Source organism: Sylvia atricapilla, chromosome 6 (genome assembly GCF_009819655.1).
Source record: "Sylvia atricapilla isolate bSylAtr1 chromosome 6, bSylAtr1.pri, whole genome shotgun sequence".
Lineage (NCBI taxonomy): Eukaryota > Metazoa > Chordata > Aves > Passeriformes > Sylviidae > Sylvia > Sylvia atricapilla.
This window is the reverse complement of record NC_089145.1, coordinates 19,361,067-19,505,245: the sequence shown is the minus strand read 5'-3', so window position 1 is coordinate 19,505,245 and position 144,179 is coordinate 19,361,067. Positions and strand designations below refer to the sequence as shown.

The following is a 144,179-nucleotide window of genomic DNA, read 5'->3' as shown; positions in this document are numbered from 1 at the left end:
GCTCCTCTCTGAAACCAGCAGTGTCTGCAGTGCCCAGCAGCTCATTGCAGGGGCTGGGCATTCCCAGTGGGGGCCCTTCCTGTGCACACTCCCACTACACCCTGGCCAAAAGGGTACCCACCGAGCTGTGCCCGGGGCAAATCATATGCTGCCTGTCAGAACCACTCAGTCAGCAGCATGGGTGTGGTGCCAGCCCCTGGGCAGGACCAACAGGAAGGATTTGAGGGTGACAGCCGTGCCACCAGCACAGCTTGCTCTGCTCTGGATCCTATATTCAAGCAGAAGGCTGGCGTAAAACAGCAAAGTAGCTTTGGCAGCAACTCCACAGAAAACATCAAGGAGGCTCAAGCCATCACAGGCAACTACACATCTTCTGAAAGCCATGGCTGCAGTATGCCAAGGTACAAATGAATTCTCCTGCTAATAACAAGCCATTATCTTTGAGGGAAAAAGATTTACACAAACACCCATTTAGTTACAGACAAATTCTGCTTTCCCTTCATGTCTCCAAGCCAAACACGGCCAGTATGCCTCTTAAAAGCCACCTTCAAATTAACAAATTAATATTAGTTCTTAAACAACATAAGCTTGAAACAGAAGTAAACTGATCCAGAATGTACTCCAAATAACAGACCTCATTTTGCTGGATGAAATAAAGATCAGGTTTTTTACTGAAGACTACATAATTTCTTAAATGCAGCCCCTTTTTCTAGGCAAATGAGGCTTTGTGTTCTAGTGCTAAACCACAGTTTTACAGGCTCTACAAGCACATAGCCATTGCTCTGTGGATAATCTGATGCTAATTTGAGAATAAAAGTATCACCCAAATTTACTTGGGTATTTTCTACAAAGTTATTGCCAGCTACACACAAACACCTACCTAATTCCTGGCAGTGTTTTACAAAATACAAATTTGTGTGAGCTGCAGCATCTCATATTTAGAGCACACCCCACCCCCCCCACCCCAAATCCTTTTTTCTCTAACAGAAGGGGAAACACTGACAGAAGCAAAGAGATCACTTCCATCCTACATAGACGAGAAACTGCAATATAAATGTGAAATCACATCTTAAAATGACTCTTCCTAGAGCCGGTTTTGTTCACAACAGATAAAAGAGAAAGCCAACTTGAAGAGATGAAAGTGAGGCAGGGAGAGTAAGAAGGAGAGCAGGTAGGCAGCACTGCTATGATCTAGACCACAACCAGCCAGGCAGCAGCTCTTAGAAAATCCCACAGCCAGGGCCCCACTGCCCTAGATGGGATCCTGCTCAGCCAGGCCATGGCACACTGACCACAGCATGCTTTGAGTGAGAGCAACCAGGCTCCCTTTGGAAGGATTCCACACATCTACAGAGTCCATCAGAGCAGGGCCTGACAGGAGGTGTCCCTGCTGCCACCCAGGACTAGGTCCTCTGCTCGACAGCAGCGTTGAGCTGCCAGGGGACTCCGTCCATGATAACAAACCTGGGCAGTTGCTATGGAGTCTCTGGAGCTGCTCCATGGCAGTTGTTCTAGAAAGAGCCAGATGAAGCAGAAATAATTAGCAGACCTGCATGAACAGAGCTTCCCAGCCAATGAGAAGACAAATACAATAATAAAGACCAGCTTGACCCAAGAGTATTGCAGACAGACAGCTGAGCTCTGCAAATCACACAAGTATGAATTCTGTTCCCTGTGCAGCAGCCGAGCTGCTGCAGCCCCTGGCAGCAGGCACAAGACAGCACTTGGCCAGAGAAAAGCTAGTGTTGCCTGCATCCAGCAGTAACCATTACTCCTACAGCCTATACAATTATTTCCTTGCCTTGATGTAAAACAGGTAGACACAGAAAGCTAGCATCAAGGAGGGATGCATCACACACCCTATATTTTTCTCTCTAGCTAAGCAGCCACATGGTCTTTTCAGCTGTTAGCTAGGCTTTACAAAGCAGCCTTTCAAAGGAGCAGCAAACATCACGAGAAATGCTGGAATCATCTCTCCAGGCTGGAGCTCCAGGAAAACATGCAGCGGGGACCTAAACAAAAGCTTTATGGTGCCACAAGAGAGGGAGTAGGGCAGGTTTCCCCCATCACTGCAGTCACCTTGCACAGCTGGGGAGCCTGCAGCAAGAGGGACTCCGACCATAGGAAGGTTCATCAGCACCACTTCTGACTGGTGTAAAGGCAGAAGATAAAATCAGTTTTGGTTGGGATCCAGGCTTGCCTCATTGCTAACACTGCTTACTTTTCAGATATTTATTATCACCTTGCTGCTTGGACTTTGCTTGACACGTCAGCAATGTGTGCTCTCACACACTGCAGCTTCTGCAGCTTGGTGCAGGAACAGAAAGCTGGGTCTAGTTCTGAGTCAGGACTTGCCGCCTCCAGGGGCTCTCCACTGCAGTAGGCTAGAAATTATGTAACAGCTTGCCTCTGGTTTTAAGACATCAAAGATCTCATTGGATTAGATGAGGAAACACAGTCCACTTGCCATTCCTCACCTACCAGCTCTGCCAGTGCGGAGAGTGGACATCGGGCATCAGCTCTGGGCATTTGACTTTCTGCATTTGCAGCCTATGGGTTCTGGGAGAGGTTACAGTGCCTGGGAAGGGATCAGGTCTCTCTGCCTTGGGAGGAGACAGTTTGGAGTTAATATACATAAATGCATTTCCATTTTGCCCCCCATGAGTTTCAATATTAACAAGCCCACACAGAGTAAAAAGATACAGTTCATCCCTTCCAAAGGTTTTGTTTCAGGCTGTTTGCAGAATCAGGCAGATAATGCATCAATTTATTAACACTTGCTAACTTTATATTTAAAAATTTTTCTCTGTCAACACAAGGGCCAGACAGGAAAATGAGGGGAGCTTATCTGAAAAATCACACAGCTGCACAAGAGAAGTCCCAATTGCCAGTACACCCTGTTCCTCCAAATCCCAGCCTCTTACCTCCCATGGCCATAGGATTTCCACCTACTGCAGTTCAGCTGACCACCATGAAACTAACCCAGCAGTGAGAGCAAATGGTGCCCTGCTGGGTTATTGAGCTGAGAGGTAGGTACGAAGTGCCCCTTTTCAGGAAATTCTCGAATCAGTTCATGGGTAAAGTCAGGATGGAAAAACCTGCAGCATGAAGCACTGCTTTAAGGCAGAGCTGCAGTAAATTGGAGCTACAAGTCCCAACTATCTGGCATTTGCACTCAGGCTTCAATCCAAGGAGAGGGGTTGTATATACAGTAGGATTGCTAAAGCGGCAGATTTATAAACACAACTTTCCTTCAGAATGAAACATCTGAGTTTGCACTGCAGCCCTTATGGGAATTATATTTCTCTTTCAAAGACAAAACAGACTCATTAACTCTGGTATGATGATGGCTTGGTAGCAGAAAAAGACTGCATAAACTCCAACCATTTCCTAAACATTCCTTGAGCAATTTCAGGAGCTAAAAAACTGTTAATTTGCATGAGTGCTGATGAAAAGGACTAGTGAGTAATCAAGTCAAGTTGATCACAAAGGTAGCTTTGTCTCATTATAAAAGCTCTGTTCCATTTTAGTCTTGAATATTCAATGGTTATAAAAAATGTGCATGTGTGAATGTATAAAATTTACATAATGTAAAACTCCAAACTCTTAAAACGAGTGTGATTTTAAAGTTCCTCTTAGTGGCTCCAGTTATAAGTGCCATGGCATAAGAAATGGAAAACATTCAAGTCAGTTTATCACATCTAAATATTACATGATCCAGTTAGTTGCTCTAATTGCTGCTAGGGTATTTAAAACTGCCTGGCTACACAGAGAATATATTCTTCAGGGTCTGTTTCAATGCAAGAGGACAGAAAACTTGGTTCTTGGGACAGCTTTCAGTGGGCTTTAACAGATGTCAGAGGAAGTCACTGCCAAAAGATCCACTTCCACTCTGCATCCTGGTGACCCACTCCCAACACCGCCCCCCCCATGTCAGAGGTGATGACCACAACACGTCAAAGGAAGTAGTTGGAAACTTCATTTTTTTTCTTTCAAGGTTATTTTTCAGCCAAATCAGCAGCTTGATTCAACTCTGCTCATCTCGGTGGCAGCAGTACTGCCATAAATCATCTAGCATCAGCAGCAAAACAGAACCCACAGACAAATGAAAAAATGTTGTCAGTCCTTCTTTGGCATGTGAACATTCCTTCCCCACTCCATGGCCCTAGGATTTTTGAGGAAAGACATTCAGGAGGGAGCGGTAACTTTTATCATGGCCATATGGTATTAGTCTGGAATCAGAAATAAGTCTGCATCTTAGCTCACAGAGGGAAAAAAATCTCACTTCGGACAACAGCCTTCATCTCACAGTTTGTCTCACAACTTGCCTGCATCAAGAGTTTTACCTCAGGCTGACAGATGCCAAGTTACTCCTTTTGACACTGAGCAAAAATACCCCAGAAATAAAATGTGAGTGCGGGTGGCTGCCACTCAGGGTCTAGGAAACATCCTGCCATGCACTGCCAGCAGCTGCCTCTGCAGTAAACAACTTGTGCAAAGAGGGGCTGAGGAAGTGAAACATAACTACCCCTGGGGCAAGAGTTTCTTCTCACTTGATAGCACAGCAGGGGGATTTTTTTAAGTCATGTAATCTAACAAATCACGTAATCTGATAGGAAACAACACTAGGCTTCTTTTTCCTCTTTTAAACTGTCAGCACGCACACAGCACCATCAGCCACTTCAGAAAGTACAGAAATCTTCTCTCTCTTACTCAATGGGAAGAAAACCCACTTGTTTTCAGTAGGCCCTCTTTTTTTTTTTTTTTTTTTTTAACCAACACTACACTGAACAAATTAAAACACTGCAAGCCATCAATGCTTTCTAAAAATCAGCCAGCAGGCCTTCATGTGGTTACATGTGAATATCTGTCTATCTGGCCAGTCTCAATAAAAGGCAGCAACACATATTCACATTTGTGATTGTTCAAGTTTTCCTTCATCTTTCACATCTTCCTTTTTCAGAAGCTGCATTTATATTTGTGGGACTAAAAGGTAAACAGCACCCAGGCTGATTTCCTGCTGATAGAAACTTCTTTCTCTTTGCTGCGTCCTGCCTCCAGGCAGTCATCGTTACTGCTCCTCTTTCCCTTTGCTGGCCCCTGTTGCAGAAAACCTATTTTGGATTCCCTACACTCAAGAAAAGGCATCCCATCTTCTTTAAAAACTTCAAGTGAATTCCTTGTTGATCTTGGCAGGCTACTAGCAGCCTTTCTTAAATGCAAAGGAAGATTATCCTTAATTCCACACCCACATCAATAAAAATAATTACTCCCAGGGCTATATGGCCCATGTTTAAAAAATCCAGTACCTCCATCATCTTTCTCAGCAAAACAAAAACAAAACTTGTAGGCTACACACATGTAAAAAGAGATCCTAATTTTGTTATAGGCTAAAAAGCTTAAGGGAGAAAACCTCAAAATAAAGCAAGCAAGTCATGCAATACCTGAAAGTAATCTGTGATGAAGGATCCAAGTTCACTCTTCAGCAGCCGTCTGTAGACAAAAGGAATGGAGCCATGAAGTAGCAGCCACTGCTGGTCATTTCTTACAGCTATATCTGCACTTTACTGCCAGTCTTACCAAAGATACAGGAATGTATGGGAATGGTTCCTTTTGGCCACAGTTAGATTTCTCTTACAGCTACATACGCATTTTACAAAGGCTATTCTCAAATTATAAAGGAAGTAAACAGGTTCTCTAAAGTCTTCTAATTATAAACCATAGACCTAGAACAAGCAAAAAAAGGAATTACCACTCTGAATGAACAGAAAGCTGGGGTGAAAATTTGGAGTTATTTAGATTGAAATCCATAACTTTTTCTGCTTTTCTGTTTAAACAAAAAATGTCTTTTATGTCACTGAAGATAGCATATCTCCCTAATGTTGTACTTCCTTTTCTCTTGGAAGTGGAATGTGAGGATAAGGAGAGGAGAAATGAAGCAGAAGATTCAGTCACATTTTTAACTACCACATTTCAAACAATAAAAAAAAGAAGCCATGTTTTCCAAGAAGAAATTCTAGAAATTTAACAAGAGGTGTTTTAAATACACACAGGCAAAAGCCACTCTAAAGAAGTATTCCAGATGAAAATAGTTGTCTTTTAAATCAGGTTGGGCTAAAAGTTTTAAATTCTATTATATATTTGTATCAAAAAAAAAATCAGGATTGTTTTACATCAGAGGCAGCATTGAAAAAATAACTTACGAAGTTCAGTGCGTTTGCACTTTAAGCTTTCAGTGATTGAGAATAAATTCTGCAGCAGTAAATTCTGCCTGAAATTCATTGGTTGCCCAATACTTTCCAATGGCCAAACATTGCAATTTTTTTCCTGTTCTCAGAGTTTTGCTGTTTACCAATGTGAAGTATATTTAAAGTATAGTGCTCGAAAATAACATTTGAGTCAGCAACCATCCAGTTCTTAGGCTGTGTTTTTACCAACAAACTACGCACTTTACCTCATCTCTGCTCAAAGTTAAATTTGACAGTCTTCCTCTCTAACCATTTTACAATGTTCTACATTTATTTGCATGCCAACATGCCTTTACTCTTTCTCTCTCTGAGTGCTTATACTCACCCACTCAAATCAAAGCATATGTCTATGCCTATGTGATCAATAAATCAGGTAAGTCTTTGGCGGCCCATTTGTCAGAAGCTTTTCCATTGGCTTCAGCCAAATCCAGCAGGCTCTCCACCAGCTGACTGACAAGCCCAGCAGGGCTTGGCTTCATGCAGGTAAGACCAGCAACCAGAGGCTTGCACCTTAGAAAAAAATCAAGGGAAGGGTCTCTTCCTAAGCATGGCCAGGTCACCTCCCACTTACAGAAATTCCATTTACTGAAGGCATTTCTTACATTTCCTCTTGCTGTGACAACTGACTTTTGGAGCAGTAAAAAAAAAAAAAAAAATTAGCTAGTGAGACAGTATCAAATCACAGCAAGATAAAAACTCGGTGGCAGCAATCCATAACAAAATGTTACCATCTTCCTTTGAAGCTGTCCCATGTTTTCCTCTGCCAAATGACAAAGCATTGTGCAGAACCAGAGAGCCTCTTGCTGCATTAGCGAGCTACAACCCAGGAGCCAAGTGGAGAACTACGAGCAAGGGCAAGGAAAATGCAACAGCTCAACTTCATGGCACACAAGAGCTGTCTGTCTCAGAGGTCTGGCTCTTCTCCAGTGTCAAGCTGGAAATTCACCTTGTGCACAGAGCTCACCCCGTGCTGGGAGCTCCATGAGGAACCACAGGTGTGAGACTGCAGGTGTTCATAGAAACACACATGCAGAGGCCTGTCCTTCTACTCCTTAGATGGGCATTAATGAGCTACTTGGATGTGAAATGGTCTATTTAAAGAGTGACATTTGGAGATGTAACCAATGCTCAGGGCACCTGCAGGAACATTAATCATGTAATTCAAGGTGAGTGCTTCCAAGTACAGCCTGGCAGTGCATGTCTGTGGAAAAGGGCATTTCCCCTCCCACCATCAGCACTGCTCTCAAAGCATATAGAGTTCATAAAGAATTTCCTGTTCTTCACCTGGTTTTCAACAGTCTGCATTCACTTCAGCAACCAGCACGAAGAGAGCATGGTCCAGCCACTGGGGCCAAGCCCAGACCCCACAGCAGTTACGCCTCCCTAGAAGGGTGGGAAGGAGCACCTACTTGCACTTCAGAGGAAAAGCAGGATGCAACCACTGCCATGGGCAACAGACAAGTCACAAAGCCCAAATCCACTCCTCTAGTCTGCTAACAAGCTGGGGCTTTAGGTATTTCCCAAGCCTTATGACATCTGTTTTTATTTTCATGTCCACAAATACTCATCCCATGGAGAATTAAGACTGCTCCAAGTACTTAAACCTAACTTGAAGATTTCTGACCTGAACACACTAAAACATCATTACAGTGCAAGATGCTGCCCTTGCTCAACTCTCAAAAGGAATTATATGAAACTTTTTGGGTTTGGGACTAGACCAAATTCGACAGTCTCCTGCCCTGATAGCTGCACTTATTTTGAAAGTGGGGAAAGGGGTAGTTTAGACTGCTGTTTACTACATACTTAGCTCCAATTGCCATTTGAATTTTTTGAAGCCCAAAAAAATGCAATAGGAATGAAGGGAGGGCATATAAAAGAAGTGTGACAGGACTCTTGATGAATTCATGTGGATGCAGTGGGAAAAAGAGAAGGAGAAACCTACATCCATGAGCCTTGACAATACTCCTCTCAGCAGCACTTGAAACCAAGGCAAGAACGCATAGCTCTTTATCTACTCTACAGTCCTATCTATTGGTAATCAAACTTTCCAATTAATCAGAATGAAACCACAGATAATCATGAAACCTGCTTTTAAAAGAAAATGATACTTTTAACCATCACTAGCATCAGTGACAGAAAACATTAGCTAGGCTTTTAGCTGTTTTATCTTTACAGTTCATATTTTCAGGTTTTGCTCTGCAATTATCACGTGAAGATTAAGCTTTTAAATGAAACACTGCAGTTTACTTTAACTAGTCCAAGGTTCTGAGAAGTTTGGTTTCAGAAAAGACATGCCAATATTATTATGTATAAAACATACTCAAAGGAGGCTTAGCTCCTAGGAAGGAACAAAAGCCTTACAATCCAAGTCAATACACAACCTGTCTTTATCAACGCTACGTAGCCACACAAGTTGGAGAAAAATTATCCAAATACCCCATGCCATTTACATCAGTCAATAGCAAAAAAAAAAGTAAGTTAGCCAGAAACCCCAAAGCTGTGCTTAAGTTTGTTTTCATCCCTTCTCCTCCCACCAATATCTTCTAACTGTTGTTCTGAAGGCAACAGACCGCAGTACACACCAAACAAGCAGCAACAAAAATCCATTTTCATGTATTTCAGCAACTTACCTGATATTTTCATTGAGGGTGTAAAGTTCATTGTTCTGCAAGCCTCCTCCTTTGAATACATTTATCACTGCTGTTTGTACACTGCCAAAAAAAGAAATGAGACAGGACAACATCCACGAATTACAGTGTGATTTACCACAGTGCACAAAGTGAGAAAGACACCAAAAGCAGAGGGTGAAGTTAATTGCCCTTAAATACTTCCACTGTTTCTCACCTTGAAATTGTTACTCTTAATTACCTACATCTCCCCTGGGAGACAGAGCAGAACCAATTTCAAGTTCTGCCTCCGGTAAGCTAGGGAAAGTTTTCACAGGGACCCTGCTCTGCCAAGTATCTCTTGAACACAACTGTTTGGGCGATCTTTGCTGCATGCTGCAGGCTAGTTGCTCTGAGGAGACATAGATTTTTGGTAATATCTGCCAAACACATCAGGCTGCATTATCCAGTGACCCTACCAGGAACCACCCACTCTGCAGCACCTGGCAAGACCCTGGCCATGCTGGAAGATGTTCTGCAGCTGGCATCACCTCAGTCAGATCCGAGTTCAAGCCCTGTTAATGCTTGTAAGATGCTGTTGGAGTATCTTCTAATTCTCTCACCAGCACAGAGGAAGTCATAAAGTGATAGCAGACAAGGAGGTTTAGCAGGTCTAAAGCTTGCCATGGCTAACAAGGGCAGCTGTCATTCCCTTAACAGACATTCCCTTCTGTGGGCCAGTTATGGCATCTGCATGCTTCACAGACCTCATCACACTATCATGGCACAAAACTGCAATGTTTTTGCCAGGCTACTTTTGTGTGACATTGGTAAACTGAGCTAGGTCAGCAAGCAAGAACGGTCTGCAGAGCACAAAGCTGGTGCCAGGCGGCAGAAGGGAAGGTGGGAACACCCACTTCTGGTAGCAGCAAACGGTTACATCAGATCAAGACATCGGACATCTCACTCTTCACCTCTCATATTGTTTTTCCTGTTGTCACTGCTGCATGACACACACAGCAGACAGTAATTAGCTATCAATAGGAAATGCTGGTTGAAGCCTTAAGCTTAGTAGTTGTCAGAGGAACATGACTATGATAAAAGCTTCATAATATGCAAACACATGCCTTTGTGAATTAATAAACTGCCATTTAACACAGTACTAGGAATGTGTTTTCCTAAACGGTACTTAAAAGATGCAACTGTTAACAAACAGCAATTCTGCTTTACTTCAAGACAGTATGGCTGAACAACATTGGCCAAAACCAACTGAGCACCAGCAGGTCTAAATTTTTCAACTCCACAGATGCTTTCAATGCCAGTAAAGCCTGGACATGGCAAAAACTCATGCAAGGTTATAGACAGACGAGCTTAGCCATAAATGGTGTAAAGTACAAGAGTAGGATACACATGACCCTCACTGAGGAGCTGCTGCAGAGCAAGAGCTCAGCCAGGCGGGTGCTGCTCACCTGTTCCAGGCAGAGTTGGAGCTGAGCTGCATCGCCTGCCGGGCTGCCTGGAACCGAGGCAGGTCACTGAGGACAGGGGAGCTCATGAAGCGAGGTCGAGGCCTTCTGAACGAGCCCATCTTGTGGGACTGGAGTGCAAAGGACAGAGCTATGGTGAGCCCTCCTTTCATAGGGTCAGGTGGAGCAGGGCACGACCATCAGAAAGGCTCTTCTCTAGAAGGTTCAAGCGTTCATCTCAGCAATGTCCATGAGCCTTCAAGCCCAAGGACTCAGTCAAAAGCAAAGAGAAAGCCTTGGACTAGCAGTTCCCCACCATGTTGAGTTGTGACATGAGCTGCATGTTGAAGGAACTGAAGCAGTCCTGCAATGCAAAGAGAAAGGAAAAGAGTCAGGTAGAGAAGGGAGGGATTCCAGAGTTCTTCAACAGCTCCTTTTCCCATCCTGCCCCTTAAACAACGACCCAACAGAGCCAGTCAGAAATGCAAGCACGATCTCTCTTTTGACTTCAGTTAGCAGAGAGGCAAGAACAGAGATGCCTCAAGTCTTCTGCCAGAAGCACTTTACAAATACCTTTAAATACAGTTAGCTACTCAGCCTGTATATTAAAAAGTAGTAGTAACTGGAGACAGAGAAAATTATTCCACTAGAGAGGTATGAAAGATGAACAATGGGAAGAAAGATGAACAGACTAACACAGTGCTTTTTCTTTTTGAAAGAAGTGTTGTGCAAGGGAATAAACCCACTTGCTATCAGTTAACTACAAGGAGGGTATAATAAGGATCTTCTTCAAAAGAGTTCTGACATACAGATATTTTGAGCATAAGCAGGGCTTTTATGTTTCTGGTTTTTCTACAGCATGAGAAGTAATTGCTAGACCAATTACAAAATGACTGTATTTTCCACTCTGATCATCATCTCCATGTAGATGACTACGTAGCCCCAAGTTAACCACAGAAATAGAAGAACTGAACTTGAATAAAAGCCACAAAAAAACTTTGGCAAAGCTTCTGTACTTTGAAATCCTCCCACTTTAGATGAATAAAAGCAATAGATGTAGTTGGCAGTTTGGAGAGTGAGATGTGGGACACAGGACAGCAGAGGGGAAAAGAAACAAACAAAAAAGTTGTGTAACTGAACTGCACATGAAAGATGTAAAGCAAAATCTCTTTTCTACTACATCTTCAGCACGAGGTGAAAAGAGAGATGCTCAGACAAAAAATACTATGTATCTGCACTAATTTGACTGGTGTTCAGCTCCAGGAAAATCTTCCCACTGTCCAAACTATTATTAACTCTTACATGTAAGAAAACAGCTTTCTTCCCACCTGGCCAGCCCCATTTTATGCTGAGCTCACTTTGTTACCACAATTCTGCACAGCTTTTGCAGATTCTGATCAATCACCATGAAGCTTTTGCAAGGCCCTTGCTGTGCCCATGGACACCATGCCCTGCCAATGAGGAAGCTAATGGAGAAAACACTCCATTTTTTAGGCACTGAAACACACAGGACTATCATTCTTGGTGCTATTAAAGAAATCAGTACAGTTGTTATACCCTCACAAGCCAAAAAACAATTTGCAGAGATCTTTGTGGAACTGGAATATGGCTAAAAGTGCAACTTTTTCCTTCCTTTAGACAACTCCTGGCTGTCTTCAGAGATGACAAAGCCCAGACAGTCTTTTGTGACATAAGCTTAGCTTTAACTGTTGTTGCTTGAAAGGGCAGCAATCTGTTGGTTCTTTGGTTGCTCTGTTACAATTAAAATAAAACCAAAGTTGTAGCTTTTAGATATCAAGACTAAATGTAAACTAGTACAACCACATCAGCAGGATCTTTTGTGTGCATTTTGCAGCAACAGTTCATTTGACATTGCCCACACATTTTCAATCTGCCAGCAATTTCTCCATTGACAACTGTAACCACATCAGAAATCACCAGAGGAAAAAACTACAGCACCTTGGAGAGCCGAGGCAGGTTCTTTTCAGAGCAGACCAAAGGGTGGCCGCAAGGCAAAGCCCAAGTACAGCGGCTGCTCCTGCTGCAAAACAACAGCTCATGCCAATATTTGTCTGCAAGTTCCAAAGCTGACAGCATGAGGAGCTGAATGAGTGACAGCTCGCTTCTCCTAGCAGCACTGTAAAACTTCTCACTTTAACAATCTTTACACACAGAAACACAAAATTATTTGGGTTGGAAGAGACCTTAAGAGACCATCTGGTTCCAACCCCCCTGCCACAGGCAAAGACACCTTTCACTTTCAGAGGTATCAAATGCAATATAAGCATGATTTCTAGCAGGCATTTAACAGGGCTAGAAAGCAGTGGTTAAGATGTGCTAACCCACAAGCCTCGTCTTACCACTATTCCAGGTGCCACAGAGGCATGCAAGAACCTTTCTCCCCAACAATGAAATAATTTTACAGGATACATTTATATTAATTTGAATGATATTAAGTTGCAAGGGGAAAGCTTAAATTCAGAAATGTAAAACAGCATAACCTCTGTGCCTTAACATATATAAATTTAAGTATGGGTAGGAAATTCTTTGGCTCCTTCTGTGCAAACAGTAAAACACCACAATCAGGAAGGTCTCTTCTGAGCTTGGGCTATGGATTTACAAGAGTGATTGCACACAGCAGAACCACGGCATTTACACCGGGCCCCATGATGAATTTCCTGAGCCCTTCTTACCTAGGGAATGTGCTTAAGCTCACTGAAACATACATGTTGTTTTCCTTAATCTCTGTTAAAAGTCACCAGGTCAGATAAAAACAAGCTCTTGCCTGCAAAGAGCAGATAAGACACCCCTCTTCTTCCCCCAACCCAGCCTGCAATGTATGTTACTGTCAAGTCAACCTTACTTTAGAATCTCATTTGGAATTTAAAGCAAGATCTTCAGCTTTAGGACTTGATTCAGAGTCTTATTTTTATTTCTTCAGGACTCAAAGACACAAATCTCTCCTATCTTATCTAAACCCAGTAAGTATTGAATGGCAGGGACACCAAAATCTTTCTCTGAAGGCAGGCTAACCCTAAATGGTATCTAAACATCCCTGACCCTCATGTTACCAGAACTGGAAATGCCAGTCTATGAGAAAGACCATTCTCTCCCCATGCCCATGGCCCATTTAAAGTGTTTTCAGAATTCCACAAAGCTCAAAGTAACAGAGCATTTACAAAAAAACTGACTTTCATCACACGTATTCTGCAGATCCTGTGCACCTACCCGAAGGTACAACAAAACACCTGAACCAAATCAAACACTTCCATCACACCAGATTTTCCTTTCACAGCAACTAGCTTCCACTGAAAGTTTCCCCCAAAGCAAGGAAGCCTTGAAAATAATGCTTTATTTTCACAGGGAGGTTGCAGCAACAGTTTCTTGGCAATATCTGTGGTGTGCATTCTGCAGTGTGCAATTTTTTGGCTTTTTACTGGGAGAAACTACCCCTGTGGCAAGAAAGGCATTAACATAGTTACAGGGTGGTAAGAAGCCCTCATGGTATTCAGGCTATTTGAGGTATTGGGAATGAACAGCATTTAGCAAAATCCTGAGCAAGAAACAATTTTCCTTTTCATTTTGCTGTGAAAACTCTCACAGAATTATGCAGAAATATTCAGAAACAGACACTGTTCTCCTAGAGGCTTTCAGTGTAAACTCCTTCAAATCTGCAGTTTCTTCTTGCTAGGATTAAAGTGGTTTAGAAGTCTAGAAAATAAAACCTAACTTTTAATAACCACAATCCTATTAGCAACCACAGAACTAGAAAAAACTTTACAGAGAAGCAATTACTTTTCCCCTTTTACACAGAATGATGGGAGACACCAGGATGCAGCACGTTCCAGGCACCAGGCAACAGTCTCTCCATCAATTATAAAAGACATTAAGAGTCAGAGACTGAAGTGCAGTGACTGCATAAAGACATACAGCCACACCAGATAATCTTCCACTGCCACGTGTTTCAGCTGCTGGGATAATGCTTTACACGGTATCAGGGGATTTCAAACTGTCTGCCAGCTGATACATCCTAAACATTTCCCACTCTCCTCGTCTTGCTTAGTGACCCTGCACACCTTTCTTGGCAAGACACCTTGCCATGACTAAGTCAGGGAGATAGGTACTGCTCTTCCTTCCCTTTCAGATGTCCAACCCCCTTCTATTTATGTTTTTCTTATCCTTGATTATCATCTTAAAGTCCAGCTACCAAAACCCTCTAGACCTCTAACAAGGCAGGTATGTAATCTGTGTAAAACTCAGGCCTCCAAGGGAGCTAACTCTGCAGAGATGAAAGTCAATGCTCCCAACTGAGGCAGCACTGCAGGACGATGAGTCAATCTGACAACAATGTAATTTCATCCACTAGTAATTCATCGCATCTGAGTAAACACTTTTAGGATTAATCTGAATCTTCAAAGAAAAGAATTGAGCATCGAGACAAATCCTTTTCCAACACACATAGATACAGACATTTATAAAAACATTACAGTCATGAAGCTAGGAAATTTTTATTGTTTGTTTTCAGTTGGCCATGCAAAACAAGAGAGAAATCATTATAAAATGATTTCAGGAATCGACCTTTCCCTCCCAACAGACCATTATACATCTGACTGTCTGGAGGAAAAGCAAGATCAGGAGCCATCCCTACTTCAACATCTCTCTCTACTACAGAAAGAATAACCCAAACTAAAAATTGGTGGCAATTTCTCCAAATTATGAATCTTCATGATAATCTTGGGCTAAACAAACAAAAGGCCCATGGTAACTGAGATTTAACAGAACAGACCTTTTAAAATTCCTTTGATGTCTTCTCTGCAAAACTCAGAGCAACAGCTGCTAACAGAGGTGACATGGCAGAAAAATCTACGACTGTTTTTGCTTCTTAGAAGAAAACTTTCACCAACATTACTCCACAACAAATTCACACCAAAAAGCCACAAGTCCAAGAGTAACTTTAAAACAGGAGGTAAAAAATAGTGGAGAACGTAACAGAGAAATAGAGAATGATGGTTATCCTGACATAACTGATGTTTTGACATTTAATTATTTTAGTGTTAAAAATAACGCCTTCATGAAGAAAAATACACATTTGCTTATATTTCTTTTTTATTTGCTTCATGAAGTGGTGACATTGATGACCTATGATTATAACATACACAAATTGGACACTGCAACATGCACCTGAATATTTTGTAAACATTTTGAATGTAGAAGAAGCGTAATCTTTAGAAAAATGCCCCACTGTACTTAGCCTACAATGCTTAATGAGCAGTCCCATCCTGCCTCAGACACAAAAAGTATGCAGAGAGCTAACAAGATTCTTGTTAGCTGATTCTTCTTCCAGCCCAATAAATCTTTAACGAAGTATGTGATTGGCAAAACCCTTGACATGAGTTCAACTGACAAGTTCTAAAGACACCACTTCTGACAAAAATCCCTCATTTACCTGCTGTGCAGCCATGCTGAGAAGTGGAAAAGCAGCCCATAACCTGTAACTTGGGGTTTGTGGGTCACGATAATTACACACGGCACATGCATGAACATCATTTATATTCTAACACCGACAGTATTTGCCTCTGCTAAGTTAACAGCACATTCAGTTAGTTCCCCTTAGAGCTCCCAATTGCTCAGTTTCTTAAAATTAAACAAGGTTTGATCATAATCTCCTACTTTTCAGGAAAGAAGATGATCAAATTGAGACTCACTCAATAACTAACAGAGGTTATTTCTGTTCAACAATGATCAGAAGCTATGTCTTAGATATACCTCAGAAGTTATCAAAATCAAGAGTTCCAAAAATGTTGGAGCAGTCTAAGGTCCAATTCCAAGGTATAGTCCTTCCTACATCCTCATCCTTTCATGTCTCCACACCTTTGGTTATCTGACCCATGAAAAGTTTAGTGCTTAATCCACAGCCCATAAAAACAACAGGAATCTAATCAAATATTAGATAATTTAATTAGATCTAATTAAACCATATCTTAATATGGTTTGAATCAAGTCCTGAAGCAGTATGGAAACGTGGTGACACTTTTGTCTCATCAGCAGCTCCTCACATAAGGAAAAGTGTATCTCCAGGTGTGCTCATGCCAGCACCAGGAGCACAGCCCATGCTAGGAGACATTCCCATTTCAGGAAGGCAAGTGGAAGAGTGCAAGACCAGACTTCAGGTCTTTCAGTCTTGTCAAGAGGATTGATTCAAGTCACAAACTTTAAAAGAAAGCTTCTTACACCCATTAATTAATGCCACTTGTTTCTCAAATCCCAAAAATCATCTCAGAAATTTTGCAAGGGGAAACTGTAGTGAGGCTAGGATGAGGGATCACAGGCCACAGGCAGGCTCAGGGGTCATGCCCCTACTCCTCAGCACAAGGGCAGCAGGTGGGTGCAGGACAATGCTCCACTTCCACTGGGCACAACCAAATGAAGTGTCCCAGATGCTGTCCCATGGGGGAGCAAAAGGTGATTCCCCAACTCTTCGTGCAGGTTCATGCCAGCTGGGAAATGCAGGACTTCAGCCAGCCAAAGCACATTACCTGCAACCCCATCACACACCTCCTGCCAGCCCCTGGCTGCCCCCAACCTGTGCACTGCCAGGTGCTGCCAGGGTTGCCTGTCTGCCTGCCCCACATCTGCAGCCTGCTCACCCCTCCCTGCACCATGGGAAAGCCCTGAGGGAACCCAGGGAAGCTCAGCCCCAGGCAGATAGGCCACTCAGTCCTGTAAATCACTGCTTTCATCAAGAGCTCTTGGAGGCATACTAATAAGAGTAAAAATAATTAGCTCAATTTTCTAGCTGAGGAAATAAAAGTTGCTAAGCCAGTGAAGTGACTTAGCCTAGTCTTCAATCTTGCAAGCCAGGATCCTATTCATCAAATAAAAATATCCCTCTAAGCTGCTTTAATGAACTTTTCAAATTATTAGACAGTGCTGGAGAGAAAAGGATGAATCTGATCTACCTCTCCTTTCCTAAGCTGATTGAATACCAAAAGGTGTCTTTTTTTTTCCTGGCTTTGCCACCACAAAGGTAGCAACTTGATGTCCCATAAATAGTCCTGAGACAATCTGCTGGCTTCACACATGTGTAATTAAAATTGATAGATTTTAACTATTGAGCTTAAATATGTTATCAAACCGGCATCAGTAGAACAGGGGAAAACAGCCTTCTCAATACAAAGTTCACACTCTGGTATGCAATCATATAATCAACAATTTTACTGCAACAAAACACTGGCTGATCAAACCAAGATCTCACCTTCCTTATCTTCCTAGTACACACTCAATTCCATAACAGAGACAACAGCATCCATGTTTTCCATCCCCATCTTCTGCATATTCCCTCGTCCAATTTGACCCACACCATGCCTTTATCCACCATACATCTCAAACAACTTCACCAACGGATCTAACTTGGCTTTGATAACAGAAACATTTATAAAGAAATTCAGTGGTATCCACTCAGTTTCTGAGGTTAAATCAAACCTGAAACTCGAAGTGAAACTGCTTAAGAGTAAGAGGAAATATATGAGGAGAGGAAAAAACCTATGTGCACATCCCACCATGGCCGGAGAACCTTCTCTGTAGTTGAGAGACCTCTGCAGCCCCCTTGGAGTTTACAGCCAGCTCAAAGACTGCTCCTTCACATCTATATACATGATAGTACAACTACTCATTTAAAAACTTAAGAAATAAATAATAACACAGAGCAAGCCTGTTCAATGTAAACTAAAGAGATTTGCTCATAGTAAAGAACACAGAGAAAAAAAATACCTTCTTATATAGGAGTAGCATCTAAGGCAACAAAGTTATTTTGTTTTCTACCACAGATGTTCTATGTTATTTCAAACAAATTTTTCAATTTGTAGGACTCACATAATTCAAAAAATTGAGAAAAATTTTATGGCTATTAAAAGGCATGATATGTTTGCAAAACACTGACATGCTTGGATGAGAGTAAGAGGAGAACAGCTTGTTAGAATCACTCAGTTGACCAGAATGAAGGTAGAGACAAATTTGAATTAGATGCACTAACAGATGATTTAATCTGGTTGAAATAAATTGTATCCCCCTAACAAGCAATTACCACACCAAAACCTAGCTATGAAAGGCAAGAAGCAAAAATGTCACATGGGCACAGAAAAATAAAACTAATGGGAGTGGTTTGAGAATGAAAAAATACACTTACCTCTTTGGTGCAACAAGAAACCAACTCAACAGAGAGAAGGAATGGATAAGCAGGGAGAAAGATGAAGTCTGTCACCATTTTCTGATCAACTGAAAGCTTTAGGGTATTTTAGGCATTCCATAAAGTTGCATCCGTAACACCTGGAGCAACCATCCTTTCAAAGTGGACCACTGTCATGCTATCCTAACCCACAGCAACTAGCACAGATTCTTTTAAGCACCAAAATTATCTGCATCCCCCTTTTGAGTTTCACCCACCAATACACAGCAGATGTAAAATAACCACTGCTTTGTCTCCAGTTCTATAGCAAGGCTTTACTCAAGTTGTTAACACTATAAAACCCACAGCTGATTTAATAGCAAAGCAGTTCTCCAAGGATCTCAGGCCCCCAGTTCAGTAGCTCATGTTGTTCCCAGACATACCCGTCTTAAACTCTTCACTTGACAAGCAGATGATTTTCAGGAAATACAGATAAATGGGAACACACATGAAAACAAGGAAGATGAAACACAGTTACTTCCTTCCACTGGCAGTATTCCCGCATTCAACAGATGCCCTAGTAAATGCACCCCTACTGGAGAAAAACAGCCCAAGAATGTGTCACTTGAATGACACAAGTATGAGTAAGCTGTCAAACTCTTTCTGTAGTAAAGGCCTTTGGACTGAATTGACAAATATGTTTTCAAACCCAGAAACTAACTTAGCATTGCTCTCTCTTCTGAATTTCACCCATGTGGGAAGTGATAACACCCACAAAGGGCCATTTCTTCAGCATGGACTCTTAAAATATTTTCACAAATCTCAGAGAAACTTTAACCACTTAGACTATTTGTCCTTTTAGACCATCCCTTCCTTGGTCAAATGTTGTGAAATTCACAAATTCCTACGGGAATTCACAAGAGGAACAGACAAGACACAGGATGCTTTCTTGAAGATGGCCACACTCAAGGTGTTGCAGTGAATGGCTCCTTATCCAAGTGGAAAGCAGTGGTCAGTTCTGGGATTGGCACCGTTCAACACCTTTGTCAGTGACAAGGACAGTGGCATTGAGCACACCCTCAGCCAGTGCACTGATGACACCAAGCCGTGTGGTGCAATTGATACGCTGCAGAGAAGGGATGCCACCCAGGGGAACCTTGACAGGTTTGAGGGCCTGAACATGAATTTGAGCAAGGCAAAGTGCACAGTTCTGCACCTGAGTCAAAGCAATCCCAGGTACAAATACAGGCTGGGCCAAGAATGGTTTGAGAGCCGCCCTGAGGAGAAGGACTTGGGGGTGCTGGTGAACAAGAAGCTTGACATGACCCAGCAATGTGCAGCTGCAACCCAGAAGGACAACCACACCCTGGGCTGCATCCATTCTCCTGAGACCCCACCTGGAATGCTGCATCCAGCTCTGGAACCCCCAATACAGTAAGGATATGGACCTTTGGGAAGGAGTCCAGAGGAGGGCCATGAAGATGATCAGAGGAGAGGAGTACCATGCCTATATGAACAGGGTGAGAGTTGGGGGTGTTCAGCCTTGGGAAGAGACGGCTCCAGGGAGACCTTAATGCACCTCCCAGTACTTAAAGGGGGCCTTACAAGAGAGCTGGAGAGGAACTGTGTTCAAGGCCATGCAGTGATAGGTGAAGGGGGAATGGCTTTAAAGAAAATATGTTTAGATTAGACATTAGGAAGAAACTTTGTACTGTGAGGGTGATGAAACACTAAACAGATTGCCTAGAGGAGCTGGAATTTTCAAGGCCAGGTTGTACAGGGCCCTGAGCAACCTGGTCTAGTGGAAAGTGTCCTTGCCCATGCCTGGGGCTTGGAAAGAGATGATCCTTACGGTCTCTTCTAATCCAAAATGTTTTATGTTTTTATGATTGTATGCCCGGCAAAAGCATGGAGTGAGATAAAAATGTCATTTCAGAAGCAAAAAGGTCATTTTCAGCCTAAATGTAATGACATGTTTAATTTTCTAGGAATGTTAACTAGAAAGCATGCGAGATATACTTTATCAAAATCAAACAAGTCAGCAACCAAAATTATTTAAGAACTATCTCTACTGCAACTAGAATGACAATCTACTATCTTTGTGCTTTCTTGTACTTCATTCTTATTCCTTTTTGTTTGATTTTTGATTACACATTCCTGTTGTTGTTATTAAAAACCTAAGTATGCCCCACATTTTTAACCCTGGTACTACAGAACATAGCACTTAAGTAGCTGCTTATGCATCACAGCCCATCCTCATTCAGCTGTAGTGTAACTGGGGTTTTGCTAAAATCCTCAATCCATCTTCTGAGCTGCACTTAAACTCATCTTGTGCAGTAAAAACAGGTTGTTCTGCCCTACTGAATAGGCCCTGGAACCCAGCACATATTTAGTCAGTGTATATTTATGCTTGAACTCACATCAGCAGAAACAATGAGTACAAAAGGCCATACATTATGGGCAAAAAAAATCCACAAATACTACAGGCGCCTAAAAAAGTCACATGAAAACTGAACTCACTGAATATGAGTTACAAAAAAGGATAAAATTCTAGTACTTATGCGTCTGCTACTTTTCAATCCTTGCTGATACATGCAAGTCCCATTCCTTCACTCTTTCCATAAGAAGAGAAGCTACATCAAAGAAAAGGTTATGTCACCTATTCTGTCTTTGGTTGCTGGAAATTTAAGGAATTGAAATTCTTCCAAAAGGGAGTAAGGACTCAGTAAACACTACCTGTGATACAGCTGAACTTTGAAAGCAAACGTTGAAAGTCTTATCAGAGTTTCAGGTGATATCAGACAACCCATAAACACATTGCATAAAATCATTACAAAGAATTTTATCTTGAAGGCAGAAGACAAACGCGAAACTGTCACCTTAACTGTGCTGTAAAACTGCCAAAAGGAAATATTACTATTAAACTGGCATATCAAAAGAGACTCCCAATAAATGCTTGAGTGCACTTGTACTTCCCTGCCCGCCCTTGTCATTGCCAACTTGACAGTGCCATCCATGCAGAGCCCAGAGCAACATGCCATACCTGACATGACAGATACCTCAGCCAGAGATTTAGGACAAACACCTCCCTCACAGAATAATCCACCTCTGGAAAAGTTTCTTCCTAGCTTCATCAAAATGCACATGTGTTTTGACCAAAGCCCAAGAACTTTGCTCCCTCAGATGTTGTATCTTAGTAAGAATGCCATTGTGAATGCCAATGAAATGTACATCAAGAGCATACCTCATCCTAGATTACTGTGAAATTTGCATTTACTTGGGATTTGAAATCTACTCTTTCTTGTTTTGGAACACAAGACAAAAACATTTTAATTTTTTAAGTTCAGTACTTTGGTAGCACCCCTAAGTTCATGAATCTCTTCTATGTTACAGCTAAAAGAAAAGTCACATGCCTTCTGCAGGAATTTCTTAGCACTCTTCACCCTGTGTGACAGGTCAATCAATCACAATGGTCTCTCTTGGCTGTAAAAAGTATAAATAGCTTTAATAGGAGAAGTTAATCTAAGCAGCAAAAAAAGAATGCAAGTGCTTTTACATCACAATTCTCCACTTACCTACACAGACAGACCATTAAGTTTTGGGTTGCTACCACAGATCATGTTCTCAAACATAACACCTTTGTCATGGCTGTAAAACAGCTGACATAATTTACTGCACAGATTTTCAACTACAGGTAATTTTTTGTTGTCAAAATGCTAACAGAGTTCTTAACAGAGGTAAGAGGATAGGATTTTACTTGCAACTAGGGGGTTTTCAGGAAAGTCAGTTCATTAGCAGACCACAGGGTCTTGTCTTCTCTGATTAAGAACTGTATTGTCAAGGGCTACTGCACAGTTGGACAGTGGCATCTGTTTAAGAAAAAGAAATACGCAACCTGCGTATCAGTTCCTGTGTTTTGTGCATGCTGCCTCACAATGAAAAATGATCTATGAGTATATGCATTAAATATGCACACACACAGAGCACTATATGTGAGATATAAAATTATCTATGGGTATATACATTAAATATGCACACATAGAGAGCATTATATGTGAGATAAAAAATGATCTATGTGTATATGCATTAAATATGCACACACGGAGAGCACTATATGTGAGATATAAAATGATCTATGGGTATATGCATTAAATATGCACACACAGAGAGCACTACATGCAAGATGTAAACAGGTCTTGCATGCTGATCCAGGTACTGACGAGCTCTGCAGAGCCGAGATCTTTCACACCACAGAACTGCAGCACTGCCTACAAATACGCTCAGCACTTGTTTTTGACAAACAAAACATCCCTCTAGTCAAGACAGCTCACTTACATGAACCAATCATCATATGACTGGAAAAGGCGGAAAAAAATAGCTGTGCTTTGGACTATTCTTTTCAGCATAGACAGCCAGGAGCTGCATTGACGGGGGTCACTGCTGGAATGACGTGTGGCTGTGGCTGATGTCCCATGGAGAAGACGGTGGCAGTGAATGTGTTTGGCAGTGGAAGGACCTGGAAAGTAGATTATGCCCACGAAATTGGAAAGCACTGTAAATATTCCTAGGGCAGAGAGGTTCCGAGCGCACGTTGGGGGAAGATGGGCGGCATCAGCATGGGAGAGGTACAATGGAAGAGAGAAAGGGATGGAGCTACGCCTCACTTTGTTAAACAGGTGGCCAGCTACTCTTACGGCTTTTGTCTCCTCTACGTGCTAATTCAGTTTACTTAGAGAAAGACGGGAGAAGAATCTTTTTCCCTCCGCCCCGGTTTCAGAATTATTGCATCTCCTGGGGGGAAGGGTTAGACTGAGACATTTGGTTTGGAAATGACTCACTCGGCAGCGCTATGGAGCCGGAGGGTCTATTTTTAATATTTTTAAATGGAGAACTTACCCGGGTCTCATGCCTGCGCTGCGCTCCAGAGGCACGGCGGAGCGCGGGGAGCCGGCCCAGCGCTCTCCCGTCCGCGGCCGCCCCCGGTAAACATCCCCTCCGCCCCGCTGCCCCCGAGCCCCCCGGCCGAGCGGGGCCGGCGCCCGAGGTCGCGGCTGGCACTCACCCCGGGCCGGGCTGCGGGCTGCCGGGCTGCCGCTCCCCGCGCCCGCCGCACGCACGCACGGACGGACTGACCGACGGACGCGCTGCCTCCTCGCCGCGATCTGGCGAAATTTGCCACCCACCGGCCAGGATTTTACACTTCCTGGCGGCCGGCCAGCCCTTGCTGCTACAGCCTGCCCCGGGCTGGCTCCTCCCCGCCGAGACAAGAGCCGGCCGGGCCGGGCCGGGCCGGGAGGAGCGGGGGAGCCGCGCCTGCCTTCCCCGGCTCCCGGCCCGCTCCGCCCGGGGGTACCCCTCCCCTCCCGTCCGAGTCAGGAAGTTTAAATTCCTCTGACCTTAAGCGAAAGAAAGGGAAGGGAAAGGATGGAGGAGCTCGGGAGGCCCTTGCCGGGGAATGCCGGCCGGCCCGGGTCTCCCCCGCTCGGCCGGGAGATGCTGGACCTCCGCCGGCTCCTCGCTGGCCTGGCTCGGGGCGCACCCAGCCAGAGCAACGCGTCGTGTAGCACGGGGAAGGGATGTGCCGTTTAAAGTTAGGGTTTATTTTATTTTGATCTCATAGTTCAAGGTTCCTCTGGCAGCCGCAGCGCCGTGCAGTTTGCTCCGTTCTGCTGTCACAGCCTACAGCAGGTATCAGACAGGAAACTGCTGAAAAAAACCCCACTTGTAATTCGGAGTCCTTAAAGAGATTAAAAGCCGCAATTAGTTGCAATCAGGGAGCAATAGCATGGAACATGTAAGTCAAATAGTTACGCTGACTTTTAGAGAGCTACTCATTAATTGAAAACACTTGAGACTGTAAAGTGCTTAAAGGAGACAGACCAAATTGGTAAAATAGCGTCATTTTCTCGAACTGTTTAAGAGCCTTTTGTGAATTATGCACCGTACCGGTGAAGCTTGGTAACCTGATGCACTCCTTGTTAAGAGAATTCAAATCATACCTTTACAACTGAGTTGTATCTGGTCTCAGAATGAAAAATGCTGATGCTACTCTGAAACCAGTATGTTATTCCATTAGTTCATACCGGGATCCTTTAACACTTTTGTGTCAATATCCATAATAAGCTCATCCATAATAAGCTTGAACAGCTGCCATATGTGTTTGTAGGAAGGTATTCTCATGTATCTTTTTTCTATCTCCAGATGTTTAAAACACTCACTGAGGTACTGTGAACCTTGCCTGCTGTCCATTGCTTCTACTAGTTAGGGTTTTCCATTATGAACACACAATCATTACCTAGGGATTGCAGACAAGACTTTACTGCAAGCTGTATGACCACATACAAAAACATATTTCCTGTCCCAGACTCATGTCATATGATGAGAGTTGATACCTACCCAGAGCACAAAATCAGTTAATCTACTAATGATTAAAATTGCAACTTGTCATTCATTCAGCTCCTGCTTTTCAAGCCAACAGTTACTTATTTTTCAAAGGCAGCATTGCTGAAGTGGAATATGAGTGGTGGTCTCAATGTGTGACTCATGGTATACTGGAACTGACCATTGCTGTGGGGAGGTCAACTGCAAAGCAGTGATCTGACTTACTGTACTTGAACTGTTTTCCATGGGCCACCAAAAATCCTAACGAATTTTCAGGGGAAGAGTCTGGTGACCTGACATATTTGTTCAGGGGGCATGCAGCATTTTAGAGAAATTCTCAGGTTTTCTAAAAAGAAAAAAAGAAAATCAAAACACCATCCCACAAGCTAGCATCTTTCCCTAAATTTTAATTTCCATGGTTATGAATCAAAATTTGACAATACATTTCAGGTGTGGAACAAATTCCTGCATAAGGTTTGTGAAGGAAAAGCTGGTTGCCATACCCATGTGGTTCTAGCTTCAGAACTACCGCTGAGGGACATCACTGCCACTACACAGACTTACTGTGACCATCTCGATGTATGGCTGGACTCTCACTTGTGGGAGAAGAGGAAGGAAAGAGCTAAGACCCCTGCCATCACACCAGAAGGAAATGGGAGGTCTTCTCTAATTTCCTCATTAGGAAGAAGGGAGGATTCTGTGGAAAGAAAATAGTCATTGTCTCTGAGAGTGAGGGCCCCTAGTTGTGTTAAGCAGGAGCACAGGTACTGGGAAAACTTTTCATATGTGGCAAGGGCAGAGGAGAAAGACAACTAGAAATATTAGCCTAGCAGAAAGAGATAAAAGAATTAGATGGGATTCACTTTACCTAACTTTAGCTATCTGATTCTATGCAAAATACACCTAGCTTCCCAAGTTAGATATGGCAAATCCTGTCCTACAGCTTGCCCAAGTGGAATAAGGCAGCACTGAAAGGGATCTGAAGAGAAAAGACTTGTGTTCAGGGTTACAGATGAGAAAAATTACCTTGAATTGCTCCTTTTCCCTTTTCAGCTGTGGTTTGAGCAAAAAGAGAAGAACACAGTTTTCGAAGAAAGCTCCTTGCCTTACACAGACAAATGATAATTCACATGTGTCTGCTGTCTGCCCCAAAGACATTGCATGGTGCAAATGCACTGCTGTGTGCTTTCTGTGAGAGGAACAGGCTCTTCTGTGGCCTTGTCCCACAGCATTGTCTCAGAGAACTGAAAAGCAGGCATACTGACAACATCAACAATGTGGCCACAGGTGAAAAATAGCTACAGCCTTAATTTTGGTTTTGCCACTCTGCCCTAACACCACACATCCTCTCTGTAGCACACTCTACAGTGAGACTGAGCACACACATGTCCTGCTCTCACACAGCCTGCTGTTCAGTAAGAGCCTAACCACAAGAGTTGTGACTAACAGATGTGACCTTCAATTGGTTTGCTAATAATGCACTTGATGATGGGATGAACCCACAATGTATTGCCTTTGCTTTGGCTGTGTAACCCAACAGGTCTTCAGCATCATGTGCTTCCCTGAAACGAGTCCTGGGAAAGACCCACAGTGCAGTCTATGAGGAGAGTCATCATTTCTGAAGAGCATTACCAATTCTGGCACTAATTTTCAAATAGCTGAGGTTGGAGCTAAAACAGGCTAAGAAGTCACCAACCTACATTTTATTCTTATCCTATCCACAAGCATCTCTTGCCCTTTCCATCTGCAAGGGTAGCAGGTATTTACTGCATCTCTCCAATGTGTGGTGGGGAGGAGGGGCCTGCAAAAAAAGAAAATTGACTTCAACTAAAGTAGATGATTTTGGCAACAAAGGATTAGGCAATAGCTACATTTGAAGTTGCCTTGCAGATTCTAGTCTGGAGTATGGGGCAGACAACTGGGGATAAGCTGGGAGCAGCAACCTCCTATTACATCTCAGACAGGGAGGACACGTCTGGTAATCCTCAGTGACACTCAAAATTATTTAACAAAGCAATTCATCTTTCTCTTGGGACTGTAGTGAGAAATTTTCACGTATCAGTGATGCCATGAAGCTTAAACAACTCTTTCAAAGAGAATAGTTGTTTTTTTTTTTTTTTTTTTTTTTCTTTAGGTACCATTTAATGTTCATTTTTATGATTTCAGACTTGGAGATGAAAGGGGAAGGGAAGGATACAACTCTAAGCTGTGGGGTTGAGGGTGCACTACTCTATTAATTTTACAAGTCAAAGCTCTGGCACAAATGATATTCAGGAAACAAAATGTAGTTCCACAGGGAAACATGCAGCTGTACTACTACATCTGTCAAAAAATAATTCAAGTCACAGTTGTTCATCGAGAAGACGAATTCTCAGAAGCTGTAATGCTGAGAGAGACCTAAAATAGCAGGAAAGCAGACAGTGAATTAGACAGGCCCATAATTTGAGATGATGGGAGGGGAAAAAATAACAGAAACAAGAAAACAATGGGATAGTGGAGTTCATAAACAGAAACTGTAACAAAAGCCTCTGTTACTGGTAGCATAGTGGAAACTCTTTGGAATACTGCATTCAGTCCTGACTATCTTCTCATAAAAAGACATCAATAAACAAAAATTACTTGTTTTTTTTTAAAAAGCAGAAGTGATGAGGATTGATTTAGAGACCCTATCATCTGAGCTGAAAGAACAAAATACAGCTGGGCATGGTGTGTAGGACATGGCGCTACAAAAAAATAGACGCAGTTGTGGGAGAACAACTATTTTAGTTTACAGAAGTGAGAGCATTATTATTGTGAGGAGGGAGAAACTAGGACGAAACAAGGCAAAAAGATTAGGATGAGTACTGTCACAATGGCTTGGTTGTAAGATCCACTGCCTGCTGGAGCAGTTGCTGTGGGAGACTTCTTGCAGTATTTTAAATAAGCACAACATAGTGTTTATCCCTTGGCCTACCAAGCACAGTGGGCTAGTTGATCTTTTACAGAGGAATTTTCCATCTTTAATTTCTGTGTTTCTAAAGCTTCCTCCTCTGTAGAGCACTGTTTGTCATGCCGGTGGCAAACCTCGAGGAGAAGACAAACAAAATAGCCCACAGGCAGAGATCTAAATGGAGAAAATAAATGAAATGTGTTTGTGTTTGATGTTTTATAGTTACACCATAAATCAGAGCCAGGCAAAAGCAGTGACAACCAGTATTCCTTACACTGACCCCTGCCAGAAACCATAATATAAATTTCCAAAGGTCACAAGCAAGCATGTTCTTTCCATCCTCCTGCTTTAGGTCTTCCCATCCCACTCCTGACTTCATTTGTCCCTCCAACATCTCCATCTGCTCCACCTCCCTTATGCCTTTCATCTCCAAGGTCAGTAAATTGAATCTTTAAATTCATTACTTAAAATCTTATACATCCACCTAAACTGTCTCCAATCTGGTTTCTCTACCTCCTGGATCACACTGGTGTCACATTTTCTAACTACTATGTTTCAGTGAATCCTCAGAGCAGTTTCCATCTTCTCTCACATGTCAGCAATCTTTAAACACATGGTAGTCCTTTTGCCTTTCATTTTCCATCTTACAATTTCCTTTTCCGCCTTAATTGCTTCATCAGTGTATCATCCTTTGGCTTCCTTCTGTTTTTCCTTTTGGCCACTGCAATTCTTCTTCATCTTGACTTCAGGTCATTTCACACACATAGACCAATTAAATTACTGGTGCAGGGTTGCCTTCTCTACTTCAGCCCCTTCTCTTCCTTTTTGAGCTTACTACACTAACTATAAATACACACACACACACACACATTTATTTGGGCATTGTTTTTAAGTCAGACTATTCTTTCTGTAGGTTCTCATTTTCAAGCAATGTCTAAATTTTTCAGATATTTTCTGGGTGTCTTCTTTCAAATAATGTCCTTTCTTACCCACAGAGCACTATATCTCAGCCTGATTTTAGTCACTTCATATGAAGATTACTGTGATATCTTTCCCACCAGCTTTCAGAAATATAATCTTCACTCATATTTATGCAGAACAGTGCTACAAATGTCATTGCACTCACCTCTCATGTTGAAAGCAATACCTTTTACTTTCCTTCTCTCTCCTGGCCTGTTCTTCTCTGCTTATCACAGCAACTCCTCTTCTATCTTCGTGTTACTGCAGTTTCTTACACCTTAGTTTCACCAAAGTCAGCTGTGATTGCCACTAAAAAAAGCAATCTCACACTGGCTTTGGCTGTTTGCTCTGCCCAACACTGCCCTTCCCTTGTGCCGTCAATATCTCTGTGACTGCACAGCAAATTGGACCAGGAAGATGAGCTGGGTTACAAAGATGCCTTCACTGCTCGCAGGGAACTTGACCTGACTTTGTGCTGTTGGTGTTATCTGAAGAAGACAACTGGATCCAGTGTTGTGTGACTCCCACCAGGACACCAGCCTAAGAGTCCAGGAAAACCTCACTGTGTTCTCTCAATGTAAGGACAGGCCTGGAAGTAGGGCTGCAACCTTCTCTGCCACTTGTGCTGCCTTGCTGTGAGCCAGCCCTGTGCCCATTTAAGATCTGTAGGCTGTGCCATTAAAGAGCTCACCACAGGGGGTAATTGGGGTAATTCTGGCAAGATGGCCAATGGCTCAGTTACCAGCTGCAGAGAGGTTTGATGTTTCAGCTGTCTGCTGGCACCAGTTTTGGGTTATATTGTGTTTGAAAGCTGACATCTTTCTTAAGGTGAAATGAGTGAACATTGGTGAAGGGATGTCAAATCACGCTGTTCTCATTACAGGAGGTTTCTAAGATGTCTTCCTTTACTCATCTTTGACTTGGTGTGATTCATCTCTTGGTTTTCAGCCTTTTTTTTCACTTTCTACACCTCACTTGCAGACCATGCTGTGCTCTGCAAGACAGAAGTACTCCAACACAGTGAAAGTCACTACTGGGGGTAGACTTCTAAAGTGAGAAGAAACCAGGCTTTCCTCCTTAAAACTTCTAAACGCATTTGGCACCTCATTTTGATGTAGCCCTCAGAGCCAGCTGAAAACAAATCTGTGTGCACATAGCAGAAGGACGTATTCACCTCCTGAGCTGACTGGTACAAGAATCAGTTTAGTCAGGGGCCATGAGCAAATCATGTGCTGTACCAAAAGAGATCAGGGTAGCTCTGCCTGTATTTATATTCAGAGAGAATGTGGAAGAGACTTGAACCCTCAGCCATCCCATACTTGGTGGCATGATGGGCAGACATACCTTTTCCTCTAGGAGCGAGATTCTTACTTGTTGTTTTGTGGCTTAAGTTGCTGATTTGGCACAGCTGCCGGCAACTTTTCCTCACCTCCCTGAGGTGACCCTGCCTTCCTTGATAAATGGAGGAATGACAGAATGCAGCCAGGTGCCAGAGACAGAATGTACATGTTTACAGCTTGGTGCTTATTTACGCATCTGCTCTTGACTTCCACTGTAATTGCCAGGTCATCTTTTCCAGAAGTAGCAGTGCTGACCACACTAGAAGATGCCTTTACTGGCTAAAGGATCTTATTTTGTCTGCCCGGGAATGGGGCTGTGCTGTGGGGAAGAAGGCTGGAGGCTGTGTGGGGAAAGAAGAAAACCCTTGAACATTCTGAGTTTATCTGCACAGAGAAAGGACCTGGCAGAATGAGTGAGTCACAACTCAGTAACTACATGCCTCTTTCTTGATCAAACTCTTGTCTCACAGAGGAGTGTCAATGACTTCTGGCACAGAAGTGATGGATACAGTGAGGCTACAGTGTAGGAATAAACTAGGCAGGATGAGAATCCTTGGTGGGCAAGCAGAGGCATTTGAAATGTTGACCACATTTCAATATACAGAGCAAGATGCAAATACATATAATATGCCTGGCTTGTGGGAGGTATGTGGATGGTAAAATTCACGACAGCTTCACATAATTCCTCCATGTTATCAGATGCTTCTGATCCCAAATTATCAATTGTTATCACATAGAGCCTTTGTACCAGACCACACCATAAAGCAGGAGGAAGGATACAAGATGCTAAAAGCACTGCATAAAGGAAGATGCAGACTGTATATCAACCTTCTGCATAGGATGGATGAGTCTTTGCAAGCCAGAAGGGTCTGTGCACCTGTGGAATTCAGCTTGTGATTGCCAGAATAAATGCATTTAACTTGAGAATCCCATATGCACATGTTCATATGGCTTATGAGCACACTTTATGGTGGCCACATGGCTGTGTGTACAGACAGACTTCTACAGTGAGCTAACACAGGTTTTTGAACACCAGCTGTGGAATCTGTGTCTAAGGCTCTGCAGTTTTGTGGGGGGCAGTCATATCCCAACTGTGCCAATATGAAGCTGGGTAAATCAGTTTGACACATCGCCAGTTTTCAGAATTTTTCTCAGTCTCTCAGGTTTTTGATTTATTTTCAAAAACTCTCCATGGAGACTGCTCTTTATGTGGAATTTACCCTTCTGCCAGGCCAGACTGGAATTTCAACCATTTAAAGGAAATATGAGATTTTTTTGTGTGTGTATGTGGTGCCAAGTCACTAGAACAGACACAGGGACAACACTTGGGCTTTGCAACCAATGAAATTCAGCAAATAAACCAGCTTGCCTGTTCTCCTTAATTTCCTCTCTCCCTCCCCCCTTCTCTTCCTTCCCCACTATTTTCGCACCTTGCTGAAGCATATGAAATCAAAATGGCAAAAACATTCCAAGGAAACAGTAATTTACTCAGGATTATTATTCACTGGATTTATGCACACCATGCCCTGAGCAGGCAGCCTCTCTCCCATCCTTCCCTTGCAGCAGAAAGTGCATCTGCTAGGTCATGGCTATAGCAAGGCACAGTCCTGACCTGTGGAGACAAACAGCTCTGGTGGCAGCTCAGTGAAGCAATGCCTTACTGGCACTGTGTCACCTCCCAGGCCAGGAGCTCTTCCCAGCAAGGTACAAATGCAAAGAGTGACAGTGACAGACTGTGGTGTTCTCCTGCAGCTGGGGAATGTGCTTCATTAAAGGACTCTGCATTAGGCTGCACCCAGCACAGAGGTTGCTCAGGGAGGGAGAGGTGATGTTTAGTGACACAGGTTCGGGACTAGGCAGCCGAATTTGAAACTGGGCTGCAAAAGCAAGGACACTCACATGTTGTCTGACAGATCCATTATCACCACAAATTTTCAGCCTGATTAAAAATTAGTATTTCTACCACTAAGAGAGGGTTGCTTAGTCAAATTATACAATTGTTACAAGCAACTGGAAATAGGAAACATGTCTGATTGCATAAATCTGGCTCAGTCAGGTAGGCTAGCAGGGATCCCAGCCAGCTTGCATTTGGTTACTAGGCAATGTAACATATTGAGGGCCAGAATGGGTCCCTTTAGCTCAGATTTCTGTCTCTGACAATAGCCAAACATAGATGCCTTAGGTGCACCATAGGAACAGGAAAAGCATATGGAAAGATGACTTCTCTCAGTTATCTCCACCACTATTTTAACCTGTATTAGCTTAGCTGAAGCTAGCACAAGGTGCTCCCTGCAGTTCAATCACTTTTCCTCTACAATTGCAGGTACCTTTGAATTTATTTTCACATCTGTGTTTTCCAAAGTCTGTGAAGGACAGATGTCTTGGTGGTGAAAACTCCTGATAGGAGGCAAAGAGAAAGAACAGTGTTAACAAAAGTTAAGTTGCTGCCAAACACACAGCTATGGCCTGAACTACAAAGTCAGTGAAGTCAATTTGAATTAGCCTTAATGTGACTCCATATTGTCCTCTTCTCTACATGCAATGGTCACAAAATTAACCAAATAAAAGATATAAATACAGAAGTCTAAGCAACAAAATTTCTGTTGCCTCCATTAGCCTCAAAAAAAACCATTTTGCTGACATACAGGTATTTTTCTCATCTGATGAAAGTGGCAGTATGCAGCAGTGCTCAGGATATGCACAGGATATACACTGCCTGCACCTACCTTCTTATATAAGCCTGCCAGAAGGGACAAGAGGGCAGAAAGAAGCAAGGTCAGCAGCTGACCCAGGAAGATTTGGATTCTTGCAATGTGTTATTACCACTACAATGAGCTTCCAGTGTTTACTGTACACACACAGATCGGTATGCAGGGAGATGGGCTGTCTGAGCAAATAAACAGAAAAGGCCAGGGTCCAAGTCAGACTGAACAATAGACTGGGGAGAATGCAAGACTCCTCTTTAGCTGGACTTCCCTCCAGGAAACCCAACTCATGCTAAAAGCCTCCTGTATCCTGTGCCCTAGTCTGGGGGTGTTGACTCGGTTCCAGCTAATCATGTAAATTGTATTTGCAGAAGGAGGTGAGTGCAGGCTGCTGGATGCTCCCAAGAAAGTATTCTGGAAGAAACCCCCCTGCTCTGAGATGGGAGGAGAGTTGGCCTCAGCATTTTGAGAGAGGTTAGTATGTTCAAGTGCCCCCAAACACGACTGATTCTTTAGTGAAGCAGCTGATCATGCATCAGACCTCAGAAATACTAGAGCTTCTCTCCTGCCTCCCTATCTTGAGAAATGGAAATGGTTGTTCAAACACAGTGATTCTCATGACTCCAGCAGAAGGAGATTTTTAGACTCTGAGGCTCTCACTTCAAGATGACTGGGGTTGGAACTGTGTCGTATTCGAGGCTTACTGTGGTTTTAAGCTGACCAAGACAGAGAGAATTGGAACAGGAAATTTCTAGCCGAGGATTAATATCCAAGCCCAAACTTGGGTAAGAAAATTATTTCTCAGCCTTTTGTAATTAACAAGCCAAGTAGTGTTTGAGGGGGGAAAAAAATGGAAAATGAAAGTGGGAGTCTCTGGAGCATTCTGCATACTACTAGTGTTTGTCAATTTGCTCAATAAATAAAGCACCTGCCATCTAATTAATAAAATGTTGTAATTTTAGACAAATTAAATTACACATTATAATCACAGCCTGGGATTTTGAGTAGAATACTGCTCTCTTCCAGCAGTCAGAAATCAGCAAGTACTCCATTGTCTGAACTCTTACATTTTATGGATCAATGGTGGTTCATAGTTCACAGAGATTAAATTGATTGATACTGCTTTGGAGCCTGTAAAAATGGTCTTGAAAATCAAGGCAGGTAGGATTTCTGTGTGCTTTTGTGTTTTCTGTCAGTTCTTTTAATATGCTGCATATTCATATATTACGCTGGTTAGGTCACTGTACTTGCTTTTTCAAAAACAATGTAAAGTGCTATTTATTTTGGAAATAAGTGAGACATTTTCACCTCTTTTAACAGGGTTTGGAAGTAGACTATTCCTATTTTTACATTTCCTGTTCCAGGAAGGAAATAGGGTTTTAAAATTTTTGTTACTACAGACCTTTCTTTTCTAGTTGAATTAAATCTGAATCAGTGGTGATACTGAGAGAGTTATGCTTCCTGTTTGCTTCTGCTTAAGAAAAAGTTCTAGCAAGAACTGTTGAAAATGCAGCTGTAATCAGTTAACAGCTAACTTTCTCCAAACACTGTTTAACATTTACTTATCAATTGAAGTCCTTACATTCAACAATATCTCAAATGTCTTTCCTTTTAGAAACGCAGACAGGAAAATTCTCAAGGGTGCTGTGAGTACTCTTTATGTTCTACCTAGAGAACATGTTTTCCCTAGGACTTCTGCCTCACTTTATGGAATTAGAGCATTTCCAGACTGCTTCCCGATGAAATGTTGCTGGGAGGATCCTGTCTACTTAAAAATCACGTTGAATCTTACAATAAAAGCAGAAGCAAAAGCTAGTCCAAATCCAATGGAGGTTGTAATATGATGATTTTTAGCTAGGACATGGGATTCTTTATGCAATTTTCCCTTTTACTCCCCATTATAATGTATAGTTACATTGTAATTTTGTGTGCTGATTCAGCTGCAACATTCCACTCTTAAAAGCAGTTCATTTTCAGCAACAATTGAACTATTTACCACTTCTGTAAGTTATGAAATATTTTAGAATATTATAGAATAAACTAGCAATTTTCCTCACCATTACTAGCACATTTACAGAAATGACAAATCACTTTCAGTGATATTATGTATGCACTAATTCACTAATGATTGTAGTCTGTGGAGAAGTAAGAGTTTCACATGCTCAATTTAATTTATGGGGAAAATGAAATTAAAAATTAGGATCCTAATTTTCAGTACGTTCTCTCAACTCCTATTAAAAATCAGATCAAGTTACATCTGCATGGTAAGGTCCAGCAGACCAAGAATCTGTAGAATAGATGCTCTACATGAACAGTTGCTGCTGAGGATCTGACAGACACACTATGCACATTCCAGTTTTTTTTAATTCAAACCACCTTCATTTGCACTCAATCAAAATCAGCCCCTGTTGCAAAATGAAACACAGGTAATAGAGATGTTCAGGAGATTTGCATCAAAGATGCTGTCCTGATCCAAACTAAAACACCAGTGGAGCCACATCACAAGCATTTCTGGCAGGACTGCTGCAGTGGCTGTGCTCTGTCCCACACCTTTGTCACTTCACTGCAGCCACAACGCTGAGAAAAGGCACAACAGGCTGACAGATGGTTCTGCTCTTTCCAGACTGGTATACAAAGTCCTACTTTTAGGCACATCTCCTGAGGTGTATACTTCTATACTTCTCTATACTTCTCTAACCTCTGACTGTTTGTATCTGAAGGTATGAGAATTCATTCTGCTTCATTTCAAGACGTGCTGATTCAGAACAGTTGGTGACCCAGAGCTGCCTTACTACCAAAATCCTGTGTTTTACTGCTGGAAGAAATTTTTCTTGAAAGTAGTGCTTCAGCTCCATGGTATTTGTGTCACTGCATAATGAAGTTGCATAATGTTACCTCACTGTGCACTGGCAAGATGCTGCAACAGGAGGACTCAGGCAGCAGTGCTCCCGTGCAGCAGTGGCACAAAAAGTTACAAGAGAGAGTGGAGAAACCTTTAAGGCCTGGTCTACACCACTCTATTTACATTTTATATATTATATGCCTTTATAATCACAGGTCTGTACTGTATGTGGACACACTGAAATTTTAAAGTCAGCTATCCATGTCCAGCCTCTGCTGCCTGCACAGATTCTCCTCTTGAGCTGATGAAAATCCTCAGCAAAGATATTGTTGTCACAGGAACACTCAACCAGTAAAACCCTGCCTGTAGCCATCTCCCCTGAGCTGTGGACCCCCAGGCAGTGGCTCTTTTGCTGATATAGAGTGGGGGTGCACAGCCTAGGTAAAAACAACCAAGTACCCCAGTGATAGGGCAACATCAGCAGCTATTAGCCAGGGAATTACTTCCTAGGGTTAATGTTAGAGTTGTGATCATTTGGTTTACCCTTCAACTGAGGTAATTTTATGGTCAGGTCAAAAGATGTTTTTAACATAAAAATGTACTGGAGAGCCGGGTTTAAACAACAGCTATCAAAACAAAACAAATTCTAGGTTCAGCTACGTCATTTTTTTAAAGCTGTGGCACTCTTCAGTAGCCCTTTGATTCAGTCTCTGGTACGATGAGGCACTGTGCATCACACATCAGTTGATGCTGATCTGTGGCACTGTACAATACTTTCATTGTGGGGACAAGGAGTGAAGTTGGATTGTTTGCAGGATGTATCAGTCAGGAGGAAACAGAACAACAAGCACACACCAATGCTTAGATACTCTTTTCAGCAGAGGAGAAGACTCAGCTAACTCATCAAACTACATACCTTGGGATGGCAGGATTAAACACAGCATCTCCTGAGAGGCTGGAAGGTTTGCAAGCTCCATTCTGCAGTTTACTGAGAGGAAAAAAACATAGACCATCACAGCCATAAAATGTTCTGAATTAGGAAAAAAAAAAAGTATTAAATTAGTAACAGCCAACAGGACATGCACTACACAAACACCAGAACTTTCTGCTTTCAGAAGTAAGCAACCAACACACAGTTCGCATCTTTGGCAAACCAGACCTGCCAAAGCTCACACGCTGAGCGTGAGAGTCACACCACTGACAGCTCCCTCCTGCCACACCACAGCTTGGTTTGCACCTCGTGTGCTTACAGGGTCACAGCTGCTGCTCTGCATCCCTTGGAGACACAGAGCTACTGGGCACAGCACAGAGTGACTGCATGAGCTGCAGAACTGCAACTTTGTGTTTGTTTTCACCTCCAAACAGCACCTCTCTCATGCTTCCCCCTCTGTGAGTTATGATGACAGCACACAAAATGGTTCAAGGTATTTTTTCTAGAGAAAGTATTCATTTCTGTTCCAAATTCTGCATTTACTATAAATGACAGGTATTGGGGATGAGGTCTGTTTTGGTGTATTTTACATAATCTTCTTGAAGGGCTTCCCTTAAAAGGAAGTAATTAGTTTATAGTGTTTTGCATATCATTCTTATCCTATTGGTAAGAGCTCAGCAGACAGCTAGTTGGATTCAATTTACTTGTGGCATAATGTTTCACATAAACATAGTCTGAAGTCTTAATGTAATTAGACAATTTCTGCTGTTCTGACATTGCCTCACACACCCTTGTTACCAACACCGGATATTTTGTGAAACTCCAGAGAAGACAATAAAAGCTGCCAAGTGGAAACTTCTTTGAGAGGCTGGCTCATGGCCTGAAATTATAGATGCACAAACACAGCTGCATTTGTGCTATTTCTAAAATGCCAGAGGCAAAGCATTTAATATATATTTATATAGATATGAAACACCCCTCTGGAGATTTACTACTTACACGCGTGGAAATGAACAGCGGCAGCAGCAGATAAATAATGAAAAAGTCAATTACATTTTAAAGAGCCTTTTAATTTTAATAGTCCATAGTGATGTTTATAATACAGAGAAGGACATTTTCAAAGCATTTATCTTGACATTTACCCTTATGATGGCTTGGTAATTTAAGCATGTGGCTGTGGAGAGGTAGAGCTTTAGCTTTAGCTCTACCTCTCTAGAGAAAGAGAAATCATTTATATTCCAGTTTGTTAGTTTTTACAATTCTATTCTTGTGTTTAGAGGCATTAATAGAGGCTTTTCTGAGTGTTTGTGTTATACCTCCTCTTTTCTGAGTTTTAAGCCATATAAAATAGAGAAAGAAACTAACTGCTTTTTGTTGAAAACTGCTGTTGAAAGTGTTTTCTGTTGCAATTATATGTGTGATCAAGGCGTTGTTGAAATAAACTGTGGCTTTATGATTCTATTGCTACTTCTTAGCACCTAAATCTGAAATTCTTTGAGCCAGGCAGCATATTAACACAGAATGAAAAGACAATCATAGCTAGTAAGGCAGAAATAAAGCCCTCCAAAAGTGTCATTTCAAACCAATAAAAGGCAGCAATCGCAACAAAAGGAGCCTGAATGACTCCAGTATTTTCCAGATAATGGGATATGAATCCTTTTGCCTTCCTGAGATGTAACTTAAACTAATGGTGAATGTTTTCTCTCTGTGAACCATTCTCATATGAAATGAACTGATGGAGTTCTTGTTGCAGTTTTGGGTCACAGCCACAACCTTACCTCTCTCCTTACCTCGCTCTCTGCAGGCAGCCTGAGCTGCAGGGACAGAGACAAAGCAATTTCTTGAAGTCTCCAGGTACCTGAGGCTGCCTTGATCTGCCACTGGCTGTTTCACACACCTGCCCTGACCACAAATGTAACTGAGCACATTCACAGCTGGGTGAGGAGGCTCAAGGCTGCTGGTTCTCCTCCTGAGAATGAGCCAGTGTTCGAGTGGCTTCCTGCTGGGAGGCCCCTGGCACCCAGTGGTTAAAGGCAGGCAGTGCAGAGGACAGTGCTCAAATGGGATTTAGGCTGTGGAATGGTGGAAGGGAAGCAAAAAAACGTAGCAGAATGAGAATGGTTAGGCAGAGTTTATAGGTTATGTCACAGGAACACTGCAGACTGCAATGGGCTGGGGTATAGTGAGACTTTGTTAGGAGTACAGAACACAAAACTGATGAAACATGCCTACATCTGGTTTGTTGATAGTTGGCATCACTGCAGATGTTTCACTCTAAAGGCTAAGCTGCCAGAAGTCACCAAGATGGCCTGAGGCCCCACAGATGTGCAGAAACTGCTCTCCTGCCAGCAGTGGCTCCCAGTAATAGATCTCATCAACTGCTTGCTGCTGAAGGTAACTTCCTCTGCTGGAAGGAAGAAGCCATGCAGCTGAAACAGGCACATTTGAGGCTTGCTGTTTTACAAACCTTGTCTCACAGGAGACAATTTCCGGCAGCTGTTGTTGACCAGTTTACCAATGAGCTCCAGCATGCTTGAGCTTTCCCTTGCTGCCTTCCCCTCCATATTTGCACACTTGCTTGCACTGAGTGTTGGTCACCTCCAGCAGCCAAAAGGGAGAGCTGGGAGCCCATGCTAGTGCTGGCCTCTGCCTCCTTGTTCAGCTTCAGCATGACCACATCATGCTAAGGGACACTAACATTCAAAAGGAGAGTGAGGAGGAAAGGCTTGCTTACTTTTTTGGTTTTTATAAGAGTTATTAAACGTCCTGGTTTTGTCTGTGCTGGCTTGCTCCTCCTGTCTCGTCAGAACTGACTGTTATGCCATTAGAGCTGCAAATACCTCATGGAAAATGTTTTGTTGCATGTTTTAATTTTCTTTATAAAACCAGAGGCAGTTTCATTGATTCTTACACAGAATTTTATCCCAGGAATTTTGTGAGCATCAATGAATGGCTGTTCAATCTGAATGAGACCTTGAATGAAGACAATGGTAAAAGCTTGGTATGATGCTTAGGCCAAATGCTCTCAACTGGAAAATACTCAAAAGGATTCTTTTTGTCCCAATGATGCTTTGCAGTCTGAACACATTCATAATCTCATGACCCGTCTGAGCTGCCTATCAAATTTTACAGGGATTGTCTTGCAGCAGAGGGCAAAGAAAATTACCTTAAATGAGCTGTTAATGTGCAATGTCTTCTTTATAAGCGTTGGGCTGCTCTCTTTCCAGTTTTAATACAGATTTACAGCAGTGTGAGGCTGCTAAATTTCCAGCTGTAATGCAAGCAACTGTCCACAGACTTACAGAGCACACAGAGTATGTGTTGGCACGAGCCTTATGGATCACATCTGTCAGCAATGGTCTTACCCTCTAATTTGCAGTCCCATTTGAAGAGTCTCAAGTATCAGCAATCCAAACTGAAAAGGCAATTCAGCTGCTTCAGCTGAGAGTCCAGGGAGGAAGGAATACTGTCATCTGAAAGGTGATTAAAAACTGACACGGAAGAGTACAGACTCAAGTGTTGACCACATAGTTTTACTCCATTTTTTAAAAAACCCTAACAATCAAAGCCTGTCAGGATGACAGGTCCTTACTGAGTAGAGATGGGGCCAGATAGGAAAGGTGTTGATTCTACATTACATGCACTTTGTTGGGCCACTTAAAGAGACAACAGACTGGCAATGACCAGGGTGCACAGCCACGCAGATCCAGGCCAGCACTGCTAATCATGCCCATAGTGTATCCCAAGTGCTTCTACCCCATTCTCACTATCACAGAATTAATGGGTTTCACCAACAGAAATAAATGTAGGAAACTGGAAGATGAAAAGAGCCTGACTTGCCTAAGTCTGTTAAAACAAGGATTACCCATCAAGTCCAGTGATCAGTTCAGAAACTTACCCCAATAACATAGACCAACCAGTTGTTCTGAGTTGCAGCAAAAAGTAATATGTGTCAGAATACTAATTACAAGTGACTCTGGAAATCCTGTCCTGTGAAGCTCTGCAGGGCTTAAGCCACAGAGTGGCTGGGGCACAGAGCTTTCCTCTCTCACACAGTCTACATCCAGGCCCATGAACACTTGATGTCATCTCTCTATTGCATTCCCTTGGAGCTAAGTCCTGCATTTCTAATTTCGAAAAGGATAGGCAACTTTCTTACTAAAATTGCACACACCCAGCAGGGAGCAGTTACAGAGCAGAGCCTTGCCTTACAGCTGGAAGTCCTAAAGGAAGAGACCACTCCTCTGCAACACATGCTCCAATGGATACAGGGTATGCTGTGGAGAAAAAACTAATAGTTCTCCCATCAAATCCTTAATATCACAGGGATTTCTCTCCCAGGGACCCTTGAATGGACAAAGTGAGCTAGAACTGTTTGGTTCTTTCCCTGGAGTGTAAAAGATTACAGTTCTCCCGGTAAGAATTGTAGTGAAGCTAAATTTATTATTTCCTTTTTTTACTTCTCAAGGGAAAAGAACCCAAACCAAACCACCTGCACTACTTTAGGGAGAACAATTTGCAGATACCCTAGGCTAGTTCAGCCAATAGAAAGTCACATCAGTCAGTACTCCAGCTGTATCACCCAGGCCTGGGTGCAGGCAAATTTGCCAGCCCAGAGGCAGAGTTTAATTTTCAGTCTCAATGACTGGACGATTTGGTTCATGAGATCTAACCCAATTCCTGCACACAGTGCTGTGACTCATCTGCAGGCTCTGAACTCACAGCTGAGTCCCCTTGGGTGATACAGACATGAAATCATGGTAAAAAAGGCTGTGAGAAAACACATCTGGAGGTCATCCAATCCATCTCACTCCTCTAAGTGGGTTTCTTTTTTTTCAAACTCAGAGCTAAGTGCCTCTGGCATAGCAGATAATTGAACTGGTGTTTCTCAAACCTTCCTGATAATCACACTGATCACAGGGCCAGCCTTCCTTACAGGATGCAGTCTCACACTTCATCCCTAGTAATTTCATTCTGGAGGCCTTGACCTTGAAGACAGAGGAAGCAAGGAGAGAAAGAAGAAGGGAAGGAAGGAAGGAAGAAAGGAGGAGAGGAAGGAAGGGAGGGAAAAGCATTTTACTAAGCATTTCTGTCGGCTTCAGCTGTTTCAAATTTGATATTAAACAAATAGCATTTCAATTTTGATATTAAATCAAGCCTGTCATTATTTCTTCATAATTATAAGGCTCCCAGAGTGAGGAAATGGCAGCAACAAGAGGTGGACTGGAGAACAAATTCAGTAGAATGCCAGCTGGGCTTACTGGCAGGCAGCATCTTCATGCTGAGTATGTGACTCACAGGTAAATGTTCTCTTGCCACACACTCCTGTGAGAGCTGGCAGTGACAGTTATCTACTCTCCCCACCTACACCCTCCCATCCTTTGCATTTCTCCACCTACCTGTCTGACAAAGTTCCTCTGTGCAATTAAGTCCTTAACCTAGGTGTGGTAGTTTGACCTTGGCTGGATGCCCAGTGCCCACCAAAGCCATTCTATCACCCCCTTCCTCAACTGGACGGGGGAGAGAAAATGTAACAAAAGGCTCCTGAGTTAAAGACAGGGACAGATCACTCACCACATTACCATCACGGGCAGAACAGCATTGACTCAGAGAAATTAACGGAATTTATTACCACTCAAAATCAGAGCAGGATAATGAAAAAACAAATCCTAAAAGCACCTTTCCCCTCCCTGCTACCTCGACTTAACTTTATCCTTGATTCACTACCTCTTCCTCACCAGTGGTGCAGAGGTACAGGGAATGGGGGTATGGTCAGTTTATCAGATGTTTTTTCTGATGCTGTTTTCCCCTCAGGGGAAAGATTCCTTTCCCTGCTCCAGCACTGTGTCACTCCCACAGGAGACAGTTCTCCACAAACTTCTCCAATGTGAGTCCTTCCCACAGGCTGCAGTTCTTTACGAATTGCTCCAGCCTGTGTCCCTTCAACAAGATGAAGTCCTTAGAAAAATCCAGCATGGCCTGCCCCATGGTCACAAGTCCTGACACCAAACCTGCTCCAGCGTGGTCTTCTCTCTCTATGGGTCCCCGGGTCCTGCTGGAAGCCTCCTCCAGCATGAGCTGCCCACTCACTGGCTCACATCCTCCATCAGCTATGAAGTGTGGGATCCTCCAGGGGCTGCAGGTGGATGTCTGCATCCTTATGGTCTTCCATGGGCTGCAGGGGCACAGCAGGGAAATCTCAGCTCCAGCTCCTGGAGCACCTCTTTCTCATCTTTCTCCAGAGATTCTGGAGCCTGCAGGGCTGTTTCTCTCACACAATCTCACTCCTCTCTTCTCTGGCTGCAATTACTTCTGTGCAATAAGTTTTGTTTTTTTTTGTTCTTAGCCCTGCTAAGAAGTGCCTAGAGGTGCCTCCACCATCACTGATGGACTTGGCCTTGGTCAGTGCCAGGTCCATCTTCAGGATCTGTTGGGCATGGGGGAAGTTTCTAAAAACTGGTCAAAGAAGCCACCCCTGTAGCCTCCCCACTACCAGAACTGTGCCACAGAAACCCAATACATGGATCAGCCTGATGTTGCTAAAGCCTTGTCAAGTCATTGCTTTAGAAAGGCTCTGAAAAACTGGTGAGTGTCCCTCTCATCAGCTAGATATGGCATTTCTGAAGTGTTACTGCTTTGAAAAATTCTGCTTACCTCTCACTGTAGAAAACTTTTGTAGTCTTATTGGTTTGGGAACGAGACAAGCGGGCAGATTATAAGAGGTCAAGAATGCAAGTACAAGTATATCCTGTGAAAGGTCCCCGTTTCCTTTAGGCATATTTCCTCAGATTGTAACACAGTTTTGCTTTTTTCACAGTGCCTTCATTCTGTTTATGCTTTCACAACCTCCACGCTTACTGCTGATGTTAATAAACGCCCACACTTATTACTGTAGGACATTATATGTTATACAGAGAGTTCAACTAACCTTCCTGGCACTCGTGACAAAACTGATCTACTTTGATTCATCTAAAGACTGAAGTACTATCAAGAGAACGTGGTTCTGGTTTCCTAGCTCTTAAACCCTGACCTCTAACCACTACCCCACGCTTCTTCCCACAGGGGTGCTATTGTTTAACCCACTAACTGTAAGCCTTTCATTTCCAAAACCAAAAATTAATATCTCACCATCCCTCACTTTCTGTTCTATCCTAGTGTGTAGTATGGAATCTGTTCCTCTGCAAGAATAAACCCTGTTCCCTGCCAGGCTTGTGAAGGCCAGTGGAAGAAGCGTTTATATGTTTGCGTTGCTCACTGTGCAATATTCTGCTTAGAAACCAACAGAGATGGGAATGAGGATGGGGATGCGACAGAAGTAGTGATGGGGAAAGATCATAGATTAGTGATGCCCTGGACCCAGACGTGCTGGAAGCCACTCAAGGCAAAGAGAAGACTTCTCTCAGAAAGAGGACTTCTTTAAATCCCTTAGGAAGTGAAAGACACACCTTGCAAAGGTAACGGTCCGCATCGCTGCGGTGGTGCCATGATAAATCCTGCACCTCCCGTTCCCGCTGGCTGCAAACAGCCCGTTTACAGCGAAATCCCAAGGCAGAGTTTTGCACTGAGAGTAGAAAACGCCCCGGGTGGAGCGGCAGGGGCAGTGCCACACACCGCGGGCTTCCCTGTCCCTGTCCGTATCCCTGTCCGTATCCCTCTCCCTGTCCCTGTCCGTATCCCTGTCCCTGTCCGTATCCCTGTCCCTATCCCTGTCCGTATCCCTGTCCCTGTCCGTATCCCTGCCCGTATCCCTGTCCCTCTCCCTGTCCCCGTCCCCGTCCGTGTCCCGGGCCCCGCCCCGCTGACGGCCGCGTGATGGCGGCGGGCGGAGCGCGGCCGGCACCAAGATGGCGGCGCTGCGGGACGGGGACTTCGGCGCTCTGCAGATCCTGCTGAAGGTGAGCGGGGCCGGGCCGCGGGGGGACGGGGCGGCCGCTGCCGGGCCGCGGCTGAGCGCCCCCGCTTTGCTCCCCGCCAGGCGCCGTCGAAGGACGCGGTGCGGCAGCTGTGCCAGGAGTGCTTCTCCAGCCCGCCCGCCGCGCTCGGGCCGCTGGCGCAGCGCGCCTGCCCCGGGCTGGCCGTCAGCGCCCAGGAAGCGGAGCAGGTAGGCCGGGAGAGGGGCAAGGAGGGAGCGGGGCTGGGCGCTGGCAGCGCGGGGGCGGGCCCGGCCCTCGGGAAGGTGCGGGCTCCGCCGGCCCTGCTGAAACGGGACGGGTGCGCTTACAGCGACTCTTGCCCGCGGCAGAAGGGAACCGGCTGAGGAGCTCAGCCGCATCCTGCTCAGGCTGTCGGGCCGTACTTGGATGCCCAAGACTCTGGCGGTGTGGGTCTCGCAGCATTAGCTGTGTTTCCTGGCTAAGAAGGCCCAGGATGTGCTGTTTGCAATGCTTCTCAACCCAGCCCCTTCTCCTCTTGCCTCCTGACAGCTGGTGTCTGCTTTGCACAACCTCACCAGGCACGTGGTGTACCGTGGCTTCAACAGGGCAGAAGACATCCTTGGTCTCTTCCCAGAAAGCTTCCACCAAAATCTGAAAAACCTCTTGACTAAGATAATCTTGGAGAATGTGTAAGTGCTGTCCACCTGCCATTTATTTGCTTTCAGCTGGAGAGTTAAGGCCTGTGTATGTGGTTTGATATGTGGATAGTTGGCAACATGCAGAGTCTTGTTTCTGTAAGTTTTATGTGTCTTGGGCATAATCACACATCCTGCTAGGATGGGCAGAGTTGAACAGAATTTGTCATCTGAGTGGAATGCCCAGTGAAACACAGCCATGGGCACACAGAGTTTCCCCATGACTCTTGAAACGGATGTGGTCGACTTTTCCAATATGCAAAGCCCCTTTTATCTTAACAGCTGTGTGGTGAAAAAATGCTGCTGATGACAATAAAACTTACAGGGCTGGAGCACTAGAAAATCTAGGTAGTATTTAGATATCCATCCGCTTGTCCCCACGACTCAGGTGCAGAGGCACTGTATGTGAAAGAGCATACACGAGGTGGTGGCAGAGGAAGGCAGTTCTGCCTGTACATCTCAATGCTAGCTTTTTTATCAAAGCCCATTGCTTTGATAAAACCAGGGAGAAAGGTATGTGCTTTAAATGAGCAGAAGAACCCATGGTTGGTCACCAGTTTGCCTGCCATTACCCACCAGTCCCAGCCTTTCCATGGCACTCAGCAGTATAGGCAGTCTCTGTCTCCTGCTTGCTCCTGGTGAGCCTTCAGTCAGTGATAAGTCATGCTAAATGCTTACCTCTTTTTTTTTTTTCCCTCAAAACACTGTTGATACTGTTTTCTTCACTTCTTCACAGCTCTACTTGGAGGAATGAAGCACAAGCCAGCCAGAGTAAGTAGTAGAGTAATCTCAGGAATGAGATTGTCTGCTAGGAAGTAATGGATTAGCTTAGTATTGTATTCATGAAGTATCTGGCGTGCATTATACATAGGGACTAAGGCAATGGTCCAAGACAGACATTCCAACAGATTGATCTGTGTTAACATAAAAAAGTGAAGGGTTTCCTGCCCCTCCCAAGTCACCAGCCGTCAGTCTTTGCAAATTAACATAAAAAGCTAAGCAGATGTATTTTGTGTTGTTGCAAATGCTGCCAAGTGCTGGCCCTAACAGTCTGTGAAGTGGAATTTGTTCCAAAGGCAGGAGCAAGGCAGCCAGTGGTGCACTGCCCCCTGGAGCTCTGTGCAAGGAAGCAGCAGAAGCAGGGAGAGCCTTTCCCCAGACAGAAGGAAAATTCAGTTAGACAGTAAAGCACAGAGAGGAAGCGACTTCAGTGTCTGTAGTCAGTAGGAAGGCTGGTAGTCAACCCCTGGGGAGGACACTAAGCATCTTACAATAAGCACTATCCAGACAGGCTGCAATTGCCTACTGAGACAGCTCTTCCCTTAGCAGCCAAGTTAGACCTGTGTTTCTTTACTTGGGTGGGTCCAAGAGGTCTCCAGCTCTGAGGTATTGGTGTCAGTATTGCACCTGTTAAATGGTTTCTGGTAGGCTGCATGTAATTAGGATGATATTTGAAGTATTTGTAAGGAATGTGAAGATTGCAGTTTGCCAGTATGTTTGCTGTACTGCAGGATGCTTTGGTTCTCAGGATGGGGAACATGAAATAGCATGTTTTATACGGTTGGATTTTACAAGCTTTCATGAGTGGTTTTTTACCAGTTTCAGAGCAGAGCAATAAGCATGCAGGTGCCAGAGCAACTTATGATGAAACATTAGTTGGGTGTAGCAGGCAGCAAGGCAGGGAATAAAGTTATGGAGAAGATATCTTACTGCCCTCCTTCTCCCAGCTGCTTTCGGAATTGACCTCTGCTTCTTGCACTGGACTATCATTGCCTGTAATGATGGGAGAACCCTCTTTGCCCTTCCAGTGTCATGAGGAGGTGTTCTGGGTTCTAGGAGGCAGCTCAACCCAGAACAGGAGGCCTTCAGAGACTGGCTTATTCCAGAGTAAAATGTTGGGAAACCACATAGTAGCAATTAAAGTTTACACTTCCTATGGCCAGAGTGGAGAGGCCTGTGCATGGTGGCAGTCCCAGGTTCCAGGGTCTGGTGTTCCACTGTGTGCTGCTGAGCCTCACAGAGCCATTTTTTAATCCCCCAGTCTCCCTGCCTCAGCTGGTGGACCTGGACTGGAGGGTGGACATCAAGACATCTTCAGATAGCATTGCAAGAATGGCAGTCCCTACCTGCCTGCTGCAGCTAAAGGTAATGGCAGTGCCTGTGAAGGACAGAAATAATGAAATCCAACACCTGACTTGCCAGGGCAAACCAGTTCAGACAGGCATCTGGTGCTTGCCTCTTGCCTAGTGGGCCACTAGATTTCCTCAGAGATGATACCTGAAATGCCACAGAGGATGGGAATGATGTCTCTGATGAAAGCTCTCTTGCACGGAAGTTTTGTGTGCATGAGGATGTGAGAAGTCACCATGTTTGCTCCTAGTCACCATTGTTCTCTACAGAAAAAAAAAAAAAAAGATAAATCATGAAGCCATCATCCTTTCATTCTAAGCACTCCATCAGTGTGTTTAGCTGACTTCATTAGTTGGGAAATGACTCGATATTACTAATAACTTCCTTCACTGGCCACATCTATCATTTGGGGAGTATACCTGACTTACTACTGCTTGTGTTCTGCAGAGATTTGGATCGCCCCAACCAATAAAAATTGTATGAGTGGGATTTAGAGGAGGAATTAAAATGTAATTTCTGTGTGTAGGGTGGGGTTAAGCATCCTATGTGGTATCTGCTGAGATGCTTTTGTTATAGACATGGCTTCCTGCCACAAGTAAAATTATCAAAATATCCCAATATTCATGGAACTAGATGTTCACTTGCACTCTCACAATGGGAGTGCACTTCACTAATGAGGCACACAGCTTAGAAAATCTGCCATGGTTCTTCAGGATGGAGCTGAATTCCAAATTCAAACCATTGTGTTTAATCTGTGTATTAAACACTGACTTTGTAGTAGCTCTGGAAAAACACATAAATGAATTTTTCATACAACTAATATGTGCATTCCTATTTTAAGATTCAGGAAGATGCTGCCTTATGTGGAAATAATCCTGTTGTTTCTGCACTGACTGTGGAACTGAGCAAAGAAACCCTGGACACTATGTTAGAAGGTCTGGGAAGGATTCGGGACCAACTTTCTGCTGTTGCAAACAAATGAATGCTCAAGGGCATGGATTCCAGCAGCAAGGAAGGGAAGTATTCTCTACCTATAGCTGTCAGAAGTTGCAGCCTAGTGTAACATGTTGTCTGTTTCAGCAAAACAAAACTAAAGAGGTTTCTTTCTTGAATTAATGAGATAGCTTTTGAAAAGCTAACACTCAAATATTCATTTGGTTGGAAGCCAAAAAGTGGTTTCCTATTATGTTGTTGAACAAAAGCTGTTCACCGTTTCAGAAGAGAATCTGAGGGCTCAGAGCCGGGCTTAATCACAAGGGTCATAACTGGAAACAGCAAATAGCTGCAGCCAATGAAGCAAGTTCTATCTCTGTCCTGAAATGAGCATCTGAAAGGCTCAAGCTGGGTAATGGGCTGCCTTCCAAGATTAGAAAAGGAGGGTGCTTCTCTCTGGAATGTGCTTGTACTGAGGTGCCTGCTGGATGTAGCACTCTCTCCCTCTCAATGAAGCACAGCCGTGCTGCAGATTGTTATTACAGGATAATGCATTGAAATAGGGCAATTATGCTACAACACATTCCCTTCTGATCAGCTTCAGAGCACCATTTGCAAAATGACTGTTCCGAACATCTTTAGCAGGAACTAATTTCCTCCTTCTGTTTGAAAAGAAAAAAGGAGTTCAGGTAATTTATTTTTGGGGTTTATCCAATAAAGGCTTTGCCTTTGCTGCACAAAAACGAAACTGAGAGAATAATGAATTGAAGGCTGTTTCCTGTGCTGTAGGAAACCCCTCTGTGGTAATACATGCCTCTACTTCTCCAAAGTGTTCTGTTGTTTGTGTAAATCTTCATTTAATTAAAGAATGAACTGCTAATTGATTTTGTGAATCCTTTTCAGTCTGGAAGAGATGTTGTCCTGGGTTACCTCAGCCTCTTTGTGATGGTGCCAAGTTTCTAGGCTGGTTTAATGGATGTTCATGTTTGTTGCTGAAGAAGGATCTTTTGTTTCCTATTCAAATTGACTCATGTTTTAAACTTCCTTCTCTTCATTGTAATACAGTTTCAGGGCACCTTTTTCCATGGGCACCACCTCTGTACAATATTAGAGGTGATGACTGACCTAGAAGTTTATAAATTTATGTGCATTGAGAGTGTGGAGGAGTTAAATGCAGAAAATCAACAAAATTCAGGTTCCTTCTGGTAAGCTAATGGAAGTCTGTATCCAAATGTGTTTTTGGCAAAATCCAGTCTTTTCTGTACCACTGGGCTCTCCTTCAAGCCACAAACATGTGTTTGGAAACATGAAATCATTCAAGAAGTGTGCATAAACTACAAGATCTTTGCTAGTTAATTTTATACATCCCCCCAAAGTGCAGGCTGGAGTGTAAGTGTAAGTGAAGGTTGTGCCTTTAAAAGATAATGGTGAAATGCAGCTCATACATCAAGCTCAACTGTGTGGCAAGTCCCTTATTAATGTCTTGAGCAAAGATTATAATGCTTAGTATGGGTATCAAGGCAAACTGGTGCATTTCCTGTATAGTAGAGACATCTCAATGGAGGAGATGGATATTGAAGAGTATGTTCGGTAAGATTCAAGCTGTGAAAAACATCTCTAACAGACTACTTCAGATCAAGGAAGTTTCATTGCCTTTGCAGCCTAGTCTTAAAAAAAACCCAGAAAGTTGATATAGTAGTGTTTTAGAAGGTAAGAATCACTGAAGAGGTAAATAATGCAGAATGGAATACAGAGGAACTGAGGAAGTCAAAACAGAGGAAATCCTTGAGGTAAATACTGAAGTTACAGCCAGAATGCAGGGTCAACACAATGAAGAACTGATAGTTGTTCTCATGTAAAGCAATTATGCAACTATAGAATTTGTGTAAAGACAAGAAAGAGTTAAAACTGAAAAGGCTTTTCTGGTGGCAGAGTGGAGCTTTCTGCTGGTAGCTAAAAATTGCTTGTGGAGTCTTGATAAAAAGGAGTGTGCCCACTGGACCAAAGCCATGCCAGACATCTGGTGACTTCAAGGGGTAGATCTCAAGTGATTCTGCAAGAAGACACTGGTATTTTATAGCCCAATATTTAGGATGCTGTGAGAGCTTGCCTTCAAAACCTTGCCTAAATTGTTAGGTATTTTATTGTGGGCTCTTATCTCCTTAGCCAGAAGAGCTGAGACTGCTCAGAAAAAGGTACATAAAACAAGGGAGGCTGAGTAGACTGTCATTACCCAGACAGCAGGAGAACTTCACATTAAAGTCCTTTTTATGGAGACTGCTACACAGAAAGGGATAAATTGCCTACAACTGCAGGCAATCATATGTGATCTTTTTCATAAAATTATTGCTCTCTTAAAATGAGTTAGATTTTCATACTCCCTCCACATATTGCTGCTGTTTGGTAGGCCTAGCCTAAGAGATGATGTATTCATGTCTTCTCTGTTACCACTTTGTTACTGTGCCAACACTGTCCTCTTTTGCTTACTTCTTTCTTGCCTTTCCAGTTTTCCCTGCTATTTAAGAAGCAGTAAAATCCCTCTCCACTTCTGATGACTAAGCCTTGTAAGCTCTATATTCTGTGCCTTTCAGAATTGCAGTGGCCATTCTTCACTTTCCAGTTTACATCTCCCTTGAATGGGGTCATCACCACAAGTGTTTCTGGAGGATTGTCCAAGGACGTTACTAAAGAATGAACTGTCATAGTATGTGAATCACCTGAATGAACTGCCGGGAAACCACAAGCCTTCATTGTGAAGTGGAGCTTAAAAGCTCCATGCTCATTCCAGTATTTGAGAAATAGAAAATTCATTTTCTTCAGGTACACTTGGAAATGGTGCTAATTCAGTTACCGTAAGCAAAACAGTGATAAATATTCATAAAACACAGTATGCAAGTTAAATTCAAGTTGTAATTTCACAATCAGATGTGTTGAATCTGACTGTCAAAGTGTTGAACAAGCATTAAAAACATTAAAGCTTATTTTGTATTATCCAAAACAATACAAACAATGCTTCCTTTTATTGCAAGAAAATGTGCACTTCAGGGTGTTTAGACTAAAAATTGTGTAGATGATTGAGAACAAGAAAAACTTAGAAAGAAAATGCCTTTAGGACTCCTAGCTTCTACTTCAATTACTGGTCTTTAAACACTGCTTTAAAACAGTGGAATACTTTCTAAGGTTCATAATGGCTTGGTAAAGGTATAATAATTACTCTGTATTTTAGTTTTGAGTTTCATATGTGAAATTTACATATTCAAGCTCTTCCGAAACTAACCTGTATACCAAGGTTTTGCTTTGTTTATAGCGGAGGTCTTACTGTTTCACTTCAAACAAATTACTTTGTTGCTAGTAATTTGGTTTAGAATGGTTTTGACCTAAGTTAAAAATGTTAGTTTCTTTTATTGGTTTTTTTTGTTGTTGTTGGTTTTTTTTCTAATTTTCATATAATAAAGCTTCTGTAACAATATAGATAGGACCACCTGCCCAGATCAGGATTGAAAAAGGCATTTTGGGATCAAGAGACCAATCTGGGACAGGTCTCTTGTTAAATGAGCATCTCTCTTAAAAACCACAACAGTCCAGCTTAATCTCAGTTTTTGATACTAGGAATAACATACCTAGGGGTGTAATTTCCTTAGCTGCTTTATAACTATGGTTGTTCTGAGTCATAATAACCCCTACAGAAGTAGCAGTTTAATACATTTACTGCTTTTTTATATACCCTTAAAAGGTTCATCTCACTAAGTTGTAGAGTGGCAACACAAAGGATCCCCAGATCCTTTTCTAACATTTTGACCACACAGTCAGAAACTTTAGTCCACAACATAGTAATTACACAAACTGGCATGTTGTGCAGATAGTTGCTGGTTTTTTGCTGTTTTGTTTTTAGTGTAAGAGATTATTAATGCTTGTGACACTTGGGTCTGCCTTATTAACTGACTTCTCCCAGGTGTAACTTGGTGAACATTATGTAATTTAGTCTCCAGTATCACTGCACCAACACAGCTCTGTATCATTACAATGCAAGACCTTGGCTTACACACCATCAGTATGTGCTCATCCCTGCCCAGTGTTTCCATGTACTCTCATGATTCACGTTCATCTGGCCCCAGCCTGAAGGCAGCTGCACTACCATCACCAGAGAATCAAACCTCACAAACTACAGCAGGGATGCATTTATAGCAAGGCTGAAGAGAATGTGCTAAAGGTCTTGAATTTTTCAGTTACATTCAAAAAAAAATCACAGGTATCCATTAGAAGCCTTACTTGTAAGGATCAGTGGCCAAATATCCCTTGCCCTTTTAAGCATGTAAGAACCTGACTGTTGCTACTCGATGCTTTATAACCTTCTTTTCTGGACTTCCTAGTGTCTATAACTATTTCTGTGAATCTTGCCACTGACATACCTATGAGATACATAACAAAAATACCAACACAGTACACCCACCCTGTGACAATTCGCTGGTGCATTTTACTGAGTGTCACAGGAAGAAGGGGGACCATGGCAGGGTCAGAGCTGGCACTGCAAGCTCACAAGCTTCCTAAGCTTACTAAAACACTGGCCTCTAGGAAAGAAAGAATCATGGAATATCCCAAGTTGGAAGTGACCCACAAGGGTCATGGAGTCCAACTTCTTACCCTGCACAGGGCAGCTCCAACAATCCCACTATGTGCTTGACAGCGTTGTCCAAACACTCCTTTAGCTCTCTCAGGTTGGTACTGTGATCATTTCCCTGGGGAGCCTCTTCCAGTGCCCAGCCACCCTCTGGGGAAAGAACCTTTTCTGAATAACCAGGCTAAACTTTAACAGAGAACAAGAAGATGAGCCTAGATTTACAGTCCTCCTAGTTAGCTAAAACACTCAAGCCTAAAGGTCACTGAGAGAATTTGACATCACTGAACCACTTAGCTGAGTATTTCCTGCCTTCTAAACTGGTGCTGCCTGCCCCGGCTCGGCTCGGCTGGCACAGCACCTGACCATCTCCCGCCTACACGTCGGGCACATGTGAATGTGAAAGGAGAGTGAGAATCAAAGGATGCCACAACAAAAGAAACATTCTTGAAAGCGCAATTTTTTTTCCCCCAGGAGATGGCGAGCTCGGTCTCCCATTTCTCTTCCCTCCCCAGTTTCTCGGCAGGACACAGCAGTCTGGGCTGTCTTAGAATCTGGGAGCAAATCAATGACTGCCGGAGTCCGAACAGCACCAAACCAGAAGGGGGATATTATTCACTGCTCAGCAAAAGGTCTCCCAGCTACTCTCATAGTTGCAGATTGAGGCAGCTGAGCACATTTTAGGGGAAGTTGCCAGAGATGGAAGTAGCAGACGGTTCTCTGGACTGTGCCAGTCATTTTAAACACCAAGGAGGAACCCTCTCTTCTTTTTTGCCCAGTTTAGATACATAGTCCTTCAGAGAGAGCTTAGCTAATTACATGGGTAAGAAGAATGTTGCATTTAAAGGGATGTGGACAACTTCGAATGTTTCCACGCTGGTCTCTCTGAGACAATGCAAGTTTTGCATAGAATTTGTCTTTAAATAGTGGTGAGCAGGACCCTGTAAAAATCACATCTGGAGAAGAAAGTAAGATGGGGGGCGGAAGAATTCCTTCTTTCCTAAGCATGTTAGAAACCAATTTAAAACAGTGCATGCAGCACGATGGCATCCTGTGCAATGTATATACAAATTATCTTGTTGCTTTTCCACTCACTTCTGCTGCTGCTGTTAATACAAGGCCTGGGATGAAAGCATTCCCTCCCCTCGCTGACCTTCTGCACCCCCTCCTCCCAGGAGTCATCGTCTTGCCAGTCTGGGAGGGGAAGTGCTAATGCACACTAGCAACACTGACACACCACACAATGCTGTCAAATATGCAAAGTAAACACACAGAGCAGAGGCGGTGAAATAGCACCCTGCTTTCATCCTTACTCTCTTCTAGTCACTGTTCTTGTAAAGGCTGCTTTGGAACAATAGTAGGTACGGCTTTTTCCCCCCCCTCTAAGGAAGACACAATTTGTCAAGTTGACAGCATCCCTTTATGCTGATGAGATAGAGAGGGTTGAGTGCCAACTCACAGCAGAAATATAATAGCATCCATCAGAGCTGTTAGCTAGAGTTGGCCAGTGCTTTTGTTTGTAATTTAGAGGGCTATAACTCAGCCTGGCAAATAAGATGCAGGAGGAACTCTATGCTGAAAATCTAGACCTTGCAGTAGGCCTTTTAGTTTCTTATTAAAAAAATCAGGTTTGGCACTCTGCACTGTGCTGAAAAGAAGTGATAAGAAACCTGGATGAGACGACTGCAGTGTACCAATGCTTTGCACTGACAGGGCTAACTTGAAATGCTGATTTCTTTACAACTGTATCAGTGACTGCAGGTCCAGGGTGTTCAAACACACTTTTTGTATCAGTAAGTCTTGAGGCAAATGGCACCCTCACTTCCAAAGAAATCACTGTACAGGTCAGCAAGGCTCCCCAAGTTGTATCTCTACTCCACACAGTGGCAGGGCTCAAACCACATAAAGCTCACGACAGATGTATCACCAGAATCAGTAAGTTACCCACTCTCTGCAGTACTCTGGTTCCTTAAGGTATTGGGGCCTCATTCCAAAGCCTGATTCTGCATTCATCTTATTTTTATGTCTACACAGAGACATGACCCCTACTTTTGAATGTTATTTTTTTTCAATCCACTAGTGTCAGCCAGTATTATTCCATGCCCTATTAAGCCAGATCGGTAGAAAGTCTAGAAAGTTTGAACTGGATCTCAAGAGACAACTGATAGGCTTTTGTGTCTGATGAGAAATAAACAATCAGAAGATCAGAGTGAAATCAAAGAAACACAAAGCATGTCTTCAGTGCACTGCATAACTGAAAGTTAAGAGAACTGCATTTAGAAACTATTTTTTTTTCCTCTCTGAAAAGAATAGCATGAAAGTGTACTTGGCCATCTGTGTCTCAGGATGTTTTCCTTTTGTTGGGCATAGATGGTAAACTTCAAACATACTATCACTCCCATCTACCACATAAACCCTGTAAGCAATCTTATTTACAATTTCTAGCCATTGCTTTCCAGTGACCTCATTTCTCCCTTTGGTGTTGTCTTGGAAGTTCTGGCTAATATTAAAAGCACTGAAATAGACACATTCAGCACTCCCTTGTGGGTGTGGTAACATAGTTCTCAATAAAGCAATGACCCTTTAAACAAAATGAAAGCTGGCCACATTTTTGCCTTGTCCTTAGACAAGTAAAAAATAAGAACCCTTTCCTGTGCTCTCAAAACAATAAAACAAAACAGCTGAGCAAGAAATCTAATCAAGGTGAGCCTTGTGTGCATTCCACCTTGTGGTTTGCACACCACCTCTCCAGACTGCATATTCTCTGAGGCAGAGACCTTGTCTTCACAGCCCCAGTACAGGGGACTCACTCTGCCACTGGTACTCCATCAGTAACACCAAGGATTCTGTCCCCTGGTGTTAATGCATCACCAAAATACTGTAGTTATTTCAGGATCAGATTTCCAGTTGCCTGACACAGCAGCAGTCTTATCTTTTCCTAGAAAAATAAGGCTGATCTATGCAGTTTAATGGGTGGATTGTGTCACCATTGGCAGCTCACAGAGAAATGGTCCAATTTTCAGAGGTGTGGAATACTTACTTTGGGACTTCAGACACTTCTGATATACTTCTGATAACCCTCCCTCTGAGCCCATCTAATCTGCTGTGTCAGAAGGGATCTCAGTAGAATTTTCCCCAAGAGAAGCAGTTGTGGTATTTTTGGTTAAAAATTCTTCTTCCTCTACAATTCCATTTCCTTATATCATTCTGTATCATACACACTGTCACTCTCCACTCCAGAGCAGATTACACTCTGGCAGTGATAGAACACCATCCTATTTCAAAAACTCAATAATATATAAATTAAAAGCACCAAAATTAAAAAATACAATAAATTACATAAACTGCCCCTTTTTGAAATGGTGAAGAGAGCTATGAAGCCTTCTAGTAACTGAACTTGACTTTCAGGTGATGAAATTCAATTAATTAGTATTTCTCTAGAGAGGGGGAAAATCTCTGGGGACAATCTCTGCATACAAAATCAACATCCTGGTCATAAATGATATTTGTTCTTAAGTACAGGCAGCTTACTCACATCAGCAAGTGTTCTGGAGAAGGAGTACCCTCTAGCACAGGGCTGTCCTAACAGCAGGCACTGGTGCAACTCTGGATCACAGCCTGGTTTTGCCGAGAGCTCTGCATGCCCTACAAGAAATCAAACTTTTCACAGCTCCTTGGCTGCAGAAACAAACAGGGCCCAGGAGCAGCTGCAGCTTTCCAGGCTCAACAGCATGCCCAACCCTGAGTAGTGGGACTGAGTTTGGCTTTTGCAGCAGACCTGGAGGCCTTGATGTCACCTCTGGGACCACAGTAAAACTTAAGCAGGCAGCCCAGCACGGGCTGAGGCTGAGCCCTAGAAACGCAGACCTCTGAGCTGAGCGCTTGTCTCTGCAGTGTCTCTGAACTTCTCACTTGACCTCTGACTTCTGCCTAGCAGGTAAAAAGCTATGTTACAATTATTTTGGTGGGGGTAGAATAATTAACATAATAATGGATCATTTCTAAGTATTGGTATTAAGGCTCTTGCAGTGTGTAGGTAAAGGAACCTACACGTGTACTGAGCATTTTGCAAAGACAAAGACGTCGATACTGGAGTATTGTGTTCCCTGCAACAGCAAAGGCTGAAATTATTTTCTGCTGCCTACGAAGAAAAGAGTGTTTTGCAGAATTTCTCTCTCTCTCAAGTTCCTCAGGAGCATAGTACCACACAGCTTTGAAAATACAACAGGGTTTAACTCCTGGATCTAAATCATTATCACAACGCTCTTCAAAGGAACAGCATCCTGCTGGGCTTTATAGCTGATTGCAACTCTTCACCTCTCCCTGACCCATTTTAACAGTGTGTCCTTCTACCTCATTCATATGAAAGGCCTCAGAAGGAAACTGTGAATAAAGGCCACAGTGAAAGACCAGCCCATCTGTTTGTTTAGGAAGGACCCCCTTTGCTTTGTCTCAATTTCAGACCTTCCATGTAAATCGGCAACTACGCAGATTATTTCCCTGTGCACACTCCCCCTTCCTTTCTCCACCTCTCCAGCAGTATCTTATCCCTAGCCTTGTCTCTCCTTTCATGTGGCTGTGACTGGGCAGATGACTGGGCACAGGAAATAAATTCCATGTATTTGAAGTGCCTGCTGTATGAAGCCTACATGCATGCAGAATGAGGAAGGGATTATGGCACTTCCAAATGAACCAAGCCTGGATGATTCTGATCGATTCACTGACATGAATTCCATTTTCACATCTAAGGTTCCTCTTGCCTAGGGTGTTTTGGTTTTTATTTTTGCTTTAAATGCTGGTTGCCAGGCATTTACTATAAGATATGGTACAGAATAAATATGCCCTGGGAGGCAGTACAGCCTCAGCAGGCCTTTAGGAGATCTGCAGAGCCTGCAGATATCAGGCATGTCTCATGGGTGGAGTGATGACGTATTGCTCAAATAAACCTGAGATGAAGCAGATGCAGGGAGCAGTGAAGGGCCCTTCAGCCATCCTAACTGAAATAGAAATACAGATTTACTGTTTCTTCTGAAATCAACCAGGGACTTCATCATTGCCATTTACTGCCTTATTAACTCACTTTTATTACAGCACTTATGATATTTGGACATTCCACACCTGACAGAGAAATGCCTGCAATGAGCTAGTTATGTTCAGGTGTTGTCCTTTATTTGGGCTGACCTACAAAGAACTTTATGGGTCTGTTAGTTTCCCCTTGAGATCTATTGTATGTTGACTACCACAGAAAATCTTGATAAATAAAACAGTCTCTAGCTGTTTTATAATGATAAACCAGCCCCTTAACCAGTGTTTCTGCCTCTCTTCCTCTTCTCACACCTCTCAGGAGCCCTCCATCAGGAGTCCTCTGAACGCATCACCAAAAAGATCCCTTGTCCCCAGAGTCCCAGTCATAATGTACTGACTTTGCATGACCACACAGTCCTACTGCACTTCTGAAAACAAAGACAAACCCAAGGCAGCTCCACAGATTCTCCCTCCCTACCCCCAGCTGTTTTTCATGCCACAGCAGCACCTTCCTGTCCAGTTGGGAGCAGTCTGGAGGGCAGCTCTGCTGTGAGGACACAGGACTGGGCTGTCTGGTGTTAGTTATTCTGTGACAGGACTGCAGGCAGCACAGGGTTCTGTACACAGGTGGGTGCTGTTAGGAAGGCAAGGACAGCATCAATACTGCTCCAGTGACTACAGCTTCCCTTTTTCATTTGGTGCTAGGTGCATTACAGGGGAAAAAAATAAAAAGAAAGTGAAAGAAAGTGATGCAGGGAGGGGAAGGATCAAATGTGCTCAGATCTTTGTGAAGAACAAGACTGAAAATGTTCCCCAGTCAGTCTAGAGATGAGAAATAGCAGGCTGAGAGCAACCCACACCATGGGCCTGTTTAAACACACAACTTGACTAACCTAACTAAGTAGATTAACTAGTTAACCTTGTTAGTTAGGTTAGTCAAGTCATGTATGTTAAAACTAACCAAACCTAACTCCATCTGGACTTAGCAATGCCTTGGATTTAGAAGAGCAACACCTATATTTTGTTGAAAAAACAATTTGTGTTAAAAATATATCTACTAATTCTGGCCCAAAAGGCCAGATCCCCAAGCATGCCATGTTTGGAGAATGCAGTGAATGCACCTGGTCCTGCTGATTCCAGTGCTGGGTTCAGTCAGCTGTCCAGTGAGCCACACCCAGTACAGCAGCAGGGAGCAGTGTGGAAGGGAGATTTAAGAACACTGCTCTAAACAGACAACTGTCAGCCAGTATTTGGAGTTTAGCAGTCAGCAAGCAGAAAGCCTCCAAATAAGAGAATTAACTGCTGCTTAAGGACTTTGTGCTCTATGTACTAGCTGACAATCAAATTTGTGCTGAATCTGATGCAGCAAACTTTAATCCTGCTGTGTTATCAATACTGTGTATTTCCAGGTTTAAACACTCCCAGTAGATAAAATGCCCTTGAAAACTCACTGCCTCTTTAATTCCCAACACTTTATTTGAAAACATAATCCTAAATATCTCATTAACCAATGGCCACAACACCCTTCATCCACTCCAAGATCCTTTTCTATTCGGTATCTACCACATTATCACCATCCATTGAAGCAGGCCCAGAAGTGCTGTTAAGAGACTCTGTGCAATACTGCTGAAGTCAAATGACAAATCACCCTAAAACTACATATCCTGACATTCAAGGAGACAACTAAAGTAGAAATACTTCAGGAAAGGCAGTCTTCCAGAAGAGAAAAAAAGATGACAAGGTACAGTAAAGACATTGTCACATGCCCTCGCCTGATCACAAACTGAGACTGGTTATAAATGAATCCTCAGAGAGTAATTGAGTTTTATGGTTTTAAGCTCATGCAAATCTCAGGGTTCAGCCACACACTCAGCCCACCACCTTTTAATGTTATTGCACATCAGCTGAATCATGGTAACTCACTGTGCCTTCTGTTCCCAGTGCCTGAGAGCACACACAGCTGCACTGACCTAAACTGCAGCCATAGGTAACACCCTTCCCCTAGGCTGGAAAATCGAAGTTAAGGCCACACTGTGTCCCCTTCTGAATGGATGGGACTAATCTGTCTCATCCACATTCTTTAATTGTGGTTTAAAGGTTTAAATGTGTTTTGCAGTGCAGGAAGGAGGCCTAAAACCATGAGATACGCCATGAGATAAGTAGTGAAATTATTTCCTTCAGGTATGCTGAGATGTGGTGAAGGGATTATGTTGGCATGGCAGGGGGCATGATGGGCTGCTGATTGCTAGTTTATCAGGTGGGAGGACCCTTATCTCTGGAACTGGTGGAAGAGGGGGTGACACACTAACACATCAGGGTTCTGTTCTACCCTTGCACAAAACCCAGACTCTGCAAATCGCTCTTTGTAATTCTCCATATCCCTCACACATAAGGTGGCTACCTTCCCCCTCCTATTTATGATGGCAATAACAGGGTGTTTCAACTACAATGTCACCTCCATTTCTGCCAGGAGTATAAACGGGCATTTGAAATTCTCAGTGGCAGAGGATGAAAATATGACCCTACCTTGCAGACAGATCAACTCGCTCCTCTCTCCTTCCCAAGGCAGGGAGCCTCTTCCATCAGATTTTGCCTCTGACTGCATTGGAATATACCCAGGAACACTTGTACATAGTGCTATCCATTTATATTTTGCAGGTCTGGTGAATTTATCACCAGCAATATCACAACAATCTGTGACCTGCTGCTCCAAGAAACTGCATTATTTGTGTCTCAGTGACCAGACTTACATTGTGACCCATAGGATTTGTATATCTGCTTGCATTATTAAATGCAACCAGACTTACCAGAAATTAAGCGCAGCCACACCCAGCCCCTCTGATCTCTGAGGATCAGCTGGAAAGCAGGGGGATTAATTTTCTGCCAGATTTCTATACTTTTAACACAACAGCTAGAAAAGGATTCACAGGAGATGGATCCATTCAAACATCCAGTCACCTGCTTTGCAAGTTTTCTGAACATACCCTCTGAACTTATCTTTGCAACCCATGTCTGCTCCAGTGGCCAGCTTGGCTCAGAGCTCTGCAGTGCTCAAGAGAAGAAGAAATGGGAGTGTAATTCTGCAGTGTGAGCCACCAAGCTCCCAGTTATAACTGAGGCTCCCTGAGCAATCTCTTCAGTGATGAGTCAGAGAGGTGGCTCACATGCCAACACTTCCCCTTGCACACTCTGTCCCACTCAGATTTGCAGCTCTGGGAGCCTCATCTACAGCTCTTGCCTTGCAGACAGGCAGCAGCCTGGAATGATAATTGGGGATCATAACCTCAGCAAGCAGATCCCCATGGCTTTCGTCTCTGGCTGTTGTGCCTTCAGCATTATCAGGAGTCAGAGAAAATCAGATGTGATGGCATCAGCATTTAAGGCAGGAAAGGGCAGGAAACACAGAAGAGTTTTTAGGAATCTGGAATGAGAAGGTTGGTGTTTGGTATTTAGATAATGAAGTAACCAATTTCAAGATAAATTATCAGGGGTTGCCAAAGGCCTCTAATTAATTCCAACTCTCCTCCTTTTCTTATCAACCTATTTTCCCATCTGCTCCTTCACCCAAACACACTGCAGTCTCCATGGCTTAGGAACTCTGATGGGGAGGCTGAGGAGGGAGGTTGGTGCCCTTTTGCCACTCCTGCTGACAGGAACAGCATCCAAACTGAGCAGCACGGAGGACCTTGCTGTAAATAGGAGTTTGAAACAACCACTTCCAGCTTTGCATATAAATGAATTACATGTTACTGAGCAAAGGAATGCTCAGTCATGATCTTGGACTCAGAGCTAAAGAAGACTGACCACAGCCAACATCAGCAAGGAAGCAGAAAATTCACACCTGCTTATGACACGATCAGCAGGATGGCTGACATGGGATTTTCAGCTCTGCCTGCAGGAGCTCCCACCAGTCACACGGATAAATAGGATCTGATAGTCCAAACAGCATGTCTTTCCCTCCTCTGAATTGCTCATTTGTTAGTACTTGACAGTGAAAGGGTTAACTTGTAGAAAGTCCCTCGATACCTATGTGATGGATATATCAAGTGACCCCTCTGGTCAAATATGTTCACTCAGACCAGAGCCTGCCTCCTCATTAGCAACAATAAATTCAAAGCAGATGGAAAAACTGCTCTATTCTCTGATCCAGCTTTCAAAGCCCTTTGATTTCAGAATCCCTCAGCTGCTCTTTGACTTTCCTTGCCTGCCAAGTTCCCTGGCAAGATTGATAGGAGAAGGATATCAGTGCAAATTCTGGTTCTGGTCATCTCCCCTGTCAAATTTCCCACATCTGACCATGTTAATTGCTTCTCTCTCCTCCTTTGGTGTAAAGACTGTTTGATTTTTTCCCTATCCTTTCTCCATCAGCAGATTACTACAATGCTTTGAAAGGGTCAGTGGTTAACTCTTTACTATGGCTGCATTAATTCTCCCATACACTGCTGCCTGCATCTCACCAGGTCAGGCTGGGAACTGCCCAAGGCTAGGAAATGTTTCTTTATAGACCATGCTCTGTTTTCTTCCACACCACTGGCTGAAAGTCATGAAGTAAGTGGACAGCTGGAAAGGACAAGACAAGACAGCAACCTAAGCACTGATGTCTGGAGAAGACTCCACAGCAAGTGTAACACCAGGACAAGATCAATGACTAAGCAGTGGTCAGAGCCATACCACAGCTCACAAGAAGTCTGCCAGGCAGGTGCTGCAGAGCGATCAGAGTGATTTGGGCAGAAGGCACTTGCAGGACTCTGAGGACTCTCCCTCAGCTGGCACAAGACATTTGCTGCAGCCCAACCCATGCCTTGCTGCCTTTTTCACAAAGGAATATTTTCCAGACCCCAGCCTGGATGTGAATTTTCAGCCAACTGCTTCTCATCCCAGCCAGGTGGGATGAAGGGACCCTCTCTCTCCTTCCTGCAGCCACTGAAGTCTCCTCTCAACTCCTGAGGCTGACCCTTGAGAGGGTCCTGTGAAATGAGCAGGCACTGACACACTGAATTCCTCAAGGTCACCTCAGGGAGCAATCCTGACCTTGACACCTCACCATCCTTCTGGAGGCTCAGAGCCATGTATCGCCCCCTGCCCCTTGCCCAAGTCTCACTTCATTTAGCTGCTGCCATCCTATGCTGCCTCGTGCCTCACTAAAATCCCCTGAGCAATCATTACCCTAAGGAAGGAGCCATTTCCACAGGCAGAAACAATGGGGAGCCCCAGTGGTGGTGGGGTCTTCCCTCCTTCCCTCCCTGCCTTCAAAGCTCACTTGGCCAAGGCAACGCAGACAGATGAGGCCTGGCAGGCACCCCATGCACCACCCCAGTCCCACTGCACAGGGAGACCAGCTCTGCCAGGTAAACCAGCTGCTTTATTTTAATACACCACTGCTACCATTGAGAAGCAAACTCCTGTTTCCCCATGGATCTGTGATCCTGGCCACATGGGTTGTGGTCTCTATTCTCCACTCTCCTCCTGGGCACTGCAGACACTGCTCCTCACCTTCAATCCAGCTCAGAGAGCCATTTGTCATCAGAGGCTATGAAGAAACACTTCTGAAAACTGGGCAGGTCCCTGCCATTCTAGAGATATCCTGTCAGGCCCTGGCTCTTCAGGAAGACTACAGAAAAGTTTGTCTAAGCAAGGCAAACTGAAATGAGGTTAAAAAGCAGTGGCATTGAACAGAAACCTCTAGGAAAGTATAAGTAATAAATCCAACCTCAAATAACATTAGTCTGAGGTTTTGACCTTGGCTGCTGGCCCAAGAGTCTTCCAAAGTACAGCAAAATTCACTTTTCAACATCACTGAGATGACTCCCAACTCCTTGCAGAAAGATAGCAACGGACACACCTAGAACTAGTGAATGGCTGGTGGGATGTTTTGGCCATCAGGGCGTGTGGCAGGCAGTGAATACAGGAGGAAAACTGAGACCTTCCCTCTGCTAAAAGCAGCTCTCTAGGCACTGTCAGCAGGACTGAGCTTATGATGCCCACACCAGCAAAAAGCTGATTCTATGTAATGAAAAACAACCATGTGCTGATCAGGTTTTTGACTAGACACTCACTTGTGGCCAGTGTTTGATAATCCACCTTTTGTCCTCAAAACTATTGTGGGCAATGTATGTTTTTACACATCCTGTAGTAACACAGAGCTGTGCCAGTGGCATACTGAACATGCATGAAGTGCTACATTTTGAAATACATAATGCACTTCTAAACCCTTCAGATGCTTTCAAAGATCTCTCCATCATCATGCCTTTAAGCTGAAGCCAGTGCACAAAATTTAAGAGGTTGAAAGAGCAAGCCAGGGTCCAGGGGTTCCGTCCTGGCTCACACAGCCAGCCTTGTGCTCAGGCTGTTTCACCTCTCTCTGCTGATGAGGTACACCAAGCTAAAAGCAGGATCAGAATTTCCTGCTAGCTTAAAGCTGAAAAGCTTTAGTTTTCTGTAGGAGACTGTGTAATAGCCTACATAAGGATTTTGAGGCAGGACTGACTGAAGGATGTTTCTGTTCTCTCCAGAGACAGGAGTGGATGCATGCACACAGAACTGATGAGTGTCTGCATGAGAGGAATCTGCTCTTGCTTAAATTACCTATTTATTATTCACTAAATCTAGGAAAAGGCACAAAGTGACACTAAAGTTTGTCTCTGAGACTGAGCAGCTGCCATGATTGTTCTGGAGTAGCAGCAAGCCAGGCCAGCCGGGTACCTACAGCTCCTTCTTCTTTCTGCTGCCGGAGATATGATCACTACAACTTTAATAATCAGACAGAAGGAAGCTGGAAGGAACCAGAGAACTTGCCATACGGCAAGGGAAGGTGCAAGATAATGCTCAAAGACCGCAAAACTCTTATTTGATGAATATGGAGAGAATGAAGGTGGTTTTGCCTTTCTTCTCCTTTCAGGGTGCAACTGCAGGTACAGTAGAAACAAGGCAGTATTTTCACAGCAAACAAACAAACCACACACACACACACACACACACACAAAAACAACCCCAAAACCCCAAACCAGATGAAATGAAAAAAAAAAAAAAAAAACACCAAAAAACAAACAAACAAACAAACAAAACCACAAAAAAAACCAAACCAAACCCACCAACCCAGCCAAGCAAACAAAACTGATTTCTACTTCAGGAAGCTGGAAAACTTTTGGCTGTGTGTTAATGAGGCTGCTATTGAGACTTGGGTCAACAGAAGAGCACAATTAATTTTTACTGAAGTACTGGAACATCAGACACTGAAAAATCGAAGCTTTGGAGATGTGTTTGGCTTGGATATTAATTTACTTGTCACCTCCCTGTAGTCAGTGCAGATGAGGTAGAGATTATCCTGCAGTTAAGTGTACCACATTCCTTTTCTCCCAGCTTTGGTAGCTGGGCCCAAAAGAAGGTGTCACCTTCCTTCTTCCCATCCTAAGGGACTTCATCTTAGTTTGAATGAATCACTTCCAACTTCCTTAAGTGTTCAACACCTAGGTAACTTCTTCCAGGGCCATGGTAGGGGCAAACAAAGCAGACTACAATGAACTAGGACAGGGAAAACAGGTGTAAAGGGCAGACACCCCATTGCTTCAGCACCAGAAGCCTTTGGGAAGAGCAGAAATAAAATCAGTTTAGAGTTTTTTTCTTAGCCTGCAGTCTTGGGGGAGATTTCACTACCTATTTTTACTCTGAACTTGAAATAAGTAAATTATTTGGTTTTGTCATTCTCTCTCCTCACAGAAGCTTATAAAGCCTAAGTCATAGTGTTTGCAGAGCAGTCAGCAATTCCCAGAGAGAAAATACCAATGAAAGGCCAGCAAGCAACCTCAGCCAGCGCTATCATGAAGCACAAGGAGTGCAGACACAGGGCAGAGGGAGCAGAAAGACGAGAGTGATAAAGCAACCAGCCCAAGGGCCATCTTCCCCAGCCCCTTCCCCGACTGAGGGATGCTCAGCTTGCATGATACAGTTTAATATTCAGAAGGTCACAGTTTCAACTTTTGCCTCAGGCTTCCAGACTCCTTGGCACAGCATTTCAAATTGCATTAGTTTGGGAGAGAGGCAAACAAAAAAAAGTTAGTTTTCTCCCAGGCACTGCTTAAAATAGAAAGCAAACAAATGTCATTGCTGACATGCACAGCCCTGGAGACAGCAGTGAGATGCACAGACACAGACAGATGCCTGCAACTGGCCTCTGTGCTTGATCACGACTACAAGTCTTTAACTATCAGCCCAACATTTTCTGCATAGAAAATTTTTCATATCAGATTATGGAAGATAATTAAACAGCTTTCCATTCACAGGCTGGGCCATTTGGTGAACTATATGAATACCGTGGTGGTTTGCTCTCAGTTTTCCATTACTTTCTTTTCCACAGTCTCCTGTGTAATTTGTTCTGTCTGGCTGTTTCAAAGCACATCCTTATGATGTCCTTTTACTCTATTCAAATCACCATCTGTTTGTTTCATTAGCAGTCTCATTTGGGGGGTGGGGTGCATTGAGGAGGTCATTCAACATTGCAAAATTAAAAGCTTGGAACTAATATTCTTCAACTAGAAAATGATAAAGTGCTTCTCTTTGGCATTTTCCAGAAGCTTGTCTAAAAGCCACCTAGTGCCAATTTCTTGATACTTCTCCCTTTTCTTTTACCTTAACTGAGAATCACTGCTTTACTTGCAGACTAAAGATCAAATGCTTCACACAGTTCAAGGAGAGGTTGCTAAATAATCAGGCTAATACTCCACAGGTCCACTTACTTACCTGAGCAAAGCTCTCAGCAAAGGAATGTGATGTTACTGGACACAATCCCAGTCCCCCCAGCTCCTTCTACCCTGCTTTCAGTGGGGTCAAACCCAGCTAAGAGTGCTCTAGGCTGCAGTTCATGTTTGATTGACGAGAGGGCTGCCACACAGCTTATCTAGAAAAATGCACGACGCCGAAACATAAGCAGGCATAAAGCGGGAAGCGTTTTTCACCCACAGTGCCAGTGTCACATGAGAGACAAAGGATCATTTTTCATGTCTCTGCCAGGGAGTGCAAGCTTGTTGGGACATGATGGCAACTCATTGATCTTGGAAAAAAATCTGAGTAATTTCTTGCTGAACCAGAGGGGGTGCAACAAATCCAGCTTCATGCCCTCCTTGTTCTGTAGCACAGGATGAAAAACAAGCCCTGCCAGAGACGGAAAAGAGACTATTGCATTGCATTCGATTATATTGCCTTGTGTTTGATTTTTGGGTGATGCAGGTAGGCTGCAGGGGGAAATGGAAGAGCAGGCAGACTAGAAACATGAAGGGTCGCACAGAGATTTGTTTATTCACTGAGTCATTAACTCAGCAGTAACCATCCAAGATGTTCTATTGGTTTAGAAGCCGGTTTTGAAAGGTTCTTCCTTAAGCTGTGACTCCTAAACTCACCAGATTACAGCTGAAGCTATTGATTTCCTACTGGAAAAAAAGAGACACTTGAAAAACACAAACACATCATAACTAATGCACTGTTGACCTGTCTGAATGCAGAGTACTTCTTACAGAGAAGTAAGCTACCCTTTGCATGGGCTGCTGGATGAAAATATGGCTGCATTAGGATAAGTGGGGCTCAGACACCAGACACGTCTGGAGTTACCAAGCCATCACCACAGTGCTGCTAGGGAGAGGCTTTCCCATCCTACCACTTCAGAAGAGGGATGCTTAGTTGCTCCTTTCCACTGACTGCCTAAAGACAGTGAACAGAGACCCAAGCAGTAAGTCAAGCCACAACAGTGCAGCCAGACCTCCATGCTGGCAAGCTTTGGGACAATATTATCAGGAATAGTTTCAGCAACAGTGCGGCCAGCTGGACCAGGGCAGTGTTTGTCCCCCTGTGCTGGGCACTGGTGAGGCCACACCTTGAGCACTGTGTCCAGTTCTGGGCCCCTCACTGCAATAAGGACACTGAGGTGCTGGAGGGTGTCCAGAGAAGGGCAGTGGAGAAGGGTCTGGAGCACAAGTCCTGTGAGCAGCAGCTGAGAGAGCTGGGGGTGCCCAGCCTGGGGAAAAGGAGGGTCAAGGGAGACCTTATTGCTCTCTACAGCTGCCTGAAAGGAGGCTGTAGGCAGAGCTGGGGGTTGGCCTCGTCTCCCACTTGTTCAAGTGACATGGATGAGAGGAAATGGCCTCAAGTTGTGCTAAGAGAGGTTCAGATTGGATATTAGGCAAATGTTGGGCTGTGAAAATATCCCATAAAAGCTCAGAGGTTACTTTAATTCCTTGAACTACATTTCATGAGCAGGCCACCATAAAGCAGTCAAGTAAGCTGAAGAGAAAGTAAGGGCAGAAGGCAGCCTTCTGCCAGCACCAGAGCATCACCAAAAGGACATGTAATACCAAGCTGACAGAAGAGATCTAAACCTCAGGCACAAATAATATCCAGAATTCTTCAGGGCATCTTAATAAATTCTCAGACTGCACAGAGATAAGGATAGACAGATCCTCTGGCATTTTCCTAACAGTTGATAGTGGTGAGGGGAAGCCTTCCCATAGCCTCAGAGATCCTTCATAGATGACTGACAGTGTGAAGTCAGACACCAAAGAGTAGAGCACAAACCTGTTTCCAGATGACAGTTCAGGTTCTTACACCCTCTATCTCTTCATTTCCTTCCCTCTGCCTTCAGACCTGTCATAGTCCATTTGGCAAAAACAATCTGCGCTGCTTCTGTTTAAGGAAATACTTGGATCCCATAATGTGGTTTAAGGGCTTTCAGACAGACTAGCCCCGTGGCTGCCATAGAGGTTCAGCTATTGTCCTCAGTCACTGTAAGAGGACTGAAGTCCAAAGCCCTTGTATTGAGCATATCTAGCAATCCAAGATCTCTCCCCACATGGATCCTGGAACCATTGGCCATAGATGATTGCAGAATGCCAGATTAAATTGCATCCACTGAAATAAGTGCCTGTTTCTTCACAGGAATGTGAAACCCTCGGTGTGCCTGTGCAGGCATGTCCTGTGCACTAAGAGGTAATGAACAGCCCCTGGAGCTGCTGGTGCTACCAGCCCACCATGCAGTAGGATTAACCTCTGCTTACAATGGGGTTATAAGGCTCATTACCCAGCAGCTGAAGGGAGGCTCACCCTGACACAATGGTATTGCCTTCAGCCCTCAAACATGGCATATACACACACCCCCAAGGAAAAAAAAACAAGAGCAGGGGCTGCCCTGATGGGATCAGCAGGCAGCAATGCTATTAGCACTCCAACTCCTTGTCTGCCTTTTCATCCCCAGCCAGAGCCTCATCCTCTTAGGGTTTTGCATTTGGTCCTCTGTCTTGGTGTCATACCACGCCTTCCTCTCACAGCCCAGAGCAGCACAAGCCCAGCCCGCTGAGCGCAGCAAGTGTTTCCCTACACTGCACCTGGCCTGTGCTGGGAACAGCTCCTCTGCTTACTTCATCAGATTAACACAAAACATGCTATCAGCACATTGGCAGGCTCTTAATATCTTTGCTGGCAGGCTTTAATGGCCTCAGGTCTTCTAAGTCATTTCATTCATCTGGTGACTGTCAGGCTGCAAGAGCACCGGGGTGCTCTCCCCCCACATCCCCTTCCTCAAAGCAGAGATAAGAGAGCAGCTATTTTAAAAGCAGGAGGTGAGATGAAAGCATTCACTTTAGTTACGATGCTGCTGCCATTCCATAATTAACTTCACCTAAATTTTCAAGGGAAGAAAAAAAAGCCATCCAAAAAATCATTTTGAATCACTCTCTCGCCCACGTTAGCCATCTCATTCTTGATATCAAGAAAAGAAAGTGGGGACTTCTTTTATTTTTTTAATATTACCCTTCAAAGGACTATCTTCAGCTAATTTTTCAAATGCCAGCATGAAAGGCAGCCAGATCACACTCTCCTCTCTGTAGTTCCTTGTATATCTTTGGGCTACCTATAAACTCAGGGTCAAAATGACATTTCTCCATCCCACCTCCTCCCCCTCCTTTCCCCAGTTCCATAAAGCAGAAATGTTGGTGCCAGCCACCTGACAAAGTGGTCCTTCAGGGTCTGTAGTACCTCTGGCACTCCTCTCCACACACTGTAATTCCAGTGTGCATCCTTAAACCAGCATTATTTACAGCAACCCATTTTCAGCACACTCCACCAGCTCCCTTCTGGAGTCCACATATTTGTTAAGCTACAACGTGTCTTTGTGGAAACCTACAGAAATACCTACTCTAGGTAAAGACCCAGCCTGGAATCTTATTCTAGGACAAAATCCTCCTCCATGTGAAGAGCTATATAGACTACCTGTTTCAATGAGTCTTCAGAAATAACAGGGCTAACAAATAGCTAGAAGATAATAATAAGATAGGAGATAATAAGGAATAATAATAATAATAATAAATGGTTTTTTGATCACAAGAATTTTTTGCTGAAAGAGCTTAAAACAGTTACCTGCATGTCCAGACTTACCTCTTTTTTTTCCTCCTTATATCTGTGAAAAAACTTCTGTTAAATGGAATGGACTTAAAAGATTTCAAATACATAGATCAGACAACACTAGCCAGTGGTGAGGAAGCAGGATCTTGGAAGATGCAGGTTCTGTTATTCCTGAAACTCATTTTGATGTCTCTCCCTGTCTCAGGTGTCCCTACTTAAAAGAGCAGTGGAAATCTTCCTCCCATCCCTGCAATGGATAAAAAGGGAGAGAGAGTGGTTAGTTGCTTGAGAAACATGACATAAACAAAGCAGCCAAACAATTTCCATGTAGCTTCCTGAAGGAAGCTGACAACTGGTCTTGAATGATTTTCACACATTTCAGGTATCAGATACTAGACAGACTAACTCATGCTACCAAACCTGAAACGACCATTGGTTTTTCCTGTGAGTGCTGAACTTGCAGCTCCACTCAGGGTTACAGCGCAGGAATTTCTTAGACTGGTCCTGCTGATGAAGATCTGCTGCAACTCTCAGATTCACAGGTTTGCTGCCTTTTTTTATTTTTTCCCTGTAGAAGCTCAGGTGTGATTTTATTTTATGTAATTCATGTCTTAACCAGCGTATCTAACATGACACCTTGCAAGTGGATCCGTAAGCCAGTTCCTTTATTTCTGAAGCAAAGCACTCTCCGAATCCACTTTGGGTAATTCATTGGTTCTGCTAACTCCTCTGCTCCGCACAGATTGCCAAGGGAGAACAATAAATACAGCAACAGATGCATGGAGAATTTTTGCTCCTGACTATGCATCATATTTAAGTAAACAGAAATTAGCAAAAGAGCAGCCAAGTATCAGCCGTACTTCCTTCCTTCCATCTGCAAATTCACTTATTGTGCAGCACTTAAATATTTCTTATTCAGGTAGAAGAGCTGGAACACATAAGAAATCTCCAAAGCAGCTATATATACACATATACATTAAACAGCCAACCTTACGGCCTTTCCCCTTCCCCACACCTCTGTGAGATAGTCCTGCTTTGGATGCAGCATTGGGCAAGGAGTGTTTTGGAGCGTTTTCTGAAATAACTGCCATGAACAAATGAGAAGAAAAATCCACTCTGTCAAATACAACATTGTACTTCTTCATCACTGTGCCACAACAGGACTTGCATCTGTCAAGGAAATAGCAGGTGTTCCAAATAAATCTAAGAGACTCAGATTCATTCAGTCAAACTGATGCTGCCAGGGCACTCCTGGAGAAGTGAGAGGTTTGGGTGAGGCCGAGCTGTCAGTCCTGTTGCTCCTACACAAGGTGAAGGTTATTGTACTTTTGTGCTGAAAAATGACAGTGGTTTAAATTTGAAGGATTTACAGGCTGTGTTATCAAATAATGAGAGTTGAAAGGTTTTATCTCAGGGTAGCTTACAGGAATCAACCTTGTAAGAAGAGACTAGAGAAAAAAAGGCCACCTGTACAGTGGCCGTAGGGAAGCATACAGGAAGTGATGGTCCCAGATCAGTTCTCAGTGAATGCGTGTCTCCTGCACAGTACCCAGCATCAAAGCAACTGCACATACTGAAACACTTTGTCCCCATGCCCATAGAAATGCTAAGGGTCAGATCAGCCCCAAAACTGCTCTACCTCTTCTTCTCCAGTGGTCCCTGCAATAAAGCTGTAAGGAATCCTACTGGGATTCTGAGGAACAGAGAATCATGTTTCAATTTATCTATTCACAGTATGTTTGGCAGATAAACAGAAAAGTTAATTCCCTAGAGAGATCTATCCAGTACTTTTCCAAAGTGCTTTACACACTATGCATACCCTCAACTTTGCTTTGAAAAACAAAGAAGAGCTGTGAATTTCCACATGAAAATGTCTTTGCTTCAATTAATAACATCACATCATTTTGGACAGCTCCCCGAACAGTGAAAAGCTGCTTAGTTGCCTCTCCAACAGATAACTGAGGCTGACTAACAGACTGGCTTGCAAACCAGCAAGAGAACATGCTGCACTCAGAAATCACAGCTGCCTATTTAATTTTTAAGGTGCAAAAATTAGGATCTTTAAACAAATCAAAGCAGAGAGAATAAAAAAGATTAATTAGAGAGCTTAGCTGGAGAGTATGGTATTTATTATCAACATTTCTCAAGCACAGCTCTTGCTGGGATGTGACTGAATGAGCCAGCCCTGAGACCCCAGTATTCCCTCCCCTGCAGAGAGCCCATTGTGGCAGCCTCAACAGCTCCATCTCCCTTGTGCCACTGGTGTGAATTCTGGATCCACAGCTATTTTGGGGCAGTTTGCCAGCACCAAACAAAGATTTCCATCTGAGAATCTGAGTCAGGGCATGTGATTTAATTAATGAGGAAAACAATAAAGCTGGTGTGCTTTTGTGAAAGCAGCAAGTGGAGACGAATGATGGAAGTGGAATATGTCAACTCCTGTATACTTACAGAGATTCAGCTACTTCGACATAACGTTTGATTTAGTTCTCCTTAGTCTAGGAAAATAACTTTATAACATTGGGATACTTCTTACAGCACTCCTTTGAGTGACAGGACTTGGGCAAGCAGTGGCTCTGGAGGGTTCCCCTGATCGTGGTGGTGCCTGCATGAGGCATCTGTTGGGGGTAGAGTCCTGACTCGGGACCACAGCCAGACACACTGCCCCCATGGAGCATCTGCACTTGGATCCAGCTCACGCCTCCGGCACGTGGATCGCAGACCTGGAGGTACACAGGCACACTGTGCTGGGAACGTGAGTGCTGGGGAAGGGGCAGAGGCTAATGCTGACTGACCTTTAGCTCTGTTGTTAAATCCATATACAGCATATAAATCCATATACAGCAGCCAGCACACAGCACCAACCTCTGCTGCAGCCTCTACAGCTTTGCAACAAAGCAGAAAACCAAACTGGTTCAGACACCTCATCTTTGATACCACAACCAGGCCAGCAAAATGAGAAATTATGGTATTAAGCAATTTTCATTTCAATAAATATGGAAACATATGGATCAGGAGATTTTTATACACACAGGTACATGTGAGTTTCCAATATCACTTTGTTTAAAAAATATATTTAAAACCCACAAAGAGTTAACGTGGAGTGCAAAAGAAGTCGCAAGAAGCCTCATGTAGGAGGCTATAAAACTAAAACAACTAAGACTTTTGAGACAGGGGACATGCTCACTTGTGAACAGTATTAAAACACCAATTTTATTCAGGAATACAGAATACATTTTTTAAGATTTCCAGTTTACAAAAGTTTAAGACAAGGTTGGCTTTCAACATACAACCCCCCTTAAAGCATTGAAGTAAGTTCTCCATTTCAAGTTGACAAAACCCCTCAAATCAGGGAAAAAAAAAATCAACAACAAAAAAAACCAAAACAAATGAAGGCCACAGTCCTGTACTGGGATACATTCAGGCAGAATCCAGCACAGTATTGAAATTCTTCCTGCAGTCTACATTTTAGTCCATGGGTGCAATATAACCTTGTGTCAATAAAAAAATATTGCAGATCTAGTAAGAACTGCATGAAAAGCCCTTGTCTTACCATTTTAGTTCCAGGCATTACAGGCAAAGTAGGTTCCAATAAGCAACAGTTAAAAACAGTACTTGTCATTTGATCACCACATCAAAAATACAGCGTTAATTTCTTTTTCATTTATACAATTTGAAATATTCATTAAAAACCAGATTCAGTGTCCCTCCATCCTTTTCATCATTAATAGTTTTCCTTATCTACTAAAACCATTTGTCTTTGCTAAGACGTCTAATAGTAAAGAGCACCAGATTAATAAGCTGCAGCATTAATTAAAGTGAGAGTCACCTCTTCCCTCCACTCAGTTTCTAAATCTATCACAAGGGCCCTATTAACTGTATCAAAGTGAAGTGGTGTAAATAAAACTGATTTGGCTTAAAAGCAGAGGAAGAAGGAATAGAGTTATTTAAAATTTGCAATGCAGTCAGTGTTTTTGTATATGTCACTGCCGACAAGAGCCAAGAAAATTATTCACAGGCTTTCTTTTAAAAGCATTACTGACAGTTTTCCATTTCCAGTACCAGAGAGGTAAATGGTAATTTGCCTCACAAGGAACTTCAGATTACTATCAAGCAGAATCACTAATGGCTTCCTTTTAAATACACAGCACTCTGATTTCAGCAGAGGTTACAGACACTTGAAGCTCCTGAATTTTATTTATTTGTTTATTTTTAAATTACTTTCTTTCCAACATGCCTTCGTTTACCTTAAGTAGTCATTTCTTCAAACTCTTTTGTTTAAATATATTAATAGCTGTACTGAGAACTACTCAACACAGCGGTCACCACTCAGTACATATGTGGAAATGGAATTTGGCTCTTGAAGAAAAATTTAATTGATTTTACTTTTGTAGGAATGAGTCTTTGAAATAGCATGCATTTGTTTTATTATTAAGTAGAAAGGAAAGCTCTTGGATGACTAACATCAAACTAAAAGGTTAAGAAAAATTGCAAACAATAGGATGATCAATCCCAATTTTACCTGCTACCGAGAAGAAACCCTATCACATGGTATTGGATGAACATTTAACTTCAGCCTTACAAGCAGCAGGATTTTCAATGAAATATTTAATTCCATCAGCACGTTTCCCAAAGATTCCACTGAATAATGCAGTGTAATGCTGTATCAACACACTAGAAGTGACACATCATAAACAATTTCTGTGTGATACTACGGCAATTTCCAAAGAAACCAGCCTAGCAAACCTGTTCTGCAAAGCAGAAAACTGGGGTAAGTCGAGCCAGCCCAAATTTTAGCGCACCTTTTTGGAACAAGATACTGAACTGCTGTAGTCCTCAAAATTCAGTGGTCCCCATAAGTAACAGTGAAAAGGAAGACAAGACTTGTTGCTCTTTTTCTAGACAATGATATGTAACAACACCCAGAAATGCAGGTAACAGATTTTCCAATCAACATTCAAACAGAAAGGCACCATCTCTTTTAAGTTGTGTTCTCAAAAATTAGAAGATTCCTATACAAAGATAAATAGATCCTTAGCTGGAAGGGAAAAACACCACACCATTAAGAAGGTTTTTTCCTTTTTTTTTTCTGGAAAGTCCAAGTGGATCATCTTAATGCAAAAGTTACGTGAATATATACATCCTGAAAGAATATCTTTTTTTAATATATATATATATATATATGTACATATATGACAGTGACTGACACAGAAGACAGAAAAACAGGCTATATTCAATCTTTTCCTACTTCTTAGCAATGCAAAGTAATGTTTTTCAGATGCCATAGGCACACAGTATTTGGGCTGCACACCCTTTGGTGTCTTAGAATACACACGGTGAAATGCAATCCCCTGTGGAAGGTTTGTTTGAGGGATGCTGGACACAAAGATAATTTCACTAATACAACCTTAGGCAACTTTAAAATCAGAAAGATACCTAATTACAATGAAACTACTGCAAACTCTTCAATGCTTTCAAGACCAATATAAAGTTTCTAAAACTCCAACAGAAAACCATTAAAGTTAATTCTGATACAGTATAACATAGCTCTCTTACAGAAGCCATGCAGAACCTTAATGAAAAGCAAGAGGGACAGCAGGGTCCAGTGGTCACAGGAGATGTCCCTGCAACCACCTGTACTATTAACTCATTCACATACCTGAGTCTGATTTACCAATAAAATAAAGAATAGCTGTCTGCTCTGTGCAATGACAACAGTCTGCCTATTACTTTGGTCAACCAGTAATAAAGCTAAATCCTGCTTTGTGCAGGACAGCATAATTACATTGCTTCAGTTCTCAGCAAGGATGAAATCTGACCCGCTCTTGTACATTACTTTGCGAGGACCTAGGAGCATCTTCCCCAATGTACTTCACCACAGGCTGCCTAAGCCTGTAATGAAAGCTGCCCTTAATCTGCTTCCAAAGTCAGCCCAGTCCATCCACATTAGAATTCTCCAGGACTCCCCACCACGTCCTCAGTCCTGGAATGACCTGTGCTTGTAAATCGATCTGGTCCCTGACTCTTGCATACCATGGCAATAGACTCCAGAGCTGAAAATGGAAAAAAAAAAAAAAAAACCCAACCCAAAACCCAACACCCTAACCTCCTCCCTAAAAATTCAGGTGTATTTATGAGAACTGAGACTGAACTTCAATTGTTCCCTTACCTACACTCCAAGTTCTTGGGTTCTGAGCATGTAACCTTTGGGCAAAGATGGGGAAGAAGAAAGCAGAAGGTGTGGACAGTCAGCTTCCTTCACTTCCTTTAAACAGCAAAGTCTGTTTAATGACACCATTCTTTTACATAGAAAAAGTAGGAAATGTGGGATAGACAAATATAAAAAATTTTTCAAGTCAAATTTCCCCCCAGACAAGAGGAAGACACTGCACTGTTTTCTGTATATTGAGCACAAGCATGTGCTTGTGGTATTTAAATTCACAGCTTCTTCCCTCTTGCTACTCCAAATACCTTTACCTCAGAGGTGCTTTCACATGGTGATTCAACAAAGTGCACTGAAACACATTTGACAGGAGACCATAACAAGACTTAGGATAGAACAGACATAAATAATCCTGGTTTTCTGCAGAGACCAAAATGAACCAAATGAATGTGAATAATGCAAACTCCGTGAAAATCAGTGAGTTTATGAAAAACAAAACTTGGACAGTTTAGAGTTCTTGTGGTGTAGCAGAACTAAGCCCAAGTGATCCACTGTGTACATACCTACACACAGCACTACACATGTATCCATGCCTGTACACATACACACTGCAGACGGGATGTCAAGCCCAACACCTTTCACTGCGTGACCTGCTTCCAGGTATTTTACAAATATAACAAACTACTCATTGACATCAAAGCTTTCTGTGCTGGGTGCTTGCCTCACACCAGTTTTAGTGTTGAAGATTTTGCTGGAAAAAATTTGGCGTTTGTTTTGTTGTTTAGTTGTGGGGTTTTTGAAGAGGGGAACACATGGAGTACTGTTATGCCACACAGGAAAAGAAGTCTTACTCTGGTGTTTTAAGAAGCTTCAGTGCCTCTGTACTCAGCCTTGATATTTGACAGATAAGCCAACCTTTGTGGTGTTGCTGAGACAACCCAGGCAAATTTGGCCTAGATACTGGCATCTGGCAAAAAACCCCCAATAACCTTGCAGTTACAATTGTTGCATCTTCGCAAACTTAAACTTCCTTCACAGACCACGCAGAGACAGGTCAAGTAGGAGATTTTCTGCAATTTGGGCACTGCCGGGTGGCTGGCATTGGGTAGCAGCCCTCCAAGCAGAATGACTGCCTCTCATGTGCTTCAGTGACCACCAGTTGGCACCAGACAGTAAGAAGAAACAGCTCCCACGTCGACAGCCTGGAAGGCAGTATGAAAACAAGAGTCCTTCTGGCAGAGTTCTTGAGTACAACTTCTGTAAATATTATACACACATATATATACATTCATATACAGTAAGCAGTCCAATAAATACATCATATCAGCTCTTTTGACAAAACACTGATGCTTCTTTTACTTGTCTGAACCAGAACTTGCTCACAAAAATACTGTGGAGAGCTTATGTGTTTAGCTCTCCTTGCTCTGCCTTTGATGAGCCCAAAATGCTGAATTCAAATATGAACTCAGTGTGAATTCAAAGCAAGTCATCATTCAGGCACATGTCACCTGAAACCTATTAGCCACAGCAGATAAACCCACACAAACATGGTAAATACCTCCTGGCCATCCCACCTACTGCAGCAGTTACACTTCTCTTTCAGCAGTGTGGCTGACCAGAGGATCACTCTGATCTGCTGTCCTCTCCAGAAGAGTTCTGTGCCCATCCATGCTGCCATGGGTGTCTCTCATCCAGCTGTTGGATGTGCCCACAGGACTCTCTGCCATGGGGGTGTCTGTGCTGGCCAAGCTCCCTGACCGAGAGCGGTAAGGAGGAAGGTCTGGCTGATTAGGGGATTCAGACTCAGAACAATAAGGTGGTGGAGGAAGGTCAAACCAAGGTGGTCTGCTGTAAGACACACAACAGAGCAAGAAGTTACTGAAAACAGTGGGACAGAAGATAGTAAATAGTATTCCAATGATGAAAAAAAATCAAACAGTATTTCTTAGCTTTTCAATTATGACACATATCAAGAGGTCTCAGACCTGCTCACATCATTCAGGTAATTTCAAAATATCACACCACCACTGGGAAGCAAGGTTTCTGGCCAAGGTGCCAGAATAGTAATTACAACCTGTTTAACAATTCACATGCTGAGTTAGAAGGCTATGGGCTTCCAACAAAGCTAGTTCAAAGATAGCTGTGCAAGAGGTAAAAAACTATTCTGTTTAACGTTTAAACCAGAGAACCCACTAAAAGAAGTAACATTTTAAGTGGTGGATTTACACCTATAGATGATGACGTGAACAGAAGAAAGCTCCAAGGAAAAATCCACTAAGTGACAGAGATTAATGGCTTACAGTCTACAAATAAATAACAAACTGAATTCTCCACACTGACAAATCACTTTGGCTGTCATGAGATCATATGCAGAGCAACTGTTAAGTAGGCACAGGCAAGGTGAGTACTGCATTCAGGAAAACTGTTTTGTGGTTCTGATAGCAAGCATGTAAAAGGACTGAGGGGTTGAGCAGATTGATAACAGGCCCTGGGAGCAATTAGCTCTGAAATTGCTGATGGCTTTATCAGCTCAGGTGAGGAGTGATTACAATCTGGACACCTGCTCATTTAGTTGTCCTTAATAATGAAAGATATCATTATTATGAAAGTCAACATTAAGACAAGGGACCTGCAGCCAAAAGTATTAGAGAATAGGCATTTACTATTTATTTATTTACTATTTATTAATTTACTATTTATTATTACTATTTAAGAATTTATTACTCTTAAATCCCACAGTTTGTACTAAAAATACCAACAGGGTGATAGTGAACAATCAGAATTGTTAAAAGTTTGTACCCTATCCTTTTTATGTAGAAGGGGTGTCTGCTTATAAGTCTTGTTTGTAAAGCCTTTACAGACAGAGGCTAAGATGAAGGTTAATTATCCACAAATAAAACCAATGTCGTAACTACATAACTACAGAAGCATCATAAACAAGCTACACCCACACAAACTTCAAAGCACTCTTAGCTATTTAAATTAAGAAGAGCTCTTTCCATTCCAAAGTTCTGTTCTTTTCTTCTCTTGGTAAAAGATAAAGCAATGTAGACCAGAAGAACAATACAATTTCTTTATACAAGAATCAAAGAATTCTCTCACCTTTATATACTTACTATAAACGAACAGGGCTGTATTTTTTCAGTGCTATGACCTACAACTTAGCTGGGTTTTTTTGGTGAAACTCCAAATTCAGTTTTTCCATTCTGATTCCAGACTAGCACACAGGCTATCACTAGTGAACAAGTGATACATTCTCCTGCCATTCTCAGAATGTTACTAGCAACATGTGCTAGAAGAACAAGACTTGAGTTTGCCTCAAATCCCTTTAATGCCAGTAATAGTAAAGGGACCTGAGGACCATGAATTTTTCACGTACAGAAGGAGCTCAGATTTACTGAAATCTGACCCTGTGCAGGTGACAGAAGTGCAGCACTGGACTTGTGTCAAAAGCAGCAGTAAACGGGGAGCAGCAGCAGCACAGATTACCAGAGCTGTGAGCAGCAGAAGGACGCTTTGGTGGGCGCAGAATCAGCTCCTGCACATACCTTTGGTCAAGCACAGCCTCTGAGTAGGAGGGCGGGGAGTCCAGGTCCACGGGCCTGTGGTAGGGCTGGCTGGCCATGTACTGGATGCCGTTGTTGACGTTGTAGGTGACGCTGCAGTGGTGCGGGTGGTCGAGGACCACGAGGCGGGACAGCAGCACGGGGTGCTGCAGGCGGTGCACCGGCAGCGTCATCAGGTTGTTGCGCTTGCGCTGGTGGTGCAGCACCAAGGCCAGGAAGGCCACCACGAGGACGAAGATGACGGAGCTGCCAATGATGGCGTAGGTAATGCTCGGGTAGTACAGCAGCTGGTTCTCGGAGGTCACGTAGTCTTGGCCGCTCCCTGCCTCTGCAAGACAAAAGGGAAAGGAAGCCTGAGATTGGTTTCAATGTAGAACTGCTTTTGGTCTATGCTGTGCTTTCTGCTAATACACTGAGTGACAAAAGCAAGTTTTCCTTTTTCCTTCACACTGTGAAAAATGAGATTATTAAAAGCACATGCATGGAAACTGGAGACTGGCAGAGTATCCCTCACTCCATGCTCACCTGCAGTAGTGCCAGCACATAAACTACTAGGGAGAGACAAGCTGAGAAAGAGGAAAATACACACTGGAGTAGGAAGCACTGGCATTATCATGGGAGTGTGTCCCCCACCCCTACCTAACACCCATAGCTTTTGTTTCTAGAGGTGACACACCCAATTCCAAGCCACAACCACAATACCTCAGCTGCACCTGGGAAAGCTCACTACAATTAGAGATGTAGAAGGTGCAACACTTACTTTTTTTTTTTTTTTTTTACTTTACATTCTCCTGACACCATTTAAGCCCCGTGTTCATAAGGTCATGCAGCCGTTAAACAAACATTTTTGGGCAGGAATTTCTCTTTCTGTGCAGCCTGTAGTTCCTTATAGCCTCAAACAGGCTATTCTAACATTCATCTACCTCAAGAAAAATATGAAGCTGAGTAAAACCCCAATCAAACCTAACAAACAGAACTCCAAATCCACACGATTACAAGAGCATGATCCATCCAAATTCTTAATTTCCTACTGCAGAAGGCTGGCACAGTAAGTCTTGGCATATGATTTTCTTTTCTTTTACTTATCAAGCAAAACTGCTTTTCAGTCATTCAGAGTTGCAACAGAGTCACAAACATATTTCTCTAACAACAGATAATGAAATATACAATGACTCTGCCCAGCATAATGGAAGACCTTTACCCAAGCATCTAGTTTTCATCAAGATGTTTCAGGTATCTTTCAATATTTGATTTTGGTAGTTCACTTCCATGGTTAAACACCAAACCACAATTTCCAGCATCACTCAAAACAGCTTCTGCATTTGTCAGTAAGACAAGACAACATAAAATGGCTAATGCTTTAAACATCTTCATTCTAAAGCACAGATACTTTCATAAGAAGAGATGAGAGAGAGTAAAAAAGACTGTATCAGAAGAAAGAAAACATGGTTTCTTCACCATGAGAGTAGCAAGGCACTGGAACAGGTTGCTAGAGAAGCTGTGGATGCCCCATCCCTGGAAGTGTTGAAGGCCAGGTCGTTGGAACAAGATGATCTTCATCGTTTATTCCAACCCAAACTATTCTGTGATTATTGGTCCTGCTACCAGCTATGAAAACTACCACTCAGCTAGAGCTGTTCCACTGATGATTCCACTACAACCATAGACCAGAGCTTTGCAGGCCAGCTGCAAGCCAGACTTTTCCTGATACTTAGTGTAACACCTCAGGGAGGATCTCTGCTAACTTTATTTCCCTGCGCAACTGTGCTAGAGAAAGCAGAAATCACTGTTTCCAGTCAACATTTGGTCTCTGGCTCACTCAGCAAAGTGAACCAAGCCTGCATGAGGAATATAAATGAAAGCAGAAGGAAGGAAAGGAACTGACATGCATTAGTAATTTTAATTACAGCTCATCACATATTACTCTGGCTCCTTTAATACACTCCCTAAATTTGACAGCTGAGAAATGAATTCATGTCACGTATCACAGACAAGGGCCAGTGCAGGAAATATAATGACAAGCAGATCATTTTTATGCAAACATCAAGAGGTTCATTTGCAAGGACTGACCCATGGATGAATACTACTACCTGGAGCAAGTGCAAGGAAGGTAAATCTATTATGACATCCCAGTAAAATATCACAAGACCCTCATTCAACTTGGCTCACTGGTTACAGTGCATTGGCATAACACTGAAAACAGGATGCTTTGCAGACCTGTTTGAGACCTAATTAGTTACCATGGGGTCATTCTGCAGCAGCACAGTCTCTTCTCAGTATAATCTCCATCTTACTAAAAGGGAGGAAAAATGAGAAGTGAATTATCCATCCATTTTTTTTCCTCAACCTTTTAAAGTTACCCACCTGTTTAGGATAGCATCTTCTAGGTCCTACAAGAACCAGTTCTATAAATCCAAACAAGTTAACTAGACTGCTGAAGAAAAACTGCTTTGTTAAAAGTCAGATGGCATCTGATGACCAGCTTTACAACACTGTGAAACAAAACATCTCTTATCTGGTTTTACAATCCTTTTCATACAACAACCATAGACATATTTTGCAGAGATTTAGGATTTGCAGTTAACATGCTGTTTTGGAGATTTGAGATTACTGTGGCTAATGAAACATCATTTATTTAGCAGTAACTCTATTCCTTTTGGGGTGTTTAGATCTGTTTCTTGTATTCCCATTTAGTTCACTGTTTCTCTGAAACCCAGAGCAATCTAAGGGCATGCCTACACATCTGGTCATGAACCAGAAGCAGGGCTATTAGGGTGCTGTTTTGAACAGTGCTGTCTGCTGCAACCTTTGAACCAGCTAACACAGCAATATTGTATTTGGGATAGGAATTAGCATCTCCCATCAGTTCAGCTAATTCTAGCCCATGTGTCTCTAACATGAAGCAGCACAGAGGGGTACAGATACCTCCTGTGAAGAGGAAAGAATCTGGTTCATTTGTCAAGTGCTCTTTCTTGCACCCCAAGCAGTGTGGAGGATTTGCAGAGACACTGTTCCCATACAAAGAACCCAGCTCCCTAAAAATGTGTAATTTATACCTGCCCAGGAACAGACTGTACCTGACATGGAGTACTAAGAAACTGTCATTGAAACTAAGTCTTCTTTCACACAATAATAACATTATTCTTGCCTTATTGGTGGGTTTTCTGAGCCAAGGAGATAAAATCTTAAGGTCTCCTAGGAAGCCATGTTCACAAGTGAAGTTCAGTGGCATTTCACTTTGGCTGTGATATAATTTATTCCATGAAAGACCAACCTGTACCCAATCTCTCTTTTCTACAAGGCCACTAAATCCAAACCTGCAGAAGATGAAAGTAAAAAACCTGAGCCTATCAACACTGCCTGGCTTACAGTCCTAGAGAGGTGAATTGCCCTTAATGGTCTTCCAAAGTAATGCTCTGGCAAGAAAATTGCTCTATGGCACGGCTAAAGCAAAAGTAGCAGAACTATGAGGTCGTTTTGCATACAAGAGACTTTGACATCAAGTTTTTGCTTTGTCTTTCTATATACCTAATCACGTTGAAGTAAGTAACTTTTTAGAATTCCTTGATAACATTCTGGGTTTTTTTTAGATCCTGGTGAATATTCAGAGGTTTGGAAGGGAATGAGGAGTACTGAGCTGAGACTGCTTGATGAACCTGTATCCATTTTGCACTCGATGTAGAAGAGAGAAGGTGAAATATAGAGAACATTTGAAAACTCTCAGTTGGACATGCACGGCTACTTAAGGAAACAAAATCCATTACTCTTTAGCTCTGCTCTAATAACTTCCAGCAAATGTTTACACATCACAGAAGTCACTGAACTGAATTTCTTGGTAATTCAGTTATCCTCTCCCAGAAGAAGCAGGAATTATCCAGGTAGGCTTAAAAAGTTCTGTCTGCTCTGGTACTAAGTGCAAATTCATGAAAAAGAGTGAGTGGGCAAGCAAAATTTAATTTAAATTCAGGGAGTATTTATTATTTCGTGCTTTTTTTTCCCCTGAAGAAGATCCATTTTCTATCATGCCACATATAAACAATTTATCAATGCCACTTATGCCTATTAAACCCCAGTATCTGGAAAATGCTGGATTCACAGATTAGAGATTTTTGGAGTGTAAAAAAGCCTTGTGAATAATTTAGGAAAATACTGATAAAGGAAACATAGTGGGTTGTGCTCAGAGGTCTATTTTATTGACTGTGAACAAATTTGCTGTCTCAAAGTTTTAAAGAAGATCTGAGAGTAACTGCATTAAGTCTGCCAGACATAGGGATGAGAGGCTATTATTTTATCTTTCACAATCCTCTGCTCAAGCCTGGCTTTTCACAGTTCATTGGAGAAAAAGCTTTTGAAATACATAATCTGAGCAGACATCTGTAGCCTTAATGAGCACGAGTCACGGTCCATCTCCAACAAAGATGCTACTGTAACAACACATTTAAATTCCAACTGGTTAAAGTGCAGAGCTGCAGCTTGGAAGGTTAAAGACAACAAAAATCAAATGCAGACAGGCAGAGCTTCTGCACATTATTTACTTTTTGTGTTTGGAGTTCTCAGGGCATCCAGCTAAGTCTCCCAAAACTCTTATTAAATTTTTCATCCTTGATGATTTTATATACCACTAAAACAAGTCTCACATAGATTTTGTGCACTGAACTCTCAGAGTACTCTTTATTCTGGAGATGTTTTTCTAACTGAGTTATCTCTTTTCCCTATTGCCCTTCTCAGTGTTACAAACAAGATCTCTCTCAGACAACACAGCACCTTGACCTCATGAAGTCTCATGCTAGGTTACCATTGTTCCCCTCCTGAACAGCTTTACAGTTCCCATAGACACCAGAGTCAAGGATTTGTTTTCAACTGCATTCAAAGCATGTTTTAACCCTGCTATGGCTTTCTCTGTTTCAAGCACAGAAGGGAGATTCACTAATGGAGGTGTTACACATACTAAACAGACCTTATCTATGGGAATTGGCCAGAGGAATACAATATGATTACATTTTTGCTTAACAGGTACTTACTTGGTAAATGGATAAGACTTCTGGGAAGGCACCAGGATGAAGTTCCTTCCAGGTATGTCTGTAACAGTGATGGCTTCACAGACAAAGACAGACAATAGGCATCTGCACAGATACCCTGGCTTCAAAAGGCACCAAAGTGATCCTATCACAAGTGTCCCTAATGCCCATAGAACAGAACCACAGCAAACAGAACTGCCCTTGATCTAAGAAACTGGAGCAAAGGGTGCATCTATTCCCAACTCTTGAAGTTGCCCACCAGGTAATTTTCTCCACCACTGCCTGGCTCCTTGCCCAGCTATCCCCACCTGAAAACTAGACAGTGACATTCTCACTTTCTCAGGACATTCTCCAAAGATCTTTCATACTGACAAGAACTACATTTTCCTGAAAAGTCTAAGTGTTTCAAATATCAATCAGAAGTCTTAAATACCACTGCATGCTCTGTCTTTACCTATTCTTTAAGATGACTGGGAAGACAGTCATGACCTTGCCTGCATAAACACAGTAGGACCTCTTGATATGAAGAATATAAATACATATATATATTTACATCACTATTGGTATTAGTGTAATAACTTGAGCTCTGAGCAATGAAACAGAATTTCTCTGTATAATGCACTTTAGAGGCTCAGCAAAACAATGGTTACTGCTCCCAAGAATGTAAAGATATGTATAAGACTTGGAACTATATATAGTTATACAAGTAGCCAGCAAGACACAGATAAACTTAAGGACAGTAGCAGTCAGCAGAATTAGAAGCAATGCCAGCATGTCTCATTCAGTGCACCAGAATGAGTGCATTACCAGGGCCTTCCTCCCCAGACTTAATCCTCATCCTGACCACGCACTACAAGAGCTGTGCTTTCAAGTCTTTGCAGCTGCTCTAAAAGAGCAGCTGAGTCAGCCCAAAGATCAAGAGCCTCACCTCTCACATGCCATCCTTTTTTATCTTCTGCAGGGTAGGATAATTACTCCATGCACTTCACACACACACAAAGAAAAGAAAAGCAGCAAACTGAGCAAATAAGTAGAGAACTAAGAAATACTTAGTAGTAGTCATAGCAACCAAAGTTCTAAAATTAACTTGGCAGCAGTGTAAAAACCTGCAAAGCCAAAACCTGCCAGAAAGCACAAAAACAAAAGGTCCAGACTTGGCAGCTGGATGGAGCCCAAGGAGGAAATTAAAGTGTTACTCAAACGTAATTCAGGATTACTCCATCATTGATCTATGCACCAGTTCCTGGACACGTGATAGGACAGTGGTGCACTTTGATTAAATCATAGCCAGTACAAAAACCAGGCCCAAAAGCAGGGGTGGAACATAAAAAGGAAGAACTTTGTCCTGTTAGTCTCTTCTTTCTCCTTTGTCAATAGAGGGTCACCATCAAGGAGGGTACCATGAAATTGGTTACTACAGAGTTCTTGTAACACTTTATGACAGGAAGATGCCACTCAGGAAGAGTTTGGGGCACTCTAAGCTTTAGGGGCTTGAGCTACTATTGCCCTCTCCCAAGCACTAAATTAAATCTGCTCTGCAGAAGGAAAATCTCTAACTGCACCCACCAGAAGGCTCTTTGGTAGACCAAGATTACAAAATAAATCAAGAATCCACTTCAAAGAAAGAAAAACAGTATTATCTTCATAGCATAAACATGCTCTGGTGCTCTTGCTGAGACACATGACAACTACACACCTCCCAGGCTCTAGTGCCAGTTCAAGCAAGGTGCCTAAGTTGGAGATAATAGCCACTGATCCTAAAGCTTTTTCCTCCTCTTTCCTGCTCTTTCCTCCAATCTCCCAAGAGATATTCCAGCCTCACCTTGCTCCAGTCACAAACAGTATTCCCCAACTGCATAAAAGTCCAGGTTTGGGGTCTTTGGTTGCTGAGTATTCTCTTGCATACCAATAATGAACAGTACAGGATAGTCTTGAAAGTTAAAACAATAAAATGTTTTAATGGAGAAGTTAACAGAACTGTGAAATTCAACCAGCAAGACTCAAGTGTATTCAGTCTCCAATATTTAAGGAGTAATGGACATACACTAAAATGCAAGAATTTCCACCTCATCATGAGAAAGAATTCCTTTACATTGAGGGTGGCAGAGCACTGGAACAGGTTGCCCAAGGAAATCATGGCATCTCCCTCTCTGGAGACATTCAACAAGTCCCTTCCAACCCTAGTGATTCTTTGGTTCTGTAATATCAGCTTCATCTTCACTTCAACTAAAGCATATTATTTTCTACCAAATAACCTTGGCAATACTGGTAAATTTATGTGAAAGTGCACTGTCTTGTCTTCTGCAATGATTAATTGGAGCTCTGAGCCAGGTAAGAGCCTGGACATTGTATCAGCTCCCCGACACTGCAAAGGCATGCCCTACCTTGATTAATTCTGGAAGGCCTTCAGTACAGTTCCAAGACAAAAGTATGAAGGAAAACAGGTTTGGCAAAGGCCACAGGTGGCTTTACCTTTCCTATTCCCCAAGTGTTTAGAATCCAAGTTTCCATGACATACTCCACTAACATTCCTTGGAATTATGTGAATATCTAGGAGGCAGAAAAACCCAACAAATAAAAACCAAAACTAAACTAATTAAAATGAAAATTTGTAGATGAAATGCTTGTGTTTTTATCATCCATCAACTCTGAAACTAAATTACAACCATTGCAAAACTGTTACCAATTTATCTTGAGTGATCTATATGCCTGAAAAAAATGCATGTTATTTTAACAGAATGTCTGGAAAAAGCTGAATGCGGGATGCTGTGCAGGACAGATGAATTGCATTTTTGTAGTGTTTATTCTGGAGGCTGGCAAGAAGAGACACACAGTGCTCAGCTAGAATGTGCACATTAACTTTTTCCTGGGTGCTGATTAGTGCTATGAACAGCTGGAGCGTAAGAAGGATAATAAGGCTTGAAGAAATGCAGTGCAGGATTTATGGAGCCTGCAGTCAGGTACACATGGAAATAAATACTGCTTAAATGTGATTTAAATCTATTGTAGAGTAAGTTTATAATCAGTTTATAAATTTAGTCTAATCGTTCAAGAACTGTACTTTAATGGCTCTGATTTTTGTAAAAGTGTTAGTACAACGCCCATGTCCTGTTTTACATATTAATATTATCAATCCTATTCTTTTTCTAGAATTGTGAAGAAGAGATGCTGCCAGATACACAATATACATAGCTTCACTTGTTCAAGATACTAACAATCTAGAAACCATGGGCAGGTTTTGATCCTTATTAAAAAAAGAAACAAATCCGCAGAGACAGACAATACCTTCCAGGTCACCTAATCCCTTTCCTAGGGTCACCTTTCAGATCACCCATTCATTCATACCCACTCAATGCCCTTTCAATGACTGCCACAGAAGAAACCAGCAGCAAATCCACTCCAGCAAGAGCCTGCAGGCTACCCTCTGGCTCTAGGAATCAAAAGGGGACTGGAGAGGAAAGCAAGACTACAACAACTGTGTGATGTGGGCAGACACTCCATCCAAAACAAGATGAAGCTCGGTGCTTGGTTCCAACTGACAACCCACCTGTGTGAAGTTACATTATGAGATGTTTTGCCTCTTAAAGTTATCCTGACTTTGCATTACAACTGTTTGACATACAAACTAATACTTCCTTTCAGCCACAAGGTTTGTAAACTCAAGAAACTCTTGCCAAACAGTGGCCTCAGTAGCTTCACTGTGTTCAGGTTCCACCTTCAGGAAGGTCTTAACAATTGTACCTGGCTGCAAATCAAATTCTAAATATTTCCTTAAATATTATATGTACATACATACAACAGAAAAAGAGCAAAATAAAACAGAAGAGACAGAAATTGGCTGTGAAAGTAGCTATTGCATAGCCCTTTTTGACCTTCCTGATCACAAGACCCAGACTGCCAAATGCCAGAGAAAGAGTGAGGGAGGAAGAATAAACAGAGAAGTAAATGAGGCAAAGAGAAGAAAAAAAGCTGCAACTGAAAGCTAGTGTACAGGAATGGGACACTAACAAGCATCTGGAAGGCATTAACACCAGGAAGAAGATAAACATGTGCTTTTCATCCTCTGATAAAAATCTCACTTGATCAGAAAAGATGACACTGAAAATAGAGAGTGGGAGGGAAACATTCAAAGGCTGTGGCTGTCAGTGGCTCATCAGAAAATTGAAAGCTTTTCAGGGAGGTCCAAAAGGCTCTGCTCTGAACCTATTCAGCAATTACCTGAATGATAGAGAATGCTTATTCAGCTTGCTGTTAGGCAACATCAACCCTGCTAGACGAGATCAAAATTAAAAATAATTTTAAAACAGCAGAAATGGTCAGGATGACATATAATCAGGTATCAGCAGGGAACAGCACATTCACTGGCAGTGAAAAATACAACCCAAACAGAATCCAGCTCTAGCAAGGTGTGTGTGCTCGAGTATTTATCCAGCTCAGGACACCACACTTAAAAAAGCAAAGGTGAATCAGAGCTTGATGAAGAACAACATGAATTATCAGACATTAACTACCAAGAAGGGATTGTTTAGGCTGAAGAAGACATTGCAGGGAGGCTTCTAATATTTTTAAACACAGAAGTTTGAAATGAATGAGAATCAAAACCATACCTGCTCTGACGATACAAGTGCAGGGCTTTCAGACACTGCAGGGAAGTGTCCCAAGTGACTAACAAGAGAAATCACAGCTTTATTTCATATGTCTAACTGATTAGAGCTGCCACCTCTGCCAGTGAATAAACAGTAGTAATATCACATCCCTCCATGCTTTTAGATTTCCAGTTACACTGACCACTCTTTTATCATACAGACTATCATTCGCGTATGTCCTCAGGAGAGTTTCTCAACATTTTTCTGAAGAACATAAAAAATCCTATAAATTTTAAGCATCTACAATCCAGGTTAAATTTGAACCACTTTCCCCCAAAGGCAAAGCACCACATTAACTTACTACCTTCATGTGTGGCTGTGGTGTGAGGTGCAATTTGCAAAGTGGCAAGGAGAATGCAGCACTGGAACAGATCCCCTTAAGCTAAAATCCTTTTAGGTGTGCTTTGGAAGTACCCTGAGACCTCTGACAGTCTTGAATGTATACACTGGCCTGCAGTCAGAAATAACAACACTTTCACCCTGCCAATCAAACAACCCAAAACACCCCATAAAACCTAAATTTGAGTTATTTCTCCTGGTGAGCCGACAAACCTGTGTTCGTTTCATCCAACCTGTCTTCAGATAAACAGAAAAAAGATGAAAAACGCCTTCTAACAATGAGGATGGAGGTCCTCTTGTAAAGAATTTTATATCATTTGTTACATGATCCCATTCTTCTCCCAAGTTCAGTAGGAGTTCATACCTCATTGACAAATCAATAAATTCTATAAGCCTTAGAGGCTACCCATGCATTCAGAAAGAAGGAGGAGCTCATCTTCTCCTTTTAGAGTGCAGAGGACACTTGGATAACTTTTCCCTGTGGATGGACTTAGCATAACATTTCAGACTATAAATCAAGATATTATAGTACCTGGGACTTTATCCAGAACTGGTTGTCTTTCGTTTTTTTTTTTTTTGTTTGTTTGTTTGTTTTGTTTTTTTTTTTTTTAAAGAGGCATTATAAAATTTTGGTCTCACTTCAGCAAGTTTTCATATAAATAAATTAAACAAAAAAAAATATCTTTAATTACAGAATGAAGAAAATTGTTGCACTTGATGAAAGGTTGTTTATTCAGCACTGACAAATGCAGCCTAATGAATGTGAGAGTGCCAGATTTTATTCTTGCTGAAGATGTAGTCTTGGTTTTTGTTTCCAGAGAGATTGTGGAAACATTTATTTTCCCTTTGACCCTGGCTGACTGACTGAACTAGTCATATTGAATTGTGCAATTCTTGATATGAAAAGCATGTGTACAATGCAAGAAAGAAAAATTTATTTTAAAATTTGTATTAAGAGGCAAGAATCATAATTATTAATCACTATGTCAAGATAATTACTGTATGCAAGGGCAAATGAAGAGATTTTTGGTGGCATACTTATAGTTCTTGTTCTGCGTGAAAAGACTGGAGGCAAATAATAATGATTAGTACAGCTTAGCATAGTTTAAAAGGCACTGAATTAGCTAATGTGTCACATGAGAACGAACCTTTATTGACAGAAACTTCAGCTAATGCATAGCAGTGGTAAAGAAGGCTAATAGAAAACTGGCTTATCACAAGGAAAGGGTATTAACTGTATTATGGCATGATTCTGCAAAACCCCAATGAAACCATGTTTGAACACTTGCAGTCTATTTTGGCCGGCTTACTTGAAGACAGAATTGGGTTGATGGAGAGTACAGCACGAGAAACAAAGATGATGAATGGGGGAAACAGGGTTTAAATATCAAGAGAGCATAATAAAGCATGCTTTATTCAGTGTTGAGAAAATATCATTAAGAGGAGATATGACTGAAGTATTTATAATAGCCACGGGTTATAAAAAATAATCTCAGTGACTAATTCTAAGATAATTGGGCAGATCAGAACTAAAGGTGAACAAGGGTAAAAGGGAAAAGATGCAAGACAAATTTAATGAAACTTCTCAGGAAGAAGAGAAAATACGTAAAACGATGCTTCATGACTAAATTTAAACAAAAGCTGGGGGACTGTGTGGGCTGAGTAAAAGCTTCTAGAGAGCATAATGTGTAATAGCTGAGACGTATTTCCATTTACACACACACACGAGCATCTGCTACAATTTTAAAAATCTACATTAAAAATTCTTTAAAATTCTTAAGAAAGAGTTAAGAGTTTATCTCATTTCAAAGAGGAAGAAACAAAACCACTTACTCCTTTATAGTACAGATGCAAATGACTAACTATAGTATTTTTATAGTACTATTCCTTTAAGTATTTAAAGACAAATCACATCAATGTTACAGTAATCCAACAAGATAGGTAAACCTATTCCTTACCTAAAAAGCAAGACTTAAATTAATAAAACGATTCACTTCAAACTGCAGAGTTAAAGATTGTCAGCCAGGATCAGAAACTGGGAGTTCTCAGCTTCCATCAGCCATACCCTGCTCTCCACACATACAAAGACTTTAATGAATTATTTACTTTTTCTTTACTATCAAAGAGGAGGCAGTTTTATTGCTTTACTCCTAAGGTGCACTTAATTATCCTTGAGCAACCCAGTCCTGTCCTCCCCAGCACTCTGTGGTATTTTAACAAGCTGTCTGCATACAGTGTTCTCATGTTAAAGATGGAGGCTGATTTATTATGCTTATGTCTCAGCTTAAAAACTTGTCTAAACACAAATTAAAAAAGAAAATTAAAAGGAAATAAAAGGACCAAATCACATTGGGTGCTAGTCTAAGTGGAACATAGCAAGTATCTAAAAAATACGGAATAAAAATGCAAAACAAACCACAAATACACACGTGTTCTGCATGACTCCTTGCTCCCTTTGCAAATAGCTTTAATTTTTCAGCTAATTTTGTTCCTGTAGATAAGGACCCCATAAACAAAGACCCTGTGCTTGATGGTTCCTTTACATCATGCTCACCTGTACAACTCTACATCCTTCTCTCTGAACATTTTAAATACACAAACAACAAATGGTGCAATCTGCTTTCATCAGGCTTTTCACAAAAGTTTCAAGAGATGTAAAATTGGAACATAATGGTTACTTGTGATTCATAAAGTGACAGATGACCTGGGAGACCTCTACCTAGGAAAAATAAATCCTAAAATGCAATTTTCACACTCCAGGGTGTAACTACCCTGCCTTGGGAGTGTCACTGCAGTCTTGAAGGGATTAAAACAAAGAGCAGTCTCCATAACTAAGCCAGCTAAAAGTTTAATTAAATACAATTGCTTGCTGTGCTTCCCTTTCCCAAACAGCCTCATACATATTTATCACTGTAATTACAGCAGTAAAAACCTCCACAACTAATTATGCCATGCTTCTCATCTTCTATATGCCTGGAATTTTTTACATAATTACTACTGAAATTAATTGCAAGTTAGTTAATTTTGCACTTTGTCCTTTCAAGCTTAATTGAAAATTAAAATTTTTCAAACCAGTCATTCTTGAAAGCATGGTGCTTCTACCTCAGATGGTTCCATAACCAAAATGTTATTTTAATGGCTTTTAGTAACATAGCATAAAGGAGTAGTGTAAATCTTATAACTTAAAATGAGACAGCGTTGCTCTAATATGTATGTACCATATGGTTGGTAGTGCTACCCTTTCCATAGAATACTCAGCCTGCCCAGTGCCACTTGGCCTCTCAGGCAGTGCATCAGCATGCCATCCCTCGAGACAGAGACTACTATCAGCCACAGTTAGTTCAGATTAAGCTCAAACCTGGAATTTTATTTGACTATGGTTCAACCTTGTGCCTAATATTTCAAGGGTGACTAATGATTTTGGATGTCCAGTTCTACAGTTGATTTTGAGAAAGTAACAAATGTTTCCTCCCTTAAGAGGTAGAGGAAGAGGGGAAGAGCCAAAATTTGACTTGATCTACAAAAGTAATTGCCTGAAAAATTTTGACTTAACTCAAGAAGCACAAAGTGTCCTCATTTTCTAGGGTACTCCCTGTAATCAACTGTGATTTACTGATTTGGGCATCTTTAATGAAGGACATTGTACAATATAAAATCTTCCTATCAACTAAAGAAGTATCTAAATCCCATGGTGTCACAACAGACAGAAGATGGATGGGGATCCCAGCAATTCCAAAACACAGCTGGTACACAAAGAGGACCAGTGACACATCTCAGCAAACCAGAGGACATTTCAGGGGCCCACACCTGAAATATAGCCCCATGTAACTCAATCCACTTTTTTTAGTACTTCACTATTATTTTCATTTAAACCTATGTCCTTAGGATCTTACAACAGTGGCAATATTAAATGGTTTTGTCCACTAGAATAATTCATTGTTGTTTTAAACAAAACAAAGCTTGTATTTCAAACACCTTTTCTTAACTTCAAAGCTTCAATCTTGCTACATTTATTTTTTTTTTCATCTGTCAAGAAATCTTGCAAATTTCTAATCAGATAGAAGATTTTCAAAAGCACAAGAGAACTTTACCAGGAGAGCACTTGTTCCTTACTCCTCCACAGTCTCTATAAGCCAATGACTCAATGGGTAATTTTTCTCTTACAATCTTTTGTTTTCAGTTTCTGTAGAATCCTCCAATCCTGTAGAAATAGTTCAATTTCTGTAGGTTAGTTCAACATTTTGTTGCAGCAAAAATCAGGGTGGTTGGGGAGTAATTAAAAAGGTAATTAATAAGAAAAAGCAATGAAGGTCAAGAACCCAACAATGCCAAGAAAGCTCTTTCAGCAAGCATGGTAAAGACTGTGACAAGTGATCCCTTAGCAGTAAAGCAAATGAATTACAGTATTTGCTGTCTCAGTAGACTAAGAGCTGCCTGTAAGTAGCTGTGAACCTGGGAGCCACATGGGTATTATGAGCTAGGAGGTTCTGAACAAACTATACTGGTAAAGAGTCAGAAAGCAATGATTTCTGTTTTACAGATAATCTGCAATTCAATGAGGAAAAATCCCTACTTGTTTACTATGTCCAGTTTAAAAGTGATACATTTTAAAGTGATAAAAAGAAAAACAATAAATTCACTTGTGCATTTTCATAGACTGACTATAGTTAAACACTTCTACCCACATAAAATTGCAAAGCTCTTTGTAAACCAGTCTCAAATTTTCTTAACCAAAGAAACTTCATTCTGCTAATGGCTATAGCAAGTGTTACAGATTTGTTACAAATATACAATGAAATATTTGGTGTGAAATTCGTTTTTTTTTGTACTCTACACCTTCATCTGATGGAAGTCTTTTATGCTCTTACTCAAACCTCAGAAAGTACGCTTCAAAAATTTCATCCTAGTTCAGATGTTCTAAGGATTTCTCAGTGCATACCTGCATACTACACTAAGAAGCATTTTTAAAACCTAAAAAGAGCAAGAAAAAAAGAAGAAAAATTAGATTCTGTCAGCCTTGCAAATGTTGACAGTCATTTATTTCAACTACCCCACCACAATACTTCTGCTTTAATTAAACATTAAATCAGTCAAGTAGGCATGCAGATTTAATTACTGCTGTGGTTTAAAATGAGCTTATTTTCCCTTGAAGCCAGTGAAGGTTAGCAGGATGACCTCAGTATAATGGAAAATCCTCAGTCTGCCAGGATGCTGGACACGAATTTGTCCCTTATGGCACAGTTTAAATATCATTCTCAGTAATACAATGCTCACAAAGAAGTACTGGTTTTACAAGTTTAATCCAAACATACCTGAGGTCTATGGCAACCGAATATTTGACGGAAATAAATCAACCTGTTTTAGGGAAACAGCCTATTCAGCATTAACTTTGTCAGCTCAGTAAGACTGGACCTGATGCAGAAGATGCAGAAGTGCCCAAATATCTTCATGTTTGATTGATACTTTTCTCCTCTGACTCATGATCGTGACCATTTCACTCAGAAACCTCAGTACAGGAGTCAGGGTCAGGTCACTTCAAGTGAAATGGTCAGAGCTCTCATAGGGGACCATGGGTGGTAGAGGAAAGGGGAGAGAAAAGAGGAGTCTTTCAGACCTGTGGTTGGATAGGGACAGGCGACGAGCGGAAGATCTCGGGCTGTAACGGAGAGGAAAGAGCATACCCCAACCCCCTCTTAAGATAAGCTATCTCTAAAAGGAATGTAGACCCTCTACTAACATGTGCCAGTACTTTTCCACTCCAACTGCTAACCCGGGAAGTGGGGAAATATCCTGTCTGACGTAGTAAAGACCCCAGAGTATATAAACTGCATTTTTTACTTAATAAACGCCTTGTAACCGTCCATCGATCTGGTGTCTGCGAGTTGCAATGGCCCGACCCACTCATGAAAGTAAAGTGGACGTCGTGCTGTTTGTCTAAATACCAAAGCCTCCACGGTGGCAGAATAATCAGACTGCGACACAGACCACATGGTATCAGTTCAAAGCATTCCCCATCAGAATGCTTTGAACTGATTCTCACCTTGAGCAGAGTTGCTTCCTGTTCACACCACGGGTTTGTAAGAGACCAAGAACACACTCACGACCATGATGGTAAGAAGTTCTGTTCTCTCCTGAGTTATGTCCTACAGGGACTTCTGGGATAGCTGTCAGCAATCTGAAACCCACCCACTTATTTCCAGACCTCTGTGAAGGAAAATCTGTGTTTGTCTTCACCCTTTTTCAGCACTAAGATTTTTCACCAAGAATCTCAAAGCCTGTATGTCAGATGCAGACAGAGATTCTGGTTCTGGCAAAACCCAAGCAATGAAAGCAATTAATTGCTCAGTGATAGATCTGGGCAAGGCTGTTTAGTAGGAAGCAACTACAGACATTTGTATTTATTAAAAAAAAGGTAAATCCGCAGTGAAAAGCAACTGGCAGCTGAGAAGGTACTTAGTAATATAGTCCTCTTGCATTTAAAAATTGCAGATGTTCTTGAGTATCTTTGCAACCCTACTCTAATACTCTGTCTAGACAAAAACACCATAGAATGTATAACATATGACACTTTGTACATCCTCTGTGGGGATTAAGCAATAAATCAGGTTTTCAAACTCAGAAAAATTGCATTCTTTTGAAATTGACTTGCCAAATTTCAATAAAGGAAAGGTTTTCTGCCCTTGGGAATAAACTCATGATGCTTTAAGGATGAGTACCAAGAGAAAAAAACCAGGAAAATAATTGAACCAGTTTTGAAATAATAGGATCTGGAGAGATCAAGGAGAAAACAATGACATATTCTATGCTGCATACCCTCTTTTTAATGCTGCATCTTACACAAACACTCCAAACTTGACACTCATTGTACAGAACAAATATTATGCATGTTCTTCATTGCATGCTAATTCTGTAGAAGAACCACAGCATTATGACATTTAACACAAAATCAGTATTCTTCTATTCTTCTTCTTCACTGGCATCTGCTAACTAAGGCAACTGGGGCTGTGTAAATCATCTCCCCCAAGTTACTGTACCTTCCTAACCTTTAGGCTGTGGCCCAACAATTACAGAGTTCACCCAGGAAACAGGAGATGCCAAGTCTCACCTCTTCTGCAAGGAGTGCTTACGCTTTTCTATACAGTGCAACATATAAATTACATGAACCTGACTTATGGAAAATGGAATACAGAGCTGCCTCCTCCCATGCCTCTTTTGCATCATCCTTCCTCTTTCTCTCCCTTACCCTCCCAAGGACTCTCCAATTCTCTCCTAGAAAGCAATAAAATGTAATGAAAAGAGTCTTTCCATCCATATACCCTGAAGCTGAAGAGTTCAAGGTTCTTTCTCAAGGTGTTTTGCTCATAATCATTTTAGGATGAGGGCAGCAAGCCTTTCCAAGGTGTTCCATTTTTCAACAAAGACTTAACTAACCATGATAGAGGATGAAAGAGAAAATCAGCTTATTCTGGGTCTTTCTGAGGTCAGTGAATGCAAATGTTACATTTCTGTTGGAAATTAATCCTGTTTGCGCAGGTGAGCCCTCAACCTTGGGAGTCTTTGGTAAATGAACTCCAGCTGAGAGCATCTCAGTCAGATACATATGTGAAACCAAAGCCAAACTGCTTTGCTCCACCCAAATGGAAGCAGATATAGAAAACGCTTCAGCTGCATTAATCTACGTCCTTTTTTGGAATAACTGCTTGCTATACAGTGGCACAGATCTTTCAAAGCCACATCCTTCTCATTCTGTTGTCTCCACCACTACCATCAGTGTATAGGGGGATAGATTAGCAACAAACCTTCTTTTTGACTATGTCTTTGGCATAGTTTTTTTAATTGAAATTCTAAATGTAGTTATTCATTTGCTTACTAGTTGCTTGTTGTTTCACTGCTAACAGGATATAGAGCATTCCACTTAATGAACTGTACATCCTTATTTAACAATCCTTTATACTGCACTGCTTTTAAATAAGGGACTGAGTGAAAAGATCTACTGCATTACATCATACAAGGCAAACAATTAAATAAGAAAAAATTCCTTTCATCTGAAGCCTACAGACCAACTTCATTGGTTTCATTTACTTATACTTGGTGAATGCATGCCACAAAGCATAAGCATTTGCATGGCAATACATGGTGTAAAGATAAACGTTTTAAATACCTTATGCAAATTCCTTCTTTTCCAGCACAGGAAAGCTCCTATCCATCCTATACACCGAATTTTTAGCACTTCAAGGGGTGACTTAAATAAACCCTAATTCAGACTGAATTGTATGGAAATAGCCCAAGGCTCTGACTTTCTCCTGTAACTACTGAGACCCTTATAAAACACATAGCACATGCTCTTTACTATTTTTCTTGATACCTTAGAGTTAACCAGGCATCCTGGAATTTTCCTTTCACCCCTTCACTCTGACAAACTCCTGATCATTAAAATATCATAAAATTATGCAAGCAAGTGCCTTCATCTCCCTAGAAGGATATTCTGAACTAGGCTGAAAAGCAACAATCAGAAGATACAGACCTCCACTATTCAAGCCACAACGGGTCCATGGATGAAGTCTGCTGTTCATTACCAAAAGCTTTTTGGCAGTAAGAAAACATGCCAGGAACCTGTTCCCCAGTAATATGTGTACATGTTTATGAAAAAGAACACCTCTTAAAGCTATATGAATGTTCACTTTTTATTGCTCTGGACAAAACAGTTAACAATTAACCTGCATTGCTGACAAAAAAAATTAATTTCCTGCCCCTTTTAGTTAATACAGATACTTTTTCCTCAAGAAGAAAAACACATTTTTCTGTAGTACCCAGAGCTGTGAGTGCAGGTTTGCTGTTCTGCCTCGTGGTTATATGGTGCATTTAAATCATACACCATTTAAGATAAAATAATATGAAGTTTATGATCCTGTCAGTTTTTAAAAGCTAATGATATGTGCTACTTAAAGCAAACTGCAAGCCCAGTGGGAGGCATTATAATTAATACAGTTTGTTCAAAGAAAAACAAATGCAATTCCCCCTCATCTGTCAGCCAGCTGCAGTGCAACCTGAATGCAAGGAACATGGAACAATAAAGCAAGCGTGTGAGAAAATCAGACAGAATTGGGACTCAATAAAAAACAGTAAAAATATAAGCCAACTGCATCAGTATCAGGCAGGAAGATTTGAGTTTGTAGCATCTATTTAATAAATATAAATTTTCTCCATCTGTTCTGGTTTCAGGTTTATCTTTCCTACTAGAGATTACAAGGCAATTTTGAAATGTCCTCTCCTAAGGAGAGCTCTTCAATTGTACTTAAAAATTATGAGAGCTTGCAAATTCAAGCACAGAGAAAAAACGTAGCAGAAAACAGGGGAAAGAACAAAGAAAAGTTTGCACAGCAGAATAGGCCATGGGAATTTCTCCCAAGTCCCTAAAATCACACCCAGACCAATCAGTGGCGTCCCATTAGCCACTAATCTGATATTGATTTTAATCTCATTTACACCAGATTAATTACTACAATACCAGATGACTCACTACTCATTTAAAATGGAGTATGTTATACTCAGATCAGGTCCTTAACATTTTGACAATCTTAATATTGATTCCCCCACGGCATCTAGTGTTGCAGAATTCCTCTCAGTAACATCTACAACGCCATTCTTTTAATTTTTTTTAAACACCACCACCACCAAAATTTCAAGACTGGCTGTCAAGCACTTAAAACAAATTCAATCAGTACTCAGTAATGGTTTCATGCTCCAATATTAGTCTGGTATTTCCAAGCACTTGCTGAGGCTTGAAACAACAGAGACATTTCATTTTTCTCACTGACGCAGATGCAAATTTTTAACGTGCTGTGCTGCTGAAGTAAGACAGCCTTCATCTGAGTGAGAAACCAGCCTTGGGCACTACAGGTTAGCCAACAGCTTCCAGGTAGGACATGTGGATGAGAACAGGTATCCTTGGTAGGTATCTACCTAGACAATGGTAGGGACACAGCCTCCTCCTCTCCTGCTGAGCCCAAATGATCCTAGAGCTATCAGCTGAATATTTAAGTTCAGGTGTACATAAAAGTATGGCTGAGTTTAAATTATCACATCAGCAGCAATGCATTGTTGGGCATGTCTTCACACACATAAATCTGCACAGCTTCATTTTCCTTCATTGCTGAGCCAACAGCTGTTTCTATCTTTAACTGATTAAAATTTCATTTGGAAAGATAAGAAAAATAGTCAAGCAAATCTTCTCTACGCTATTTATAAAATTCACCTGGCCTGTGAGAGGAGTGACTGCAAGAAGGGTAATACCAAGAACCTTCCTCTTAGCACAGGGTATGCATTTAATTGCATTAAAAGGAAATGGGTGGGTAATGGTATGCACTGCAGATCTTAGAAATAAAATTAGTCAAAATTTGGCATTCATGAAGTTCTAAATACGTTAATTTTTTTCGTGGACTGTTTCTTCTCTTTCCCTTCCCCCACACCACTACAGATGTGGGGGGAAAAAAAAAAAAAACAACCAAAAAACAACTAAATCTAATTTATACAAGTCCCAACATTTATCTTGGTACTAAACTTGTAATAATATACTCTTTTTCAAGCAAAAGAGCAATTCTGAGACGACACAACCCAGAGTAACTCAGGATTGTCTCCCTCAGCACTCATCTAGGTAAGTGAAAAACTACTGTCACCATCAGCAAGGTATCTCCTCCTCAGAGCTGATTGTTGCATTGCTCTCATTTTTGTTTATCTCAGTATTACAGAGCTGTGCACATGATATATACATCATACTGGTTCAGAAGTGTGACCACCATGAAGAAACGCAATAACACATAACTGTTTTATTGCTCATTGACTACCGTGAATGTTAATAACCGTTCCAGTCTCTATTCTTCTCATTGCTTTCATACTCTATAAGGGAACTATGTTTTTGCCTCACACAACATACTGACCCCATTCGCTGGATTTTCAGCTTGAGTGGTTTTTTCTTTGAACTGATGATTTAAAGGGGTAGACACTGTATTTCTACCACATTTATTTGTGAAAGAATTAATGATACCTTTTAAATTTGGGTAGCCTGAGGACTCTTTCACTTAGCTATGCACAGAAACTGAACAGAAACAGCTGAACGAGCAGCACTGAACACAGAATTCACATCAATGAACTGCATAACCTACATAATATTTTATGTGATGTGGAGTTTATACTAATTCTTTTCAGTATGTACAGCATCATATAAAATTCAGAATTGTCTTCTGAGGGGTAAGTAGGTTTAAATTTTAATGGCTTAGAAGTATCCTTTCAGATGCAACTTCTCAAGATGCCAAAACAGTGTCTTCTCACATATCGATTACAAGCAATTAACAACAAACAAGAGCTGTTCTATGCTGAGTTGAGGGGGCACAGGAGTGTGCCAGCTTTGGACCGTCCCTAAGTGAGGGAGCAAGGAGTCTCCTCTCCCTAGTATCTCCACATCTCTTGTGTCACCCCCTGAAACTCCATAGGGCTTGTACATTGTAACTTCAGGGGAACGGAAGCCACCTTACATAGAGACTGAGTGAACACGATCATTATGAAGATGCCAACAAAGAAATTACTTTCCAAATAAAAAGCCTCAACAGAACACCAAATGCTTCTTCCTGTGGTTAATTAGTAACAGCAAAAATTCTCCCCCACCTCTGTAATAGAACAAAAGCCATTTTACCAAATGAGCCTCAGTGTCTCCTCCGTTCTCATGTTTACCTCATGTTTTGGCCTTCATCACTGATTTGCAACAAAAGTTCCTCTTTCTCTATTTCCAAGAAGAACAGATCTGAATGAGCATAAACTTATCTTTTGAGGAAGCACACTCTGGAAACACTTTCAATTGCATTGTTTTAATGAGAAGGTATTAATCTCTTCCTGATAATTAGTGGATTTAATTAATAAGGACAATCTTTCAAAGAAGTAAAATCTGACTTTCTAATGCACACCAAGCTTAATAAAAAAAAAAACACCTACATAGAATCAAAAGCAAGGATAACACAGAGTCATTAAAATTATACGTCAAGACTACAAAAAGGCTATCCAAGCCCTTTATCTTCTCAAGAGACAAAAATTACCTGTGTAAGCAAAATATACCAAATAAAAACCCCCAAAACAAAACAGAGAATAAGAGACAAATTATAAACTTTGATTCATCATTATTTACTTACACAGACAAAGCAGAAGAGTGATTTAATCATATTCTGATGTTGTCATACTTCTATTTAATTACTGGACTAATTTCAAATGAAAATTGACAGATTTGAATTACAAATATGAAAAGGGATAAAAACATTTGATAGAGAGATCTAGAGGCCAGAGTAATATTTTGAGATCATAATGCAAATGTTTTTTTTGCAAATATCCTCTTGTCACATCATTTTTTTTATACAACTCTAAACTGTTATCTTACGGGAATTCCTAGCTGAAATGGATCCTCAATATTAAACTCTTCTTTCTGCTCAAGAGGATTAACAAGGCATAAGAGAGTCACGCTAAAAAACGAAGACTAATGTCTACAATCAGACTGTATTGATCAGAAGGGAAACTACAGTTTTTCTGTCGCACTTCAAGTTGCTGATTGATACAAGCATTTTACACAAACTAAAAAAAGTCCATTTCACCCATGCAGAGGTCACACAGCAGTTGGGCTGGCAGTCAGCGTAACGAGGTATTAGAAGTTTTTTTGGGAAACTCCACATACAGGAGCTCCACATTGGTAGAAGTGAAATAATCTACAAGAAGAAACATGATTTGAATTGAACTGCAAACATACAGCAAGATCCAATTAAGTTCACCCCATTCCAAAACACCTTGTTGTAGGTGCCCTAGGGAACTGCATGAATTAACTCCTAACCTTTCCAAGGGCATGTCCAAAGGAGAAATGGACTCCCAACTTCTTCATGAGTAATATTTTCAAATGAACTTGTGACAGTATATTTCCGTCCTGCTGGATATAAAAGACAAGACACTAATGGTAACTGTCTTTTAAATGTCTTTTTACAAGGGCATGTAGTGACAGGACAAAGAGTGGCTCTAAACTGAGAGCAGATTCAGATTATGTATTAGGAAGAAATTCTCTACAGTTAGAGAGGTGAGGCAGTGGAAGAGGTTGTCCAGAGAAGTCATGGATGCCAAATCCTGTCCAAGCCAGGTTGGATGAGGCTCTGAGCAAACTGATCTAGGGAAAGTGGCCCTGCCCCTGGCAGAGAGCTTAGAACTAGACGATCTTTAAACCAACCCAAACTGGTGTAGGAGTCTATGATTAAGTAAGCAATCAACAAATAGTTTATGTAAATCTCTAACTATACCCTTTGAAGATAAAGGAGGTGCTACTGCTATCTTAAAAATTTGGGGAAAAAATTATTGCAACAGAAACTTGCCTGTAAGTCACACAGGGTCACAAATGACCAAAGAACTAAATTCATTCTCTCAATTCTTTGATTACATGGCCCAAGTGTCAAGGATGCCTTGTTTCATCTTTATGATCTCTGGTGATGATTACAGTGTGTCAGGAAGCCTTTAGACAGATCATTCTTATATTTCTCCTCTAGCTAAAAGCAAAGTAGAAACAAAAGGAAAGTATTTTTAAAAATAAAAATTGTATCTTCCTTGATCTGCAAAACCAGTTCCCAACAATGCAGATCCCCTTAATAACAATGAGAAAGATCAAGAGCAAGGAATACCTTCACATATTTGGCAAGTAAGGACTCTGAATTGCACTGTCAAATGCACGACTAAATGCCAGACACCCTCCAGAAGTTCTCTTCCTTCTCTGGAGGATGCATTCAAAAAGCTACGCTCCACAAATACACCTAGAAAATCCTTCTCCCTAGGAAGAGGCTCTGTTATAGAGGGCTCATTAGAATCATTATAATATCAATGAAACAGTAGATTAAGATCACAAGACTTATCAGCAATATCCTGCCCCCGAGTCTGTCAATGCAGCCATGGCTGCACCAGCACAAGCAGCTGGGATGTTCTCATTCACTCTGCAATTCATCTGGAGTACAAACAACAATAAATTCCGAAGCCATAATGGACTGGAAGATTCAGGATAAAGAAATGACATTAAAACATCCTTCTTTACATCTCTGAAGATTAAGACAACTCCTGCTTTTAGGTGAAAAGCACAGGATGGCAGTAAATGAAGCATGCAGTGAGTATCTGCTCACAGATGGGGCTTCAATACCTTTCCTAGATTAGTGACATTCTGCTGAGCCAGTGCATTTTCAGCACAAGTCTGCAGTCTGAAATCAAAAATATCTGGGCCATAATGCGAAGTGCACTTTGCATTTTTAAAGAAATTTCTTAAAAACAAGTGCCTGTGTCCGAAAACACTGTGCTGGGTAGGCATCATCATCAGTCCTTTTTCAGCTGACCTCAACTCAATGCTGCAGCTAACAACAAAAATATTGGCCAAATCTGTAGCTCTGACTGACAGAAGAGCACACATTCCCAGGATTAACGATTCTGGAATCATGGTCTCCTACCAATTGAATCCTTGGTACAAGGCAGTTTGAAGGAAGACAATATTGATCATACATACATATCATGGGCATACATTTTAATTCTTTGGCCTTGAAAAACATGGTGTTTGTTTGTATGAGTGCTTTAGGTTTGTTCATTTTTACATTTACTGGCTACTTTTAGAAATTCTATATATACTGTATACTTCACAGGGAACATTATTCCCATGGATCAGGGAATAAAAGAAACAGAGGGCAGAAAAACAATCAGAGTCACGCGGTTTGCATAGACAGTTATAACAAAGGCAAAGGATTTATAGTACGAAAGGATGCAAACACAAAAAGCTTAATGTTAACCTGATGTGATGCCAAAGAAATAAAACAGACTGAAAAGAAAATATTTGACAGTAAATTCTCTGGATCATTAACAACATCTAAAAATATCCTCGGTCAGCAGCTTTCCTTGACATGAGCAATCTGTTCAGAAAGGCAAGTCAGCCTCCCACTAAATCCTGATCAATAAAAAAATCCACAGGATACAGTAACATCTTCTCTTGGGAAGTTAAATAACCAGTGCTTTGAACATCTGACTAATAGGCATGGTAGTGAGGGAACTAACAATTAAAGTAGCAGAAAGCTCTGGACGTACATGAATGAGAAGCGCAGAGGACAGAAGTTAGAAATAGCAGTCTTCAAGCTGCATATCAAAATGCCACTTATAAGCACTTGATTTACAAAGCTGATCTGAAAACTCATGTAAATAAATATTTCCTTTGGAAAAAATATCTACTTGGCATACACGAATCAATCACATGATTACATGTTAATAGACAGAAACAGAATGCTCTGAATGCATTTAATTATAGTAATGGGAACCAGAAGGGAAAACATTATCCACTGGAGTGACACAGACTACGGCAAGTTATTCTGACAGAAAACCAAACATGTTATTCCAGAGCTTTCTACGTGTAGCCCAGAGAAAAATGATCTTCCCTTTGCTCTAACAATTTTAAACACAAAACAAACTCGGCACTTACATGATACCATTAATAGCAAAACAGAAACTAAGATATAACTAGCATAATCCTGGTGTGGCACAATTATATGAAAGGCTGATAATCCCTATAGAGACTGTAGCACCAGAAAAACTCAACCACAACACAACCTAGAGTTGACTTCTTTTTCTGTGCCCCAGAAGCACAGCAGCTCTTGAAACAGGCACAAACTTAGCAACAGCTCAAGACACTCATCCATGGATTTCACTCATCCATGAGAGAGGCCATGGAGTTGTCAACACAGGAAGTTATACACAACTCCGACATGCAAGTGTGAAGTTTCTAATTTTAAAGGTTCATCTTGAGAAAGGTCTAGCTCAATTTTTACACAGGAAAGTGTCTGAAGTTGCCTATTTTCAAGTCATAAAAATGTGATGAAACAGGAATATCCACAGCAAAATATCTGGGGCAAAATATGGGAAGTACTCCAACATTATTTCAGCTTCCAAATCAATCTCTGTTTTGAACAAGGAGCAGAATAAAAGCTTTGACTATTAAAGCCCACAATGATGTGTTGAATATACGTGAAGCAGATCATGGAAAATGAGCCCACCAGTAGCAGAGATACTCTGGATCTGCTGCTCTCTGGAATCCAAGATCATGCTCATTGAAGAGTGCGGCAAGTTTTACCACTGAACACACGCTGCAGCTCACAAGCCCCACCCTGACAGGGAGACAGCACCTGCGATGTGACAAACCCGTGATGGTTCACTACTTCAGAATGAAGCCTTATCTTCATTCCTATCTGGCTGCAAATGCCAGGACAACAAAAAATGCAATTGATTTACCTTGCTGGTGTGAGGATGAAGAGCAGTGCTCAAATGAGACTGTGCTGTAAAGACATTGCAGAGGTTATATTGAGTAATTATCAAGATTTTCACTCTAAGATTAAAACCACATGGAAGTGATCAGATTTTATATTTTAAAAAACTGATCCTCACCTCTAGCTACATATATAATTTATTAAATATTGTGCAACAATCAAACTACAAGTCTAGTAGTACTAAGAAGCTGAATTCTCCATGTTCTCAGCATAGCACATACCTGCGGAGGAAAGTTCTTTGCCAAACAAAACTCTCTATTTAACAGGTGAAATTTACTTCCATCCTGAACAGCAATCCCAGCTTCATCCACTGCAAGCTTCAAAGTCAGAATTCATGGACTGACAACCTTTTAAGGTTAAAGATGTGTTAACTTATATGCCTTGAAATACGACCTTGAACCATCTGTCTATTGAATCCTCTTTCCCACCGTGAAAAGCTAGAAGGAATCTGTTTTCACAGAAGGAAGGGACAATTTGTGAATGCTATTTCCAACAGCATTTGACAGCACTCACAAAAAGTAATTTTGGCACCATGTACCACACATTGTAGCTTCACAGAAGAACAGTATTCTACCAGTGTAAATAAATCCTCCCATGCACATCACCCGTCCCTACCAGCTCCTGTCTATACATGACTACCACCCACAACTAGGCTCTAATGAGCCCTCTAATTCTATGTTTTTGGTAGGTGAACTACCTGAGGTGGGAACTCCCAGAGCTGCCCTCCAGCCAGGAAAGTTCCAAGCAGTAGGATGTTTTATGGGATGTTTTCATTCCCCTCATGTTGGATATGACATATAATCAAGAACAAATATATGAGGTAGCCAGATGTAACAGGAATAAGGCTTTGCCAAACATCACTCCCCTGACAAACACTTCCTGTATTGTACTAGAAAAAATTAGGGACTCAACACTAATTTTTTTTTTAAAACCAAATAGCCAGAAGTTTTTGTTCTACATATTTTCGCACAGCCTCACAACATACTCCTTTTCTTAAAGAAAAGCAGCAATTATGCAGCAGTAACCCTGCAAGCCTTAGTGGGATGCACAGAATGCAAGACACTGTCTCATCTGGCAGACACCAGCATCACACTGTTAGATTGGTTTGGTTTATATTGTCAGAATGCTTTAAACTTTTAAAGATTAGGTATAAATCAAAGCAGCATGACTCTTTTTTCAACAGAACAGATAGTCCTACCCAGCTTTTGCGGATGCATCTCATGCAGCTCTATAGACAGACACTAATTCTCCTGGCAACTGCACAAGTTAACAAAACCACATTTACATAATAAGATTGTGAAATAAACTCCTGGAAACCAAGAATCTCAAACTTAACAGTCAGCTCTTTGTCAATGTTAATGATGTGCATACTTGTGTGGCATGTGAGTGGGCAACAATCATCTGCAAAATGAAAAAACTGCATTACCATTAAATTTTGAATTTTCTGTGTCTTGCTTGGGTTGAAGATTTAATTACTTTTTAATACAGGCTTCTTGTCCATTTTCTGAAGAAGGAAATAAATAGAGGGTTGTGAAAAATGAAATGCATCTACAGAATGTTATTGCCTTAGCCAAATGATTATTTTAAACTGTTTTAATGTTTTGAAAGCTTTGTCTCAAGTAATCAAACACCACTTTAAGGAGGCTGTTCGTGGTATTTATGAATGCAATTGCTACAGCAATTTATTCTCAAGCTCATTGGGTCTCATGAGTCAAACACAGGATTAGGCTAAATGAGTTTCCTGAGATGCCTGTGACAGTGCAAGACAGGAAGAAAGGGAATCAAAAAGCTACTGCCAACAGTATAAATAGGAATTCAGCAAGTTAAATGTTTATTTTTATCAAGAATACTGCCACACCATCATGCTAAAAGATTCACAATATTCAAGGCTTTGTCTCAGATGAAAGCACAAGATCCTCACTGAAATATAGCCCTGTATTTAAAGTGTCAATACCTGATTTGCAGTTCATTGGCATTTTTCACAGTACCCAGATTATAACTTCCCTTAGTCTGTGCCCCATCACCCTCAATGCAATTCCTCTGGAAAGTGAAAAAATGGAAGCCCATTGGAAGCATTTTAAAGATGCAGTAGTCAGTTTTAAGAATGAGTCTGCTGAGTGGGAAATCCACTCTTTCCTGTAGGAAAGAGAACTACATCAACACTAAGGATTGCTGCTGCAGTGGCAGCTGTACCTCAGTGAACCAAACCTGTGCTTCATTTAAAGCCCACCTGGGCAGAACACAGGTGGCATCATAATTCATAATAGTAAATGCTTTTAAATGACAGTAGACAGGAGCTTTGTCCTTGCAAGGAATGAACCTTCACAACCTTGTTTAAGCAAGTGAAACTAGAGAAAGCAGCAGCTTTCTCCAGGGCTGACAGAACAGATGGGTAAGGTGCACCATGAAATCAAGAGGGAAAAGACAGGTTGATAATGTCTTCTGAAAATGCTCCCACTCACACTTTACTGCTAGAAAACAGACCTCTCCCTCTCCTTTCTTAGACTACATAGTGGTAAAGGACCTCATCTCACACTTACATCTTCTTTTGTATCTTTCCCACTACCACTTCTCCACCAACAGAACGAAAACCTCATCAGCCAAACAGCAGCTGTGCCCCACACCAGTTATCACCAGAGATGGAAAATTGTCCAGGGGAAGGATGACACCAAACTGTCAAGCCCACAAGGCCCAGCAGAAAAACACTGTGCAACAGTTGGCATCCCTTTCAGATTCCCCCCAAAATGCCAAATAAGCTGGTGTGGGGGACACCAAAGAATCTTCCTAGTTAGAGAGAGAAGAGAATGCCCTCAGAACAACCATCACAAGCAATAACCACTCCTTTTTGCAGAGCACCCCTGTCTCACAAATAAAGACTGCTGAACTTCTACCTGCCCTTCCAGACGCTCTGCCTGGAGGGCAAAGGAAAGGATTTTCACCAGCAGTGGTGAGACAGGGGCTGGTACAGCACTGCCAGTGAATGAATGTGAGATGGAGCAAGGAATGACAGAAGGAAAATACCTTTTAACAAGCAGCAGCAAGAACTGGAAATTTTAAGAGATATTGGTGAGGTAGAAGAAAGGAAAAGGAAGACTCATAGACTTCGCTATTATGGCCAAAGAGATCTTCCTTTCTACCTCACTTAATTTCTCTCTGATAGTTTCTACTATTTTCTTCTTCTTCTCCTTCTACCCTCCCATGGAAGGTCTCCTAACCAGATCTGTTTTCAGGACATTTCATGCAATACTTGGCTAGTACAAATGCTTTTCTGCTGCCTGAAATAATTTTCATGCAGCTTGAAAGTGCCTAAGAAAACAGTTGCTGTTGAGCACTTGCTGAAGCTGCAGCAGAGCTACCTTTACCCACAGCAGCTGGACACCTGGCAGAGCTCCCTCTCTGCGACAAGCCCAGGCCATTCCCTGAGCCAGGCAGGGGACAAGGGCTTGGAACTGGATCTTGCCCAAGGAACAAGCTAAATAAGGAGGAGGAAACACTCAAGTATTTTGGTGAGCACCCAAGCTCACAAGATACACTTTCAGTTTCAAACACTAAATGTAAACTACGTACAGCAGAAGTAAGGTTTAGAAATTAAGATCTAGCAAAAACATAAATTGGTAATAAATCCAGCTGGACTGAGGATGGATTCATGTGATTTACCAGTCACTGACTCTGAACATCAGCCTCAGTCACTTCCATCCATGGAGAGAGAAACTAGTGCCAAGAAAAATGAAAGAGAATCCCTGTTTGATCATTGTTTTGAGTTCCAGAGATCAAAAAAGCCCAAACAGTATAATAAATAATAAAAAATGAAGTCGTAACATCTGTATCCCTCCTGTACTCCTCTGAAATGAAGTACCTATGCAAACACATAAAACTTGCAGGAAAAAAACCCCTCATAACAGATAGAATGCAGAGGACAGAATGAGAGCAGGCCAAGTTGAACCATGCACAAAACATCAACAGAAAGGTCGATGCTTGAATATGAAGCCACAGGGCAGCAATTTAATAACTTCCTAATGACAAAATGGGCCTATATGCAGCTGATCTAACCACTGGAAAAGTAACAAGCTAAAAGACAAGCTCAGCACTACATGATCCTACCTCTGGACAATGAGAATCTTCTCTCAAGAGTTATTTAGCAAGACTCAGCAAGAACTGCTTCATGAGACCTTAATAAAAAAATGCAGCTGGGATGGAGTGTTCATTAAAAGCAGGAAGCACATTTAATGTACAGTTCACAGAAAGAGTGGAAGCAGCCCAGTGTGAGCCCCCAAACCTCACTTATCTCAGCATCGGTTTTGACCAAAACTACTGAGATAAATTCCTATTCAGGAAATCTAAGATTTGCAGAGTTTGTTCTGGATGCAAAAGACAAAGGAAAGGAAAAAGTTAAGAGTCATTCTGCACTATATGTCTGTAGAGGCCCTGAAACCACATAGGCTATGTAACACTTGAGTTTTCCTTGGCTTTAGAGCAGAGGTGAAGTTAGAACAGGAAAACCTGTGAGAGCTGCAGTTACAACAATCCCCCAGAAACAGTAATTAAATCCTCATAGCCTGAGGCCTTGAAACTTAGACTGAGGAAAGCATAGCAGAGTGGTACAGGACAGGGCAAACTGAATTGTCTAGATATGGTTATCCTTTTTGAAGCCTCTAACAAGGAAATAAGTGGAAATAAGGACTCTGATATCTGCTCCAGTCAGCATTCTTTCAAGCAGGGAGAGGCCTTGCTTGTATTAAGTTATCTTTGGTGCTTCATTATTTACCTCCTTTAAAGAAAACCCACACTGACATTATATAAAAGGGTGATCTTTTCAAATTTGTCTAAAAGTGCAGAACCTACCAGAAGTTTACCTTACTTATGCACCTAAACATACTTAGAAAAAAAATCCACTCCATAAGTTTTGGCTTTCTTGTTGGGACAGAGCCATAGCACACATAAAAGAAAGACATTCCTCTCTCAATGTGAAAAGGACAGAGGTGTGCAGCATCCTCCTCTTTTCCTTGGCTTTCTCACTGCATAGTAAAAGTAGAATGGAAAAGGGTATGGAAAAGAAAAGAAAGAAAAAGGAAGAAGCTAAAGAAGCCTGTCCTAACTATCAGGAGAAGAGACAGAATATGATGTGATGGCAATTCCAGAGGCAACTGCCGTAAGAGGAAAGTAATGGTTTTGGAGAGGCAGTCCTGCAGCCCTGGAAAAGAACAAACTGAAGAAATCTGACTAACTTTTTTCCCTCCCCTATCTCCCACAAATGAAAAACTTGGGGAAGAACAGAGCACAGAACTCCACCCTGTTACGTATGGCGAAGACTTGTGGTTGAAAAAAGCCAGGGCAGATTTTTCTCTGAAGCATCACTCACACAACTCACAGGAGTGAGGAATGCTTCTAGACAACTGCTGGCAGCAGCCTGCACTCAACCCAGCTGCAAAGGCTTCCTCCCCCTCCTCCCTTTTAATGGATGAGCAGGCAACAGTTCCTGCTCTGCACCCCAACCTCTGCAAAGCCACGTTTGCTGCTGTGTGCTGCACGTGGCTGGGGTTGGCCAAAGGCTTGCCTGCAGCTTACACTCCAGAAGCAAACTATTAATCCAGTTCTTGTGGAAACTTACTCCTCTAGCAGATGTTTAATGCAGTAACTTATTTCAAGACACTTCCCCCACCACCTCCTTCCACTGCAAGAGCTTGGTTCCAGTGTCCAACGGTAAGGTCCTGCAGCCAACAAACACACCTCATGTCAAAAGCATCAGGACACTGCCCCCACCTAGCAAACCACAGGCAGGGAACTGCTAGCAGGATCAGAGAAATTGTGACACATGCTACAAATCATGGCCATAAAATATAAGCAGTACAAATAATATGGTAAAAAAAGGCAGAAAGGAAATTCCTGTTCTAACAGCTATAGCACAACCAGAGCAGAAAATGACACCTTTTCTCACCTGATTGTAAACTGCAGACACCACTAAATTTAAATTAAATTAAATTTAAATTCTTTGCTGAAAGAAACACATGACTGCTATGAATACAGCCAGCTGGCAATGTTCTTGTAGAAGGCCATCGTCTGGCAATCACATTGGAGAGAAGAGATGTGGTCCAGAGATGGAACAGAAAGGAACATACACCCAGTCTTCTCAGGGAGATGTGTGATTCCTCTTGCCTGTGGGTTTTGAGGGTTTTCTTGTATTTGTTTATGTTTTAAGCCTAGATGATCTCCTGCCCCTTCAAGTGACACTGAAATAGAAGAATGATGATTGTGTAGGAGAGATTTACCTGAAGAGGGCAACAAAACTTTGTGATGTTTTAATCAGAGGTAGTAGAGTGAAGTCTGGATATGGCTTAGTGCAGAGCTCCCCTGGTCTGGCACATCCAGAAAAGCCAAAAGCAAACATGTGACAAAAGAGCAAGATACAAAATCTGAAGAAAGAAAAAAAACCAAAGCAAACAAACATAAGTGAAGAAATGCCCCTGATGTCTTACAGGAAAGCAGGCAATTAACAAAAAAACAAACAAAAAACACAAACAAAAAAAACCACCCACAAAAAAAACCAAACCCACCTAAAAAACAAAACAACAACAACAACAACACCCACCAAAAATCAAAACAAAGCAAAACAAAGCAGGGGAGGAAGCAGCACAAATTTTACTTAATTTTTCCCCTTGAAGAGTTTTCTTAATAAAGGGAAGTAGAGAATATGGTGAGGGTGAAACGATGAATGAAAGAGCACAGAAACAGGAGAAACAGGTTCAGTATGTTTCCTCTACTCTGTGTTTATACCAGGCTTTCTGGAAAGACTGACCATATTGCTGATGTACAGGTAAGAAAGACACAAACCAAAAGCATTCCGATATCTTGCTGGGAAATTCATTATTCAAAGGTTAACTCATTGCACAGTGTTTTTCCATGTGCTTGGTTTCCACCTCAGACAGGTCATACAGCTTGCAGAGGCATCTGCTGGGATCTGTCTCCAAAATGTGGACTCACAACACCACATCTGCACGTTTCCTCAGGCACTCCCAGCCAGCGCTCCTTCACATCCAGAGTCTTGAATTACATCCACCTTGGCCAGGAAGGCACTCCCTGAATGTTTTCTTGCAATTATCAGTCATGGATAGAACCTGATCTCATATGGCTGCCAACTAACCATCAACTGGGATTTACATATCAAGGGGTGCAAAAGGTAGTCTGGAAAACAAGGGAGAGGCCAGCAGTGGCTTCTACAAACACTCAGTGAGTGATTCAATCACACTTGTGCTGTAAGCTCAATGAAAAAAACAAGAATTTGGGCTCAGAATTATAAACCTTGGCAGCTAATTCATCACAAAACTGGTAGTGTGTGCATATGAACAGCAGGTTGCTACTGCCTCAGTCTTAATTATATGAGCTGCCTCCCACACAATAGCATTGACAAGACCCTGGCCAAATGACCCTTTCCTAAAATGCAATTAAAAAACTCCCAAAGACCACGAAGTAAGAGCATGGCTTAAGCCTCTACCTGTGATGTGCAGCAACTATTTGCACAGTGAGCTCTGCTCACTACCACCAGGCCTCATCTTTTGCCACAACAGTGCTTCCATCCTCTCGTTCCTGCTGTAGCCACTCTGCTGCCTGAGCCCTGTCTGAAGAAACTCTCTATAGAACCTATCCCCAACACATCTGCTCCAACCTGGTGAGACAAATTCAGCTTTAATAGCAAGCAGAAACAACAAAGAAAATCAACCTGGCATTTGTTCAGTTTTGAATGGAACATATGGTCTTCTCATCCCCCTTTTCGTGGTTGATCACAGTTGACCAGTTTCTAAGCAAGGATACTACTTCCCTCACGGCATTACATTGCTGAAGTCACATACTTATTGTTTTCTAATTCTAGAGTATGAAAAAACAAAATAAAATTTGATGGTCACTTACTGTAAGGACCCATGCAATATTTCCATACAGTATTCCACAACTATGGTTTCTTACAAGTATCAGCACAAGACATCTTGCAGAGCTTCCATTTTAATTGCACATAATGTTCCCTTTCCCTCAAACCAACTCAAAACCACATCCTCACAAACCTGTAAGCCAGGCTCCAGCCACCATGGACTTCACAGTTGTCTAACAGAACAGTTCAAATTTTAGTTCAGGAAACCTCTGAGGTCTAGAATTTGCACTGCAGCACAAATTAGTCTTCTGCAGAGAAGAGAACCATAAGCACTGTTTTGCCAGGGAAAAACCACCTCAAAAAGTCTGGAAGTGTTTTCCTGACAGCCATCACTAAATCAAGGCTGGTGTTTGCTTCAGCATGAAGTAGGGAGAGGGAAATGACAATCTACAAAAAAACACTTGAACAAATGGAACAAGTTAGTTTTTAATTCCCACAGGTTTTAGTGCAGCGTAACACATTTCCTAACCTCTTAACAAAAACACCAAATCCTCAAAATTATTTCCACTTAAGAACTTGGTAATCATTGCATTTACTGTAGTACAATAATGCTGTTAGAATAAATGAAGCTTTGAAAGCTTCTGCTTTGAAGCTTCAGAGGATGTACTTCAGCACCAACAACCAAGACCCCACAGTGACTGGCTGGTGCACTGCAGGTGACTGACAATATTCAGAAGCAATTAATCATAGTTATTTTCTTCAAATGACTTAATAATCTTTTAGACACCTTTCAAAAGTTAAAAGTTTGGTATTTTTCCCATGCAAAATAGAGATGAGGCACACAACCCAAACTGCCCAAGGTTATATACCACACCAGTAGCAGTGAGCATCAGGCAGCTCCAGCTGCTGCCACCTTTGTGCTCAGACATATGAACAGCCACTCCTAAGCATCCCTGCCTTCACCCATTTTAATGGAAACACTATTTAATCACAGGGCATACGTATCAACAGGAGTTCTGAACTCAATGCCTCCCACTCATCAGGTTGTGACCTTCCTTAATAGCCCATACCTGTTTTGACAGCTGAACTGACCTTGAACAGAGACGCTAAAAGCACTTTATGGCACTATACCCTTCACACTCCTCTGTTCTACAGGTTTTACTGTTTACAAAGACTCTATATTACAAATAAACAGAAAATTAATTATTCAGCTTCTAATTCACATTGCATGTTGATGTTTATGTAATTGAAAACCATATAATTACTTTATGTTTTAACATGCCTCATAAATATGGATTTTTTAACACAATGCTTTACAGCAAATTAGCACCAAAATTCTAGTAATGTGTGATGGAGGCATGAGTTACCTTGGCAAGCTCAGGGAACAGCATGAAGACTAAATACTGGTGTGATGTCTTTCATTACTACACAATTTTCATCACGTAGATGAAAATCCACTGCAGTTCCCAGCTTTGCAAGGAAGCCTGATCAGAGTCTGGGACACAAGTTTTAATGCAAGAGCAGCAAAGAAGGAAAATCTAGAATTCAACAGCCTCATCCTTCACACACTTACAGGTACTGAAATGCTTGGCTGAGGATGAATTTCAGCTTAATCTAAAGCCTGGCAAGAAACTTTCTTTTTCATGATAATCCACTTACTTAATAAGTTTCATTTGCTAGTTTTAGATCAAGCAGTATGAAATAACTTTCCCTTGAACCCTGGCTGGCAACTTGCTTGGGCTTTAAAGTCACCCTCAAGCAATTTGTGCTTCACAGTGAATACAGCACACTGGCATAGCAACTGAAGTGTGATCTACAATAAAGAAACAAATGCTTTTAGCTTCAGCTACAGAAAGTTAATGCTTCCATTGACCTGGCTGGGACCAGCATTTGGAAGGAGTGGGCATGAAGATCAGTAAGATCTGGTAGATGCAACCTTGACATTAATAACATCTCAGCAATTCAGTATCCCCCATACCTTTATTTGTCCTATAGGATGATATAAAATCATATTTTCTGTAAGGCAGAATAAAACTGCAGCTATGCTAGCACAGTAAATTCAAACCACTTAGAGAAAAACAATAATTACCCAAAACAAGGATTTCTCAAAGTAATAGACACAAACTGCCGAGGGCTGTTGAAGTACTGCAGTCATGGGATCACCTACATTTCTGGGGACAATTCTGCATTTCTACCTGCTCTCCTTCCTACAAACCAGTGCACTGCAGCAGCACAGATTCTAGCTAAAGGGACATCTGGCTGACCTGGAGTCACTGCATATACTCTTGTTGGGCAAATGTCAGTAAAACTTCTCAGCAGAGTTTGGTAACCCTACTCTACAAGACTGTCTACACTGAAAACATACTGCTTTAGGTCAATCACATAATTAGCTATGTACTAAACTGCTACAGAATCTGAATGGAGATCCTTTTACACCTGGCCATGTTGGCTCTGCTTGTGGCTTTAGTTTTGTGCCAGAACACACAAACGAGCTTTGACAGAGCTCACATGCTACTAATTATTCCCAGATACACCTAAAGTAGTGAAAAGATAGAGATTTTAACCACTCGGAAAACTAGTTACAGCTGGGGACAGAGTTGCATCCTGACATTTTAGGAACCACATCTTCCAACTTGTTGGCAGTTGCAGGTGGAAAAAAGTCAAACCAAAATAAAAAAAACCTATCCCAAAGTCTGACACTCAAGTAGCTGAGATCTGTTTTTCCCCACACAAACATGCAACAAAACTGGTCTTCTTGCCAATCCCAATGCTGCACAAAAAACCAGTCCAACTCCTGAAAAGAAAGGGACGGTGGTGCTCTCTGCCCAAGTCCCAGTGCCAACTGCTTAATGCAGACACCTTCCTCAATAATTCATCTTGGGAAATCACTTCTAAGCAGTGGTTACAGACATGACAATGCCAGACCAAGATTAACAAAGGCACTGAAGCATAAATTAACCTCACACTTTTTGCTGACCTGGTTAATGCACACAGGTCTCAAAGCTAGATTTAGGCTAAAGCATTATTACTTACCTGAGATTAATGTTGATAATCAGGCTAAACAGCAAGGTTTAACTAAAAGTGCAGGGTGATGGGGCCAGACCTGATGGGAGAGCCATGCAGACCAGCTCCCAGCTGGGCTTGAAAGTAGAATTACAGGTTGGGGCAGGCCAGTCTGATGAATGAGGGTTAAAACTGAAACACAAGACACAGCCAAGCTAACTCCCACTCTGCTAGCTAGAGTGTCTCTTCAGTACTTAACCCAGGAAACCTTTGTTGAGGCTCTTCCGTGGCATGCGTTTGCTATGACAACTCCCATTTTCCAACAAAAAACAGACTCTCCCTGTACTGAAACTGCACTAACAGAAGGTTTCATTTTAAATATAAATGCTATAATCATTTTCTACAGTAACAGTAGAAAATGAACTTGGTCACCTTACCTGGAACTGATTTTGTTTCACAGCAGGTCAAAAATTAACATCTGTGCCTTTTATTTGGATTCCCTCCAGTGACAGCAAAAAGATTTGGGTCTGGCACCTACAGTCCAGCAACAGGAGCCTTTTGCACAATAAAGTCACACTGACATAAATGAAAAGTTAATGCAATTCAGCAGCCAGGGCATGGCATGACATGCCAATACATACAGTGTATTTCAAACACCAACATGATGTTATAAACTTGTGGAAAATGTATTTCACAGGAACTTATTTATTTTTACTAATGGGAGCTCAAGATATAATTTAACGAGATTCACGATCAATGGGGAAAAAGAATGTCTTTTATTTTACACTTGTCTTCCTCAAATGTAACATTTTATAACATGTTTTTGAAGCACAGGCAATGAAACTGGATATCCATGTCATCACCTCTTTCTGGAACTTTTAATTAGACATAAATGCCACAATGTGAAGGTAAGAATATCTGAACACAAGCATTCAGAGCTCACATTTCATCTCTGCACAGGTGAGAAGACCCTAAGCCTTTTCAGGCTCAGTTCCCAGCTCTTCTCATCAGCCACTTGAAAGAAAACCATTCCCACACCTCTTGTTCCTGTAAGTAGCCTGAGAACTGCAATTTCAGTTCCAGCAACAACAACCAACCAACCAAAATAGAAAACCATGGTATTACAATAAAAGTCCAATGAGGCACTCCAGTGAGACTGGCACTTCCATGATGGGAGTGAGCTGTGCCTTGAGGGAAGGCTTTCCTAAGTACATCTGTCTACAGAACATACTTAACACAAGCTGGAGGCACAATGGTAGTTCTCCATCCTTACTATCTTCAAGGAATTGCCTTCAGGTCAAGATGATTGTTGCCAGATCCTATTTTTCTTCCCTATTATCCCTGATAAAGCTGTTGGTATACACGGTGACTCCCAGCGACACAAGAGTTGACCTAGATAATAAAATTGATTTTTATGTAGTCAAGTAGTCAAGTCATCATCTGCTGATAACTTTGAGCTTGAAGTCACCAAAGGTGAGCTGAGCAGGAGATTAGGTGAAGAGTCTGGACACTTCCCAGTTCTAGAAACACCTTTTAAAACAAGTTTGTTGTCCATTTGAAGACTTGAAGTCATTGCTTGTCTATTGCCACATTACAGTTTAATAGAACATCTGCTCTCCAAACAGGGGCAGCATAACATTTTGGCAGCATGTCTTTTACTATTCTGCCAAAATGACAGGCCTGTGGAAGCAACATGCTGGTCTACAAGGAGACTACTCCTCAGCTACATTCCTCAGCTACATTGCTTGTTCTGCAACAAAACCATGTCTTACTCACAAGCTCCCTGAGCTGAGAGACACAGCAACTCAAATTCACTTGTACCAGCTGTCTGGACCTCCCTCTGAGTTCCCCACATCTATTTCAAACTGCTCTGATTCCAAAGCCTCCATGCACAGTGAAGTAAAAGTTCCTCTCTGGATCCCACTCAGAAGATACCATGTTTCTGAATGAGTCTGGGCCCATCTACACTAATGCCTGGGTTATTATCAGTTGCTCTTATCAAGTGATCAGCAATTCATTTCACAAATGATGGCCTGCCCTGGGAAGCAGCACAGACCAGAGTCCTCATGCTGTCGAAATTAACACAGAGATGAACTCACCAGTCACCTGAAAGGTCAGTACCAACTACATGAACATCTGCATCCTGTAGCTCACCTTACCTGAAAGTCCCCATGCAGATGAATCCATTTTTTTCTTTACAAGAACCCTCTGAAATAAATAATCTTTTGAGGAGGACAAAAGGGAAGAAGAGGAAGCATAGATTCAGGGAATGGAGGAACATATGAAAGAAAAAATTCACAGCTAACAAAACCATTTCCATCTAGCAAGTATTACAAAAGAAGGATATTAGAGAGCTAAATATGGTCAGGCAAAGCCTTCATTTAATAAAACATTCAGTGACATTTTATTTGTATCCTTCCTTATGTTTCTGCTTCTATTCAGTCTGCCTTTGAGTATTAAATTCCTGCTGCAGGCTGAATCTGGGCTAAGATTATGCACAATAATTGCAAGTTGAGCTTCAGTTTACAGACTGAGACAATAATGAGTCAGAGAGACTCAATAAAATCCTGTATACAGATAGATCAGACTACAAAGCCTTGGGATGTTTAAGTGATACCAGAGCATTTGGGAACTTCAGAATTTCAATTTACCACGTGCGAAGGGCTGGTTACAAGCTCCATACGGAGTGGGATGTTCTGGGAGCCATTTGTGTTTCATAAATTAGGTTTTGTGGTATTTCATTGAAATTTAGAGTGTCTGTCCCACTTAGCTGTCACTAAACCCCACTTTGCATTGCAACTGTTGGGGAAGATGAATCAGGGAAACCTTATAAATATGATTGCTTAGCAAAAGATTCTGAAAATATGAAACCTATAATTGGGATAGAAATGAAAGCTTACTTTGAGTTGTAAGATACTGAGTCTTAGTTACTATATAACCTGAAAACAATGGTCTAGCTAGCTGAAGAGAACCCCTTTTGATTGAGCAAACCCCTTTCTGCTGGCTAAGGGATCCAAAGGTCAATGTAGCAAACCAGAAGTTTAAAGAGTAGTTTTTAGAGTTTAAAATATAACACAGTATGGTAATGTAGTAGTTCTTATAGGCTGTATGTAGATTCTATAGGATTTTGTGTCTTGTGTTGGTTGGTCACTGTAAATTAGAATATTCATCACAAAAGGAGATATAATGTATTGTAACAAAGACCTCGCTCTCTTACCTCTTCCTCCTCTCCTTCCCGCTGCTCTTAGCTCGCTCTCACCCTTCCTCTTCCCCTACTCTTGCTCTCTCCTGCTGTCTTCCCCACTGCCACTTTGCTCTCTCGCTCCCTTCTTACTTAGCTCATACCCTCCTGTTCTTTCTCCCTCTCTCTTTGGGACTGCCCTTCAGCCGAGGCTGGTGGCTGAAGGCAAGGCCTTTTTACCCACGACCCTTGCAATAAACCCACATGTTCTAGAATATACAGATTGGCAGAATTCCTTGTCCCAGCCGTCCGCAGATACACCTACACAACTCAATCATGCAAACATTAGCAATGGCCTTGGTGCTTACCTCTACAGCTAGCCCACTTCCAGCTTGTCCTATAACTTAATCCTCAGAAATTATCATTACAGAATTCATATATTATCACAAAAATCATTTTAAGAAGTCAACATTTTGAATGATTTTCCTCTTATTTGACACAGGGTCAGATTTTTTTGTGTTACTTTGCTGACAAGTTTTGTATAGGCAATTTATAAATGCCTCAGAGAAAAGAGCTGAGACTTCTAAAATTGTGCATGCTTCTAAATCTGTTTTAGAATACTGGGGTATATAAAAATCCTAATGCAAATTCAATTAAAAGATATGGAAAAAATAAAAGGAGGAGGTATCCACACAGACAGCAGTGGACATTACCAAAGACAGGACAAGAATTAACTTCTGAACACTTGCAAAACATTTGGTTTATAACTTGACCATAATGGTACGGTTTACAAACAACTGCAGAGCTAGAATTTCAGGAATATTACTGAAGGGTCTCTCTTTACAGCAGCAGACAGATTGAGTACAGACTAGATGCAATAAAACTCCCTTTCCTAAGCAACGGGGTTAAAGCTAGTAAAGGTATTTAGCAACTTAGATGGAAAGAAAAGAAGGACCATGAAAGAAAAACGGGTTTGAATTAAATTACCCAGTACACTTTTGTTACGTTGGAGTCTTCTAAACTAAAAGTACAAAATGGAGGAAAAGAAGCACTGTGAGGACACATTTAGACTAAAAAAAACCCAAACCAATTAAGAGAATAAATTAAACACAGTCCTTGAGCTGAACAAATTTACATGGTTGTTGGAAGATACTGAGGAGGAGTAATTCCTTTCCAATTGAGTGGATGCCTGTCACAGAACAGGAAATCCCCCTAGCAACAGACAGGCCTGAGGAGTACACCCAGAGTAGATGCTATGAATGATTAAGATTCACACTGTCAGCTAAATAGAGGCATAGGAGAAGAGTGTGTGGGGGAGAGAAACTTTGCTCTCAATTGATATCAATTAAACACTGAAAAGGAGCAGAAATTTCTGATCACTGCTGGTGTTGTTAAACCTGGAGTAACACCCTAGAAAGAACGATTCTGAAGTTATTCATATATTTGACTGGTGTGGATAATCCAAGCAATTATATCCTCCATCCAGTTCCAGAACCCAAGTACATACTTTAATGAATACATCACATTCCAGATTAAGGGAAATATTTTGCCATGCTACTTCACTGCTGAAAAACTGAGATGACCAAAATATAGCTGGACTGGGATTAAAAGAATTGCTCTGAAGTTTATCATGGCAGTGACAAGAGCTACGGATAACTTCTGCGAGGACTTAAGAGAAGAATTCTTTGATTTGTTGCTAAATTGGGTGCTTTTTAATCTGACACTTTCCTCATGACATATAAACCTTTGTAAAATACACAACACTCAGTTACAAGTGGTAAGAAGAAGGGAGGCAAGGAATGTCCTCCGAAATTTGATCTTCCTCTCATTTTCACAATTAAATCATGGGGCCCTCCCTCCTTTTAAATAAGTCCGCTCTTATTTGTGACTAAAATTCATCTTTATAAACGCACATCTTCAGGTTCATCTCAAATTGCAGCATCTTAGCAAAGCCGTTATTCATTGAGGATGGCACATTTTGAAGTGTTCCATGTCAAAGCTGGGTCAATATGTTTTTCAGTAGGAGGCCACACTCTTGTTTTCCTAGTCTGCAGAGTGACCCCTCTCGACTGAAAAGATCCTTATGCACGGAGGAGTATCTGAAACAAACCAAACTGATATGCTGCTGGAGCTTTGTAGCAATGACAGCAGGATAAAGGAGGCCTTTGAAGTTCATGGAAGAGCAGGAAGAGGTGATAATTTAAAAAGCTTGTCAGTATACCCAAGAGCAGAAGGAGAGCAAAGTGTCAATTAATAATTCACACTTCTATTTCCCATGTTATCATAGTATCTCAAAACAGTTTGCAAACATTGATTAAGTCTAATGACATGCCCCTGAAGCAGACAAGCACAGCTGAAGCTCTACTCCTACCAGCCAGGATGGCACTCTGGGAGCATTTCCTTTAGCTGATCTATGCCCTCTCTCTCCCATCTGTTAAATGGTGATAACGACACTACCATGCAGTAGTTCAGAAGCTTAGTTACTTCTAAATCAACACATTCACAGATAGAAAAACAGCACAATCTCATATGTCAGATTACACTCAATTACACTGAACTCAAGCTACTACATTTGACATAACATTGCCAGTGGGAAGAAACCCCTCTATCCTCATTTTATAACACCCTATAGATTTGCTGTGCTCCGTCCCTGAGTACCCAGAGCACTTGAGTTCTAGTTAGTGACCAGGATTCTTGGGTACTGTGTTAACATTAACACATTGTAATTACAGTAATCTGCTGTAGAAAGAATTGTGAGAAATTAAAGACTGTCCACAGTAGCATCTAATTCCTAATTAACACAAAGCAGTTGATGTGTTTGCAAGCCAGGACTGACATAGCCATAGCTGCAAACTCCATGGGGAATCGTCATTTATATTCAGACAGCTGACCACATCACACTGCTTTAATCCTAGCTTTGAAAGACAGGTACCCACTTCCAGCTTGTCCTACAGATGGTGAAACGACCATTCAGGGAGGCTCTGAGCTGCCAAAGAGAAAAGCCAATTACACAGGCTCCCCACAACCAGCATTTCACTTCAGGAACTCCTCATTCTCAACCTCATACTTGGACCATTGTTTTTTTTAGATTAGCCCACAACTATGGCTGTTCTTGTCCTAATGGGGACAGTTCCTTCTTCCTTGTCTGGGCCTCTTTCACACATATAATCAGAAAGAATGACTGTGCTTATCTTCTTACTAATCTAACATTTCCAGAAGGACCAAATATGAAGACAAAAGTAACAGCTTCATGAAATACAGCTCTTTTCTTCTCTTGAGCCTGACAGTTCCAAAAGCAGATTGTCATGACAACAAACAACCTGGAGGCAATCCAGCCAATTAATCTGCAGAGGAAGCAGTCATCCCAGCCTAGGAGAACAGCACCGCTGCCTTAAGCTTCAGAAGCAAAAAAAAGAGAGAGAAAGCAAGAGAAGTCTTACCACCCACATTAATCTGATTAGGCTGCCTTAGAGCTGCTGTGAAGAGCAGTCCAGCCCTGGGCACGCGCTGGGCCCTCGGCAGCCCTTTTGTCCTGCTCCCAACAGAGAGCAGGGCCAGGCCAGACCCTTCCCAAGGCTCTGATCCGACCACAGCTACATTCCCAGCCTGGGATGACCTCAGCACGCAGAAGAGTTACCAAGATGACCCCTCCAACCTTTATAAGTGGCACCAAGGAGAGACCTCATAGGTTAGGCAGAGGTATGACACAGAAGAGACTGTCACACACCACTGTTATAAACCCTGTTTTGTTGGCATTGCTGTGTGTTTTCCTCTTTCTCTGTGAGTTGTCGAGAATATTTATTAGCATCTTAAACTCAGGATTATTTTACTTTACACAAAGGACTAATTCATCAGTGCAGGTAAAGTAATTCTCCTTCAATTTCACTAATTACAGCTTCCTTCATATGCTGCTTTATCTCTCTTCATCGGTTCTGCTTCCTATAGACTGAAGCACACCACATCTCCCCTGAAAATATTCACCATCTCCTGTTGGTTTTCAACTCTGGTTTCTCGGTAGTAATTCAGACATTAAAATGTTTAGCAGCAGATGTCCAACACATTGTTAACCTCAGGTAATTCATATATACTTCATGTTTTATAAAATACTGTGGTATTAAGTTACAGAAAACAAAACCGAGAAGCATTACCTGTAGACTTATATGATATGAGGTTAAAAAAAACCAAAAATGTCACTGTGTTTTGAGATTGTCCCAAGATTCAGTGCACAACAACTGTCAAATAAAATTTTTCTTCCCTGTCTTCAGGGGAAGGGTAGGAATAAATGCTTTCACTGTAGACCTGCCCTGCAGTTAAACATGTCTTTCAGAAGCTAACTGAGCAATGAAGATCTATAACTTTAAGCATATACAAGATTTACTCATCTGGTAAACAGACAGATTCACTTCCAACTCAGGTTTTACTATCAATCCCCCTGTGCTCAGTCCATCTCACAGAAGTACTAAATGGATTCCCAGCAACTTCAGTGAGCACTGGATCACAGATTACAAGTGCTTCCTGCAAAAGTGTGTTTTTACTAACCTGAAAAGGATACCACTCTTCTGAGCACTGAGAATGCAATGTATGCATGTGCACACTCTCTACACATTTCACTCTCACTATCTGCAGTGCTAGCCAACACAGAGCAAGCCAATAGAACCATATTTTCTGCTGAGCCTGTTCTGTGTTGAGTTGGTGTAATATTGCAGAAGAGAATAAAACCCCTGTGCCTACCTTGAGGGCTTTCGCAGCTTTCTTCATCGCTGTTGTCCTGGCAGTTATTTTGACTGTCGCACACAAAGCTTTTATCAATGCAAAGGCCATTTTTACAGTGGAATCGGGCAGTAGAGCAAAGCAAGGGATTTGCTGCTGCAAAAAGAGAAAGTGAGACCTTTCATGAGGAATTCTCTTGCCCAGGCATTTAAATAGCTGATAAGCATCAACCAGAGGTCACAACTCAACAGCTGGTCAATTCGCTCAGTATGTGGGAGTAACTTGGCAATCAAACCAGCCCTGGCTCTCTAACTAGGGAGAGCTGAAACTTCTAATTTATGCAAGATTCATTACAATTAGCAGAGATTTAGCCCACCCACAGTTGTGATAAGCCTTCTGTTCATTTTCATGAGAGCCCAGTCATGATCACTGTTCCACATTTGCTCACACTGAAGACATATGGAGGGTAGAACTGCCTACCATAAACACTGCCTGTTGATTCCCATTACAGAAGACTCAGTTTAGCTGAAGTTTCATATTATAAGACAACAATTCTGACTGAGAACTGCCAGGCAGTGGTTTATTTACCTCTAATTCTCTTTCCCCATTCTCCTCACTATTTTGAATTGATACAACTGCAAATGTTGAAATCTCTCAGCCTCCCACTGTTTGAATTTCAACTCCTTTTTAAGGAACAATGTTTGCATCCTTCATATACATCATATAGAACCATATCCTTCAACACAGTCATCACTTAGCTGAGATATGCATAATTTACCTGGTTTTAATCTGCTCATAAATCAATCTATGTCCCTGAATACTTTTCGGCCTCTTCTCTGAACTCTAAACTATATTTGGTAATTGGGTGACTGAAACAGAATGCAACTTTCCAATTGAAAATCTAAAAAAGGCTGCTTAGATGCCCTGTGTACTTCAAACTGCTTCTCTGCCACAATAACAATTTACAGTTTCCAAATACTAACTGGCTTTCATTTTTTATTCTTTAAAGTAAGGGCTACATTTAAAGAGTTTAAAAAAAAAAAAAAAACAAACTTGCAAGTCTGCCCTGCATAGAACCTGCAGGACAAATAGCAACCACTCCAAATTTCTCCAGCTCCTCAAGAGCTTGTTTAGCAAAAACATGCTAAACCAACTCCTTTGGTTAGACACTGCTGCACATGCATACGACATTGATTTTTGAGGCCACCTTAGAATCCACATGGTTGTTCCTCTTCATAAGCAGTAACTAGATATTTAGACATTTTAAAAAAGTGCCTCACTGGCATAGAATAATGGGGAGAACAGTAGCATCAGTTGTAAGGTCCCACTGGAGCTACACTCTACAAGCTCACGGGAAATTGTGTCCTTCCTAATGCACTCCATAAGCTGATGCACCTTCAATTGAGACCTGCCATTTGTCACTCCACCACCTTAAGGATATTCAAAGCACTTTTGTCAAAACTTATTTTTAGTCCACTTGTTCAAGCATAACCCAGAGCAATTTCCTTAGCCTTCAGTGCTTCTCTAGCTTCACTTTGTCCACAGAAGAACTGACACAGTCCTTGCAGCAGGACAACAACAGATGCCACCTTAAGAGAGGTTCTTGCTGTGGGGGAAAGCACACCAAACACCAACAAGAAAGGCAAGTCCTCCATGAAGCCGACAGTGATAGATCACTCTAAAGATTGCCCCTTCTGTTATCTTTGAAAACTGCTGTCTGTTGTCCTCCTCCTGACCTTTAAAAGTCATTGAAAACAAAAGCTCAGCATGTCTCTGACAGGAGAGTGAGCAAGTATTTTGCTTCAAGCTTTCACCTAGAGACCCATGTTTTTACCAGCTCTTGATAGTAACAACAGAGCTGCTGGATTCAACATAGCTTTTCCCTACTGCTATGACATATCCCTGCTAGACTTACAGATACAAATGGATCTGTGCAGCCACACGCAGAGGGTTTAGCCCGAAACAAGCAGTACTTCAGATCATCTCTCTGTTACAACTTCCCTGCTGCTGTGCATTGGCAGGCATGTCTGGCTTCAAGAACCTGCCTCTCCTTCCAAGAACCTGTTCCACTAAATATGCCATTATTTGCCTCTTTTTTTTGTTTGAGAACATGTAGAAACAGACAACCCAGATGTACTGATGACCAAATGCATCATATTCTTCAGTGACAAGAAACAGGCAAATAAAAAATGGAACAATTCAATTCATATTTAATATTTGTCCAATCTGAGTACAGAGAATGTGTTCAAAACAAACATGCAGCTTAAAACTCATTCCAGGTGCTTGAAGTATCATACAGGCATTATATACAAAGCAAGACTGAAATGGACCTTAAAAAAAAACTGAAGCCAGACTCATTTTCATGAAGTGAAAAGCCAAGGATCATCAATGACAGGGAGAATGCTTGACTCAGAAACCAAAGGCTACAGAATATTTCCTTTCTAAGCAGCATCAAGTAGTTGAAATAAGCATCAGTGCCCTCACTTGCAAGCAGGCTCCCACTTACTGCAGTTCTCCTCATCGCTGCCGTCGGGACAGTCCTCGAAGCCGTTGCACCGGAAGCGGCCAATGATGCAGTGGATCCCACTGGCACAGGGGAAGAACGTGGCACCACATTTGGATTTGGCTTTTGCTGTGAGAAGAGAGAAGTGGCAGAGGTGAGGGAAGCAATTTACAATGGTTAGCAATCCTGTTGTAGCAGTAGAGTTAAGGATGCTCTATGCAGTGCTGTTGGCACTGATGTTAGGTGCCTTCCAAGCAAATTAGTGTCTTTGTGAGACTGAGAAATGCAGGCGATCCTCATTAAAATATTTTTCAGGCTGCAAATTCAAACAACACTGCCTCCATTCAACATGATTTATATAAAACTGGGTGCAGAAGAACCACAGCATTTCCTGCTGCACAGCACAGCTATTCATAAAACATTAAATACAAACAATTAACATCAAAATATGTTTAACACATGATTATAGAATTTCATTATGATCTCAAGCACTACATATTTTTTACTTTACTGCACAGCAACTCTTCATAGCAAGAGAACACTGTCCTCAGCCACAGTAATGCAGATGGTTTCACCATGATGCTCAAGGCAAGCACCGGTTAAGTCCTGTGGTATTACCAGCCTAGAACAAAAAAACCCTCCAAAACTCCAAACAAAAAAAGGCATTTTTACAAGACAAATGGTTACATTTTTGCTTTTTCAAATTATCTCATGACTTGATGGACCACACCACAGGACAGTGAAGTCTTGAGACAGTCCCCTCTAAAACAAAGACAGTTTCTGCAGGAGAAGTGTGCTGGTAACTGCAGGAAGGTGTGTATGGTGCAATGTGGAAATGCCACTGATGGGAGAACACCAGGAAAGAAGTCAGATTCACAGCTTGTTTCCTACTCCTACACCAAATCTAAGATGTGCTTACAACTCACAGGTTTTGAAACATGACAGATTGGTATCACAGTAAGAGGCAAGATGTGGCCCTATGCCACATCAATACACCAACCTGCACAGTTTTACAAGGCCAGGACAAAGTCAGCAACTATCAGTGTGCAGACAAAAAAAAGTATATCTAATAGAGATAAACAGCATTAATTTGGAAAGAATCCTCTCTTCCAGGATTGTCTACTAAGTACAGCTGTAGCAAAGCCTTCTCCCATCACTCAATAGAGTGCATATAAATTGTTTTAAACCACAACTACAGTAATTCTCACTGGCTTTACTGTCCTCCAAAATCAAATTGCAGTTCCTCTTACATATTTTTCTCCATTTCAATAGTAGTTTTCAATCAGAATTATGAAGTACAGAATAAGATGTATCACTAAATTTCATATATTCAACTACCACTTTTTTCTGAAGAGTATCCAAGGTCCACCTGGGGAAAAGAAATTCAGCCATTACTTCGTAGAAAAAGATAAATTACCCTGAAGTAGCCACTGTGCTTCACACCTCTGGCAATAGAAAACCATCACCAGAGACATTTGAGCCCCTGCAATTCTTCAACTACAAAGAGCAGCTTCTGTGTTAGAGTTCTGAGACAGACTGATCTCAGCTAAATAATTCAGTAACCACAAGGTGTGAGGCACCATCATACTCCCACTCTTTAAACAAAGGCAGCAAAACAACCTCAGCAACAGATTCAGTGTCATCAAAGGAAGCAGTCTGTATTAATGCACTAACAAGCCAGCCAAGATGCTGCTGGAAGAGCGTGATATAGCACATGTATGTGAAGAGGTGTCCAGTGTGTCACATGTTGTGCTTTTGTTTTTGTTTTCCTGTCTATAAAAGCTAACATCTTTCTGAAACCATACAGTGACCATCCCCCGAGTGCTTCCAGACAACTTATTTTTGAGATGTATTTTAAGCCAACACAGTTCCCGAGGGGACAAAAGGAAGAAGTTCCAAGAGTTTCAAGAAGGAGATAAAATAAGAACAGGGAGAAGCAACTGTGCTTTTGCCTCTGTTAACATATACTGGATCCCATTTCTCCAAGCAGGTTTACTTGAGTCACTCGGGGTCTGAATTCAGAGGCTACCAACTTTCCAGCAAATCATTCTCAATTGATGCTCTTTGTCCTTGCCAAAAATCTTGACAAATTAAGGCTTCAAAATTATTTGCTTCTAACATTTCTAGCATGGACCATTCTCTTACTCTTGTAGCCTATTCTTCCTGACAGATGTCAGACTGTGAGTCATCAAAACCAGAGGTTCTGGCCCTCTGAAGAGGTCATGTGGCTGCATGTTCCTAAGCAGAGTGAACACGGAGCCAGAAGAGCCCCATTTCAGATATGACAGGCACAGGTCTCAACATCCTCAGCTGCTCTGGCCCCAAAGGGTACAAAGCACATCTGGGACATTCCCTCAAGCTACCAAAGTAAGGTCATAAGTCATATTTAATGTTTGGCTATACCTGGAAGAAAACTATGCTGGAATGACCAGGAAGAAAGTAAAGTTTCTGGAAAATGAACTCTTTCTTCTGTATAAAGCATACAGATACCCCACTAAATATCAGGAAGCGAACACTCAGGACAATTATCTAATGTAAGCATTATTTAGATAGCTATATAATGTTTAGTTAAACATTTTATCCTCAGACATTTTTCTATCTTCTCCTCCAGAGACAGAAGCCAGAGAACAAGAAAATTCTGTTTTAGAATAACTGTTCATAATAAAACATATACTAGTAACCACAGACCAAAAATAAACGAGGAACTAAGCACCTTCACATTATCTCTAAGTTTCCCTTTTCTATAGTCCACTGATTTTATTTTTTTTTTAACTGGAGGGAAGGAAAAAATAACAAAACACAAATGTGATTCTCTATATTTGCAACAGACATGATATATAGACCAATCCAAATTCAAATTTACACTTACATTAGATACCCTAGGAATATAAAAGAGCATTTCAACCACCAAGGTGATTCACTAGTCACTTAGTCACTTACTAGACACAATACTTGCTCCCAAAGAGAACTTAGTTTTCCAAGTTCCAATTCCAGACACAGAATGCATTTTTCATATGCTGTACGCCAATCCAGGAAAAATGAGAAACCAGTAAAGGTTTAGTCCAAGTCACGTCCCCTGACTCTGGAGAACTCTACCGAGGAATTTCAGCTTTATTTTCAATTTTGCATCCTTCCTGTCCCCTGACATAGTATTCCCAAGGTTTTCAAGTAAGTGTTTTTTGGTCACTGCTCACAAAGTGCGTATGGAAAGGACAATAATTTCTTCCAGAGCAGAAACCTATCTTCCCACTCCGCAGGATCTCTGGAAACCCCTAAACATGAAGGGATATCATTTCCTTGACATTTTTAGCACCCTAACAAGTAACAGATACATACACCAGGATCATGACAGCCTATAGCACATTCAAGCCATGAGCTGCACTATCCCAACATTCCTCTGCAATTCCAACTCCCATTACATGACTGTTACAATTAAGAATTTTCTTTTCCTTTGCTCATCTTCGTGTCTTCTACTGCACAGGTTTCAAGTTTTCAGGCAGATCTGTATGTGAGAAGCTTTATGTTTATCTAACTGCAGCTATCTGTTTGGCTATTTCAGTGATTTCAGCCTCAATAAGCTTTCAAGGGCAGCATTGTCTTTGCAATCTATATTCTTCTCTGCTACGCTTGGTTGAAACAGGTTCAGGGTAATCAAGAATTACAGGGATATCAGGAAATGACAGAAGAGAAGTGAAAAAGGACACAGGCACATGTGGATTGTTTGACCTTATTTAGGCAAGATATTACAACCAGCTAAGGAAAGGGAAGGAGGAAGTTGGTTGTTTTTAAAGGAACAGGCAAGTCCCCCTGAAACCATTTCCAGAAAGGAAGAAACAGAGAGACCACACATTGGACAGGAAGGGGTAAAATACAGCAAGAAACCACAGAGCAACTTACAAAACTGTGGCTAAAGAAAGGCTACTCAAATACAGATCCTGTCTGGATTCAATATAGCAAGTACAAAAAACACCCCAAAAAACTGCCAATCAACCACTTTTGTGAGCCTATGGCAGAAAGGATCACTCCACTTCCACCCTTCATTTGTTACCTACTCACGGCAGAAGTAACCCAGGACTGAAGATTAATGTGAATCTGTATTTATATTACACAAAAGGGAATTGCTGTGGTGTTTAAAAAGAGGTGTCAGTGAAATACCATGAACTTGAGGAGCCCACTGTGACTCCATTACCCATGGGAAGAAATTGCTCTTCACTAAAATATTCTTTTCATCTCCTAAAGTTCAAACATGAAGCAAATGGTGAAGATGGTGGCTGAGAGCTGCTGGCCACAGTACAAGCTTGCCAAATGTTCCCTCCAGGTTGCTTTGCTTAAGTTCAAAAAAACTATTTTGGCAGTTGTACGTGCGAGTGCGTGAAGTCGCTCCTTATGCTACACAGAACCCAATCCTCCCACCCTCTTCTTTCAAAGCTCTAAAAAAAATACTAACTTCCCATCAGAACCAGTAGTACACTCCACTGAGGATGTGACAGTTTGCAGGCACAGCTCTACAGCAGTAACAGAAAAACATTTTGCTATCTTTAGGATCCCAAGTGTGAAACTACTATTTTTAAAAAAGTGTAATCTCTTTTATTATTTCTCAGCAGAGATGCACAATAGCAGAGGAAAAGAAATCAGATTAGGCATATACTGTGTAAAGCCTTATACTGTATACAGATAACTCTCTTGAATAAAAGCAATTTCGATACTTATGGCTACAATGACCTGGAACCTGATTAGGTTACAACCGATCTGCAACGGGCAGGTGATTTTTCTTTTCATAGATGGAGCAGCAACACATCAAATGCATTCTATAGTTAAGAGTATTAACTATAAGTTTAACAAGACCAAGGGCAAGGTGCTGCTCCTGGGTCGAGGAAAACCCTGGTGTCAAGACAGGCTGGAGGGTGAATGGACTGAGAGAAGCCTTGCCAAGAAGAACTTGGGGATTCTGGTGGATGAGACTGGACATGACCCAGCAATGTACACCTGCGGCCCAGAAAATCAAATGCATCCTGGGCTGCATCCAAAGCAGTGTGGCAAGCAGGGTAATGGAGGGCATTCTGCCCCTTTACTCTGTCCTTGTGAGACCCCTGGAGTGCTGCATCCAGCTCTTGGGTTCTCAGCTCAGGAGGGATATCCTTGTTAGAGGGAGCCCATAAAATGAATCACAGTGCTGGAGCACCTCTCCTATGAGACCGCGCTGAGAGTCGGGGTTGTTCAGCCTGACAAAGAGAAGGCTCTTGGGGTGACTTTACTCTGACCCTTCTCTAGCTGAAGGGGATCTACAAGAAAGCTGGACAGCGACTGTTCATAAGGGCACGTGGTGATAGGACTTGAGCTGAAAGGGAGTAGTAGATTTAGACTGGATACAAGGAATAAATCCTTTACTGTGAGGGAGGTGAGGCACTTGAATAGGCTGCTCAGAGAAGCTGCAGATGCCTCATCTCTGGTAATGTTTAACATAATGCTGGATGGGGTTCTGAGCAATCTGGTCTAGTGAAAGGTATCCCTGCACATGGCAGGAGGACTGAAACTAGATAATTTTTAAAACTCATTCCAACCCAAACCATTCTGTGACTCTACGACTTTTACTGTTGAGGCAGCTTATCTGCACCTCAAGCATTTCACAGCTACTTACAGTGAACTGGGCACTAATTACTGCATGCAACATGCAAAGAGAGCACACAAGCAGGCACCCCACACGATGTGGCCAGTAGACGAGGCTATTTCCTTCTTTTAACTTTACAAATATTTCTGTTTTAAAATGTTTTTCAATTATTTTGTAATCTGCAGTGAGGAAACAGGATGTGGCAGATACAAGAGCCGATATTTTGTGGCAATGTACATATAGAAGTAAACTGCACACAACTTGAGCATCTTTGAACTAAATTGTTGCCTTAGAATCTCTCTAAGCAGCAATCAAGCAAAGTAACTTTATGCTGCTTCACAGATACACACCTCAACTCAACAACAGCTAATGATTTATTCAGCTAATCAAAAATTGATTACTTGCATTCGACAAGAGCAACTCTCCAGACAAACCACTGCGTGCAGATGCTGCATTACTGCAAAGCCATCAGTATCTTTCTTTGATAATGAACTACCTTAAACTCCTCTGTTGTTATTAATTTAGTTAAGGGACGCCACAGTCACACCAGACAGCACTGTAAAACCAGATTATTTTGATGAATGCTCCCTGTTTAACAAGACAGGTGAAAGAGTTGCTATTCTTAAACTGCTAGTGCAAATACAGAGAAAATAGCATAAAAAAATGTTTTATCTTAAAGGAAGCAATTTTATGGTTTTTTAAAGTAGTGAAATTAGCCCAGTAGGTTGCCTCCAATATAGTAAACTATCAACCACTTACATGAGTAATATTTACACTATAGTTAGCAGTAAGAGGGAAAGGACAATGCTAAAGCAAAAAAAGCCCTTTCAGAAGGAAGCTATGGGGTCTGCCGCCATGAAGAGTAAATGGCTCCCTCCTAAAAGGGTGAAAAAGAAAGCATTTCAGAGCTGAATTACTATGAGTCAGTGGCCTTTAATTCTTGCCAGACAGTAAGGCCCTAAAGTAATCTTCCATGGTCTAGGAGTCTGTGTTTTAGTCCTTCAAAATCACCACAAAGCAGAGATGTCAGAGGACAGCACAGACAAAAACACTGGTTTTCAGACAGTCAGTAAAGCAGTCTCCCACTAAGACAAGATTTTAAAAGTTACTACTCACAAAACAACCTGAACAATAACATTGAACTAAAGGGCAAAAAAAGCACAATTTCAGAGTTGTTAAGTTACTCAGGATGCGAACAGGCAGGACAGAACACCACCCTTCGGTAGCAGTGCTCCTCAGGAACATGGGTATGTCTGATGGGATACAGCCCCTCACTCTATTCTGGGACACTACACACCTGTTCCTTTTCTTTCAGTTGTGTCAATGATTCCATCCAACTATTAAACCTGTCCAATTCCAAGCTCTTGAACTGGGCTATTTACTGACACCCATGAAGAGGATTAAATAATTAGCACCACAAACCCTCTTGATCTCCCTGCATAAAAAGTTATCAAATATAAGCAGCTATTGCACTTGCCCTCACTCATGTGTAATTGAGCTTCAAATTAAACAGTCACCATGGTCACTTAATTACAAATCTTATTATAACTACTAAGTATTTGGTTGCTTAATCATGAATAAAAACAAGAGCTAATTCAAGTTCGATATTCCAAGTTTGAGAGCCATCTGAGTAAGTGGCAAAAAGATCAGCAGCTGCCTTACAGCATCTTTCCAATTAAGGCTGATGCTCATTTCATGCATTGTTTAATATCCAGCTTTGCATAAGAATTCAGATTTTTTTTTACCTACCTGCAAGAAATATTCCAGGTCAACCAGGAGATGACAGGAAGCAGCAAGAAACACAGGAGGAGACTTAAAAGCACTCAGTGATTTTGAGATGTGACTGGAAGTCCAGAGGTCTTCCATGCGCATACGTGCACCTACTACAAAACTACCTTTTATTGAGAAATTCCTAGCTTCCTGCTATATATTCTAGGTATCTAGAAAACAAGGTGTTAAAAAGCCACCTGAACACAATCTTGTACAATTGGGTCCAGGTGAACCTGCTTTAGCAGGAGGGTTTGACTATGACCTTCAGAAGCCCCTTCAAATTCCAATCATTATGTGATACTGAGAATCTGTGACTCCTCTTGTTTCCTTTTTAAGCATTTAAAATGCACTAGATGGAGATGTCGTGTAAAGCAAGGCACCGCAAAGGTAGACTCTTGGTCCTGTTTACAAGGAAAGTTAAACTCCCAGATCACACTCTCAAAAAAATGCCTCACACTTCCACCTTTCACACAGATGCTAGCACTATTCAGAGCAATGGAGTATTCAATCTGCTGGGTTTTTTTAACACACTGCTTCTATATTAATATATTTATTATTTACCTTTTTTGTTCAGCCTGTATCACCCTCCTTCATGTTCACAGGGGATCACAGAGCACTTCAAATCCATCAGTATTTGACAGCTAGCTCCACTCTTTGTATCAACCATCGGTCTGTCTTGGGACACAGCCATTTGCAGCAGAGGCTTGTCATCACCTCCACAACTACAAACAGACAATGACCAAAGTTCACAGCCACCTAACCCTCTGGTAAGGACTTAGAACCTTATCACAGCCACTCCACACTTCCAAAAGTAGCAGACAGATTTGATGAACTAAAGACTACCAGTTCAGCTCTAATAGTTTTGAATTGTGCTACCATCATACGGTTGTATGTAACAAAATTTTCAGATGTGAAAAAGTGACTTCGATGCTGGAGCTCCCCTTTTAGGATTTTTTGGATTTACTTAGTTGTTTTTTAAAGTGCCAGGTCACTAAATCACTTACTTGCAAATAAGCAACTAATGAATACTTATCTTCTCCAAAATGTAGTGAGCTTTGATACAAGCCCACTTCACAGCTATTTAGCTCACACTGCCTATAAGCTGTTCACTAGTAAGACAGAATACAACTTATCAGAAATGGTAACATGTCAGAGCTAAAAACTGCACCTGGCTAGCAGCTGCAGACTGCAGCAGCTGAGATGCCTTCACCTTTATAAATGATGGAGCAGTCCAAAAACTTGTTGCAGGTATGCAATGCTGGATCTTAATCCCAGGAACTTGAATGCATCTCTTCAAAATATCACCCTGCACCTCATCTTCTGTAGAACTCCTCTTAGTCTATGCCTGGCTTTAACTGATGCTTTAAGAATAATTTTCTGGGGTTACTGAATATTAATTCAAAGTTAGTAATCTTTACTGATGGGTAGGATTAGTCCTGCCCAAGTCTTGGCCCACTGCTGTATTTCTAGATCTCAACTGGTTTAGACAATACCTTCTGAATGGAACAGAAATTTAACAAAACACCACATCTCATTTCTTCTGTGCACTGAGCTCTGCTTGTTGAACTGAAAGCCTAATATTTAAGAAAACAGGAGCCAGAGTTACTTTGTGCCCTTCCTGTGCATGAAAGCCATTAATTAGACTGACCCTGCTGAGTGGATAAATCCAAGCAAAATGTCTTCAGCTATAATAGCTGTACTATCATAATAAGCACTTATTAAATACATTATAAAGATTGCAGAACTCACTGTCTCTACAAGACTTTTTTCTCTGTTTTTTAAAGTGGCTATTAAAGCTGGTTAGTTATTCTTAGCAGTGTGGAAGTCATGATTTTGACTACTCTCACAGCAAACCTTAACACAAAGTGAAGACACACGTCTAAATTCAGACTGTCACCAGAATGATCTGAGTTGTTAGTAATGACCATTTACTACTAAAGTTTGCCTTTGCCTCTATTATAAATTTGGGACTTACAAAAGGGAAAAAAAGCATGTACACATAATGTGCCTCAGTATATCAACTTGTGAGCTTCCTGTAGAGCAGACTCAAAGCGTGCTCTTGATTGAGGGACAGACTCCATGATTTACCCTTTTTTTTTAAGCAGCGAACAGCAACAAATCTAAAGGCTGCCTCCTGAAATAGACCCTACATCAAAGAGGGCAGGACAAGGCAGTCTGACAGCCCTCATTTGAGGCTTCCAGGGATATGACATGGCTTTGAAGCTGCTGCAGTCCCCACTCAATCCACCTCCTTCCTACTGCAGCTTGTGCCAGCAAGCGTAGGAGTTCTTGCACTTAAGAGCTTCTCCAATGACAGATCAACTTCCTCAGACATGACTTTGGTTTCAGTGGGATTTTTCTTTTTTAAATACTTTCAAGCCCTCAGATGCAGTTGTTAAAAGAACTACCTCTTTTGTAGAAACTGAATGCAATTAAGTCAGTCAAATTTCACCTGAAGAAAACCAAGCTCATCTGCTTTTGTTCTCCAAGAGTTTCAGTTTCCCAAATGAAAGGGTTCAGAGAACAGGAAAATACTCTTCACATGATCTAGGAAACCCGGGCTACTAATTGCAGAGCGTGGGTTTCATTTGGCATTCCTGTGAAAAGACTTTCTCTCTCCTTCACGGTCGTGTGTAACTTAGGAACCCGCGGCCCCGCTGCTGCTCAGCGCAGGGAGCTCCAACACCTGTTGCAAGTGAACACCAGAGGGAGCAGTAAACACTTGTCTGGTAAGAAAGCTTCACAGTGGAGATGGAAAAAATGAAGGAAAATAAGGTACAGCAAACCTCGGAGAAACTTAAAAATGGTTACTGTGGGTGGCACTTTCAAACTACAGTATACTGCTAATGTCGTTTAAGTCCCCACCGGTGCAGAGACAACGAAGACTTACAATAAGTGTGCAGATACAAAACACTTTGAATTATGCAGGTTTACTTGTGCCACATCTTCCACCCTAGCACTCCACACCTCGACAACACCAGATCTATAAAATCTTCTGAGACTTTAAAGCCTTTATACAAAACCCTGTCTGCATTTAGATAGATTAAATGGATATGCAAACATACTCAACATAGGAAAGATAGACACAGAATACAATGTGACAAATAGAATGTTTATTATACATAAAGACAAAGTACCAACTCTACAGGGTAAAAGCAAGAACAATGTTATGAGACACACACAAGAAGATGAAAACAAAGATTAATATGCCAACATATCAGCAATAAATAAGTAACTGCAAGACTATCTCAAATGTTACTCTACTTACTGGACAAAGACAGTTAAAAATCCTTGCAAAACCAGCAAAAGAAGCATGGGTAACCAGAACACATTCCCACCTCACACCTTCATCCTTTCACTATGGCATGCAGCCTACCAGGTGTAGGAGTTCCTGTGGTGCTTGTCACCAAGACCCTGGCTTCAGCCAAGGGCTTCTATTCCCTGACACAGATAGAGAAATGTTCTTACTGGATCTACTGGACATTTGGATTAAACTGACTTCTCAGAGTACCCAAATACAAGTCACAGTGTTCAGGACCATGAGAGTTAGCCTGCTGCTGTGAAACTGCAGAAAAGCTTGGCTCACCACACCATGCCGAGTGCAACCCAGGACTGCAGGTATTACAAAATCCTCAGTTCTGATTGCACTGGGTTCCCTGCAAGCACATGTCTCTCAGGCAAAGAGACAAAACTGACCTTTTAGTGGAAGCCTGCTTGGCAGGTGGCTTCAATACCTGTCTGGGGAATCCTAATTATAATGGGCCATTTTCATGCAGCACTTCATTTAATAAAGACATTCTCCCCCATGGAGACTTGCTCTGTCTGAAGGACGATCAGAGCAAGGTTTGATGACGATGGATTGCTGGTGATGAAATGAGCTTTTTATTACCACAGTTCCGGATGTTCCTACAGACCAGCTCTTGCTAGCCAGCCCAGGAGTGTGTTGGCAGCACATCCTTACAAGCATGGATGATGCCTTGTTGTTCAGACATCTATATGACCCAGTCACAGCTTTAAGCATTGACTCAGAAACCTGCTTTACCTTTATACCTTATGTGTTGAATGAGCAATAGTGCCAACCAGAAACAGAAACAAGTGAGATGGAGGCTCAGAATGTGAGAACGCACTGCCCCAAGGCTATCCTTGCACAGTTTTTTCTAGCCCACAGCCTACACTCTTTAGCCTTTGGATTAACACAGATAGTCACTGATTCACTGTGTGCCACTATTTGCTCATAGCTGAACATACAAATTTGGCATGTCTCAGAAGAGCGACAAAGGAAAATCTAGACTCCTGAGTATTTGGTATGTCTCTAATTCTGGCTGCTGTCATGCCAGGCACTTAGCGTGGATGATGTGCCATGCTCTGAATCCTCACCATCTGCTGCTCGTTAGCTGACAAAGACAGCACATGCCATCTCCCCACTAGCTGCTGCTCATTAATGACAAAAGCCATTCTGTGTTCGCAATGTTCTCTCTGTAATAATCTAATACAAAGATGTACAAAGAGCAAAGGAAAGAGGAAACAGAGATGACAGAGTAAATTATGAGCTTAACTAAGAATATTAGTGCACTCTTAAATCTCAAGATGAGAATCCTTCCAAGAGCGAGACACAGGTCTTGGCTCCAAAGGAATAGGTCAGCAGGTAGGTGTAAAAGTCAGCACTAGAGATAATCCATTTACCTCAAAATATTTTGAAACATGCAAGCACACATTTCTAGGTTCCTTCCACTCAGGCTGTTTATTTTGGAAAAATTTGTACCTTCCATATGTGATAACAAAAAGAACTGAGTGCTGACAGCATGCAGCTCCCAACCTGACCATGGCAAGCAGTAACTCCAGGTATCTGTAATGCCTGGTATGCAACCAGAGGAAGATTTAGGATCTATGCAATCAATCCCTCCAAGCTGCACAGGAAAGTTCTGGTAAAGATTCTGCACTTGTTAAGAAGAGCCTCAGCTTCATTTAGAGATCATCTACACAGGTGAAAAGCAGTAGTAATAGCAACACTTCAAAGATACGTGTGGGACAGATACTGGATTACATAGGCTGGGGAGCAATTCAACCGATGAGACCAGAAGATTTGGGGATGAACTGCGAAACAGTTCTCCACTGGGAGATACACTGATGATAGCAGTTTGTTTGAACTACGGAGAACTGGAAGCACTTACAAAACATTTGCATTGATATGATAAATTAATCTTTTTCAAGCTCAATTAGCTGCTTGGAGGAAAAAACAAAGCAAGGTTGCTCTTCAAGAAGTAGTTCTCATGCACAACAGTGAGAAGTCACTGTCAGCTTATTCCCGCCCTTCCATCCCTTTCCTCAACCCTCCTCCCCAGAGAAAACCAGGTAACATTTTTCAGTCATCACATCACCATTAGAGAAGGCAAGACTGTTACAAGTGTTCTGTGCACTAAACAGCACAAAGACAGCTGACATGGGATGCGTTAAAGTGACAGGTAAGGGCACAGAGGAAGCACAGAGGATGACAGAAGGTATGTGAGTATGTGGGTTCTGGCAAGTGTGGGAGATGAAGGGGAGGCCATAAGCAAAGTGACATGGTTAACAGACATGGTCCTGCAGAAGAGGAGACAGAAAAGGGACAAAAGAAAGAGAGGGAAGAGATAAGACATGAATGGACAATATGCAGGTAATTCTGCTTTGCATCTTATTTCCTCCTCGCACCCAGACCATCACTTTTCCACCTGCTGGCCACAAAAAATGAGAACCAGATCTGGAGTTCCAGGTTCTCCTGTTTAAAGAAGGACAGACAGGATGAGATGCTACAGCAACAGAATTGATAAAATATTGTTGGACATCCACATTCAACAGTAAGACAAACCAGAAGAGAACGACTTCCCTCATAACCACACGTGTGCGCATGACTACCTCCTCATGGTCATGCCACAACACAGCGTACTCATCTTCTCAACAAATGAACCCTGTAACCAAGCTCCTACTCACACACAGACATTTTTAAGCAAGGTTAACACTTTCCACTGTGAAATAGTTACTTGATGAGGAATCACAGACAAAGCAGCTTAAAGTACAGCTGTGAGTAGTAACACACTGGTAACTCAGCCATCTCATGCTGCTAATGCAACTCCTATGGCTTTGTGCTCACCATCAACAGCTCAGCTACTGCAAAGCAAAATCACAGCAGAAAACAAAGAATTCTAGTTTTGCTTCAAGGTAAGTTTTAGGGAGTAGAGCCCTGTTCCAATGGAAGGAAAGTAACAAAGCATAGACTTGAAATGATTTAAAAAATGAAATTTTATACCTATAGGGTGTAAATGCTTTTCAATGCCTGAGCTAGCAACAAATCTAACACCAGATTTTGTCTCTATAAGCCAATCCAACTTCTGATTACTTTATAATGTGCAAGACTGGTTGGAAATAGTACAAATGTGGACATTCAAATAAGCATTATCTCCATTCTGTTTTGGCTTATCTGACCTGTTAACAGCAGGCCAGCATAGGATTTACATCGATTGCTCTCCCTGCAAGTCTTTGTATGCTAATTTCACATTTGTGAGGGTGATCCAATAGCAGATAGATGTATGGCAAAAGGAAAGAACAGTCTAATTATCTCCATCAATTTGTACAGGATCAAAAGGATGCTCATCCAGGAAACTGTCAGCCAATCAAGCCGGATAAAAGTATTTGAAAAAAACCCAGGAAGGACAGTTCTGCAGCAACTTAAAATTCATAGTTGCAGCATAGCCTACATCACTGAGGTTTATTTGAGTCTGCGGTGACAAGAACAGCTTTTATGAACTACCATTTTAGAGCTATTTATATTTTATTGTCAGTTACTGTGTTTATTACTGTCTGTAATTCACAAGACCCAACTGATTTTGGTAAGGAAATTTTTGAACAGAGAGTCACAAAGCATATTTTCTTTTTACTGATTCCTGAGTAAATATCTAGTCCAGCCTTCATTAATAAAATCTTCATAAACATCATCTAATTGTATCAAATGAAACAAAATTTACGCAAGGCAGATAACAACAACATTATTAGAGACACAAACTCCTGGTGTGTATCCCACAAATACAAAGAAGTATTGTCATTTAGCTTGTTCTAAAAAGAAGCAGCAGCAGCACACCAAAAGTCATGCCAGCAGTCTATTCAGGAGCCAGCTAATGAAGAACCTGAGTCAGACAGTTGTTGTCATCAGGAACACTTCACTGAAAGGTACAGGTTGAACTTTAGATATTTTTATTCTTGCCAATGCTCCCACTGATATAATTTCTGCTAGGGTTTAAACAGATATGCATGACACTGATTAATCCTTGTAACAGGCCTATCCTTTAATATTAACATTTAGTGTGAAAAAAATTTAATTAACCTGTTTCCAATGTTGTAATACAAGCTTGATGCCTTATAAAGACTGCAAAGCATAAGATACTTCATAAAAGTAGTTTTAATTCTTTAGAAAGTGAGCAAAGCTCACTGGCTTAAAGCAAAACTATATATGGAGATTTACACAGCACAGTTATTAAAGCTCCATTATTTAAAAGGGATGGATTACTGGGGTTAAAGAAGAGGAATCAAGTTTAAAAATGCAAGAGCATTTAACAACACATGTATTTCTAGTCAGGTAATTTGAAAGAAGCTATTATATTTTCCTTCTGCTCTATCAGCAAAGCTAATGCTTCTTGGAAATGTCCTGGGAAAGGTAAGCTTCTTATAAATTCAGTTTAAGTGTAATGAAAACCTCTGTAAAATACACACATAGAGAAACCACATTTGCTACATGAAAACCAATAACATCTCAGAAATTTCTCACTTGCTAGAATCACATGAAATTTGATTTTTTTTCACTCTCAACTGGATTTCAAATCTCAGCATTTTGCTACAGAATAATTCTGCTGTCTGGTTAACACATGTAGGCTAGAAAGTTTTATGTTATGGCTGAGTAACATTAACTAAATCTTACTTAATGCTAAGAAAGATGAAATCACAGACGAGAACCAGATCAGACTTCTTTAGCTCTCTAGAACTAGAAGTTTTTTAGGAAGGATTAAAACTTAAAAATACCATTAGCAAATTAATTAAGTCCATTTTTTAGAAAGTTATTGTTAAAGTTCATAGAGCTAAGAATTGCATTTTGCTTGGAGAGAACAAAGAAAAATAGGATACAGTCAATAATTTTGAAATAGAAGGAACTAGGTTTGATAGTGAAGGTCAACTTAGAGCACTACACCAGTGTGCTGAAGCAGTACATGCAAGTTCCCTAAAAATCACAGAGCATCATGGAAGAATCGTTAAGTCAAGTCCATCTCAATTTATCCATCTTTTCAGGTACCTCCCCACACACTGTATTAAAACTGGACACTAAAGAACATTAAAGACCTGAAACACTAAAGCCTGAACGTTTTTTCCAACGAGATCTAAATGAGAAAAGTGGCAGCAGCTTTGTTCCTTCTCTAACACAGAACACAGCAGTAACAGTAGTTAGCCAAGCCCGTGATAAAAAGCAGGATAAGGTCACAGCAATGGTCACTTACGGCATTCCTTCTCATCGCTGTCATCAAAGCAGTCGGGCAGCCCATCACACTGCCAGGCCCCCGGGATACAGCGCCCATTACTGCACATGAAGTTTCCAGGAATGTTGCATTCATTCGTGAAGTTATTCCCAGGCAACAGTTGGCTGTCTGCGCAAATGAAAGAGAGGTAAGTTCACTGAGGATTTAACACAGGCAGCAAAAGCTGTCACTAAGAAAGCTGTTTATCAGTGGCTGAATAAAGATGAAACAAAGGGACCTGTGTCCCTGGTTACTTTGTCCTTACCCTATCAGTATCCTGAGCATGCTACTTGGTAGCACTTCCGCTTTCTTAAAATTCTCATTTCATCTGTTCTCCATTCTCACACACTATTTTGCAGATTTCCTCTTGCTATTTTCTTTCTAGAACATACACGCAGCCTCTATGGATACTCAGGTCAATGCAATGTTTGTTTAAAAAAATCTCTCTTCTTCACAGGGTCAGTCCCTACAGAAGTTAAACAGATGAGGCTACATGAACTCAGCTCTATCCTCCCATGCTTTTGTCAGATCAGTACTTAGCTTGAAGAATACTTCTTTGTTGTTGTTAGTCAAGGGCTATGCACAAGGTAACACACTGACTAATTAATATATACTTAATTTTCAATTAAGTTTTAAACATAGTGCTGCTGATCAAAGTTAGAATTGAGCTTCTTGGTGTCAATACAGTCACACATCAGCC

General features: G+C 41.7%; 3 protein-coding genes across 5 annotated transcripts in view; 1 reads left to right on the top strand and 2 right to left on the bottom strand.

Annotated features, from left to right (window-relative positions):
• The window catches only part of PRR5L (proline rich 5 like), a 28,561-nt gene extending 17,885 nt beyond the window's left edge, over positions 1 to 10,676 (bottom strand). For both annotated transcript variants that reach the window (XM_066321044.1, XM_066321045.1), the window contains exons 1-3: positions 10,324 to 10,676; positions 8,879 to 8,959; positions 5,445 to 5,493 (exon numbers count right to left, since the gene is read on the bottom strand). In XM_066321044.1, coding sequence (XP_066177141.1) covers positions 5,445 to 5,493; positions 8,879 to 8,959; positions 10,324 to 10,493 — 300 coding nt within the window. In that variant the 5' untranslated portion in view covers positions 10,494 to 10,676. The remainder of the gene's footprint in view (positions 1 to 5,444; positions 5,494 to 8,878; positions 8,960 to 10,323) is intronic.
• Positions 10,677 to 44,391: 33,715 nt separating this feature from the next.
• COMMD9 (COMM domain containing 9) lies at positions 44,392 to 49,084 on the top strand. Of its 2 annotated transcripts, XM_066321042.1 has the most exons (6): positions 44,392 to 44,467; positions 44,548 to 44,673; positions 44,996 to 45,135; positions 45,878 to 45,912; positions 47,183 to 47,286; positions 48,113 to 49,084. In XM_066321042.1, the coding sequence occupies exons 1-6, from the start codon at positions 44,417 to 44,419 to the stop codon at positions 48,251 to 48,253; spliced, it is 597 nt and encodes a 198-aa protein (XP_066177139.1). In that variant the 5' UTR covers positions 44,392 to 44,416; the 3' UTR covers positions 48,254 to 49,084. The 2 variants fall into 2 exon arrangements, with proteins under 2 accessions (XP_066177139.1, XP_066177140.1); XM_066321043.1 differs by lacking the exon at positions 44,548 to 44,673 and having other exon boundaries at positions 44,413 to 44,467.
• A 27,358-nt stretch (positions 49,085 to 76,442) lies between these two features.
• On the bottom strand, positions 76,443 to 143,599 carry LDLRAD3 (low density lipoprotein receptor class A domain containing 3). Its single transcript, XM_066321039.1, has 5 exons — positions 143,462 to 143,599; positions 127,571 to 127,696; positions 125,086 to 125,220; positions 79,937 to 80,282; positions 76,443 to 78,236 (listed from the first exon to the last, which is right to left on the bottom strand). The coding sequence occupies exons 1-5, from the start codon at positions 143,547 to 143,549 to the stop codon at positions 77,975 to 77,977; spliced, it is 957 nt and encodes a 318-aa protein (XP_066177136.1). The 5' UTR covers positions 143,550 to 143,599; the 3' UTR covers positions 76,443 to 77,974.
• Positions 143,600 to 144,179: the final 580 nt, after the last annotated feature.

What these genes read in the sequence shown, in the direction of transcription:
- COMMD9 (XM_066321042.1), top strand. Translation starts at nt 44,417, where the DNA reads ATGGCGGCGCTGCGGGACGGGGACTTCGGCGCTCTGCAGATCCTGCTG. An exon ending in CTCTGCAGATCCTGCTGAAG is followed by an intron (nt 44,468 to 44,547) that starts GTGAGCGGGGCC and finishes GCTCCCCGCCAG; the next exon opens with GCGCCGTCGAAGGACGCGGT. An exon ending in CCTGCCTGCTGCAGCTAAAG is followed by an intron (nt 47,287 to 48,112) that starts GTAATGGCAGTG and finishes TCCTATTTTAAG; the next exon opens with ATTCAGGAAGATGCTGCCTT.
- LDLRAD3 (XM_066321039.1), bottom strand. Translation starts at nt 143,549, where the DNA reads ATGTGCAGTAATGGGCGCTGTATCCCGGGGGCCTGGCAGTGTGATGGG. An exon ending in CAGCGATGAGAAGGAATGCC is followed by an intron (nt 127,697 to 143,461) that starts GTAAGTGACCAT and finishes CTCTTCTCACAG; the next exon opens with CAAAAGCCAAATCCAAATGT. An exon ending in CAGCGATGAGGAGAACTGCA is followed by an intron (nt 125,221 to 127,570) that starts GTAAGTGGGAGC and finishes CTCTTTTTGCAG; the next exon opens with CAGCAAATCCCTTGCTTTGC.